General features: G+C 39.5%; 1 protein-coding gene across 6 annotated transcripts; it reads left to right on the top strand.

Moving 5' to 3' along the window:
• Positions 1-24,888: 24,888 nt before the first annotated feature.
• Positions 24,889-119,205, top strand: PDE5A (phosphodiesterase 5A). 6 transcript variants are annotated; one of them, XM_060779010.2, is made up of 21 exons: positions 24,889-25,126; positions 50,106-50,694; positions 54,453-54,542; positions 72,465-72,536; positions 77,847-77,936; positions 82,900-83,037; positions 83,949-84,016; positions 88,221-88,329; positions 89,250-89,325; positions 93,271-93,446; positions 97,222-97,272; positions 100,266-100,412; positions 102,460-102,585; positions 103,776-103,870; positions 107,815-107,902; positions 109,544-109,644; positions 109,816-109,893; positions 112,003-112,066; positions 113,946-114,020; positions 115,918-116,001; positions 117,117-119,205. In XM_060779010.2, the coding sequence occupies exons 1-21, from the start codon at positions 25,032-25,034 to the stop codon at positions 117,252-117,254; spliced, it is 2,550 nt and encodes an 849-aa protein (XP_060634993.2). In that variant the 5' UTR covers positions 24,889-25,031; the 3' UTR covers positions 117,255-119,205. The 6 variants fall into 6 exon arrangements, with proteins under 6 accessions (XP_060634993.2, XP_060634992.2, XP_060634990.1 ...); XM_060779009.2 differs by having other exon boundaries at positions 97,222-97,281; XM_060779007.2 differs by lacking the exon at positions 24,889-25,126 and adding an exon at positions 29,899-30,157.
• Positions 119,206-144,179: the final 24,974 nt, after the last annotated feature.

Genomic DNA, 144,179 nt, shown 5'->3' with positions numbered 1-144,179 from the left:
TGGTTATTTGGGGTGCTGATTCAGAAAACTGCACTGGATAGACCACATCAGCTCTAGTTTCTGATACAGAATATATGCCATCCAGTAGTAGCCATCTGCATGCCCACGAAAACCATATTTAATAATCTAGAGCTGATGTGGTCTATCCAATACAATTTTCTGAATGAGCACCCCAAAATCACCCCAGGAACAGGCCTAAAAACGAAGGCACCAAGGTGCCCCCATTTCCAAACAATACATGGAATGGCTGTGCACAGGAGGAGGAGGAGAAGCAGCAGTCAGGAGGATCCTTGGGGTCTCTCAACACTTTGCTCATGCCTATCTACTTCTATCTCATTTGAAGAGCATTATCTGAAGGATTTTTAAAGATAGGTGCACTTCTACACACATTCAGGCAAATAGTAGTAAAAAACAGTCTTCCTACTCAATATGGGAAACGTGAGAAGAGAAAAGGAAAGGAATGTTCTCTACTGTGCTTGCATCCTTATCATATATTTCCCTATGTTTGGACATCAGATGAGCAGATTCTGTGACTACATGGTATTGCATCATTTGTATAAAGCCGCCTTATTTTATTCAGTACATATCATTGAGCTGGAGTTAAGCAACCATGAAAGAAACAGGAAGCTTTAATCAAGCGAATGGAAAGAACTAAGAGATAAAAAGCAAAAAAGCAGTTGCGGTTTTATCTTATAATGATAAAACAAATTCTCTTTTAGATGTTCCCTGTTATATACTGACAATGAAAAAGTACGTAAGAGGTAAGCACAGCTGTTCTCTCCAGTCTTTCTCTGGTGACCTGCTATTATGAATTAGTGAGAGGAAATGTTTACTATCTCAGTTCCATATGGTCAATATTTGAGGAAAAACTTAGTAACATCAAATGACAGTCAGATCAAAGCAGGTAAATTCCTGTCCAACATGCTGGGTCAGGCCTTAAGGTCATGGTAAGAAGGTTGAATTCTAAATCCAAGAGTTTGTTTCAATTGGAGTCTACCCACTAAATCAGTGGGGTTATCTTTCTAATCATTCTGCAATTGTTTCAATATGTCAATTCAAGATGGGAACCATCAATTTAATTTAGTTTTGAGTCATAGATCACGCTCTCCTCTTAACCAGCGATTAAGATGCACCAGAAGCGGGAGAGCAGAGAGTCCTGAGGTGACATAGAAAACACTCAATGGATCAAATGGCTCATTGCAATTCCTAGAGCACATGTGTCAAACGCAAGGTCAATGGGTCGAACTCGGCCCTTCATGTCATTCTATGTGGCTCTCCAGATGCTTGGACTACAACTCCTGTATCCCTCATCATGATGAGAGCTGTGATACAATGACATCTGGAAGTCTGCTCTGTTTACTCAGGAGTAAGTAAAGGTAAATGTTTTCCCCTGACATTAAGTCCAGTCATGTCCAACTATGGGAGTTGGTGCTCATCTCCATTTCTAAACTGAAGAGCTGGAGTTGTCTGTAAACACCTCCAAGGTCATGTGGCTGGCATGACTGCATGGAGTGCTATTACCTTCCCACCGGAGTGGTATCTATTGATCTACTCACATTTGCATGTTTTCGAACTACTAGGTTGGCAGAAGCTGAGGCTAACAGCGGGAGCTCATGCCACTCCCCTTTCAGTTAGCAAGTTTAGTAGCTCAGCAGTTTAACCCACTGTGCCACCGAGGGCCCCACTCAGGAAAGTGGGGTTTTAATTTATGTACAAACCTTGTGCATATGATATGATGTTAAAATGCCCTTTAACCTTTCCTCAACCTCAGAGCCACAAGTGCTGGTGGGTTGCAGTTCCCATTATCTCAAACTCACATGGATGATCATCAGAAGTGTTGGGAGTTGTCATTCAATAACATCTAAGGGCCCAAATTGAATCATATGGAACACATATCATGAACATATTTTGTCATGTTCATTCTTTATGTGCCTCAGATTTATTGAATGATATTCACAATATATCTTACGCATTTAATACATCTATGGATAAAGAAACCTATGCAGAATCAAGAGTGGGTCCAAAGTTCTGCCTGACTTTATTGCTGTATACTACATAAGGAGAGGATTGATTTTTTTTGCCATGTTCTTTTATTATTTCAAGACTCCAGCTCAGCATGACTTGAACACAACAGATATGCTCCTAGTAGCAAAACATTCACTTAGAAGGCTGTAAAATGCAGGGTTGTTAGTTCTCCTTGTTTAATGTCAAAGTTTCTTAACTACACAAGAAGGAATTTTGTTGATGGGTTATAAACAAGAGAGAAATAGCTCCATTTGGATCAGGGCTATTATATTTAAAACTGCTGCAAAGCATTAAAGCATGTCTCAGTAATTTCGAGTAATAGTCTTGTTAGAGATGAAGGGAAGATGAACTTCACGACCAGAGTTCACTGCAGAATTTGCTTTTGAGATGTATATGTAGCTCAAAGAAAGATTTACAAAACCATGTCACTACTTCAAAATAAAATCTTACCTGCTATTTTGAAAACTAGTTACTGTATATACTTGAGGAGTATAAGCCTCATTTTTCAGCCCTTTTCTTAGGCTGAAGAAGCCCCCCTCATCTTATACTCAAGAGAGGGTCTTGTTGGGAAGGCATGGGGCTGAAAGAAGCCCTTCTTTCGGCCACACACCTTCTCACCAGGACCCCCACCTCTCTGCACAGCAACCCCGCTGGGTTGCTGGGCCGAGAGGAGAAGCTGTACACCTTGCTGTGCCAAGAAGGGAGGAGAGGCTATGCACCTTTCTCTCCTCAGTCCTTCCCACTTCCTCCCTTCCCGCCTCAGTTCTCCCCACTTTTCTAGTATCCCATTCTCACCCCAATCTTCCTTTTTTTCTAGTTTCACTCTTCTTTACTATCCCCAGCTCCTCTCTCCCACTTTTCCAGCTCCCTTTCCATTCTAGCCTTTACTAGGTTCCAGCCTCTCTTTCCCATTTCAGTCTTGCCTCTTTTCCCAGCGCAGTTTCTCACTTTCCCAGCCCCTCTTTCTCACCCCAGTCCTTCCCACTTTCTCATTCCCCTTTCCCACCTCAATCTTTCCCACTTCTCCACTTGCCCCTTTTCACTCCAATATTCCCAGCCCCCACCTTTGCACCCCAGTCTTACTCATTTTGCAATCTTCCTTTCCCCATTCTAATCTTTTCTAGCTGACCCTCTTTCCCACCCCAACTTTTCCTAATCCCCCCACATGCACTCTACGCTGAGGTCTTTCCCATTTTTCCAGCCCCCCATTTCCATCCCAGCCTTTTCCAGTTTCCAGCCCCCCTTTCACACCTCAGTCATTTCCCCTTCCCCAGTTGCCCCCTTCCCACCTCAATCTGCCCTACTTTTCCAGCTACCCCTTTTCCACCTCATTTTCCTACTTTTTCAACCACCCCTCCCCATTCCAACCTTTTTATGTTTCCAGTACTTTCCCAAGCCAGTCTTTCCCACTTTTCCTTATTCATATACACAGCATTTTCCCCTAAATGTATAGTTAAAATAAACTATGGTGATTATTGGAGGGATATTAAGCACATTTACAGTGAAGAAGGTTTGAATAATGATTTAATCAGAGATGGACAGTCTTTGCTTGTTGCATTTTTCTTGCGCTCCTGTAAAATGTATTGTACTCATTGAATTTTTTTCTCAGCCATACTGCTCTTATGTTGGTTATAATTGTGTTGTATTGGTTTATCTGATGTTTTTAATTGGTGAGTGTTTTACTTTTGTGTTTTGATTGTAACTTTTGGAATTGCCCCTAGTAAGCCGCCCCGAGTCCCCTAGGGGAGATGGCTGGCAGGGCATAAAAATAAAGTTGTTATTATTATTATCTTAAATTACAGTTTTATGTAAATATTGAAAAACATTTAACCTACTAATGCCTCAATTAATGTAATTTTATTGGTATCTATATTTATTTTGAAATTTACCAGTAGCTGCTGCATTTTCCACCCTTGGCTTATACTCAAGTCAATAAGTTTTCCCTGTTTTTTGTTTTTTGTTTTTTTGTGGTAAAAGTAGGTGCCTTGGCTTATATTTGTGTTGGCTTATACTCAAGTATATACGGTACTTTCTGCAGTAATTGTGCTGTAAAAGCTCAAACTCGTCAGGGCTGTCATCTATAATTTTTCAGTGTAATATAACAAGACTTTTGTCTGATTCATTACGGTGCGTTCTCATTCAGTCTAAGCAATGGGACAAGAGAAGGAGTCACATGGGAGGTAGCCTCTTTATTGAATGTGGTACAACTTAATGCACACAGAAGCTATTTCCATGGTGAGGAAAAGGAATAAGAAGAGACATCTTAAAAACATCAATTGCACTTGAAACTTATTCTGTGCTTGTCAGACCTCACCTGGAATACTGTGTCCAGTTCTGGTCACCACAATTCAAGAAAAATATTGTCAAGCTAGAAAGCGTCCAGAGAAGAGCAGCCAAAATGGTCAATAGTTTGGAATACAATTCCTAAGAGGAGTGGCTTAGGTAGCTAGGTATGTTTAGCTCGGAGAATAGAAGACTGAAAGGGGACATAATAGCCATGTTGAAATATTTGAAAGGATGTCACATTGAGGAGGGGCCAAGCTTGTTTTCTCTGAAGACTAGGATAAAGAGCAATAGAGTAAAATTTCAGGATGAGAGATTCCACCTAAATGTTAGGAAGAACCTCCTGATGATAAGAGCTGTTCGGCAGTGGACTATGTGGAGTCATGGGCTCCTATTGTAGGGAAAGGACTTGCACCTGTGCATTGGGAGGACCTTCCTCACAGTTACAGTTATTCAACACTGGAATAGGCTGCTTCTTAGGGTGGAATTATTCAGAGTTGGTTTTGCCAGCTCAATCCTTTAAAATATAGGCTATAGCCTAATAGTCGTTGGCAGTCTCCCATCTAAGTACTAACCCCATTTGGCTTCCAAGATCAGATCTGCTGCCTTTAGGCACACATTTATAGCACACAAAGTCATAGTGCTAAATCAGTGATGTTTGCAACAACACACCACTGTACATTATAATGGAACTCAGATTAGCTGATAAAGCTAATCAATAGCTTTCAGTTGCAATGTGTATGTTTCTTGTTTCATTACTGTAAACAAAGAGAAATTCAGCTGAGTACATGGACCCAATAATGTAGTAACCCTTCCATGCAGCCCTATATCCCAGAATATCAAGGCGGAAAATCCCACATTATCTGAGTGTAGACTCAGATAGTCCAGTTCAAAGCAGATATTGTGGGATTTTGTGCCATGATGTTCTGGAATATAGGGCTGCCCGGAATATAGGGCTGTGCCTCTCTGACCCATCATCTGAACTGCATTCAGGCCCCACATATTTAAAAACAGGCTCAAGAAACATACCATCATCCCCATTCACTTCAGGAACACCTTCATGGACAGCATCCCCATTCCCATCAGAGGAATCAACTTGAACATGAACAACATTGTCATTCCCATCATCCAAAGTAACCTGATCATTAGACACAATCACAGGCTGAACAGGCTGACATACAACAACAGTTTACTTATGTTTACCTGATTGCCATGATCAAGATATGTTGGAAATCAAGTTTGTTTTTTAATCAATGGTTTATCAAAGATCATTCAAAATCAATGTCTGCTTACCTATAGAAAAGGAAAGGAAGCATCCATTATCAGTTGATTTCCCTTTGCCCTGCCAAATGAATATCTTGTTATACTACAATTGTCTCTAAGGAATGTTGACAGTGTAAATGTTTTTACATATAAATAAGTCCAAAATATATAGACTGTTGAGGAAACAATGCTGATCCAAAATAAGAGATATGGGATCAAAATGGGAAGGAATATGGGAATATGATTTTTAAACATGTTTGAACCCTATGAGTTTTCAGCCTTATCCAGTATATTAGTGGTTCTCTATCTATGATTTGTAATATGGGAAGATTCGGTCACAACTGTTAGACTGTCATCTTTTGTTCAACCAATTGCCTGACAGTAGTCAGGGGTGATTGATGGATGTTTCCCGAACCCTTTGAACCAATAACTCTATTTTTTCCTCCCATCTTTGGAAAGAAACACACTTCACCCAGTGGGCAAGATATCAAAATGTTTCATGATCTGTTTCAGATTCCACTTCTTGGAATAAAGCAACTATGACACACTTTGTTGTAATCCCATCTAGTTCTTTTATTCTACTGCTTCACAAATTATAAAATATATGTCTAGAAGTAGGCCATCATCATTAGCCTCAGAGAACTGGCACATCACGCTCCAAATTGTATGAAAGACAAGGTCCCTGTTCAAATGACCAGAACAGGGCCAATGGGCAGAAGAAACAGTCCCACCCCCTCCACTGTTTCTGTTTTCAGTTGCAGAACAATAGCCTGCAAAAGGAACATCTTTGTTGTACCACTGAGACTTTCCATGTACTCTGGAACTCTGAAAAACCAAGGTGTCTGATCATGTGCTAAAACATAAAAGACCACTGAGCTCCATGTTAAGAGTATATCAGTGGAAGGAACTGAGCACCTAAATATTACGGGTGCAGCTACACCAGTGGTTCCCACTTTTTTTAACCAGGGACCACTTGACTAGGGACCACTTTGACCAGGGACTACTCTCCAACATTCACTTCACTTCACTTCATTTCTTAATTAGTCGCTCTCCACCAAGGTGCTCCGAGCAACTTACAATCCAAAATAGCACTTACACAATATAAAAACATTCAACATAAAAACATTAGTGTCAAAAGGGTTACGAATCAGTTTTTGGTCAACTTTAGATTCAGTTTGGTTATTTGGGGCGCTCATTCAGAAAACTGTGTTAGATAGACCACATCAGCTCTAGTTTCTGTTACAGAACATATGCCTTCCAGTAGTCGCCATCTGCTCGCCCACAGAAAACCATATTTAATATGCCTCAGCACTATAAGAGGGTTTCATGAGACCAGTTGCTCTTGTTGCAACAGTGTAATAACAGTGAGGGCATGGACCATATTTTAGTTCTTGCAGACCACTGGTGGTCTAGGGAGCACGAGTTGGGAACCACTGATCTACACCATAGAATGAATGCAGGTTGACACCACTTTAACTGCCATGACCCAATACTATGGAATCCTGGGAATTGCAGTTTTACAAGGTCTTTAGACTTCCCTGCTGAAGAGTGCTGGTGCTTTACCAAACTACAAGTCCCAGGACTCAAAACATTGTGCCATATCAGTGAAAGTAATGTCATACTGGATTAATTCTTCAGTGTAGATGCACCATCAATCAACTCTATCCTGAATCCTTGAATAAAGTTAAGATTTTAAAAAAGCTATTCTTTTGTCTGTAGACTCTTAATATCTTTTCGCTCTCATTTAATATACTTTACTTCAAAGTGCTTGAAGTCACAGCATCTAAAGAAAGGCTTCTGGGAAGATATTCCTCACTCAATCCATTACATAAACATTAGAGATCGGGTTCCAAGGAAAGTTCCATGGTGGGGTACAGTGGATAATTACTGACAATCAGTCTTTTTAGTAACTGAAGAACCCATTTTAAAATAACTTCCTTGGAAAGATTTGTGTACACCAACATTATCTTTTTGGCACTGGGTAAAGAGCTTTTGGTTCTTTTGGGTCTTTTTTGCTACTCCTATGTTTACTTTTAAATATTTTCCTTTCATATTTTAAATCTTATTTGTTGTAGCTGTGGTTGTTAATAGTGTGCTGTTGCTGCTCGGTGTGGATTCTGGATTGTTTCTTTAAAATCATATGTTGTCTTGAGAACTATGAGCGGCAAGATTATTTCAGAGAAAAGCCAGACTGGTGTAACAGTATTGAAGAACAGCTTTATATACGTAAAGAGAAAAGGATAAGTATGGTAATTGCTTCAGGCTGGATACAGCCACTTATACCTTCCTAGCACTTATCATTAAACTCTATATCACAGCCCTCCCTCTGTGCCACTTTTAATCACTTAGCCATAAAAATGTGTCCAATTAAAATTATCCTCAGAATGAACTGGTTTCTTTAGAAAATGACCATGCTGAGTAACATATTGCCCTTTCGTTTGTGTATGTGTCTTTGGCTGAGTTACAGGCTAGATCTACACTACTATATAATGCAGTTTGAAACTGTGTTATGTGGTCAATGTAGACTCATATAAGAAATTTTCAAACTGGATTATATGGCAGTGTAGATGGGGAAACAGTGGCTGAATACATTCACAGATAGGTGGGAAGATCTTGTTGTAGTTCTTCAGTCTTAGGTGTTAGTTGTAGAGTCTGAGATATCAAATGGGTTCCTTTTGGGTGATCTCAACAATAAAGCATCTAAATTACCATTTCTTTTTAATAGTAGCTGGAGTCTTCCAGTTCTTCTTACTGTCCTGTTTAATCATAATATCATTTTCTGCTTTTAAGCTTGATTTTGTTTATTTATCATGTCAGAAGCGAATCGAGAATACAGTTACAATGCATAAAAACCATAGACAAAGTTTTAAAACTTGACAGTATACTAAATTTCCTTTGACCACAAGCTGGCCATGTCAAGTGCCTCTGATATCGCTGTAAGAAGATAATATAAAAGTGTTGACTTACTAAGTCTCATTCATTCAATGAGTTAATAATTGGATTTACCTGGACTTTAGAAAGTCAGTCCCAACAAGTGGAAAGTAATGAATATGTCCTTGGAAATGAGAGAACAGTATGAGCATACATCTTTCCTTTCTGGTATATTTACCAGGATATTTTGTTGTATCTTGTATTTCACTTTCTATTTTTTTTTAAAAAATTGTAATGAAATCCAAACGGTAACTGACATCATGCTGTACAGAATCTAAATCCTGCTTCTGGTGGTTCAGGCATTAAGCAATGTTGAGGAGCAGTTGCCTCCTAAACAAAGTCTCTCTTGAGTCTCACTGACCTTTTGGAGTACAACTCCTTTCCATAATACGATCCTAATACAAACCATATCTTTTTAATGCAATATGCCTGTGTAATCATAGTACCCTACAATGTTTTGCCATCAAAAACACAGCAAGGGAGGTTTTTTGTCATTTGACATAGTCTGACGATCTTTTGCGCAGACTTATTACAGACTTAGCCCCCTGTTTTCAATTTCAGAATGGTCCGTATATTCTTCTTTCTGCACCAATAATAGTCTGGTTTATATCACAACTTAACTTGAATAAACCACTATGTTTGCTTCAATTTATTTTTGCTACTTTTAAAAGAAATCAAGCATACTGTATATATTACTCTTTTTTTACAAGGTGCTTGGCTCATTTTCTGTTTATGTTAAATAATCCAATGTTTTCTAATGTGAGAGAGGGAATGACTTTGCATTTTTAAAAAATCCACATCATTCCCAAGAAAGGGGTCCTTAATATAGCTCATCTGAAACCACATTTTTGTATTACTTACTTACTTAGGTGATTCCTCGTTGTCTGAGTATGATGGCCTTCCAAGTTCATGGAAGATGTCTGTGCATATGTTTTTTTTAAAGTGTGGAACTCAGTGCATAGCCAATCAACACACAGTTTTCACTGTGTGAGTGAGGGTCCCAACCAGTGGCATGGTTTCAGTTTTGGATTTATTCCCTGAAATCATTTTTGTGTACATTGTATGCTGTGTTTTTCCTTGGTCTAATATTAGAGCCTTAAAGAGCACTCTCTACTCATAATTGCCTAGTTTGAGTGATTTACATAATTTTGAAAAAATATATCTGGATCACAATTCCCAGTATCCCTCATCTAGCATGGCCAGGTACAAGCATTAAAAAAGAGAGAGAGTATTTTTAAGAGCTCTATTAATTTGAGCTGTATTTTAAGTTTTCTAGACTGTAGCCACTCAGATCCAAACTATTTGACAATCCAAGTTGAGCTCTGCAACTGTTGTTTTCCCACAAAGCCTGTGTTTTGCTTACTGAGGTTTGAAGAACAAATGGCAACAAGGAGTTAACTGTTTAATAAAGATTAATTGGTATCTTCAATGGGGTTTCTTCCATTATCATCATCATCATCATCATCATCATCATCATTAAGAGATGATGATGATGATGATGATGATGATGATGATGATGATAAGGACCGGGTTGTGGTGCAGCTGGTTGGGAGTCAGCTGCATTAAAATCACTACTGACCAAGAGGTCATGAATTCGAAGCCAGCCTGGGTCGGAGTGATCTTCCGGCCATTTGTCTAGCTTGCTGTTGACCTTTGCAGCGTGAAAGACAGTTGCATCTATCAAGTAGGAAATTTAGGTACCGCTTATGCGGAGATGCTAATTTAACCAAATTATGATGCCATAAAACTATCCAGCAGCATGCAAAGAATGAGGAAGTACTCCATCAGTGTCACAAGTGGATGGTCAAATGACAGCTCCCCCGGAGGCCAGAATTCAAAAAGCATATCATCATGAAGCTGGAAAGTTAAATAGCCTCTGTGTCTCTGTCTATATATGTCAGTGGTTCTCAACCTGTGGGTCCCCAGATGTTTCAGCCTACAACTCCCAGAAACCCCAGGCAGTTTCCCAGCTGTTAGGATTTCTGGAAGTTGAAGGCCAAAACATCTGGGGACCCACAGGTTTAGAACCACTGATATATGTTATGTGTCTATGGCATTGGATGTTTGCCATGTATATGTGCATTGTAATCCACCCTGAGTCCCCGGTAGGGTGAGAAGGGCGGGCGATAGATGCTGTAAATAATAAATAAATAAATAAATACTGCTCCTCTCCCTCAGGGGACTTGGAGTGCTTTACACATAAGAAGACAGACATACAATGTCTAAGTGAGTACAAAACATATCAAAATACACACTAGAGCACAATAATAACAGTGAGTTTACTACAAAGAATTAAGCATTGAGATAAAAATATAACAGAATAGTCAGTAAGACATAATTAACTACAACATAAATAAACATTACAACAAATACTCTCAAAACAGTGTAAAATGCAAGCATTAGCTCAGCCATAGCAATGCACTAGAACACGGGAGCTAGACAGGGGGAGTGTGTCCCTGTTGGTGCTCCTGGACCTCTCAGCGGCCTTCGATACCGTCGACCACGGTATTCTTCTGGGACGCCTTGCAGAGATGGGCCTTGGAGGCACCGCCTTGTGGTGGCTCCAGTCATTTCTGGAGGGTCGTACCCAGAAGGTGTTATTGGGGGACTCCTGTTCAACACCACAGCCTTTGACCTGTGGGGTGCCACAGGGTTCCATACTGTCCCCCATGCTGTTTAATATCTACATGAAGCCGCTGGGCGAGATCATCCGGAGTTTCGGGGTGCGGTGTCATCTGTACGCAGATGATGTCCAACTCTGTCACTCCTTCCCACCTGCTACTAAGGAGGCTGTCGAGGTCCTGAACCGGTGCCTGGCCGCTGTAACGGTCTGGATGAGGGCGAACAAACTGAAATTAAATCCAGACAAGAAAGAGGTACTCCTGGTCAGTCGCAAGGCCGAGCAGGGTATAGGGTTACAGCCTGTGCTGGACGGGGTCGCACTCCCCTTGAAGGCGCAGGTTCGCAGCTTGGGGGTGACCCTGGATTCATCGTTGAGCCTGGATCCCCAGGTTTCAGCAGTGACCAGGGGAGCTTTTGCACAGCTCAGGCTCGTGCGCCAGCTGCGCCCGTATCTCAGGAAGTCTGACTTGGCCACGGTGGTACACGCTCTGGTCACATCCCGCCTTGACTACTGCAACACTCTCTAAGTGGGGCTGCCCTTGAAGACGGCCCGGAAGCTGCAGCTGGTTCAGCGCGCGGCAGCCATGTTACTAACTGGAGCGGGTAGCAGGGAGCACACAACGCCCTTGTTGTCCCAGCTCCACTGGCTGCCGATTTGCTACCGGACCCAATTCAAGGTGCTGGTTTTGGCCTACAAAGCCCTAAACGGTTCCGGCCCAAAATACCTTTCGGACCGCATCTTGGCCTACGAGCCCACGAGGACCTTGAGATCGTCTGGGGAGGCCCTTCTCTCGATCCCGCCTGCCTCACAGGCACGGCTGGTGGGGACCAGGGAGAGGGCCTTCTCGGTGGTGGCCCCCCGGCTATGGAACACTCTCCCTGCAGACATCAGACAGGCGCCCTCCCTCATGGCCTTCCGAAAAAGCCTTAAGACATGGCTGTTCGAGAGGGCATTTAATTAAGTGCAACAATGTGGTAAAGAAGATCGGAATGGAACAAGGAATATGAGACTGGTTATGATTCTACTAAGAGACGAAGCGGATTTTTAGTGTTGTCTGTAATTGTTGTATAATCTATATGTTGTTGTAATTGGTTTCCTTTGTAAACTGTCTTTTATATGTGTTTGTACATCGCCATGAGTCGCCCTAAATGGGCTGAGAATGGCGGTTAATAAGTGCATCAAATAAATAAATAAATAAATAAATGGCTGATACCAAATGAGAGAATCCCACCAGGCACACAGAAGATTGGGCAACTGGGAAGGTGCTGAACCGACTGTGCTCTGGAACCACGAAATGCAGGGCCAGTCTTCAGAAATGGGGCCACAAAGTGGAGTCCACAACATGCGAGTGTGGAGAAGAACAAACCACAGACCACTTACTACAATGCAGTCTGAACCCTGCCACATGCACAATGGAGGACCTTCTCAAAGTAACACCAGAGGCACTACAAGTGTCCAGCCTCTGGTCAAAGGACACTTAGTATAATGGCAAATTTTTGTGTGTGTTTTAAATACATAATTTCTGTACCCTCAATTCACTTCTGGCACGATAAATCAATAAAATACCTTTACCCAACCTCAGAGTCACAAGTGCTGTTGGGCTGCCAGACCCATTCTTCCCACTCTGCATGGTGTATAATCAGAAGTGATCACAGTTGTCATTCAACAACACCTGTATTGGGTAAAAACTAAAGAGCATTAGGTAAATGTATTGCCCTGACTTTAAGTCCAGTTGTGTCCGACTCTGGGTGGTGGTGCTCATCTCCATTTCTAAGCTGAAGAGCCGCCATTGTCCGTATACACCTCCAAGGTCATGTGGCCGGCATGACTGCATTTTAGACCTATTGATCTAATCACATTTGCAGTTTTTGAACTGCTAGGTTGACAGAAGCTGGGGCTAACAGCAAAGCTCACGCCGCTCCCCAGCTTTGAATCTTTCGGTCAATAAGCTCAGCATCTCGGTGGTTTAATCCACTACACCACTGGGGGCTCCTTTTAAAGGACACTAACCACTATGTAAAAAAACAGAGTTGGCCCTCCACGTATTCTCCATCCATGGAGTCAATGGCCCTTTGAAGGTAACCATAAGGCTGATGTGGACCTCGATGAAAATGAGCTTGACATCCCTGCATTAGAATTATCCTGTTGCAATGGGAAAATCTTCTCTCTCTCTCTCTCTCTCTCTCTCTCTTTCATTCGTTGTCTTCTTTTCTACATAGCCATTCAATCTGTGTCAGGATTTGGATTTAGGAAATCTGGTTCACTTTGGAGTGCCTATGGAAGCATCCCTGAAACCTGTTCAAAGTTACCACAGAGTCTACAAAGTTCCACTGATTCTGGAGCAAACCAAATCCATGATTTTTTTTTAGCTTCTTCAGTAAAAAGAACTGGTTGAAAATAGCTGAGCAAATCCATAGCAAAGCCTTGAGATTGTGGTACCACAGAATTAGTGTGTAAGCGTTATCATGTAAAAGGCAAGACTGAAATAAATACATCAAAATATTTCTATTTTATAGTGAAATTTATAAGCCTCTAAGGCCAGGGTTTACATTTTTTAATGGCAATGTGTTCCAGTTTTAATAGTAAATGTCAGAACTGGGCAATCTTTTGCCTTTGGCTATAAAGCAGAAGAATTTGTCCTTTGTTTTGAATTTTATTTAGGTACAGTACAAACTGACCTTAGTGCTTACACTCATTCCACAGTAGGGATAAATGAACTTGGGCCATGTTTTTTTTAGGAAACTCATAAAAAGCAATTTTCCATGCTATTTACTTTGTGTTTTAGCACAGGAATGTTAAAGGTGCTTGTAGAAAAGACTGGGTTTGCAAAATTCCCAAGTAAGAATCCCCCAGCATGAAATTTTCCTCTCTAGTCCCCACATTTTGAGCATCACCATTGTTTAAGACCTCAGTTGAGCACTTAGAAAGACAGTCTAGCCATCCAATGGTAAAGCTAACGGGAGAATGTGAACATAGCAAATATGAGCTCTAGATGTAAACAGTTTGAAGTGGCTCACTCTCTGAAATGGGAGAAAAAAGGGACGGAGGAAGCATTTAGGAAGCAGAGTTTTTATTTCATGGGCTAAATCTGGGGAAAAAACTGCTTTAAAAAAAGGTAAAGGTCGGATTTTTTTAAAAAAAATCTAGATTCAGCATGATTCTTCATTGAATCCCTGAAGTATCATGGCCAGTTAGAAATGTTCAGAATTCAAAAATTCTCAATGTGTCTACTGAAATTACTCTCCAGTCAATTATGTTTAATATTTCAGCTTTAAAACTTTATTCCAGGTTGAAACATTAACCTGAAGTATCATTTGGATGCCCCAGGCTATTCCATTTCCTATGCCGCATTATGTGGTTGTGGAGATGGAGCTTTGGTTTCTCCTACTATTACTTTTCACCTGTATTTCAACTGCTACAACCTGAGTTAAAAATACAGAAATAGTTCCATGTCAAATTACCCAGGAGGAGAAGAGAGGAGGGCTCAGCAAATACAAACTGCTGTAGCCATTCCTACTTTGTCTATTCTTCCTCATCAATATATTTTGTCATTTATTCCAGTGGTTCCCAAACTTTGGTCCTCCAGGTGTTTTCGACTTCAACTCTCAGAAATCCCAGCCATCTTACCAGCTGTTAGGAATTGTGGGAGCTGAAGTCCCAAAAATCTGGAGGACCAAATGTTGGGAATCACTGATCATGGGTTAAACCCTTGTGCCGCCTGAACTGCTGACCTGAAGGGTTTCTCGAATCCATTCAGGGACATGAGAGAAGCCTCTCACAGGATGGTAACACATCCAGGCGTCCTCTGGGCAATGTCTCTGCAGACAGCCAATTCTCTCACACCAGAAGCGACCTGCAGTTTCTCAACTCACTTCTGACACAATAAAAAAAACTGATCTAGATTGCTGCTTTTTAAATTTTGAGTCTCAACCCTAAATGGGGTCCCCTTAGCTTAATGTTTCCATCATGATTTTTTTACAGGAATATATTGTGCAATGTTTACAGTAGACTGCAGAAAATGCTTCAGGTGTACTTCATAAAAAGGAAAATCAGCCTGTTTAGTGAGCCTTGCAAATGCTGATTTGTTATCAGTAAGTATTTTTTATACCTATTTTAAATATCTAGGGTCATGCTAAAATTTCTCAGGTGGAAAGAGGTCCCAAGTGGAAAAGTATAAGAAGCCCTGATCTAGACCACTCTCTGATGTTGCTTAGTGAAATGTGGCATATTGGAGAACATGTATCTATTGTTTGGTCCCACTCACCTGGCTACAGCAAATGTTTGGACAGGACATCACAGCCTTTATAGAAAGTCAGTTTTCTAGAGAGGCACTCACTATGAAGACTGAGGGAATCTTGTACAACTTGCTTTTTAAAATATCCATGTTCTTCTGAGTTAATGTTAAATTGAGAACAGCAGGCACAGCGAATAATCAGTGCTCAGAGCTTTTTCTGTCAGATAGTTCCTTCCAGCATTCAGCATGAGTTCAAAGCTAGCCTTGTTGCTCCCAGGGTTATACACTGCAGTTTTTCTTTGTATGAGTTCTATGAAAATGCTATTGATCCCCTATAGCTGACTCCTTTCCTTCAGAGAAATAGGCACACATCCAACTGAGTTTTTCCATGTTTTTCTTTTTGATCAGTGGATGCCCCTATCCAGAATACCTAGAACACTGGAGTCCTTCTACACTGCCATATAAAATCCAGATTATCTGATTTGAACTGGATTATATTTCAGTGTAGACTCAGATAATCCAGTTGAAATCATATAATGTGTATCATCTGATTTGATAATCTGTATTATATGGCAGTGTGGAAGGGGCCTGGATTTGCACCTATATTTACATTTCCATTGGAGGGTTCATTTTTATCATGTAAGGGTCCTTCCACACAGCCCTATATCCCAGAATATCAAGGCAGGAAATCCCACATTATCTGAGTGTGGACTCAGATAACCCAGTTCAAAGCAGATATTGTGGGATTTTCTGTCTTGATATTCTAGGATATAGGACTGTGTGGAAGGGCCGTAAGTGTAGTAAAAATGTACAAATGTCCCAGGGCCTTTCCACACAGCCCTATGTCCCAGAATATCATGGCAGAAAATTCCACGATATCTGCATTGAACTGGGTTATTTGAGTCCACATTCAGATACTGTGGGATTTCCTGCCTTGATATTCTGGGATATAGGGCAGCGCGGCAGGGCCCTCATCCCAGTTAGGGCCCTTCCAGACAGCCCCTATATCTCAGGATCTGATCCCAAGTTTTCTGTTTATCCCAGATTATTTGGCAGTGTGGACTCATATAATCCAGTTTAAAGCCGAAAACCTGGGATCGGATCCTGGAATATAGGGTCTGTCTGGAAAAGCCCTTACTCACCAGCTAGAGTTTCTACATATTCACTTCACCTGTGAGTGGTAATTCAGACTAGTTTTTACAAGGATGCTTGCTTTGGAATCATAGCATTTGTAGTTTGGCAAGGCACCAGCGTATTTGGCAGAAACTAATTCAGTCCAAACTACTTTTGCACTTTGAACTTAAGTTGCAGTAATGGACACAGGCTGAAGAGATCAAAAAAGGGAGAGAAGAGAGAAACTGAATATTTAAATGCATATGAAAATGCAGGACAACAGGGAATTCATTAGGACAGTTGAGTGGGAATTGAACCTCAAACCTTTTTTTTTCATGCAAAGCATGTGCTCTGCCATTGAGCATAACCTATCCAATGTGGTTACAGATTATGTCTATACACAATTTCATACTTTCACTAGCTGCCCTATTACATAGCTCCCTTTTCTTACTTTAGCTCTATACTCCCTTCCTCAATGTTGCAAGTGGAGAACATACATAATTATGCTTGCACAAACACCTATGTTCCTACACCCACAGGAAGCAGTAGAGATAGAAGCAGGTGGTTAGATTCTCCTGGAGTGTGCCAACTTTATCTAACTCTTCTGCTTTCTTAGCTGTAGACTAATATTATTAGATTTGACTTCCTCTCGTTCCTTCTCTTCCTGCAGCCCTTTCCTTAGTCATGTGGCCAGATCTTTCACTTAGTCATGCTAACAAACCACATGTTTCTCTTTCAACAAAATATGCACATTTCTCAAGAAATATATTCTCTTAACATGATATCTGTCTCTGATACTGACTTCCAAACTGCAAGTCTCCATTGCTCTTGTGTGCCTTCAAATCATTTCTGATTTACGGCTACACTAAGCCATGAGGATTCTTTAGAAAGCGTTATTCAGATGAGGTTTGCCATTGCCTCCCTCGGAGGTTGATTTGCCAAAGGTCACCCACTACTTCATCATCACACTAGAGAATAAATCCACTTTAAATCCAGTTGCTGCCTCCTGCAGAATTCTGGGGTTTGTAGTTTAGTGAGGCTGTTAAAGGCTTCTCCCTATAATACAAACCCCCAAATTCTGCAGGAGGCAGCAACTGGTTTTGAAGTGTATTTATTCTCTAGTGTGAAGAGGTCCCCAGTGGATTTACTTGACTGAGTGGAGATTTGAATCCTGGTCTCTGGAATTGTAATCCAGTGCTCAAACCACTGCATCACACTTGCTCAATGTAAGTTCAAAGAACTATATAGGTGTCTGCAAAAATCAATTGACCATGAAAGGACTTGAACAAGTGACCTTCAGACTCTGAGACTGCAAAAGTACCAGCAGCTCCATATGTTGCCAAAATGACAAACAAGTTTTCAGAAATTAGGGGCCTGTCCAGAAAGTACCTTTATCCCAGGAGCTTCTGCAGCAAGTAGGAAGGTGGCCAGACGCTGTTACCTCAAAATGCAGAATGAAGCGCTAAAAACAGCAAAACACACGAGATTTTCAGGTGTTGGAATATCCCAGTTCTGAGCCGAAAATCTGCTTCTTCGAATGTCTTTATGCCCCTGCAATCAGAAATTACAGAATTTTTTATCTAGGTTTGTTTCTGAGTTTTAGATGTTTGTTCCTGATTGGTTGGTTTCTAAAAAGAAGGTGACAATTGAGTAGGTGAAAACTTTGTGTGCCAGAAACTTCAAGGAGGGCACATTTTCTCTGTCCATGACAAAGTTGTGGCCCCCTAGTTGACATTACACATCTTTTCACAGTAAGAGCAATCAGGAGCATACATGTATAACCCAAGAACAGCAATATGTTGTTTCATGCCACAAGAACACAAATAAATCTGTCTGCACAGATGGCCAGGCAGGCAGGCTCTATAAAAAGTGTCAATAAGGACAAAGTTCTGTTCCTGGCTTGAAAGTGTTTGTTCCTGTTTGATTGTGTAGTGCTGACTTCGACAGAAGTGGTCCTACCCCATTCACTTTGTGTGTCAAAAACTTCACAAACTAATTTTGCATGTTCTTTGCATGTTCTTTGTCTGTAGCCATGACAAAGAACAGAACCTTTGCAATGATTCACATCTTCACATATTTGCATCTATAGTTTTAAAAAAAAGTTGAAGTTTTCAGCGAATGTCCTGTGGCAGCCATTTTGGGGGCTGCAATAACCTGAGGCAAAGCAGCAAGTGTGGATGACGGAAGCAGAAATCCCAGGACTAAGAGGTCTGTATCCGGTCATCTTCTCAAGTCCTGGGTTTTTGTTTTTGTTTTTTGCCCCAATGCAATTTAGTTTGTCTGAAACCGCCCTAGGTCTCCTACAAGTTGAAGTTGATATAGGAGAATGCAGTTTCTGAAACAAAGCTAAATAGCTATATGAAAATTAAATATGAAATACCCATTTTGGTAATGCTACAGTATTTCTTAAATCACTTACTATTCAGTGTAAGTTAGAGTGAGATCAATGTTACCAGAAAGCCAAGCAAACTGCAGTCAGTTGCTGGTTTCCAAAAAGCCTGTGATGGTTAATATCTTTGAACTACAAACACAGCTGCTGAGCAGATTCCTTTTCATGTTGCGCTCCTATGGACTCTGACCCTCTCAGCTTTGTTTTAGTGCATAAATTCAGCTTACCATAAGTAACATTATTATTGATTACTTCCTGTTTTGAATAATTCAGGAGCCTCTCAATCCAATATACTTGCAACCCTGATGATCTCTCTGTCTGTCTCTCTCTCAAAAAAAGATTCTTCACAAGTGTCTGAGTTTATCAGCTTACCTTGTGTCTTCTTATTGCATTTCTGGCTGGCACTATAGAATGGTGTAGAGGCAGGGTTGTGGATATGTATCTTTTGTTATATTCCTTCAAGTCATTTTTGGCATACAGTAACATAAAGTGAACCTCCTTTCTGACTTATAGCAATACTAAAGTGAACCTGTCACCAAGGTTTATTTGGGTATTTTTTGGGGGGAGAGGTTACAATATTTATTCAGAGCAGGGTTTGCCTTCCTGTGAGGCTGTGACTTGCCCAAGGATCTCCATGGCCTAGCAGCAATATGCTAGCAAGGCTCATTCAAAAGGAGCAGGGCAAGACATTTGGCTTACATAGCTATATGCCCCCCCCCCCCCCCCAGAAAAGGAAGACAGCAGGAGTGATGGCCAAGGGCTACCATCATAACTGTACACTCACATCTTGTCTCAGTGGAACTGCATTCCTAATGGATACAGTTCCACTGAGGTCTTACGAAAGCAGCATAGAGTGGTATGGTATTATCATTTTCCTTGATCTGAAAATTACAATTCTATTGGTGTGACCTATAATTTTTTGTTTTTTGTCCATCCCATCATATTTCTGACTTAGTTTAGCATCAAGTCTGTTATGACCCTCAAGTTCTTTTCACATGTACTGCAAAGTTGTCACCTGCCCTACATTTGTTTATATTATTTTCCTTTTCCCAAATGTATTTATCCATGCTGAGAATCTTTTTATGTTTTAAGATTATTTTTGTTTATTCTTATGGAGTTCTCTAATCTATTCTGAACATTCTGAATCATGATTCTGGCTTCTGAAAGGTTAGCCACACCTATCAGTTTGCTGACATCCGCAAATTCATTGAACAACCCTTCTATTTTTGTATTCAAGTCATAGATGAATATGTTGAACACTAAGACTTTTTCTTTATTATTTATTACTTCTGATATCACTATGTAACAAAATTTGAAATATTTCCTGTTTCTGGTTTGAAAGTTTTATTTCCTGTATAATTGTGTGGTACTTACTTTGAAAGTAGTTGTTATCCTCCAGAAACTTTGTTTTGTGGCTGCCACAAACTATGTTGAATGTTGCACTCCAGACCGGGAAACACCTTTAGGGTTTCATATATAATTCGAAAAGGGTTAGCAACAAGTGATAACCAAACAATAATCCAAATGTCTCATAAAGTTCCAGAGGTGACAAAGTCCAAGAACAGCCAGAAATCACAGGTATAGCATAAGTCCACCAGCAACAAGGTATAATTAGGGGTCCATCCAGACAGCCCCTTTATTGCGGAAACTTCTGCAATAAGAAGGGGACTGTCCAGATGACGTTCTGGCCAACCTGCAATTAATTTGCCACAAACCAGGAAAACCCTGGTTTGTGGCAAATTAATTAGATAATGAATTTATTCTTGGAAGGCATGGGATAAACCACTACTTCCGGTGCCTGGACTACAGTTCAGACACCATTTCCACAGTTTTCTGGACTAAACCCCACCATCCTCCCCCACAGCCCCCAAACCTCCATTACAGTGTTACCAGAGCTCTCCCGGCGCAATTTTCCTACCCCCCCCCCCCCGCACTCGCCTGGCACATCATTTCTATGTGCTGCAAGAACTCCAGCAAGACTTAATGGAGGCTGGGTAAGTTTTACTTACTTTTAAAAGGAGTTTGGAGGTTGTGAGGGAAGGGGAGGGTCTCCAGATGTTCTGCTGGTCCAATCCCAGAAGAACACCTGGATAGCTACCCCAGAAAGCATGCACTTTCTGGGGCGGTGTGGACAGGCCCCCAGGAACGCAGATGCTCCTGGGATAAAGGGCTGTCTGGAAGCGCCCTAGGAAAACCTGAACAGGAGTACATGGATAGGAACATAGAAAACTTACAGGATTAAAATCCAAAACCAATGCTTGACTTGAACCAAGAACAACAGGATTCAGGCTTAGCTTCTCACTCTAACACAGTGTTGCCTGAACTGCCCTTAAGGTAAATGACTTGTTGCTTAATAGACACCCATGAAAGCATTACATCTCCCATGAATTTTCTTCCCAACCTTCCCATGTAATCTCTCAGACTGGAGAGATCTATTTTGGGCTCTAATTTGTAAACAAAGACTTTTATTGTTCTCCATAGCTACAGCTGGTTTCTCCTAGGAACCCTCCTTATCACTCAGCTCTTCATTCAATTCCTTATCTGCTGTTGCTACTTCTGACTCCTTGGATTGGCTTTGAGGCACTGCACTTTCCAAGCCAGTTTTCTCACAGAGAGAAACATCATTTCCCAGACCTAAATTCCCCAGACTTGAGGGCCCTTCACTTTGTGCCACAGGAAAGTCTACAATCCTCTCTAAATCATCAGTTAAACCATCAGTTTCTGGCTGATCTACAACACTAAATTGATTGAGACATTCAGTGAAAAACTATAGCAATTTTTTTTGCAGTGTAATAAACTTTTTCCATGTTTTTATGACAGAACCAATTAGGAAATGACATTTATAACCCAGGAACAAAAAATGTGTTACATAGTGTATTTGAGGGTAGATGTCCCATACCTAGCAACTGATAAACAAACATGACCAAGATTCAATTTATTTTCTGTTTTGTTGGTGATGAAAATGCACTTTATACCTACTCTGGGATACATTTGTTTGTCCATAATTGAACTACAACTAAATAAGTTCTGGGCTCATCACATTAAACCCTCTTTATACTGTTTATCTTTAACTGTCCCTAGGTCAAATAATGTAAGCAATCCCAACTCTTCCCTCAAATCCAATGTGGCAGAAGTGTAGTGTAGATTTTACTTTGTTTTAACTACCAGATTAAAAACTCTTCCGTAATAAAATCATCATCATAATCCCAGGAGGAGGAGGAGTAGGAAGGAAAAAGTACATTTGCTGTAGTTCTATCACAGCTCAGTAATGTTTACAATGAAACCACGTTCTCATATGAAGAAAGAACACTTTCTCCCAAGCTTGCCAATTTGCAATCGAATGCTATTGATCCTTAAATTGTGGTTCGAGATTAAGCTCACTTTTGATTCATGGAATATATCCCATCCTGCAAAGCTAGAACATGCTCTGGGGACTGACTTTCGCTGTGTAAAAGTGCCACTTCCTGGTCTTGCTCTCTCTTGCTATAACGTCTCTGTCCAGCCAGAAATGAACGACACAGAACTTGGAGCCAATGTGGAGGAAACCACTCATCACTCTGTGGCTGCTGAATACAGCCATTCAGACTTCTTTGCCTATGTCAACAAAGCCAGGACTTTAGCAATGTGGTCTGATGGTACCTGAAGGGAATATGAAAAGATCCCCCTACTGCTATGTCATGCTGACAACGAAGAAAGCTTGAAACCGACTCCGAATCCTCACCTAAATTTTAGTAGCCAATTTTTTTTCTGTCATTTTTCTTAAAACGTCCATCCAGTCGCTAAACACATGGTGAGCCATCTCTTGCTAAAATAGCAGTTTCATGCATAATAGCCTTGCCGCTGCCTATGTTTATTCAAATTGTGGGTTACAAAACTGCTTAATCGGCCATACCTTCAACTCTGTGAGCATCAATATTATATCGCAAAGCCTGAGAGGGTTTGTCAAAAGCTTTCATGGTTAGAATCACTGGGTTGCTGTGAGTTTTCCAGGCTGTATGGCCATATTCTGTCCCAGCATATACTGTACTTGTCCTCTTGATGCACTCCACCTTATTCCTTAGCTTATCTCTCCTGTATCTCCCACCAAATAAATCAATCCAGTTTCCCCATCTCATCCGATGTTCCCTGTTTTTATCCTTGCATCTGGCCCAGTCCACCTTGTTTTATACTCTTTGTCCTTAATTTATTTTACTTCATACCCAGTGTTTTATCACACTGTGTTATTTTTATTATTGTTTTATTTTATTGTTTTTTATTTCTTGTACTTTATTCGAGTTATTATTTAATGTATATATTTCATTTATTTACTGTATCTGTTGGGCTTGGCCTTATGTTAGCCGCTCCAAGTCCCTGAGGGAGATGGTGGCAGCGTATACATAAAATAATAATAATAATAATCATCATCATCATCATCATCATCTTGATAAAATAGTGACGAGTAGAGACATCACACTTACAAAAAGATCTGCATAGTTAAAGCAATGGTATTCCCCATAGTCACCTACAGATGTGAGAACTGGACCTTAGGGAAGGCTGAGCAAAGGAAGATAGATGCTTTTGAACTGTGGTGTTGGAGGAAAGTTCTGAGAGTGCCTTGGACTGCAAGAAGATCCAACCAGTCCATACTTTAGGAAATAAAGCCCTACTCATTGGAGGGAAGGATAGTAGAGGCCAAGATGAAGTACTTTAGCCACATCATGAGAAGAAAGGAAAGCTTACAGAAGACGATGCTGGGGAAAATAGAAGGAAAAAGGAAGAGGGGCCGACCAAGGGCAATATGGATGGATGGCATCCTTGAAGTGACTGGATTGACCTTGAAGGAGCTGGGGGTGGTGATGGCTGACAGGGAGCTCTGGCGTGGACTGGTCCATTAAGTCACGAAGAGTTGGAAACGACTGAACAAATGAACAACAAACAACAACAACAACAATAGACAGTTCCTGGGAAAAATTGAGAGCCAAATTGACAAGGAGAAAACATGGCTGTGACTCACAAATGGAACTTTGCAGCCAAAGAACAAGCCATTAGAACAAATACCATCAAATCCAGATTTGAAAAGTCGGCGACAGATCCCAAATGTAGACTTTGCAAGAAAGCAATAGATCACATCCTCAACGGCTGCAAGAAGATTGCGCAGACAGACCACAAGCAGAAGCATAACGCCATTGCTAAGATGATTCATCAGAACTTGTGCCACAAATGCCATCTGCCTGCGACAAAGAACTGGTGGGATCACAAGCCTGAAAAAGTTACAGAAAATGAACATGTCAAACTACCCTGGGACTTCTGGATTCAGACAGACAGAGTTTTGGAGCACAACACTCCTGACCTCACGACTGTGTTAAAAAACCAAGTATGGCTCCTTGGTGTTGCAATTACAGGAGACAGCAGGATTGAAAAGAAACAACTGGAAAAGCTGACACGATACAAGGATTTAGAGAAGACTCTGGCACAAGCCAGTCAAGGTGATCCCAGTGGTGACTGGCACACTGGGTGCAGTGCCTAAAGACCTTGGCCTGCACTTAAACACAATCAGCGCTGACAAAATTACCATCTGCCAGCTGCAGAAGGCCACTTTACTGAGATCTGCAGGCATCCTAGACATTTGGGAAGTGTCCGACGTGTGATCCAATCCAACAGCCAGCAGAGTGACTTTGTTTACTGTGGACTCATCTTGTTGTGTTTCCAATCATAGTAATAAACAACAGTCCTGTAGTATTGGGAGACCAGGGTGCAAATCTCTGCTGGACCTTTGGCAAGTCGCACTCTCTCATCTTGGAGGAAGGCAATGGCAAGGAAACCCAGGTCGCCATGAGTCGGGTGCCCTAAGGCGAAGGAGGAGGAGAGGCCAACGCCGTCCCCAAGAGGCGAGGCGGGAAGAGAGGAGGGCCAGGGAGGCTTCCTGGGGCTCGTTGCCTCCCGGCGGAGGCGTGGGCACCTGGGAGGAGGAGGAGGAGGAGGAGGAGGAGGAGGGCTGGGAGGGGCGGTCCCGGGCGCGGAGGGGGACAGCCTGGCTGGCTGGGTGGCCTCAGGCGGGGAGGGCTCGGCCTGGCCTTGCCTCCCGGGGCTGCGGGGGAGGCGTGGTGGCCGGGTCGGGAGGTGAAGTCAACAACAAACAAGAAGAGGCGCAGCCCGGTCCGCGGACAGTCCTCGGCGCCTGACTTGCCACCATGGAAGGCGCCGAGAGGGACCCGGAGGAGGTGGAAGCCTGGCTGGACGACCACCGCGACTTCGCCCGCTCCTACTTCGCCAGGAAAGCCACCAGGTGAGAGTCCACCGAGGGAGGGAGGGAGACAGGGAAGGGAGGAAGGAAAGGAGGAAGGAAGGGGGCGCGCCTCCTCCTCTCCCATTCAAACGCCGCCAAGGCACAGGCGCTCCCTTGTCTTGTCCTGCCCGGCGTTTCCTCCTTGCAGATGGTCCTCTCTCTCCTGGGCTTTCCCCTTCGCCTTCCCCTCCGCCCTCCCTGCTTGGGACGAGAGTCAGTGCCACTCTGCCTCCACCTCTTGTGTCGCCTTCAAAGGAATGCCTTCCCGGTCACGGAAGAGGGAGACTCTGGGCAAACCGGACCCAAGCCCCACGCCAGCAGCGCCCTCCTTGCCTCTCCCTCTCTCCCAGTCTTTTTATCTTTCCAATCAAGATCCTGGAAAGAGTTGAACAGCCTTGCAGCTCCAAAGCCTGGCTGTTTCCTACCTGGGGAAATCCTTTGTTGGGATTCCCCCAGGAATTCAGGGAAATTCCACACAGGAAACAGCCAGGGCCAACTAACACCTCCCAATATAGGATTTCCCCCAGGCAGGAAGCAGCCAGGTTTTGAAGCTGCAAGGCTTTTCTGTGCTAATCATGCTGACCAGTTGCAACATTTGCACTTGCCTCAAGCACAGAAGAGTTTTTTCTCCCACCCTGGACATTCAACAGATATAGAAACCCTACTTGCCTAGTTTCCAACAGACCTCACAACTGGGTTGTTGTATATGGCCATGTTCTAGAAGCATATAGCTTGAAAAACTTACAACTACCCAGACCGCACAACCTCTGAGGATTCCTGCCATAGATGTGGGCGAAACATCCTATTTCTCTTCATCCAGGAGACCAACATGAATCCCAACACTGTGGAACAGGCATGGGCAAACTTCGGCCCTCCAGGGCTTTTGGACTTCAACTCCCATAATTCTTAATAGCTGGTCAGCAGACTGGGATTTCTAGGAGTTGAAGTCCAAAACATCTGAAGGGCCGAAGTTTGGCCATGCTTGCTATAGAACAGTGGCTCTCAACCTTCCTAATGCTGCAACCCCTTAATACAGTTCCTCATGTTCTGATGACCCCCAACCATGAAATTATTTCTGTTGCTACTTCACAACTGTAATTCTGCTACTGTTATGAATCGTAATGTAAATATGTGAGATGTGAGATGAATTTTCATTCACTGGACCAAATTTGGCACAAATACCCAATACGCCCAAATTTGAATACTGGTGAGGTTGGGAGGGGGTTGATTTTGTCATGTGGGAGATGTAGTTGCTGGGATTTATAGTTCACCTACAATCAAAGAACATTCTGAACTCCATCAACGATAGAATTGGGCCAAACTTGGCACATAGAACTCCCAACAACAGAAAATTCTGGAAGTCAGTTCTTGTGGGTTTTTTCAGGCTATATGGCCATGTTCTAGAGACATTTCTCCTGACGTTTCGCCTGCATCTATGGCAAGCATCCTCAGAGGTGAGGTCTGCTGGAACTGGGAAAAAAGGGGTTTGGAAGTGTTTGGTGGCTGAGTGGAGAAAGGAAGGGGCCTGAGGCTGTTAGGAATGGTGGGAGTTGAAGTCCAAAACACTTGGAGGGCCCAAGTTGGCCCATGCCTGTTCTATAATGTAGATAGTTACATTATAATGTAGATAGTTACTCGTTCTCAGCCTGGGAACTGAGTCCACAATGTCCTCATAAAGGTCCCGAGAAGGATTAAATTACTATTACACTATGTAACACAATTTTCATTCCATGGTGATAAATGTTCTTTCTTAATTGCTTCTATCAGGAAAAAAAAACCACGGGGAACGTTTTGTTGTAGTTTTCCAATGAATATCTCAGAGGGGTGCAACCAATTTCAACATTGTTTGTGGCAGCCTCAGAAACAACGTTTCTGGAGTATAACAGCTACATTCCACGTAAGTCCTGCACAATTAAAACAGGAAACTACACTTTCAAACCAGGAACCGAAAATGTTTCTAATTATGTTACATAGTGTTGATACTTATAAGACTATGTTTGTTTCCAACCGATTCTTCAACCTCTGAGGATGCCTGCCATAGATGTGGATGAAACGTCAGGAGAGAATGCTTCTGGAACGTGGCCATACAGCCTGGAAAACTCACAACAACCCAGTGTTAATACTGTTATATTAGATTTGTATAGAATAGCTATAATCAAAGTATTGTATTACAATAGGAGCGTGTGCATTAAAAGATTAATTCATATCCCCCTCTTCTCAATTTGAAGGACCTTCATGAGAAAATAATTATTTGATGCATTTTGGGGGCTGCAGTGGCACAGTGCATTAAACCACTGAGCTGCTGAACTTGCTGACTGAAAGGTTGGCAGTTCAAATCTGGAGAGTGGGGTGAGCTCCCGCTGTTAGCCCCAGGTCCTGCCAACCTAGTAGTTTGAAAACATGCAAATGTCAGTAGATCAGTAGGTACCTTTCTGCTTTGGCGGGAAGGTAATGGCACTCCATGCAGTCATGCTGGCTTATGACCTTGGAGTTGTCTGTGGACAATACTGTCTCTTCAGCTTAAAAATGGAGATGAGCACCACCTTCTAGAGTATGATACAACTAGATTTACTGTCAAGGGGAAACCTTTACCTTAATCACACTTTTGGCGTATGTTCATCTTGAGATGTGAGAAAGCAGGTTTATTTCCAGCAGTATAACCTCTCGTTCTGACATGACAAACCAATATTAGACCTGAGGGATTATGGGACATAGTCCCAAAAACGTAACTTTCCCCAAATCTGCACAAAATCTTCAAGGATAATGTCTTTTACATTCCAAGCTTAGATTCTGTATCAGTGGCAGTTTCTCCCGTAGGATTCTGCATTTCTTCTTTATATCTATTATTCCGTTGTGCATCTTCCAGAATTCAGGAACAATGTTTTTCTATTCTCCTCAGACTTGTGCTACCAACCACAACAATCCTTGAATATGCCATTGAAGGCTTTAATGGTTGGAATCACTGGGTTGCTGTGAGTTTTCTGGGCTGTATTGCCATGTTCCAGAGCATTCTCTCTTGAGGTTTTGCCACATCTTTGACGGGCATCCTCAGAGGTTGTGATGTCTGTTGGAAACTAGACAAGTGAGATTTATATATCTGTGGAATGTCCAGGGTTGGAGAAGAATGCTTGCTAATTGAGGCAAGTGTGAATGTTGTAATTGGCCAGCTTGATTAGCATTGAATAGCCTTGCAGCTTCAAAGCCTAGTGGTTTCCTGTCTGGGGGAATCCTTTGTTGGGATTCTCCCAAGAATTCCCCAGAAAACAGGAAATTCCAGGCAGGAAACAATCCGGACCAGCTAACACCTCCCAACAAAAGATTCCCCCAGGCAGGAAGCAGCTGACACCTCCCAACAAAGGATTCCCCCAGGCAGGAAGCTTTAGCCTTTTCTTCCTTCCCTCTTTCCTCCCTCTCTCCCTCCTTCTTTATTATTATTATTATTATTATTATTATTATTATTATTATTAGTACACTTGTATACCGCTAATATCTCAGCCTAAATCGGCGACTCATTGCGGTTTACAACATTTAAAAACAACAATATTCAGATTAAAAATATAAAACACAAGTACATATGTGTTTTATATTTTTGTTTTATATATCCTTCTCCTTCCTTCCTTCCTTCCTTCCTTCCTTCCTTCCTTCCTTCCGATACAGAGCATATGCCATCCAGTAGTCGCCATCTGCTTGCCCACAGAAAACCATATATAATAAGCCTTGGCACTATAAGAGTCAATCTTGTTGCAATAGTGTAGTAACAGTGAGACCATGGACCATATTTTAGCTCTGGAGGACCACTGGTGCTCCATGGACCACAGGTTAGGAACCACTGCTCTAAACTGAGAGATGCTTTGGGCTATGGACTATTGAGTCTAAGAAAGATGCCCTGTGTTGTCCAAACAGTGAAACTACTTCAAATACTATTTGTAACTGGATTCTTTAACAAAGTACCTGTATGTTGAATACATGGAGCTTGTGAGTAAATGAAATATGCTGCCTTTAAAGAAGTCTTCTTATTTTTGTCTCTTGATTGAAAGAGCACTTCTGAAACTCTGCTGTATATATGAATGCTGGTGAATGCCATTTTCCTGAAAGGTTATGACTCGTAACAGGTAATCCTTTTACCAAGATGTTATGGCATCATATTGTTGAAGGCTTTCATGCCTGGAATCACTGGGTTGTTGTACATTGTTTGGGCTGTATGGCCGTGTTCCAAAAGCATTATCTCCTGACATTTCACCTGCATTTATGGCAGGCATCCTCACAACCTCTGAGGATGCCTGCCATAGATGCAAGTGAAACGCCAGGAGAGAATGCTTCTGGAACATGGCCATACAGCCCAAAAAACTTACAACAATGTGGATATGGCATCATTTTATAAAAGGTTGTGACTTCTAACAAGGTCATGCCTTTCCAAAGACCATAAAAACTCCAAAAGATTATGGAGATTTCCATTTTTCCAAAATGAGCAAGCTTGGGCCCCCCAGGCGTTTTGGACTTCAATTCCTAATGGCTGTTAGGAATTGTGGGAGTTGAAGTCCAAAACACCTGGAGAGCCCAAGTTTGCCCATGCCTGGTGCAGATGCATTCCATGCTCCAGCCTATGGAGTTTCACAAGCTCTTTCTCCTTCTCTGCCAAAGAGTGCTGATGCTTCACCCAAATTCTCACAATTCAATAGCAGTGACCCAGGGCAGTGACAGAGGGGTGCCAGACTGCATTCCTGCCAGGGTTAGTAGTAGATGTAGCTTGGGTGGCTTCCTCGCCAGAGGGCAGCCCTGTGCTTTTCCTGCAGCCCGAGCATGTGTGTTTTCTCTCCCGGTGGGACTTCTGAGTCGAGGGTGGGTCTTCTGCTTCTCCCCCTTTTTTTCTTCAGTGGGGGAGGACGGAAGAGAAGAAGCCAGAGGGGGCCGGATGGATGGCTGGCTGGGCTGCAGTCCGGCCAAAGATTTCCTGCCGAGATCAAGGCTGCTCTCGCCTGGCTTTCCTCACTTTCTCTTGTTTGACATGCTGCCTTTTGGAGACAAGACGAGGTACTCTTCTCCTCCGCCTTTTCCCGTCGGGGATTCGCTGCTGGACCCTGGGGAGCCCAGCTATATTTAGAAAGAAAAAAAAATGTGGAGTGGGGTGGGGGTGGGAAGAGAGAATCAGGTTTCCTTCTAGTTTGGAGAGCTCGCTTTTCTTTCAGGAACAACAGCACAAGAGAAGCCGGAGAAGTCTTTCCTCTTTCTTTCTCTCTTTTCCCATTTCCACTGGTTTCTTGACATCTGCCACCTCTTTGAAACCACTTCGACGGGGATTGCATGGGCTTTGAAGGAGTCAGGCTCATTCAAACGGTGCGGTAAGATGAGAAGGGGGATCCCATGAATTATTGACACTTGGGTGACAAGGGTCAAGGACTTTTTCTCCCCTGGAGCCCATCTGGAGATGAAGAGGGCTTCGCCTTCCTTCTGTTCAGCCCTTTCTCTCCCCTTTAAAATATCCCCAGGGAAGGGGCAGAAGTGGATGAACCATCGGGAAAGAATGAATCCAAATTCATTGGAGCAGACTGTATCAAGTGCTTAGGTGCAAGAAGGACATCACTGTAAAGTCAAGACAGTTTGGCATCACTTTAACTTCATGCCACGGTTCAGTGCTATAGAATAATGATATCTGTAGTTTGGTGAGGCATTGGCATTCTTTGGGAGGGAAAGATAAAGACTTTGGGTGCATCTATATTATAGAATTAGTGCAGTTTGGTGTCACTTTAAGTTGTCCAGGTTCAATAATAAAGGGAATTGTCGTTGCTGTAGTTTGGTGAGGCAGCAGCATTCTTTGGGAGGGAAGGATAAAGACTTTGGGTGCATCTATATTGTAGAATTAGTGCAGTTTGATGTCACTTTACGTTATCCAGGTTCAATAATAAAGAGAATTATCATTGCTGCAGTTTGGTGAGGCAGCAGCATTCTTTGGGGGAGAAGGATAAAGACTTTGGATGCATCTATATTGTAGAATTATTGCAGTTTGATATCACTTTATGTTGTCCAGGTTCAATAATAAAGGGAATGGTCATTGCTGTGATTTGGTGAGGCACCAGCATTTTTTGGGAGAGATGGATAAAGACTTTGGGTGCATCTACATTGTAGAATTACTGCAGTTTGATATCACTTTAAGACATCCACGCTCAATGCTATGGAATAATGAGAGTCATAGCTGGTAAGGCACCTCCAGAGAAGAGCAAAAGCCTTGGGTGTGCCTGCACTTTAGAATTAATGCAGTTTAACATCATTTTGACTGCAGGGCTCAATCCAATGGAGTCCTAGAGTTTGTAGTTTGGTGAGGCACCAGCACTCTTTGTCAGGGAAGCTTAAAAATATTGTAAAAGGACAGCTCTCATGAGATTCCATAGTATTGAGGCGTGGCTGTCAAAGTGGCATCAAACTGCACAAACTCTACAGTGTAGATGCAGCCTTTCTCAAGCCTTACATTAAGTGCTTCTGTTACTTCTGTTGGTGAAGAAAGTTTATTTTGCTTGGTTGCTTTGAGTTGTTTGGGCTGTATGGCCATGCTCCAGGAGCATTGTCTTCTGATGTTTCACCTACATCTATGGCAGGCATATGCAGAGTTTGAGAGGTCTTTTGTTTCCCTACCAGTAGTCACAATTTGGGTTTCACCTTGTGCTTTCTCTCTGATTTTCCTAGAATTTAAAAAAACACAGAGTGAGTGAGTGAGACAGAAAATGAAGCCCCTCAAAGGCAGAAGTATTTCTTCTGTTTTGTAGGGTTTAGTTCCTCTGCAAGGAGAGTGATGGGGAAATGAGGCAAATCTGTTATTTGTGGGTGTGGGTTGGGATTATTATATGGCTTTATGGTAGGAATGTTGTGCTTTTAAATAGCTGCACAAGCCAACTACTGTCTATGGGATGTCTGCCTTCAACTCACCTGTTGACTTAGGGAGACCCCATGAATTCTTCATAGGGTTTTCTTAAGCAAGGAATGCTCAGAGCTGCTTTGTCTTCCCCTGTACTTGGCATTTCTTGGGCATCTCCCATTCAAGTACTAGCTGGGGCTGACCCTGCTTAGCTTCCAAGATGAGAGAGGACTAGTGCCTTTGTCATCTGAAATGCTGGAGCCCCTGGTGGCGCAATGGGTTAAACCTTTGTGCCGGCAGGACTGCTGACTGCAAGGTCGGTGGTTTGAATCTGGGGAGAGCAGGGTGAGCTCCCATCTGTCAGCTCCAGTTTCTCATGTGGGGACATGAGAGAAGCCTCCCACAGGATGGTAAAACATCCAGGCGTCCCCTGGGCAACGTCCTTCCAGATGGCCAATTCCCTCCCAGAAGTGACTTGCAGTTTCTCAAGTTCCTCCTAACACACACAAAAAATCTAAAACGCTAGCATAATATTTAACCTGAGGTTCCTTAGAGTTACTGGGAAGATTTGCACTTGCGGTGTTTATTTTTGTGCATTTTATCACATAATATGGATCATGACTGATACGAATGGACTGTTTTTGTCTTTGACTTCAACTGAATACTGTCTGTATCCAAATATATTAGGAAAGCGATTCACTGTGAGGTGTAGCTAGGTGCTGAGCTGCACAGAGCAGTACCTGCGTAGCAAATCACTGCTACATGTTGGCTATCTTGTGTGATTGCTTTTCTTGTATCTATTATAATTAGGACAGGAAGCTTTTATTGGTTTATTAGCTAATTAAGATTTCCCCGGGCAGGGAGCAGTGTTTCTCATTGTGAGGGCCCTTCCAGGCAGGCCCTATATCTCAGGTTTGGATCCTAGATTTAAACTAGATTGTATGAGTCTGCACTGTCAGATAATCTGGGATAAACCGAAAACCTGGGATCAGATCCTGGGATATAGGGCCTGTCTTGAAGTGCCCTGATAAGTCTTATTGCATACGTTTAACACTATTTCTGTTGTGGTATCGAGGAATGAAAAATAAATATTTAAAGACCACATTTTATTTACTTTTTGAAACAATAGATGTTAAATGGAGTCAACCACACTTTTATGTTGACATTTTAGTATTGTTTAAGTGTATTTCAAGTTTTTCAGCTAATAGGTAGATAATTAATAAACTTTCTTTTACTGTCATTTCAGGTGTCAACCTTTATATAGAGTTTAGCATGTTATATCAAGCTGTACTGTATATTTTATGTAGAGTGTAATACATGAAAGTATTGATGCTTGTATATGCATTTTATATATGAGTGTATATCTCTCAATGGACATATTTGTTCCAATATAAAGACTTTCTATATATATTTCAGATTTCAATATTAATGTCAGAAAATACATTGTATGATTTTACATAGGATTTGTGCTACATTGGAATAGTAAAGACAAATATCACTTAAGTAAAAGAAACATTAAATATTAAATAACCAAAAAAATTGGTCCTTTAACAGTTTGCTTTACTTTCACACACACACACACACACACACACTGATGTATTTGCACACTGCTTTTTGGAAGTATATGAGTACTAGACAGATATCATTTAACGTTGTTCAGAGTAAAAAACATTACCAAGCAAGCCCATTTTCCTTAAATCATATTCATATTTCTTTGGAAGTCTAGAAAATGAATTATTCTCATGTAACTCTGATTGCAGTCATGAAACAAAATCCCAAGCTTTTATACTTGCAAGAAAGTTGTGTTGCATTCAGTTATGAAGTCTGTCCGCAGTATGTATGTTTGAGATTGCAGCCTCAGAAATTGAAAGTAGCTTTCAACAAACACAGTTGCCTATTTACATTAATAGGACGGTTTTGGATGTCTTTGTTTTTAACTCGGGGAGAAGAATGAGTAGTGATGAGTTTTGCTGCTATATTTTTATGATAAAATTAAGATCGATAATGGGGTTGAAGTTAGATGAAATCGTATCATTTTCTTGAAATGACTGTTTTGTGTGTTATGTTTGTGCCCTTTTTGTCCAAAACATTATTCAGTGATTTTTAGCTCCATATATGCAGAGTATCCCTCCAAAAAGTGATACACCATTTAATGGCTATGATGGTTAATTGAAGGCTAGGCAAATACATTTGTATTGAAGAATAAATGTTATAACAATTTATTTATTTATTTATTTATTCATCATATCAGAAGCAAATTGAGAGTACTGTTATAATGTATTTAAAAATGCAAGGTTTGGAGTGCCTCTGGTGTCGCTGTAAGGCGGTCCTACATTGTGCATGTGGCAGGGCTCAGGTTGCATTGCAGTAGGTTGTCTGTGGTTTGCTCTTCTCCACACTCGCATGTCGTGGACTCCACTTCGAAGCCCAATTTCTTAAGGTTATCTCTGCATCTCGTGGTGCCAGAGTACAGTCTTTTCAGCACCTTCCATGTCACCCAATCTTCTGTGTGCCCAGGGGAGAGTCTCTCATCCAGTATTAGCCATGGATTGAAGTTCTGGGTTTTAGGCTACCACTTTTGGACTCTCTCTTGCTGAGGTGTTCTGGCAAGTATCTCTGTAGATCTTAGAGAGCTATTTCTTGATTTAAGGCATTGGTGTGCTGGCTGATATCTGAACAGGGGATGGGCAGGGGGTGTCACTGCCTTCGTCCTTTCATTATTGGCTGCTACTTCCTGATAGATGTCAAGTGGTGCAATCCCGGATAAACAGTATAATTTCTCCAGTGGTGTGGATATAACTACACCAGTTATAATAATGATTTAATCAGAGAACCACCTCATCTCTTCCCAGCAGTGCATGGCTATTATATGGCTTTATGGTAGGAATGTTGTGCTTTTAAATAGCTGCACAAGCCAACTACTGTCTGTGGGATGTCTGCCTTCAACTCACCTGTTGACTTAGGGAGACCCCATGAATTCTTCATAGGGTTTTCTTAAGCAAGGAATGCTCAGAGCTGCTTTGTATTCCCCTGTACTTGGCATTTCTTGGGCATCTCCCATTCAAGTACTAGCTGGGGCTGACCCTGCTTAGCCCCAGTTGCCAACATCATTTAAAGTTTTATTTGTAATTTTGTGACACTTCTTTACAGTTGAAATCCTTAATCCTGTTAAGGGTGTGTGTATATATATGTATACATGTGTGTGTGTGTGTGTGTGTGTGTATACACACACATACTCACACAGAGACGGAAAATGTAATCCCATCCAAATTTTAAGCTGATAAAGGTGAATATATTTTTGGGGAACCCTGTGTGTGAAGGGATGTATGGGCACAGATGTACACGACCAGTCTATATTGACAGAAATTGAATCTTCCAGATTTATCTTCTAAAGCAAATTGTGATGTATGGAAAGCAGTTAGCCTTGGAGACTAAAGGATATGTTTCCCATGTTATATAATCTTGTTAGGTGTCTATTTTAAAAGTTTTCCCCCAACTGAAGTCATGGTACAACTGCAGAAAATTCAAATTAAAGCATCTGATTTAATACAGGGCCAAAGCTTTCTTGGCAAGGAACTTAGAAATCCCTCTTTGGGGACGTTCAGCAGCTCATATAATCAGGTTAACTTTCCAGTTTTGAATTTCCTATTGATTTTGTGGCTGGGTGCACTAAGGAAGAAAGCATTTGCTCTCCTGTTGTGAAAAGAACAATGTTGTATATTGGTGATGATGGCTCAGTTAGCTGTTTTGTTTAGAAGAGATGCCAGAAAGGTTGATTTTGGCTGCTATCCAATGTTTACTTATCTGGGCATGAAACCTGTTGAAGTCAAATTTCTCCCTTAATCTGCCACAAGTTGGATGATCTGCGTGATAGTAAATATCAGTGTATCTGCTTATCAAAATACTTCCTTGTGCTGCTTATGCCAATCAGGATTTGCTCATATGAGTGACAATAAGAAGATACTGCCTAGGAGCTAAACTTCACAAGGACTGGTTTGCATAGTATTCTCCTTGGACATGCCGGTCCATTTTGCTGACCCATTTCAAGGTTCAGAGTGTTCCAAGCCAGACACAGTATTTTGGCACATGAGATAGAAAATCTCAAAAGTATCTCTTTCCATCGTCAGCAATACAAACTCAGTAACTGAATGACTAACACTTTGCTGCCATTTCACGACACTCAAAAATTGATGCTAAAGGCAGATGCTCAAGGGATGTGACGCACAACTGACATCTTCCTGTTCCTTGTGGACACAGGGTAGGCTGCATCTTTCACCAACCCCCTATCTGCGTAGATGGATATATACCATTGTAGGCTGTTAATAATTTTTAAAAATTAAGTGTCTAACACATACACAATGTACTATCTGATCAACTGTTAATTAAAAGTACGTTTAAAAGGGGGAGCTTGAAAGGTTACTTTCAGAGACTGCAGATCCCAGAATCTTGCAGCCACTGTAGTTAGTGGCCATCCTGTCTGGGAACCATGTCTGGATCTACATTGCCATATAATGCCATTTGAAGAGCATTATATAGTCAGTATGGGCTTCCTGGTGGCACAACAGGTTAAACCGCTGAGCTGCTGAACATGCTGAACAAAAGGTTGGCTGTTCGAATCCGAGGAGTGGGCTGTTAGCCCCAGTTTCTGCCAACCTACCGGTTTGCAAATGTGAGTATATCAATAGGTACCGCTTCTGCGAGAAGGTAACCATGTTTCATGCAGTCATGCTGGCCACATGACCTTGGAGGTGTCTATGGACAATGCTAGATCTTCAGCTTAGAAATGGAGATGAGCACCAGCCTAGAGTCAGACACGACTAGACTTACTGTCAGGGGAAATCTTTACCTTTACCAATATAGTCAGTATAGATCCATGTAATGCAGTTTGAACTGCATTGAACTGAATTACATGGGTCTATAACCTTCCAAAGTAACATTTTTGCCAAATGTACTGGCTTCTACCCCATGGTTTTGTTCACAAATCCCACTTTACTGATAAGTATAAACTGAAAATATGGAAACAATTATGGTTTTTGTTTTTGTTTTTAGGTTGACTTAATCTTTATAATGAAGCATCATAATGTTACTGCATATAAACCGTATAAAACATGTTAGAGGGTAGGTCCTTGTCCTGAGAAACTTGAGATTTAAAATAACACACTGAGAAAAGGAGGTGAAAATATAGAGGAAAGAGGGAAATAATATTCATGTTAATTACACTTATAAATAGCAGTGGTAATTAGCTGATGGATAAATGCATTGTATATAATTCAGAGATAAAGCCCAAAGAGTTCACTGAGACTTCTATCAAGTATTTGAAGCTAAGTCTAGTCGAACTAAAATACCCAGATCCAGCATGATACTAGCAGAGCCTAAGTGTCTATTTTAATTCTGAAAATTATGCTCACATCATAGAATTATTTTATATACAGGCATTAGCACAAGCTGTAAGTAGTACACGTGCAATCACTTTTGTAGCTGGTTGTAAAATGGAAGATTGCTTTGTGTGTGTGTGTCATCTGTCATCTTATGGTGATCCCATGAATTACATAAGAGTTTTTATTAAGGAAGGAATATGTAGACGTATTTCTGCCAGATCCTTCCTCTGAAATGTAGCTCATCTAGTCTAAAGCCTCTGTAAATGACTATCCACTAGCACAACAAATCTTGTACTAGTGCCAAAACCATAGTCCGGGGGTGGGGGTGGGGGGGTGGGTTCCTGTTGTCTCACCACCATTTGCAACTATGAGTTGAATGTAAATTGGATGTTTATAACTCAGGGATTGCCTGTACTTTCCAAGTTTTGAGGAAACAAGTGGCAGGTTTGGGTAGGAGGAGGGGTTGTAGGGTGGGAAGTACAGATTTATGGTTGGTGTTTTTCCTCTGGTTTAGTCCAGCAGGCTAGATCTTAATTTTTAAATATTTTAAATATGAAAATATATGTAGAAGAGATCTTACAAAATGCTCTATCTCTTATTCTAATCAACATTTTTTGTGAAGTTTGAACACAATTATAGATTTTATTATGTAGTTTCATTTGTTTTGTATCCTATGTAATTACTTTTAATGATTTGTGAAATATTATTTTTAAAAACACCTGAAAGTAGTCACATCACTGGACTTTTGCTCTTCCCACTTTCAGAGCCTTCTTGCTCCTCCCACTGGTGTATAAAAGGAAGGCATGAAAGCAGCTGTGGGTCTTTCCAAACACCGTTGTCTTACTGTGCAGTTGCCTGCTACCTTGAGTCACTGTTCTGAGACTTAAAGCCCTGTTACTTGCTGTTAGTGTTTCCTTTCATCCACCTGACTTCAGAAGATGCCTAAACATCTATCATACCACAACTGAACCTTTTGAGATCATGGCAAAAAAAGAAAAAAAATATTGAAGACCATAACATGCACTTCTGGATTGCAGGGGAAAACTGAGGAAATTGTGGAAACTAAGGTGTCTGCCACTGGTTCATCTAATCCAGTGGTTCTCAACCTGTGGGTCCCCAGATGTTGTAGCCTTCATTTCCCAGAAATCCTAACAGCTGGTGAACTGGCTGGGATTTCTGGGAGTTGTAGGCCAAAACACCTGGGGACCCACAGGTTGAGAACCACTGATCTAATCCAAGCCCTACCAAAGCAGCCATGAAACAGGAGCAAAGACAAGAAGCTGTGTCATTGTTAGACCTTGGTCTTGATATGAACAAGACTGTTTCTGATGACCAAGTGAAAACTCAATTAGTGCAAAATCAAAGGACTCAATTTGCCAGGATATGTATTTCCTATGGATAAGAAGAAACATCTAAGATTTCAACTCAAACAGTTCAAGAGATTTCCCTGGTTAGCCTACTCATTTCATGTACAAGGTGCACTCTAAGTACCATGTGGTGTTTGGAAGAGGAGTTGGGGGTAAAGGTGGCCATCAGAAGCATTGGATGCTAAACCATTTATGCAATGGAAAGATGCAATACAAGTCTTTAATGGACACCAAAAAACAGTACCATCAGAACAACTTGTGCTTGGCTGAAAACTCCTTGCTAAATCACAGTGGAAAATGTCTTGATGTAACCCATCATAATAAAGGAAACAAGAAGAAAGCAGAATAAAACAGAAAGAAACTTCTGCCAATTTTGAAAACGATTGTTCTTCATGGCCAACAAGAACTGGCTTTCAGAGGGAGCAATGATTCAGGACCTATTACCTGTAAAGGACCTTTGCACAATGATGGTCATTTCAGGGCCTTGTTAAGATCTTGTGCCAGATCCTCCCTATTAATTGTGGCCATTTAAAATCCAACTTGATCAAGTGCACAGAACTTTTCAATGAATGTCTTCAAGATACTGAGTTTGATCTGTAGTGTAGAAAAAAATTACACCTGCAAAAAAAGTATCAGATGCACTGAAAGCATATCTTGTCTATGACAGTTTTTATTCGAATATGAAGAAACTTCTTCAGATTTCTGCATTTTTGCAACATTGTCATGTTTGCAACAGCTACAAATGAAATGTCATTTTCAACTCTTAAATGTTTGAAAACATACAAAAGAAACATAATGGGGCAAGAGACTGACTGGACTTGAACTCTTAAGTATCCACCTAAGTTTATCAATGGAGCCTGATTTCTGTATTAATACAGTTTTCAAGTGTTTCCAACCAGTGTTCTGATATTATTTTGTAACCACTAAATTACCAATTAAGAGTCATTTTCAGAGGATTTTTTAGACTTAAAACTTTGTAGCTAGCTAAAATAGAAATTTGACATAATTAGGTCTATATAAAAATCAAATAATTGAATTTAAATTGTTTCGAGTTATGTACCTACTTGTCAGGAATTGTGAAAAAAATGTTTACACCCCCCCCCCCATGTGACACTATTAGATGCAATGTGTGTAATGCACAGATATCTGTAATAACATCAAACAAAACAACAATGTATATGCATAACTCACAAGAAATATAACAAGGATCTAATTTATACAACTCTGTCTAAGAGTAAGTACTTAAAACTATATTACTATGTTGAAAATACTTCAAAAAATTACAGTAGTAAAAGTACACGGAATAAGTAGCAGACATAAAGTAAAGCATAAGAAAACAACTAAATCCTAATAAATCCTGGAGCTGCAAAAAGTCTTGAGTCCAATACCAATAGTAGTCAAAAATCATCTTCCAAAATAACAACTTCTATGTTGGAGGAGATTCTTCATTGACTCGTAACACCAGGAAAAGCAATACGACAAGATCTCCTGGATGGTTTCCTTTGTTTCGTTATAACTTCTTCGGGTGTATGCCTGTGTTTATCTGTACTGCTTGATTACACTAGATGAGGAATGAAGCAACATACAAACAATAGATATACTAAAAAACCCAAATTAACATGGTTTAAAAGAAGTTTTGATATACAGTATATTCTGGTGTATAAGACTACTTTTTAACCCAAGAAAATCTTCTCAAAAGTCAGGGGTCGTCTTATACACGGGTGTAGTCTTATGCATGGGAGTCGTCTTAACTCTATATTTTAACTGGAAAAGTTGGGGGTCGTCTTATACGCCCAGTCGTCTTATATGCCGGAATATACAGTACTTTCCTTAAGGATAGGTTTAATTGTATTAGTTGTTCCTTTCCTCAAAAAAGTAGATTGGATTTCAGTTTAAGATTAATAATTTTTAGGATCCCCACAGTCTGGTCTTCAAAATATATTTTGACTATTAATAGAAGAAATGCTTGCAGCTCTGAGTTGTTGTATTGTGTTCTTATTTTCCAATGTTTGTTCGTAGCTGTCATTATAATTTATGTTGTAATACATTTAACTTGTATCTCTGAGAGAAAGAGGTTCTGCCTTGTATTTATATTAGAGTTCTACTGCAATTTCTGCAGTGTAAACATATTGGGCCTGATCCTTTCCAGGTGCTTCGTATGCAGAAAAGATTGTGTGTGTGCAGCATTTTACTTTACAACACACATGTCCACAGTTTAGTTGTGATCTGCAGATCAGTTGGATTAGCCTGGCCCAAGACAAAAGGGAAAAATTACACTTCCCATTCTACATGTGGGAATTTATCTGACTTCCAGAAGAATTTTAATTTTAGACCCAAGTTTGGAGTGTTACCCTTTGGTTTTCTAGCAAGTTAACCAAATGAAGTTATGGATGACATTAGGTCTTGTGAAGTAGTTCTTCAGGAGAAAGGCAACAAAACTTGTATCTGAGGGATAATTAACAGGGGTGTCAACATTTTTGCATGTATGCTTTTGTCAAATGTGAGAAACAGATGAGAGATATATAATTTCTGTAAATTGATTTTTCTGTAATACATCTGTAAATTGATTTTTTTAACAATCCAGGGACCCTAGCATATTAAAGATTTTACACTCTGATATACAGTAGACTCTCAGGGCACTTCTACTCTAGCCAAAATGTGAGATAAATTAGCATTTAAAACACTGATTCAACCCAAATTTTGGGGCAAGACAAGATTTGCCTGGAGCTCCAGTAAAATCTGGACCTTTGCAGGTATTTTTTTAAACCTGGAATAAACCTGGATAATCAAATTTATTCCAGGTTGAACTAAATTAGCCTAGGTCATCCAAATGATACTCTAGTAGGCTAATCCATTTTCGGTGCCCTGTTAAATGGTAGTGTAGCTGGGGCCCCAGTTAACCAGCGCCCATGGGCATTAGTAGACACCAGATATATGCAGTTTTGGTTGCTCTTTTTCGTGTCAGGAGCAACTTGAGAAACTGCAAGTTTTGGTTGCTTGAAAGTTAACAGTAAAATAGGCCTGTCTATATCATAGACTTTGTTCTGACTTGATATCAGTATTGAAATATAGTAGTGAAAAGCAAATGAAAGCAAATAAAGACAAATTTAATTTAATGTAACACCATTTATATGAAAATAGCTTTAAAAAAAGTTAAAGTGTTATTCAATTTTTGTTTTTTACTTAAGAGTTCTGGTTGTTTGTTTTCTGATTAACTGAAGATGGATCTAGACAGCCCCATTATTGCAGGAGTTACTGCAATAAAATGGAGGCTGTCCAGACAACGTCCTGGACAAACCGAAAACCCTGGTTTGTGGTGAATTAATTTGATAGTGGGCTTATTCCATGCCTTCTTGCCCGGAAAACTGTGGGAATACCAACCCTCCTCCCCCAAAACCTTCTAAATAGAGTAAAAGAGGGAAAGAACTCACCCGGCCTCCATGGGATTGCTATCGGAGTTCTCCTGGGGCATACAAATGATGCACCAGGAGAAAGGGGAAAGGGGGGGGGGAGGAAAATCGCTCCTGCCCCCACCTTCTCCTGGCACATCATTCGTATGCACCAGGAAAACTTCAGCAATCATCCCATGGAGGCCGGGTGAGTTCTTTTATTTTTTTTACTCTGTTTAGGGGGCTTTTGGGGTGGGGGTTACAGTGTCCCAGTGTTCTGCTGGGAAGTCCCAGTAAAACATCTGGACATCCACTTCAGAAAGTGCACACTTTCTGGGGTGTGTGTGGACTGAGCCCCAGGAACATTTGCGTTTTTTTAAACGTGAATGCTCCTGGGATAAAGCCCTGTATAGAAAGGCCCTTAGAGTCTCCTGTACCTTAGGTTGAGATTCAATGTGTGCATTTCATGACATTCTTGCAAGATTGAAGCAATATGTTGGTACATGCTGTCGAATAATTCTCATGCTAAATGGGAGTGACTAAACAAGCGACAGAAGTTGTGGCTGTTCATTGACTTGTGAGATCTGGTGTTGTTCTTGGGTAATTATTCTGGTTTGCCCAATGTAGACAAAAGGTTTCCTCTGTAGGCTGGGCAGTATGTACTCACCTACTGCCTAAACATGGCCCTGTGACTAACCTATGGACAGCCATAGCAGAGTGCAGAGTTGTTCAAGATTAAGATGTATAGAACTGATGTTCCATCTTCTGCAGCTGTATATATCAGTGTGTGCATACTCAGTTTCTAAAATAAACAAAAGTCTAAATCATTTTCCATAGAAGTGGTCATTTTACTGCAAGCACTGGAACAAAATTGTGGTTCTTGGCTCCATTTAACCTTCTCCCGCCTCCAAGGCACCAATCAATCTCTGTACAGAGCACTCTAGCAGGCAGTGACCCCATAATTACAGTAGAATGGCTCTGTAATATAATAACATTCTTCTTCCTGCTATAAATCTAGCTATAAATCTGAAAACTGTAATGAATGCACATGCACAATGAGGTACTATGTATGTGTGTGTGTACGCACATATGCATATATATGAGAATCAGGTTTTAACCGACTGGCATATATTTATTTTTGCTATGTAAGGCCAGAAATTGTGCAATAGTAATTTATGGGATTGTGTGGATAGCTTTCACAGCCAAATCCTACTCTTGTTTTGATTGTTGCAAAATGTTTTGCAACTTCAGATAAGCCATATTCAACAGGGTCCTTCTTTTCTCACAAAATAAGGATATGGTATAGGGCTGAAGTCTATGGCTTACACCAGAACATGCTTGGAAGCTGTAGTTCTTCTATACATTTGGAAACCGCCCTTTCTAATTAGGGACACTTCTTTTTCAAAGGCATGTATTACACTTCTGCCAGTTTTGCAAAGGAAAACCCTGTCTCGCTCCATCTCTTTTTCGTAAATATTTACAGTATTTAGATTCTGCCCTTCTCGCCCTGCAGGGGACTCAGGTCAGATTACAATGCACATATACATGACACACATTCAATGCCATTAGACACCCAACATATATAGACAGACACAGAGGCAATTTAACATTCCAGCTTTTACCGGCTTCATGAGGGCATACTAATCATATGAGATCAAACTGTACATTTTGAGCTGAATCCTAGTCGTAAAAGAAAGATAGGGATTTGGATGAATGTTTTATGTGATGTGGGGACAGAACCTCAAGATCTAACAATTTCTTGCTCTTATCAAATTTTTGGCATATCTTTAAAAGGATGTGGAAATGGAAATGTCTCCAAGGTATAGAGTTGGTTAAAACGTATTTTTGAACACTTCAGCTCCCAGAATTTTCAGAATGACATGTTCTGGGGATTCTGCAGGTTATAGCCCCCAAAACATAACCTTTCTAAAAAAAACATTTCTCTTGTACTCATGGCTTTCTCTGGATCTGACAGGAGAAGTTTGGAACCACTTTCATCAATGGGTAATTGGTTTGCAATCCTAACGCCTAAAGGCTGAGAAGGGCGGTATACAAATATAGTAAATAACAGGTTTTTCCCCACACTGGGCTGTATGGCCAAGTTCCAGAAGCATTCTTTCCTGACGTTTCATCTGCATCTATGGCAGGCATCCTCAGAGGTTGTGAGGTCTATTGGAAACTAGGAAATTGGGTTTATATATCTGTGGAATGTCCAGGGTGGAGGAAAGAACTCTTGTCTGTTTGAGGTGGGTGTGAATGTTGCAGTTGGCCACCTTGATGAGCATTGATGGCCTAGCAGTTTCAAGGTCTGGCTTCTTACTGCCTTCACACTTTCACATTGATTTCTACATTGATTTCCTTATTTTATGTTTTATTTAATTCTGTTGTACAATGCCTTGAGCTCTATTTTTGGAAGAGGAAAATGAGATATAAGTTTAATTAAAAAACAAATATGTATGAAATGAACTAACAAGACCAAAGAAGCAATGCTGAAAGAATCTGGTGAGTCAACATGCAAAGACAGATTTTCCCAGTCCCATGATCCATCATTCTTTCACAGAAATATTCTGGTTTACTTCCATAAGACAACTTATTAATCTTGTTTTCATTTTCTGATATTTTGAGCATGGGATCTGAAAGCAACAAAAATAGCAGGGTAAATAATATCTGTATATTTTGCTTGCAGCCTTGACCTTTATATCCCTGTGGTTTTACTGTGCTCCTCTCCATATTAACAATAAAAATCCCTTATAGGGCTAGACAACTATTCTCGTACTCTGGATAGCTGAAAGTTAAGCTGCTCAAGCTAACATGCTGGCAAGCCAAGAATAACAGTTTCACAGGAGAGTACTTTTTTGGTATTCTCAGTTTAACAAACAGATCACACTGTTTGCTTTATTTAAAAATAACGCTAGCAATAGGCGAAAATTACGTTGTTGGACTATTCTGTAGGAGATATTTTAACACTGAGTGGCATAGAGTGTAGTTTAGTTCTGTTTAAATCAGCCTCCTTGGCTTTATTTGTCATTACTTCAAAAAGCTATATTGTTTTTATTGTTTTATTAGGACAACCAAAAAAGTTTGAAATACTCAACTAAAGAAAGAAGTTTGTGTGTTCTAAGCTAACAACTTTGTTGTTTTTGGTCATCAAGTTGACTTTGACTTACGGTATCTCTGTGAATCAGAAACCTCCAACATCTCCAGTCATCAAGTGCCATGTTCAAGTCTTCCAAACTCAGGGCTGTAGTTTTCTTGATTGAATCAATCCACCTGTAGTATGGCATTTCTCTTTTCCTATTGCTTTTCACTTTCCCCAGGATGGCTAGTGTGAATACAAGGGGGTTGGTGACAAGGTGTCATGATTTATAGTATTCCTCTTTTACAGCAAGCTGAAGGTGATTTCCTTTGAATTATTATGACATCATCTGAGGTGACATATTAATGTTTCTGCAGATATTTTGATGAAATATTTCACTAGATAATGTGGGGGGCCCAGCCATAGCTTAATATTTGGCTCTTGCACTTTACCACAGTGTCCTGCCCTAATTGACATTGCCTTTCTAGCCCTAACTTATCGCCTGGCTCCTGCACTTTTTCCATCAGCCCTGTCCTTGCAACTGTATTGCACAAGCCCCTTCTCACCCGAGTTTAGTATTTGACTACCAGGTCAGACTATTGAATGTTCGTCAATGTTTTTTATGTTGTTTTAGGATGTTGCTTTTAGAAATTTTACTATGTTTATTTTAATATTTGTTTGACCAGGCTTGTCTCCATGTAAGCTGCCCTGGTCCCTTTGGGGAGATGGTGGCAGGAAACAAAAATAAAGTTGTTATTATTTTATTGACACAAAAACACAGTATGTCACAGCAAAGGAGATATATATGCTGGATTTTGTATCACAAAATCACAAGTCGAACACTTCCCAAGTGTATAGGACTGTGATGTATTTTCGAATGATGCGCATGCAGATCTAAGTAAGGTGGCCTTTTGCAGCTGACAGATCATGATTTTGTCAATGTTCATTGTTTCCAAATGCTGGTTGAGATCTTTTGGCATGGTATCCAGTGTGCTGATTACCACTGGGACCACCTGTACTGGTTTATGCCAGAGCCTTTGCAGTTCGATTTTGAGGCCCTGATAACAGCTGAGTTTTTCCTGTTGTTTTTCCTCAGTGCAACTGGTATGGCGACATCAATAATCCAAACTTTTTTTCTTTTCTACAATCATGATGTCTGGTGTATTGTGTTCCAAAACTTTGTCAATTTGGATTCGAAAGTCCTACAATATTTTTGCGTGTTCATTTTCCACTACCTTTGCAGGTTTATGATCCCACCAGTTCTTTACTGCTGGCTTGAAAACTTGTTGTTGTTGTTGTTGTTGTTGTTGTTGTTAGCATTATTAGCATTATTAGCATTTTCTCTCATTACATCTCAGAACAGTGATATGGAGGTGGCATGACTTGGTACTGTTCCGTTATCTGGGAAGACTACAAAAAGGGGCCTATACAAAGAAGGATAAACCATTTTATGGGGGGGGGGGGGGGAGAGATGAAGGAGGAAAACAACCCCCCCCCTCGTTTTTGTTATTTTTCCACTTCCCATTTCATAAATGAGAGTTCTTTCCACAACAGTGGCATAGGTGGGGTGGGGTGGGTGGTAACAGGAAAACAAGGGGAAATTATTTTACTCCTTCAACCCTCCCCTGCTAAAATGGACTATCATTGTCTGTCTAACACCCTCTTTTGGCCTCTGCCGATGACTTAAAGACCAAGACTGGTATCAAATTGTTAATCTCAAGAAGTTTCAACTCATTGAATTGGTCAGATTTACCAATACATGTTGATTCACCAGGTTCAACTTGATGCAAAAGGGCATACTGTGCTTGGGATGAACAATTGGATTTAGGATTCAATCTGAGAGGGACCAATCCTTTCCATATCTGTTCTTGGTCCATCCTTGTTAGTTTCTTGACCTACTAGGAGATATGGTAGAGAACACAGAGTCTTGGATGATAGAGTCCAGAACCAATTATCTCCCAAATTAGCTTTTATCAAGGAAAGTTGTGTGTGTTGAGTTGATGGCTTTGTTTTGAAAAAAGGAAAATATACCGAAAGGGGAAATAAAAGGCAAGAAGAAACACAACAAAGAGAGAAAAAGTAAGAAGTAATTTGAGGAGGAGCTATTGTCAACTTTGGGTCAAGGAAAGGGATTAAAAGCAGTATTTTTTTGCATTGCACTTTCAGGCTCACTCAGAGAACAGGAAAAAGAGGAAGGCGAGGGAAAGGCTACCTACCGGCTGTTAGGAATTATGTTGAAGTCCAAAATACCTGGAGGGCCTAAGTTTGCCTATGCCTGGGCTAGACAATTTTTTTTTCCTTCTTGAATTTACAACATTTTGCCTGATGAAAGGAATCTGAATATCTTAGAAGCATGCATATGGTTTTACACCTTTTTATGGCCTAATAAAGACGTTTATACAATCTGGATCATTTCAAAATTGAGGTGTGGTGTTTAGATAGTAAGCAGTGATTTACCCAGATTCATTCTAGTGTAGGGAAGTGGTAGTACCTAACATCTTGCAAAAATAAAAGCAATCACTAACAAACATTGCAACCTCAGTATCTTATACATCTTGTAAATATTGGAGGTTATTTATAGATTTTTTTGCTGGACAATTTTCATATTATAACTCCTGAGCAGACTGGGGAGTTGAAGTAAAAATGATCAAAACGTATTGCTCCACGAAGCAACTGAAGTTAAAGCTATGCCCTCTATATATGCTGATCAGTAACAATTGGCACCAAGTAAGAAATGTTCAGACACAGAAAACTGCATCAATCAGTACTTTTCCCTCTTTTAGTTTCCATGGAAGCTTATATCTAATGAAAATCTGGAAAGTTTGGCAGCCATTACTCAACCATCTGTAAAAGATAAGGTTCTGTACATATTTGCGTCTTGTAATACTTACCAAGAGCTATTTTTTCAGAAGCAGAGCGATTGAATAATACAATAACAATTAGTTCTGAGGATATGGTAGACACAGCATTAGCTTCAGTTAGAAGTTGGAGGTACAGTGATGTTAAAAGCGACACAGATGACTAATAAAAAGTTTTATTTTGGTAACAAGTCTAGAAAAAAGTCACATTTCAAAAGTGACTTTATGAGATAAGTGATACCACTTAAGAAATAACAAGGATGAATTAATTTTTCAAAGTCCTGGCTGTAGTAAGTTCATGGATAACATAGCATTTCCCCCTGAAACTGTTACTTAGTTTGCATAATATTTTCAATGTCTACAGCCATCATAGGAAAGATTCCAGGCCCCATGACCTCATGCACCAAACCTTCTGAATGTATTCTTAGGGCCAGCATCAGAATATAAGAGTTATAGCTTCCACCAGTTCTCTCTTCTGAGATTCCTGATTTCACTTGCTTCCCCTGAATCTACTTACTATGGCCGTTAAGCATATCCTACCCACTTAAGATATTGATTTAATAATTGTGATTTTTTTGTGAAATGTTGAAATAGTCTCTGTACTCCTGGTCCCTCAAATTGATGACCCCCAAAGAGAAGAATTTGTTCCCTACTGTGTGAATTAAAGAGCCCTATAAAGCCTGGTAGTTTTATTCTATTAGTCTTTAAGGTGTCACCGGACTCTTTGTGACTGTTGCAGCAAAATAATATGCCTACCTCTTTGGAAATTCATACTAAGAAAGTCTATTTCTGGTTTCAAGAAGTGTTTTTTAAATTGTTATTCAGCGCTCTGTATGTGTGTGTGTGCACACACCTTCAGGTCATTTGTCTGTCCATGGCAGTAGTTCCCTACCATTTGTCCTCCAGATGTTTTGGACTTCAACTCCCAGAAATTCCAGCCAACCTTCCAGTTGTTAGGAATTGTGGGAGCTGAAGTCCAAAAACACCTGGAAAACCACTGGTCTATGGCAACCTCATGAATTTCATAGGGTTTTCTTTGATGAGGAATACTCAGAGATTATTTTGCCAGTTCCTTCCTCTGAAATATAGTCTACACCAGCACTTGGTATTTCTTGGCGAACTCTCTAATTCAGTATAATTGTGTTAAAAGCTGAATTACAATTCTTTGAGACTTCTGTAATAGGCAGGTCGCCTTTGGGGGGAAATTTCAGAATAAACAAAATGGATCCCATATCTGCCTTTACAGATGCAATTTACTCATCCCTGGCCTAGCTCAGTGCTGTGATTGAGTTTGCCTGCTGTGTGTATCAGAAATGAATCTGTTGAAGCACTTCCACCATATAATGCATATGGAACCTGAGGAATGTGATTGGAAGACTGAGATGCCCAAAATAATATTAATATAATATATTAATATATGGTCATAGTGTGGGCCTGGTATCATCCTAGTAGATGTAAGAAAGCTATTTGCCTATTGGAATAGAATTCCAATAATCAAAGGCTTTGATTTCATCATTCCTTACTACAATTACCAGAAGCAAAACAAATACATGCAAAATAAATCAATATATGCAATTAATGCCAAAAAAAGAGTTTGCACAAAATCAAGGAAAAATTGGGTTGTTTGGAACCGGAATCTTAGTCAGATACGTGTATACAATTTAAAGCAAAAAGTACAAAGATCTGCATTATGAGTTGGTCATTATTCTTTTATCCATCTATTACTCATATGAATCATGAATGTTAAGAAGGATAAGTAAGCAAGAACATCAAATACCAGCCATGAAAAACCATGTTCTGTGGTTTCTTTTGATGTGTGGGTGGATAGGTGGTGGAATCATTTGTATGATATGAAAGATGCTTAGTGTTCATGTCAGCCACCATGTTGGCTTGAATTGGAGAACATCATTACAAGAAGAAACGTGTGGCTATGGAAAGTGTGTTTTTGCCTTCCTATGTGGAGAAGGCATGGATCTTACTCTTCTGGGAGCTCCTCCTTAATTTATTGAGGAGTGGGAGAGGGTAGTAAGCTAGAATACTGACTATATATCTCTTTTCTTGCAGAGAGATGGTCAATGCATGGTTTTCTGAGCGAGTTCATACCATTCCAGTGTGCAAAGAAGGGACCAAATCCAACAGTGAAACTTGTTCTTGTTCCACTCTCCAAACAACACGTGCAGAGAGCACTAATTCTACACCTCCAGCCAGGAAGATATCTGCCTCTGAATTTGACAGACCTCTTAGGCCTATTGTTGTCAAGGATTCCATTGGGACAGTGAGTTTCCTATCAGACTCTGAGAAGAAGGAGCAGATGCCTCTCCAGTCTCGGACGCTTAGGACTGATGCAGGGGATCAATGCACAAGGCTCTTAGAACTGGTGAAGGATATTTCTAGTCACTTGGATGTCACAGCCCTTTGCCACAAAATTTTCTTGCACATCCATGAACTCATAGCTGCAGATCGCTATTCCCTCTTTCTGGTTTGTGAGGATAGTTCCAATGAGAAATTTCTTGTCAGCAGGCTGTTTGATGTTGCTGAAGGTACCACTTTAGAAGAAGCTTCCAACAACTGCATCCGTTTGGAATGGAACAAAGGAATTGTAGGCCATGTTGCAGCTTTGGGCCAGCCTTTGAATATTAAGGATGCCTATGAGGTAAGCAAAGGATGCTTTCCTGTATTTGATTCATGTGTATGTGCATTTTAGTAAGAGCCACCATTTTAAAATAAATTACAACAAGAATCCTAATAAAAATGCCCTCTCAGGATGGAAAATCACCCAGTCTCAACTGTAGCCCAACTATCTCTAGTTGACAATTGTGGTTCTCCAGGATATCAGATAGATAGCTATTTTTTCCAAGCAATACTAGCTAAGATCAGTAAGTTAAAAAAGTTACAGATTGAGCCCACATACTTATATATATTGCCTCTGTCACTGAGTCATGATCACTAGAAACTATAGTGTGACCACTAGAAACTGGAGTGCCATGCATTGCCTCAGGCAAAAAGCTGACAGGTCCTGTGTTTTGGAGCTGTCTGGAAGGGCCCCAAGTATCCCAAAGGCCCCAAACTACATTTATATATGTGTGTGTGTGTGTGTGTGTAAGACATGGGTAAACTTTTTGACACATTGTATTTTAAAATTTGACAGACAGGTTGGGCCAGTGACAGATGGATGGAGAGTGTTTGTGTGAACTAATTGAAAAAAAATGAACAAATTGTTATGTACACTGTACACATCTCTTTTGAAATGCAAAAGAACAAAAAAGAACAAAACAACAGCAAGATATTTAAAATGAAGAACAATTTTAGCCAACATAAATATAACAGTATTTCAATGGATAACCCCAGAGACCATCCAGTCAAACCCTCCTTTGCCATGCAGGAAAAGTACAATCAAAGCACCCTTAACAGATGGTCACTTCACTTTTGTAGTAGTAGTAGTAGTAGTAATAATAATAATAATAGTCACCCTGACCCCCCCCCCCCCGGGGGGGTTGAGAAGGTGGGGTACAAATATCTGAAATAAATAATAATGATAATGATAATAATAATAATAATAATAATAGGAGCAACCCGAGGGGCCATCTGGCCAACCCCTGTCTGCCATGCAAGAAAAGTGCAATTAAAGCATCCCCATCAGATGGCCATCCAGCCTTTGTAATAATAACAATAGTAATAATAGGTGCAATGTCAGGGATCATCTGTTGGTGAGGAAAAAAGGGTTTTGGTGGCAAAGGAGGAGGGAAAAAAGGCTATTGGGGTGAGGGAGACAGAGAGGTGGAGGAGCAGGAAATAGGAAGGAAAGCTTGGAGGGGGAGGAGATGGGGAGAGGAAAAGGAAGGAACCATGGAGCCCCTCGGGGTGCTTTACGGAGCCCCAAGGGCTCCATGGAGTACACTTTTAAAACCACTACATTAGAGTGTATGACTTTTTCTAGGTTACACAGTGGGTATCCCATGCCAAACCACAGCTTGAAAACGTTCCTTTTTGTACTATACCTTCCAGAATAACTCTGATACTGGAGGGAATCAAGCTTTTTCCTAAACTTGTGGCATCTTGGCTTCAAACAATGGCTCTCAAGATATTTTTAGGGACCATTTTAAGATCTTGATAGTTTCTGCAGACCACTTTATTTCTTTAATTTAAAAAGAAATAAAATATAAATAAAAGCATGTACACATCTGTTGTCTATTTTTCTAGCAATGATATTAATATCTTTGTAGCAGTCACTACATTTTACAAAATGAAAATGATGCCATTAACTGCTAATTTTTATGGGACGATTTAGCCTATTTGATAATCCAGTTTAATCAAAGTCTCCTCAGCATTGCCCATTTGAAAGAGACCTCTGAGGCCAAGTACAAATATTCTGGACTGTTTTGCAACTTTTCTTCTTATCACATGGCTTATGCTCACTGGCCATTAAAAATCTGCAGACTGTAGTTTAAGAAACTTAATAAAAGTACCACCTGAAATTTGTTCTCTATTCATCAAAACAAAATTGGCAGTGATTCTTAATATCCGTTTCTACTAATGTGGAACTTACTTGTATGGGCATCTCAATGGAAAAGGCCAGCCAGTAGCAACTAACGTTAAGACAATAATGTTATATATGCTAATTATTTCCTCCTTAATTATAATTCTTCATATCTATTACATTGCACACAGAAATTTAGCTTGTGGGAATACTTTTCATGTTAGTATCCCCATCAGATGTTTAGGTGAGGTGTCTAAAAGGAGGTTTTCTTTGGTGCTTTTTATTATGAGGGTTGCTTTTAATATATATGTGACATCTGAGTTGAGGTTGTGTATAAGAATGAGATATTTTGACATTTTTTTTCCTGAAATGGAAGATGCTGATCTTTTTAACACAACGACTCCGTGTTTTTTGCACTTTACCCTTCTGCTCAGGGAACAGATAATCCTCTAAAAATTGTTGTACTTTGAGTAATCAGCATATTGTAATGAGTATTCATATTGGAGAATATGCAGTATATCACAGATTTGGAAAAAAAATCTAGGCTCATTGTAACATTTGGAGATCCTTATCTACATACATGTGACAGGATTTATATCATCTGGGATTTATTTCAGTTGTTACACTATAAAAATCAGAGGTCAAGAAAAGAAAGAACTGGAAAGAACTGGATTTTCTGGTGTGACACCAAACTTGGGGCATTCCTTCCTCACTACTTTGCCAAGTCCCTTACATTGTTGTTTTGTTATTATCATAAAGATCTGTATATTTCACTTTTTACATGGAAAAATGAGATATTTAAAATGTTTATTTTGGCTTATTTTTGCATTTTAGCTTACTTCTTTTTTTAATGTACTGTACATTTTATTTTGTTTTTAATGAATTGTTTGATGCTTTGGGAATACTTTGTCCTAAAATGTGGTTAGAGCCTCCTTAAACATGTGTTCTCTATTGACTCATGAAGGAAATTTCATTATTAAGAGGAATGCAGTTAAATTAGTAGTTCTCAATTTTTGATCCTCAAAATGTTTGAAACTGGTCCTAGAATCCCTTACCTTTGATCATTTTCTTTGAAACTTCAGCACCTATAGTCCATGCCCTCCTGCGTTTTCCTCTGGGGCATCCAGACAAAGCTTCAGGGAAAAACTATTGCTTTTGGCACAAAGCAGGAAAACCCTGTTTTATGCTGGGGTAATTTGTCTGCTGGAAAGACCCAGGTCTTTCAGAAGACCTGTGCTTTTCCAGGTGCGGGAACTATGTAGATGGGACCAGGGATCATGCCACATGACTTCCAGTGCCTATTTACACATCTGTCTCAGGTTTGTTGGGGTCCTGGAACCCAAGACAACCTCCATCCTCTCCCAAAACCCATTTTTAAAGCTTTGAAAAAAGGGAAATAACTCTCCCGGCTGTTATTGCCCCTTCCGCGGAGTTCTCCTGGCTCATACCAATGACACGCCAAGAGAAGAGTGGGAGGAGGAAAATCACTCCTGCCCCCCCCCCCCCTTCTCTTGGCACATCATTGGTATGAGCCAGGAGAACTCCACAGAAGGGGAAATGGCAGCTGGGTGAGTTATTTCCCTTTTTGCAAGGATTTTTTAAGGAATTTGGGGAGAGGGTGGGAATTGTCTTGGATTCCACATTTCCTATTGTGTCCTGGTGCCCTGCTGGAAAGCCCGGCAGGGCATGTGGACACCCCCCCCCCTCAAAAAAAAAAGCATGCACTTCCTGAGGGGTGTGTGTGTGTAGATTAGAACCTGGGAACGATTGCATTTTTAATATGCAATTGCTCCTGGGTTAAAGGGCTGTGTAGAACTGCCCCCAGGGAACCAAATGCTGAGAATGACCAAGAATAAAATGTTTGTTGTAACATGAAAGAACTACACACAGTTGTTGAGAAAACACATATTTATATATATTTCTGTCTTTGACAGGATCCCCGATTCAATGCAGAAGTGGACCAAATAACAGGCTATAAGACACAGAGTATTCTTTGTATGCCAATCAAGAATCACAGAGAAGAGGTAAAGTAATGGAATGTCAGTCTCTTTTTAAGCATTTCCTGCTTTGCTAATTTCCTTAAAACTGTTCTTAGCTTTCAGACTTGTTCTTTCGGTCCTTTTTTTTAAAAGGCTGTCTGCATATATTCCATAAAGCACAATTTTGACCTCCTCCATAAACTATGCGACATTGATATGCAGCCAAGTTTTTTGTTCTTCAGTGTTGTCATTTTCAAAATAGTGTTAACCATTTTTGGCAGTGGAAGTGTATCTACATGCTAGCGTTCCCCCCCCCCCCCTCTTCATTTAAAATCCAGCTTCTATTTTGTTTCATTTGTTATTTCCTTTGAATTCAACTGGATTGTTATTATTTGGAAATTTTAGATGTGTAGAAAATGCATTCCTAAAAAGACTTCCGATGAAATAAAGTTATGTAAAATTAAATTTATAGTCTAAATCAAGGCAGACTAAAAGAAAACAGAATGAATTAGATTTTGTTTAAAACCCAGTATAACATAAAAGCCAGAGATATAAAAATTACGACTTGATTACAAATGCAGTTTGCATGATTGCATTAGGTTGTCCTTTCAAATGTTACGATTTCTAATCTTCATATAAGAAATGCATATTGAAAGCCATCTATAAATTGTATGTATTTTCAATATATATATTTTAAACAGAAGATGGCAGAATGTCTCTTGGAATTGCCCAAGGTATATATTCCTACGTAACAGGAAATTGGATCAATTGTCTCTTGGGCCCCTTCAAATTCTATGATTTTGTGGAAGAAATGGCCCAGGATTTGGTGACAACAATGCCAGCAGCTATTTTGACTAGGAGATTCTGGGACTTGTAGTCTGAAAAAGTAATTTCTTTTAGGACAGTGGTTCCCAATCTTTTTTTGACCAGGGACCACTTTGACTAGGGACCACTCCCCAACATTAGTACCAAAAGGGCTACGAATCAGTTTTTGGTCAACTGATTCAGAAAATTGCATTGGATAGTCCACATCAGCTCTAGTTTTTGATACAGAACATATGCTATCCAGCCATCTGCTTGCCCACAGAAAACAATATTTAATAATCCTCAGCACCATTAGAAAGCTTTGCGAGACCAGTCGCTCTTGTTGCAACCGCGTAGTAATGGTGAGGCCGCAGAATATATTTTAGTTCTTGTGGGACTACTGGTGGTCCACGGACCACAGGCTGAGAACCACTGCTTTAAGATCTAGGAATATATTACCTAAAGATATTAACTTACTAAGAGATGACTGGAATTAGTTACCTGAAGATATTGACCTAAATGTTCAAGACTTTATAATAACTGTGCTGTGCCCTGACCTGAACCATTAGGAGAGGTGGAAAATAAATTAAAATTATTATTATTTCTCATCTTCTCCTTCTCCTTCTTTTTCTCCTTGTTCTGAAATGTCTGTATATTACACTCTCTGGAAATACAGAAGCTAAAATTCCTTCTTATTTTTCCTCTAAATATGTCCTTTTCATTGCCATCATAAGTGCCCTCCTCCCACCTTTGTCTGTGCTTGGCAAGCGCTAAAGCTGGCCCCTTGTCAGTGGAGCAGACCATTGCGAGTGATGATGCCTGGCGTCGGAAGTCTGGTGCATGAGGCCCATGTTTTACTGAGGACATGCTTTCTTTAGACAAGCAGGCTGAATGGAAACAAGAATGTGTCAGGCCTTTGACTTACAAATCTACATTTGCCATAAAGATTAAAGGGGCTTGGCTGTTAACTATCAACTAGTCAGCCATCTTTGATAGAAATAGAAATAAAATGCCACAGCTCTCAGATCAAAATATTCAAAAACGATTCGTGTTGCTTAGATAATTATTTGCAATTTCTGAAAAAAAATGTGATGAGCTAGATAGCTTTACTTTGTAACCACAAAGAGAGCCTTGGCTGAAGCAAACGGTGTTCTTTTTCTGTCTGAAAATGTAAAATAAACGGATAGATGAATAAACTGTCAAATGTTAGGAAAAATGGGGAGGGAAGGGAGTCGTGTGTTATATTCATTTCTCTGCATTTTAAATGGGAAGAACTGAGGTTTGGAATGTGTCTGAGGGAAAGCTGGGTATTTTTTCCCCTCTTTGACTCTTACCAGAAGTTTTTCTTCACTCTCACCATAATGCCTAACTGACACATTTCTGGAAGAGGTCTGAATCAGCCCTTAAATCACCATCTGTTTTTAGCTGTTTTTCCTATTTATTTTTTTAAAGCCATTACCAACATTAAAGGCACTCTGGTCTGAACATGAGCAATGCTTAGGAAACACATAATCCTGAAGATCTATGTAGTACAGTGGTTCCCAACCTTTTTTTGACCAGGGACCACTTAACCATGGACCACTCTCCAACATCAGTACCAAAAGGATTACAAATCAATTTTTGGTCAACTTTAAATTTGGTTTGGTTATTTGGGGTGCTGATTCAAAAAAATTGCATTGGATAGACCACATCAGCTCTAGTTTTTGATACAGAACATATGCCATTCAGTAGTCTCCATCTGCTTACCCACAGAAATCCATATTTAATAAACCTCGTCACTATAATAGGGTTTTGCAAAACCAGTCGCTCTTATTGCAACAGTGTAGTAATGGTGAGGCCGCGCACCATATTTTAGTTCTTGCAGACTATAGGTTGGGAACAACTGATGTCGTAAAACCAGGAAATCATGATACATTTCTGAATGACAATCAGTAGCAATCCAGAAATTGAAAGGCTTTCTTCATGACTGATGAAATCATGTTGCAAACACATTTTAGCTGCCATTCATTACTTCTACAAGCAATTCTTCAGTTGCTCAGCCATCTGTGAACATTTTGGGTAGGATGCACTCCATGCCCTTGTGAGAATGTCTGTGAACAATTGGACAGTATAAGTGGTAGAAGCCATAACCTGTTATGTGAAGGGAATTCTGCTGTTCTTTGTTCCTTTCTGGAAGAAGAATCTGCTTATATTGTCTTTCAGCCACAATGACAGGAACAGAACACAACTGTTGCATTTAAAAAGAAAAACCTGGAAAAGAAAAGAACAACTCCAGTTCTTATAGCACCTTTCCCTTCCAATCCTAAAGATGATCCAAATGTGATTTTCATGTCTCAAAACCTGCTTGGTCCTTCCATTTGCAGAGGGTGGTGCAAGCATATTGCCATGAGTGGGTCATGGAGTGACTTGTGTCCATAATATAAGGATGGAAGGAATATTAGAAAATATTCAGAAAATGTTGAAATGATGTATTTTGTGAGTGCAGAAAACTATTCACAAGAGAAATCCTGGACTAATGAGATTTTTTTTTCAATTTGGGACTTATTCTGCACAAAACTCACACATGGTTGTTTTGCACAGAAAAAAGCATTTTTGCACATGAAATAACATTCTCTACATGGAAAATAATATTTTAATATAAGAAACATGATTTTCTGCACAGAAAATCCTGTTTTCTGTGTAGAAAATGCTGTATTTGGGAATATATTCTGGGTAAAATTTCCCCACAGTCGATTTGCATAGAAAACAGCATTGTCTGTGCAGAAAACAACATTTTTGCAGGAATTTTGGAATAAAATGCAAAAATAACCACTTGTGAATTTTGCACAGATGATGATGTTTCTCTCTCTTAAAAATATTAAGTCCTGAGTTGCAAATAGCTTTTGAAAACTTGTTGCTCTTAAAGAATTTCTCACAATTGGAATAACATTGCTGAACTTATTTGTCACTAACTTCAAGGGGAAAAAAAACTTTTTGAAGAATTGCATCCCTACCAAAAGTCCCTACCAAAATTGCATCCCTACCAAAAGTACACAGTGAAAGAAATGGCATAGGGTTTTCTTATATTTCTTCCAAAGTATTAAGTTGCGGTAACATGAGAAGTTACAATCGTGCAAGAACGTTTTTGATGTAATAACTATCATAATGAAAGGTTTCATTTTGCTAGAAGATATGCTAATGGTTTTAATGGTCAAAATTGGGGAATATGCCAAGGACAACCACAGAATGTACACAAAATGACTGGTATAGGCGAACAGGATGATCCCACAGATATCTGGTTTCCAAGTGTAGTAGATTTTTAAAAAGCGAGCACCAACAGTTTTGAACTGGAGAGTACAGTGAAGTTGTTTCAGAAAGGTGTGATGTCAACCTGCTCTCTGGGGCTAAATTCAAGGCCACTCCCAGTTGGGGTAGATACATTGAAATTAATTAGACTTGTTGCTCCTTTAATTTCAATAGGTATGCTTAAGTGAAAATTAATACTGGAATTATCCCATTGTCAGCAGCTAATTGGAGTTTTGAGCTGCCTTTAAATAAATCTTTTCCATGGTGAACATTTTTAAAACATTAAACATTGCTTTGAAGGACAGCAGAACTCTATATACAACAATACTGTATATTATGAAAAATGTGAGAATATGCAAAGGCTGCCTGTACAATTTCTGTTTGTTTGTTTTGTTTGAGAAACTGCAGAAACTTACTTCGAAATTGAATCACATCTATTCTGCACCAAAAGGGGAAGGCACATTACATCCTTTTGTTTTTTAAGATAATATGTTTGTTCTTGAAAGTCCCAGGAAAAGAGCTTCAGAAAACTCAACAGAGGTCCATTAAATATCTGACCTTGTGAGGTTGAAAATTTGCCTTTTAAGCTAAACACATGTTTTGGAAATATATCTTCAAGACTTGAAATGGAACAAATATCGTCTGGGAAGGGAGAGCTTGAAACATGACTCAAACCAAGGAAGTGTGCTGAGTTTATTTTAAACCATAAAAGGGGGAAAGTAGCGTGAGTATTAAAGTTGTTCAGGAAGCAATTAAGATAGAATTGCTGTTCAAACATTGCCAAAGAGTTTTAATTAAGTGAGAAAGACCGGGGGTGCATCTAGACAGCACCTAAAGTATGTACCCTCTTGAGTTTTCCCCTGGGGCATCCAGACTACATCTCAGGGAAAAATGAATGGTTTCAGCACAAAGCAGAAAAATCCTGCTTTGTGCCAAGGTAATTTGATAGTGGGTTAAATCCATGCCTTCTTGAAAGGTGTGGGTCGAACTCACTATGGCCACAGTCTGGACTGCTCCCTTAGAAGTCCTGGACTTCTGAGGAGGCAGTCCAGACAACCCTCTCATGTTTTCCAGGCTGAATCAGGGCACCAATCCCCTCCCCACCCCCACCCCCACCCCACCCCCAAAACTCTCAAACATAAAAAGGAAAACTCTGAAGTAACATATCAATGATGCCAAAAAATGGGGAGGGGGATTGCTCCTGGCTCCCCCTCTCTATTTGGGCATCATTGGTATGTTCCTTCAGATAGGAGGAGAAGCCAACTGACTCTCAGTGAGTTTCCTTTTTATTTTTAAGGGATTTTTTTTTTGAGGTGGGGTTGCATGGCCACGTCATCCCGGAAATATTCAAGATGGCATGTGGACAGCCAACGGGTAAAGCTCATTGTTTCCTCTACCTTTGTGGATTTAAACCCCCTTTGGAGTGGGTTTCTTAAACTGCCCTGGAAAAAAGGATCTCACTCCTCACAAAGAACACTGTACTCCCCCCTCCAAATTGAATGTACAAGTGTTTGGTCTGCAAATTGCACACCAAACACTAGTATATGGATCCCTTAATAAATCCACAATACTATATTAGCAGACAAATTCCGTGTACCCAAGACTTTCTTCATCCACATGTCATTGTAAGTGAATTTTAGGAAAATAAATAAAGTGAGTCCTTTGTATCTCTGGGGTTTGGTTACAGGACTCTGTTTGGATACGAAAATCAATTGATGCTTGAGTCCTATTGGCAAAGTAAAATAGTGTCCCTTTTATAAAATGTTAAAATCACAGTTCACTACCCAAATATATAGCATTAAGGAGTAATAGATTATGGGAATTGCACTCTAAAACATCTGAAGAGCAAAAAGGCCTTGAGAGCGAGAGAAAGACAGTCCTTCCATTATCTTGCCATCAAACCATTTAGAGTTTTGTAGATCAAAGAAGACCTTCACTTTTAATGGAAACAAATTGGAAGTCACAAAAATGATCCAAGATGTGCAATATGGTCTCTAAAGTGTACAAATGATAATAGTTGTGATCTTAAAAAGTTACTTTTTGAAGCTTTGCTTTTAGTTATAGTATAATCCTCAAAAAGGAAACTTCATATATTTCTCACAGTAATATAGGCAGTCCCCAACTTACAAACTTCCAACTTACAGACGACTCACAGAAACTTTATCACAAATTTTGCCAATTTCTTTCAACATGCAATTATCACAGGGACAGAAAGTGAGACAAAATCTTCCCAACATGGGCACAGACAGCAAAACATCACATGGTTGTTATTCCTTCCCTATGCTGCCCAAAGTGCGCTCTTCCCCCCACCCCCCCTATATATATGACTGGAGTTACACTTAAAAATGTCCCCATTCTGACTTACAAAGAAATTCAACTTAAGAACAAACCTACATAACCTATCTTGTTGATAGCTTGGGAATTACCTGTAGTACCACTCTGTTTTGCTTTGGTTTGACCTTACCTGGAATACTGCATCTATTTCTGGATGCCACAATTCAAGAAGGACAGTGGTAAGATAGAACCTGTACATAGGAGGGTGATCAAAAATGTTAAAAGGTCAGTTGGAGTCAGCACAACATGAGAAGCCTCCCATGTTGGAAAAAAGGTCTCTGGCAATGCTTTCACCCTGGTTGTGGACAAGATCTCCTCCGTCGTGTGATCTCCAGCATCAGGCTCCGTCCATTAGATGGGGTTTTTAGCGTCCTGGGATGCTAAATTCACCCCATCTGATGAGTTCAATAATATATCTAACAAGTAATACAATCTACAGCAGAATGTCAGTTATGGTAGCCAGTTTTTAGTAATAAGATGCATTTCTGTGTCTTGTAACAATTGTACAATGTAACGGATCTGTTTTGTTCGTCTTTCTTACATTTCAGAATCATCTGAGAGAGATGGCATGTGTGTGTTAAGAGAGAGAAAGAGACATTTCCAAGCTCAGGATAACAATGAAAAACAGGCATGATCTCCCTTTGGGGTTTGAAGTAGCTTTCATGAAACCCAAAAATTGAGATCTCAATGTACAGGAATGCAGAAAGAAGCATCCACATAAAATCAAATTTTGAATGAAGTTGGCAATACTAAAGAAATGTATTTTGCCTGTGAAGAAAAGCCTGCAAAGAATGAGGAAGTGCAATGTCATTTTTAAGGCCAAATGTCAACTTGTCTACTTTAAGCAATAATAATAATAATTAGCAAGGATGGAACTGTGTCAGATACTATGAGAACAAAAAGGATTCCTTCCTTTTTAAGCAAATGAATCTTTTCTTGGGACTTGCTTTCAGTGGATTTTCAGTGGATATAAAAACAACCCATAGATTGCTTTGGAAAGGTTTAGAGAATACACTAATTAGGAAGCTAGAGGATAACTTCCATGTCTCTAACAACAATCCTCTGACTTTGCAGCAATTCCAATGCCACTTCATGATTAACCTAAAAGTCTTTTCAGCTGAACAAATAATGTGTTTTCCCCATGGATAAAGGCAGGGTAGGGCTGAACCAACTAACAGATGCTCATCATAGTACTCCATAATTAACCCCACCCTGTGGTGTCATTTGTACATTGTGAACATCTTCGGAAAAGAGTTTATTCTGCAGGAAGGAAAGGACCATTTGCATTCTTCAAAGGAAAATGCCTTTAATGACACAAGTTTAAAGCAATAGTCCAAAAGCAGAAGGTGAAGAAGAAAGCACTTGGTGAAAGCAAGAAGCTTTCTGGAGTTCTATGGTTGGCTCCTGTAGTGAAATCTACCTTTAAGGCATCCAGGCCGAAGCCTGAAAGTCAGTGGCTGTCATCTTGAAAGACAGGCAGAAGCAGGAGGAGGAGTCAAGCCGACTCCTGATTGGTCAGAGCAATTAGGGGAGGAGTCGGTTGAGAGAGGGAAAGAGACTGTCAGCTTTTGACAAGGGGGAGAAGTGTCTTGACACCAGACACAGAAGGAAGGGATTTTTAGGAGAGGAAGCTAAATAGAGTTCTGACAGGGAAAGAAAGCTTTAAAGTGAGCCTTAAGGAATAGGGAATAAGGTTGAGACAAGGGCTAGGTTTTTACTGTGTTGAGAGGACCAGTAAAAGAGAGTCTTGTCTTCTTATACTTAGGGAAAGTATAAGAGAGCTTATTGCCCTGTGTGTGAGACAGATAGGAGTCTGTTCTCTAAGTGATACTGTTTCTAAGACTAGAACAGGGTGTTTAAGGAAACTCACAGTTAATAAAAGCTTTATTGTCAGTAGAACTAACTGTTTAATCCAACTAAGTCTCTACAACTGAATCAAGTTTCTGTACCGCTCATTTTATGAGTAGATATTTGCTTAAAGTTTAATAAACCTTTTCTAGTTCATTTTTAACTGGTGTCAGCTTCAGTCTGTCAATCTCCTCAGAACTAAGTCAAGTCAATAATAGAAATCTCTTTAAAGTCCAGTCAGCCAGCGAAGAAGCAATAGAAGAACTAAGGGCAAACACACCTTACCTACAACACATTCACACCTTTGGTTCCTCAGACCAATAAAGCTGAGTTGGTGGCAGTCATACCTACCAAAAACATCAGTCATTAATAGCTTTATAGCATTGGCAGCCAGTATCTTCCTTACAGCTCCCATGGCAGCAAGGATGATGCAACTCCGATCTATCCTCTATTTTGCAGAGTGTAGAGAAAAAGGGATGGCAGTGCTTGGCTATAGTGGACTAGTCAACGTAGGTGTAGGGAAGCCTTGGGTATGAATGATTTTCAACATCTCACTCTTATGGTAGACATTTAGGGATTGAAGTCAGATTTCATCAGGAGTAAAATTCTTACTTGGGAGGATGATACTCTCAGCCCCCACCCTCCATACATAAGATTCAATTCAGTTGCTGCTGGGCCTCATGTTGCATCCGTTCTATATAAATGTCTCTTTTGTACTAAAATGGAGGAACATTTTTCAAACTTGCATTAAGTTAGAGTTAAAAATAAAATATGATACTGTTCCATTATCCAGGCAGAGGCCACAAAGGGGGAGGTAAAGAGAGAAGGATAGTCCATTTTATGATAGGAAGGAGGTTGAAAGAGTTAAACAAATTCCCTCTGTTTTCCTGTTATTTCCCCCACTTGTGTTGGAAACAACCCTTGTTTATGGAATGGAAAGTGAGGGGGGGGGGGGGAACCAGCGAAAAGGGAGAACATAGTTTTCCTTTTTCAACTCTCCCCAATAAAACGGACTAGCGTTCTCTGTCTACGCCCCCTTTAGAGTCCACCCAGATAAAGGGACAGTACAGAAAATAACTGACAGATCTATCTTAAATCCTCATTGTGATGGGAAAGGGGTGACTTTCCAAGGTGAGGGGTTTGCAGTATTAACTAAAATGGGCGTATCGGGTATTTGCACCAAATTTGGTCCAGTAAATGAAAGTATATCCTGCATATCAGATCTTTCCATTACAATTCATAACAGTAGCAAAATTACAGTTGTGAAGTAGTAACAAAAATAATTTTATGATTGGAGGTCACCACAACATGAGGAACTATATTAAGGGGTCGTGGCATTAGGAAGGTTGAGAACCACTGTCTTAGTTACTTGCTTTCATATACAGATGCCAAGATTTTATTGACATGCATGGAGTCATCCACGCTTCTCATTATATAATCCAAATACATTCTTCCCTCTCTCCTTTTCCACCTCCATCTCTTTTAGGCTTGAAGAAACATCCTTCAGAGTTGTGTGTGTCATTTCCTAATTACCTGGTTTTGAGAGACTTGCCGCTAATGTGGCTTACATTCGCCACAAGGCAAATAGAGTTATTTGGAGTTTCACCAACTTAAATGAGTTCAAGAGCTTGGGTGCCCAGCTTATTGAAGATAATTTCCTTTCATTGTCCAGTCCACCAATGACATTAACAATTCTTCAAGCTAAAATAATTCTGAAATTCATCACACAAGAGACCCCTCTCCCATTCTTTATAAGGCTGGAATTCTATATGTGAATCTGAAGAATATATGATTTAATGTATTAGCCTTCACATAGTTTGCATGATTTCAGAGTAAAACAGAAACCTGCAGGGCTAATAAGGAACAGTTGGATGGTCTTTTAAGGCTATTTTAACAGCTCTTTTTTCTTTCTTTTTTCTTTTTCTTTTTTACTGTTTCCTCATAGGTCTTTAAGAACCACAAGCTTCCCTTTCATGGCAGGAAACTGTTTACATAGGGTGAAAGTGTTCTCCTTTTGGATTCTTCAGAGAGGCAGTGAGACCATTGAAATAAGTTCAGCTTTTTGTGGTTCAGGGCTAATAAAAATAAAAAGTTCAGTGTTGTGAGCCGGCACCTGCATGTCAGTTGTGCACCTGCAAACTTGTGAGAGAATACAGTGAAAAGTTCGGAAGTTTACTTATTTTCTCAAATTAGCTGCAGAGATTCATGTTGCATCTTAAGGTCTGACTCAGTTTTGGAGTTCTAAAACAAGGGACCAGTTTCACACCTCTTTATGGCTCAGTGCTATGGGAACACCCTTGTTTGCCTTGGTTGGATGACGTTCCAGGGACAGAAAGTGTGTGACAAAGAACTGACTAGGATTCTTCAGATTTGTTTAAAAAGCCTGTAGTATGACCCCCATATCTGCAGGGAATATGTTAGAAGACCTAACATATTCGGAAACCTTGTATAATAGAGAACCCTATGTTTCTATACTTGGGTTGGAAGCATACTGTAGAATTGCACTGGAGGACCTAGAGGAGAAGTCCATAAACTCTTAAGAGGGTGGGTAGTGAAACTATGATATTGAATCAATGAATAAGGGTATTGAATTGTAGACTGAATCGATAGTTTCAGCTAGAATAGTTCAAATAAAGCAATCAAACTTACAAAAGCTCACATTAGTGGATCTAATTTAACAGTGACCAGTGACTGGAATTAGGCACATTTGGGCATATTGAGTATTTGTGCCAAGCTTGGTCCAGATCCATCATTGTTTGAGTCCACAGTGCTGTCTGGATGTAGGTGAACTACAACTCTAAAACTCAAGGTCACCCTTCCAGTATTTTCTGTTAGTCATGGGAATTCTGTGTGCCAAGGTTGGTTCAATTCCATCATTGGTGGAGTTCAGAATGCTCTTTGATTGTACCTTAGTTGGTTTTGGGATAAGAAATCTTTTTTTGTTGCCTCAGGCCCCTTCCACACTGCCCTATATCCCAGATTATCTGATTATCCCAGATTATGTGGCAGTGTAGACTCATATAATCCAGTTCAAAGCAGATAATCTGGGTTCAGATCCTGGGCTATAGGGCAGTGTAGACCCAGGGCCTTCCCACACAGCCCTATATCCCAGAATATCAAGACAAAAAATCCCACATTATCAGAGTGTGGTCTCAGATAACCCAGTTTAAAGCGGACATTGTGGGATTTTCTGCCTTGATATTCTGGGATATAGGGTTGTGTGAAAGGGCACCCAGACTCAGTCCCAAAATATCTTGGGCCCCTTCCACACAACTGAATAAAATCCCTCATTTTCTGCTTTGAACTGGAATATATGACAGTGTGGACACGAATAATCCAGTTCAAAGCAGATATTGTGAGATTTTCTGCCTTGATATTCTGGGTTATATGGCTGTGTGGAAGGGCCCTTGGACTATACTTGCCTGGTTTCTATTTCTTTTAAAGGCATAGAACAACTGTCAAGAAAAAGAAGCAGCAACTGTATTTGTGGAACGGTTGGAGCTGCTGCTTATATGTTAACCTTGTTAACAAAAATTGCTTCCATCATTGAGTAGATCTCCCCCAATTACCATGGGAAAGCTACTTTTTTGGACCTTAACTCCTAGAGTCCTTCAACCAGTATGGCCACTGGTTGAAGGCAGAATAATAGTCCAAAGAAGTACATTTTTCAAGCTTCAGAGTTCATTTCAAAGGAGCTACCCAAGAATCATCTCAGGTTGTGAGGAAAGTTAGTATATGACTTGGTTCTACTCTTGATTTTGGGTCTTCTAAAAGCTTCCGTGTTCATAAAAACTATAATTGCAACAGATGTTGATTAAGAGCTGGGGATTTTGCTTGTGGAGTGTAGTTGATTTGTCGAAAATATTTAAAACTGAAATTATATGAGAGCTTTGTGGGATGTAGTAGGAAATCTATAATAATAGTTTTGTGGGTAGCTGTGGGGCACTGTGTTCTGTGAAATTGGTGTGTTATCTATTCTTTGTGGTGCCTGTTGCATAAAGATAGAAAGGATGTGACGCATGGTGATCTGAACTGTCTATCCATTGACGTATGATCTGAAATAAAAAAAACTTCTTCTCAATCTATCTTCGAAATTTGGGGATAGCTATATGATGGGTAGGATGAGTAAAATGATGAAAGCAGTTTGCATATGTGTTATGTTAGCAGATGTTTTGTGTTTTTAAAACCTTGTTTCCCCACTCCCCCCTTAACAGTGTGGTTTATTTACAGCCAAGAGGAGTTTGCTATTAACTTTAAAAGAGCAAAGTTGGACTTAATGCAAAGGACCTCACAATAAAACCTTTATTGAAAGTGGACGTTTCGCAAATGGCTAACCTCACAGAACAATGATCTTATTTGTGCAGCCAGTATTTTGTAGAGACTGGTGTGAAAGCGGAGATTATAAATCACTATCCTACCCGCTGAGATACTGAAAGCATTTACCCAGTTCTTTTCCACCCAATTTGGCTATTGGAAGTTTGGTGCTTAATGGATGAGCACACTTTTCCATATGTACGCCTTGAAAAAGATCTTCTATTGAGCTCTACATTAATACCAGAAGTCATCATTTCCTGTTTCATATCCCTTCCAAACTTCAGTGGTCACAAGTAATTCTATTTCTGGTGAATTCTGGGCAACAGCACTGCTGCTAATGTGCTAAAGCAACAGTTGAATTACAGCCTTTTAAAATGGTATATGTCTTCTAGGTTTCCTGGGGTTGCAGATATCACAAGGAATACTAAACCAACAATCCATACCAGGTGGATGTTGGAAGAATTGGGTGCTGGGTGGCTTGAGGTAGCCCCTGACCAAAATATAGAAATAACTAGTGACAAATAGTGAGTTAACTGAAATCAGTTCCTTTTGTAGGAGCCACTGGTGGCACAGTGGGTTAAACCCTTGTGCCAGCAGGACTGCTGACTGACAGGTCAGCAGTTCAAATCCAGGGAGAGCGAGTTGAGCTCCCTCTGTCATCTCCAGTTCCCAATGCAGGGACTTGAGAGAAGCCCCCCAACAGAATGGTAAAACATCAGTCATCTGTGCATCCTCTAGGCAACGTCCTTGCAGACAGCCAATTCTCTCACAAAAAAATGACTTGCAGTTTCTCACATCACTCCTGACATGAAAAAAGTTCATTTTGTCACTGATCAAAATGTAGAAGCCTGCTTCCAGTTTTGAAAAACTTGGGCAAACTGAAGGCATTGGAGGGAATCCAGCAATCTGGATGGCCAACGTATAGGGATGTACTCATAAAAGAAAAAGAAAGATACTAATTAAGAAAAAAGAAGAAATTAATCAAAAGTTCAAAAATATTTCTTGGTCCCAATACATACAAATGAAATAATACTTTAATAAGGATAAAAAGGTAGGATTTGCAGAGAAAGATTCCTTTTGGCATAAAATAATGACAACGGAAAAGAAAGTAATTACTAAAATTTATTTTCGAAAACCTCTTAGAATGGGCTAGGGAAACAAAACAAATCAAAGACTGCATGGTTAAATGGGCAGCGAATATTGGAAAACATATAAAATCAGAAGAATAAGAAAAAAATGGAGTCACAAAATTAAATATACCTATGCAATTGACTTAAAGGAAAATTGGTATAAAATGATGTACCGGTGGTACATCACTCTACAAAAACTTGCAATTTGTTATAAAAATACATCAAACAAAAGTTGGAATGTGGGGAACAGACGAGCATGTTTTTCCACTCAAGGAGGTTGTGTGAAAATACTAAGTACTGGAGAGAAATTCACGATAGAATATAGAAAATGCTACATATAAAGTTTAAAATGGAACCAAAATATTTCATTCTAGGAATGCTGGATATAGAAAATGAAAAAAATAAAGAGACATTGTTCAACCATTTAATGCCAGTCAGCACTATTGACTGACTGGCACAACCTGGGGATCACAACCAGACACAGTGAAGACACAGTGAAGTGCCCTTGCGCTTTGCTGTTCTGCTGATGAGTACATATGCCTGGTATGGAACACATTTCACTATGCTAAAACAGTGAATGTGGCTCTTAATGAGACATGCTACATTATCATAGGTTGTCTACGCCCCACACCACTGGAGAAATTATACGGTTTAGCCAGTATTGCTCCATCTGACATCCATCGGGAATTAGCAGTCAATAATGAAAGGACCATGGCAGTGACATCTCTGGCCCATCCTCTGTTCGGATATCAGCCAGCATGGCAATGTCTTAACTCAAGAAATAGTTTTCTAAAATCTACAGAGATATTCACAGGAACACATCAGCAAGTGAGAGTCCAAAAGTGGCAGGCAAAAATCCAGAACCTCAACCCATGGCTTATGCCAAATGTGAGACTCCCGCCTGGGCACACAGAAGACTGGGTGACTTGAAAGATGCTGAACAGACTTTGCTCTGGAACCACGAGATACAGAGCCAACCTTAAGAAAGTGTAGTCCACAACATGCAAGTGTGGAGCAGAGCAAACCACAGACCACCTATTCCAATGCAGTCTGAAGCCCTGCCACATGCACAATGGAGGACCTTGTTATAGCATCCAGCAATCTGGGTGACACAGGGTACAGGAAGGCGAACTGATCACAAAGCTATATCCATTTGAAGAAGGAAAGTGGAATGCACTTCAGATCTTTCATGGAGATAACCCTTTGGAATAGTCACAGTGCTATTTCCATTTCCTCTGAACTATAAGTGGTACATCAAAAAAGTCACTCATCTGGCTCAATTATTTCTCTGCAGTAGGTCCTTGCAAGATCAGATATGCATGTATAAATGGAGTGCTCCTTTTGAAACCTTCCATTAACGCCAGCAAAGTAGAGACCATTGTGCCAGGACACTTAAAATCCAGCAGAGCTGTTATATGTACAAAGAAATTAACTAGGAATTTCAAATAACTTGAAATTTAACAGAATCACTAGGAGAAAGAAGGAAATAAAACCAAGTCAGCACGATTTTGTATGAGCTAAACAATCTTAAACAATTTTAGCCTTTTTTCTTTTTTATGTACTTTATAAAAACAGCAGCAACATTTCGCAATTTATGTACAGCTTCCAGTGAATGACACTGCTGGATGCTAATCAGATTGGGGAGTGGAGCGTGCTGCTGAAAATAACAGAGGGTTATGGAACCAAGGACAGAGTATTATGTTGCTTATTTGCAATGTTTGGGTAACTTGGTCAACTTGGTCTAGATTCCAGAATGTCACTCCCAATTCTCTACAAGTTTCATCTTTTTTAAACAAGATACTTGATAGTGTTATTTGGCACAAGCCATATAATCCTTTGTGGTACAATGATAATGTTTAGAAATTATTAATTCTTTATTCAAACACATGTAACAGTGAAAGCTACTTTGTGCTCCAACAGTTGAGCGATGACTTGGAATTGTTGAACCAAAGGTATTTTGGGGGAACTGGGAAATATAAATTCTGCCAATATCTGTAGGCAAGTATAGGGTGAAAGTAAGGTACCGTATATACTTGAGTATAAACTGAGTTTTTCAGCCCTTTTTTTAGGTTGGTAAAGCCTCGGCTTGACTTGAATCAAGGTTATTTATTATTTTACTCCATTATTATTATTATTATTTTATTACATTTATTTTTATTAAATTTATTATCATTTATTAATTTCCTCTATTTATTATTATAATATTTATATTGTTAATATTATTACATTTATTATTTTACTCTATTATTACATTTATTATTTCACTCTGTTATTACTGTTATTATTACATTTACATTATTTTACTCTATTATTATTTTATTACATATGTTATTAATATTAATATTGGAAGGATATGCAAGCACATTTACATTGAAGAAGGTTAGAATAATGGCTTAATCAGAGTTGAACAGTCTTATCTTAAATTACAGTTTTATGTAGATATTCAAAAACATGTAACCTACTGATGCCTCAATTAATGTATTTTTATAGGTATCTATTTTTATTTTGAAATTTACCAGTAGCTGCTGCATTTCCCACACTTGGCTTATACTCGAGTCAATATGCTTTCCCAGTTTTTTGTGGTAAAATTAGGTGCCTCGGCTTATATACAGGTTGGCTTATACTCAAGTATATATGGATATTTGTGACATCTTTTCATTCAACTTTCCATTTTCTAAATACAAAGAGCAGTCATTGCACTGATAACTACTGGAATTACATAGAAGTAGGAGCTGTTCAGTTCTTTCCTCCCTTACCATGAAATTCTCAGAAAAGTGTAGAGCCCTAATGGGCTCATTATGGTATAATCAAAAGATAATCCTTCAAAGAACCTTTATATGTCATTACCAGCACTTTGAGTTGTGTCTGGAATGGACTGGAAGCCATTGGAACTGCTGCATTAACCATCAAAGGTTACCTTTCTTGCAAAGAATAATGGGAGTTTCAGTACAACAAAATCAGGAAGATCACAAATTGTCAACTCAATGTACATGTTGCACTGCTAGCCATATCTGACCTGACTAAAAGCTGCAATTAATTACCCATTTGGATAAATTGGATGTTCTATCTGGAACCTACCAGTTCATCTCTTTCATAAAGATATATACACACTGAGATTTACATATGGAAATGCGGAATTTAAGAGACAATATAATAAGCCATATAGTAAGCCCAGATTTCAGTTGCATCTAGAACAGTGGTTCTCAACCTTCCTAATGTGGTTCCTCATGTTGTGGTGACCCCCAACCATAAAATTATTTTCATTGCCTCATATTAACTATAATTTTGCTACAGTTATAAATCGTAATGTAAATATCTGATATGCATGATGTATTCTCATTCACTGGGCCAAAATTTGCACAAATACCCGATATGCCCAAATTTGAATACTGGTGGGGAGGGGGGGGGGTTTGAGTTTGTCATTTGTGAGTTAAAGTTGTTGGGATTTATAGTTAACCTAAAATAAAAAAGCATTCTGAACTCCACCAATGATGGAATTGAACCTAACTTGGCACACAGAACGCCCATGACCAACAGAAAATACTGGAAGGGTTTGGTAGGCATTGACCTTGAGTTTTGGAGTTGTAGTTCACCTATATCCAGAGAGCACTGTGGGCTCAAACTATGATAGATCTGGACCAAACTTGGCACAAAGACCAAACACTGGTGGAGTTTGGGAAAAATTGACACTGACATTTGGGAGTTGTAGTTGCTGGGATTTATAGTTCACCTACAATCAAAGAACATTCTGAACCCCAACAATGATAGAATTGGGCCAAACTTCCCATACAGAACCCCCACAATCAACAGAAAATACTGTGTTTTCTGATGGGTTTTGGTGATCCCGACACCCCCTCACGACCCCCCCCCCCAGAGGTAACAATCCCCAGAAACACTGATCTAGAACCATCAAGCATGGAAGTAATAGATTCCTCATGAGCTCATCTTATTTATGAAATTCAATAGAGAAATTGTGCTAAGAATTCAATTGCGGAGGCATTCATGACTTGTATCTTGCAAACCAATGGTATTGTGCCCATCTATATGTAGTTCATCCCAGACATCCAGTTCTGTTTTACACAGAGGCAGAAGTAAATGGGATTTGCTGCTTTTATAAGGAAGGTTTGCTATCATAGCATATGTACACAACTCTAAAGCGCTTGTAAAGCTCTTGTAACAGCAATTTGACATCCAATGTTAATATCCAAGTCCATGCAAAATTCACTAATGCTTCTATATTTCATTTTTTTAGGTTGTTGGTGTGGCACAAGCAATCAATAAGAAGTCTGGTGGAGGAGGAACATTTACTGAACAAGATGAGAAGGTAGAAATTATTGAATTGACTTCATTTTTACTAAACAATCTGAGATGAGGACAGATGGCTGTAGCAAAAAGACCGACTTAACATTAGGACCTGGCTGTAGTCTGCTCTTTCTTGGAAGGCTTGCATGTGGCCTGCAATCATTTGTACATTGCCCATTTTATCATTTGGTGTTTGCTTTTAGTTCAGTGGATTCCTTTTATGCTATATTTTTGTATTGGGATTACAGACACCAAGGGATAGCTCATCTCACCCTCTCCCATGAACTGGATGACATCTGAGCTGCTTTTTCTTGAAGAATTCCTATACGAGCCCTAATGATCTGGATTAGCAGCTGTTTTCCATGTTCACTTATAGGTTTTCCTGTACCATTTGTTTCACCACTGTTAAGAACAGTAGACGCTTTCATAGGTCTTTGGTTGGATCCAGCGGGCTCTCTGTAACCACATTAGAGCTCTGCTAGATTAGCCCAAAGACTTGTACAGGGGAACATCCTATAAACAGGAAGCACTAGAATATACAGCAGCATTTATGATCTCATCATGACAGTCTGTTGGTTCCATTTTCTTGCTCCTTGGCAGAGTTCTTTGATTCAGCTCACTCTTTAAAAGTTGTATCATTTTCCTTATATCTGTGTCATAGCTATATCTCTCTGTAGCTACAGAAATGTCATTTTTTGTGTGGATGACAGATTCAGGCCGGAAAAAGTGGATTTATTCTGATGTAAACTATTGCCATATTTAGCCTGTTATATTCCACTCAGCTGGGAGCACTGCCAGATTTATGTGCAAGTTGCATAACTTATAGTAAGTATGCTTGTTACATTACAGAGGTCTTCTATATCACTACTATTGTTATTGTTGTTGTTATTCTACTATATAACATTGACAGAAAACACATTTTGACAATACTATGGGGTCTTTTAAAGTTGGCATAGCTTTCCTCTCTTTGCATGTTGTAATGGAGTCTTGATTGATAGAATCTCTACAAGATTTTGTGTGGAAAGTCTTCTTCAGTCAGAGATTGTACCTTAAGCATGCTACTTGCATAGAATATGATTAGTTTGGACCTGACATTTAATGCACAGTAAGCATATAGAATCATAGAATCACATAATAATACAGTTGGAAGAGACCACATGGACCATCTAGTCCAACCCCCTGCCATGCAGGAAAAGCACAAACAAAGAACCCCTGACAGATGTACTCTAACCACTGAACTGTGGGCCTTCCATTCAACCCATCATTTTGTCACACTACGATGATCATTTTATTTTATCCACATAAAAAATAGTTAAAATAAAATAAGAGCTGGATACTTATGTTACGAAGAACACTCATTAAAGATTTCCCTGACCCATATCTATTTATCGCAGGATGCTGAAACTGCACATGTGTAATGATATAAGTCTCTATAGCTTATGTGCCAATTTACATCTCAGAACTGATAACGGTCTTGAGTTCAAAGGTGCTGAAGTGGTCTGAGGTCTGATAATGGACCCAGTGGAATACAGAGTAGTCATCAAGTTCCTTCACTTGAAAGGCCGCACACTAAAGGAGAAATTTGATGAGATGAAAGAGGTTTATGGGAATGATTCCCCATCATATGATGTAGTCAAGAACTGGCATTGTCAATTCAAATGTGGTCAGACTTCGGTGCAAACACCTCCAATTACAGGGTGATTCCACTATGCTATTGATGGACACACCATCCAGCAAATGGAGGTCACCATTTTGGAAAATTGCCACATTACCATTCGCCACCTAGCCCAAAATGACAAGATTAGTATGGTGCCATGGAAAAAAATAATCCAAGACCATCTTCACATGCATAAGGTATCAGCTCACTGGTCCTCCAGCTCCTCACACCATTCCAGAATAAGGAATGAATCAAATGCTTTCAGGCTCTACTGACGATGTGCCATGGAAACCAGAAGGACTTTTTCAACAGACTGATCACACAGGATGAAAGCTGGGTCCATCTCTATGATCCTGAGACTAAAATCCAGTCAATGCAATGGACGCATCATGACTCACCACTTCCAAAGAAGACATGTGCCCAACTCTCGGCAGGAAAAGTCATGCTCACAGTATTTTCGAACCAGCACAGTGTAGTATTAATGAATTTCCTAGCAAAGGGTACCATGATCCCTGGGTCATACTATGCTTCACTGCTGTGGAAATTGAGGGAGGCCATCAATGCCAAGAGACCTGGCATGCTCACCAAAGATGCCCACCTTCTGCAAGACAGTGCACCAGTTCACAACTCACATATTGCCCAAATGGAAGCATCCTCCTGTGTCTTTGAAATTATAACGCATCCCCCTTATTCACCCGACCTCGCACCATCGGACTCCCACCTCTTTCCAACAATTAAATTATTTTTGAAGGGCAAGCATTTTTCAGATGATAAGACTCTGATTTCCAGTCACAACGTGGCTTTTGGAGCAACCTGTCGACTTCTACAAGTGAGGTGTTTACAGTTGCTTAAAAAGATGGGAGAAGTGTGTGTCCCTAGGTGGAACCTGTGTAGGGAAGGACTAATAACTGTGCCAAGTTTCATTGCTCTCAGTCCACAGGAAGTGGGTCAGGGGAAATCTTTAATGAATGTGCCTCGTAGGCACTCTAAAAACAAGAACAGTGTAGGAATCTAATCCTGGGTTAAAATACTATCAAATGATTGTTTGCAAAATAATGTTTTCATATCTGTGTAATTTGTGCAGCTGCTATGTATTTTTCTTTTAGAAAGAAGAAAGAAGTTAAATTTGGATAGCAGCCATAGTTCAAAAGTACTAGCTTAACTGAGAAGTGCTTGAGGCATAGAGGACTGAAATTGTCAAGTTTTAGTAGCTTTATTAAAAGCTGTGTTACTCCATGAATAATTAGTGGCTTGCCAAATAGAGTTGAGCTCAAGCCAGTGGAGCTGACAAACTCTGGCAGCAAGAAAATCAGAATTCATTCATTTCTTGTAAAAGGAATGTGTGGTGAACATCTGCAGGGTATCAAAATTAATACACTTTCTGGCTTTTTAACTTAAAGACTGATCCAGTTTCTACTTTGAAAAGACATGATTTCTTTGTGTAATTGACAACAAGCTTGGTATATGTGGTTCTCCAGATCTATTAATTAAAGAACACTGGGTTTTTTTTATATCAGGAGCGACTTGAGAAACTGCAAGTTGCTTCTGGTGTGAGAGAATTGGCTGTCTGCAAGGATGTTGCTCAGAGAACATCCTGATGTTTTACCATTCTGTGGGAGGCTTCTCTCATGTCCCCACATAGGAAGCTGGAGTTGACAGACGGGAGCTCATTTTGCTCCCCGGATTTGACTTTTTGGTCAGCAGTCCTGCCGACAGAAGGGTTTAACCCATTGCGCCATTTCAGCTCCTGTTATCATGACAAAAGAGAGGTTAATATTATATAGGTAATACTTAAGAATAAATATTTGGTGTCAGAATAATATACTTCTTCTTATGTAAGCTGTGATTATAAACTTGGCAACTGCTGGCGAGTAGGACAATTTTATGCATGTTCGTTCAAGAATAATCTTGAAACACTCTTCGATAGCATCTATTGAGTCTTATTATTATTACTCAGGGAAGTGGATTCTTGATTTTAGTTTGTTTGCTTTGGACCAGGCGGATGAAACTCTGTGGAAGTCATTGCACATTTAATATTACACATAATATAGGGCATTATCTCAATCTGTTTTTGTGTTTGCAAGAAATAACCACAAATCTTTACTTCTGGGGATCTGGTCACAGGTAGAATTTGATATTTTAAGACACTATATAAACAACACTCACTGCTACTAAAGCAGGGTGCTTGTGAACAGAAAATAGCAGCCTCTTTTTAGCTATTTAAGCCTAACCAAATAAATGGAGTGCTATTAGAAATGAGGAAACACAAGATCACATCAAGGTGTAAATACAAGCAGTCCCCAAGTTACTAACAAGATAGGTTCTGTAGGTTTGTTCTTCAGCTGAATTTGTATGTAAGTTGGAATAGGCACATTTTTAAGTGTAACTCCAGCTTTGGATAGCACAGGGATGGGTTAACATCCCCGTGGTGTTTGCTTTGCTGCCTGTGCCCCTGTTCAGAAGATTTCATCATACTTTCTGTCCCTGTGAGAACTGGATTTTGAAAAATGTGGCTTGTTGTGGAAACAAGGATTGGTGATAAAGCTTCAGTGGAGATACCTTTTCCCCATGGTAACTCTTTCAGGAGTGAATTTCCCTTCCGAGGGGTAGATTTCTCTCACTTCCTGTTGTCTCTCTCCTGTTCATTTGTAAGTCAGATGTTTTGTCCTTGTTTGTAGGAGTTCATATCCAGGCTTTGTCCCTTTTGTGATTATGCAGAATGAAAATACACTAATAAGGACTGCCAAACTATTTTGCAATATTTTAAAGTTGATGTAAATCATGGATGACATTGGACCTAGGCTTAAAAGGGTAATTTTCTATGAAACTCCCAGGATTATCTTTAGAATGAAGACTAGATAGTAATGAGATGCAAGGAAAAATTCTTTATTTGGTGGTTGGGGGGAGGTTTACAAGGCTGTAAAAAAGTCACATTTAAAAAGTAATGAAACATGTTAAAGCAAGATAAAAAGGTAAAGTTTTCCCCTGACATTAAGTCTAGTTGTGTCTGACTCTGGGAGGTGGTGCTCATCTCCATTTGTAAGCTGAAGAGCCGGCATTGTCTGTAGATATCTCCAAAGTCATGTGGCCAGCATGACTGAATGGCACACCATTGCCTACCTTCCTGCCGGAGCGGTTCCTATTTATTTACTCACATTTGCATGTTTTCGAACTGCTAGGTTGGCAGAAGCTGGGGCTAACAGCAGGACTTCACCCTGCTCCCTGGATTCGAACCGCCAACCTCTCAATCAACAACTTCAGTATATTTTTTTACATTTTTAAACTTTATTGATGCAGCGTGTAAAATTATTTTCAGAAGTTGTATTTTTAGAGAAACTTTTTGTTTTTTAATTTGGATAGGCTATGTTTGAAACATTTTGTTATCAATCATAAAGATTTTTTCTTTCAAAAATGTAATAGATAGCAATAGAAAAGTAGTAAGAGAAGCACAAAAAGTAAAATTACAAGTTCAGCATGGTATTGAGTAACAGGTTACTCCTCAAACACTGCAACGGGTAACAGAAACAAATCAACAAATTTAAAAGTAACTTTCTAAATTCCAGGTGGAATTTCAACCAATATTTTATGGGACCAATCTATATTATACCTTTATGGAAATTAGTGGTCTCAAAATGAAGATGCCAATTCAATTTCATTCCTGTTTTTCGATTCTAGGATTTTTCTGCTTACTTGGCATTTTGTGGGATTGTTCTTCACAATGCTCAGCTCTACGAGACATCCTTGCTTGAAAACAGACGCAATCAGGTGAGCCTAATATTTTGTGTCAGAATAGATGGGGGCAAGACATTTTAGTGCTGTGGTGAAAAACAAGAGGGCACCTTCCCAAACACAAAAGCTGACTGGACAGGTAGTAGAACTCTTTATTCCATGCTAACAATGAAACAGTCTTCTTCACTGCACTTGAAATCAGTAGACTAGCTAGGGTTCTAATTTAGCAGACATCCTTCTCTCTTGACATCCTGTTTTTGCTCCAGAATCTGCAACTGCAGGCAGCCACATCATTCTACTTTATGGTAGGGCTACCCTTTCATTCAGGTTTCCTAATTTTTAATGGACCAAAGCCGCCCTGAGTCCCCTTGTGGGAGAAGGGTGGGGTAGAAATGAAGGAAATAAATGAATTAGTTCCAATATGTGCTGTGTGATGCTGCTGCTATGGATAGCACCCTTCATTACCAAGTTGGGTGACATGGGGCAAGAATGTTTCTGTAGGTGATGTAGTATCACTTGCTGGCCTAGTCTCTGCTGCTAGGAAAAGAAAGATGTGATGGAGATCAGAGGACCAGCTGATCTGTTTGGTTGTTTGCCATGCAAGTAAAATGTTCCTGTAAATTACAAAACCCACAAATGTTCAAAAATAATATTGAAAGAGTTGATTGCTACCAGAATGTTTGTTGTTTTATTGTGGTGTGTTTATTTTTATTTTATTTTTGATTTTATTGTGTCATGTTTCAATCTTTGTTTTCCCGGGCTTGTCCCTATGTAAACTACCCTGAGTCCCTTCAGGGAGATGGAGGCGTGGTATAAAAATATAAAGTTGTTGTTGTTGTTGTTGTTGTTGTTATTTCCATTGTGCCAGCAGTGGACATCCATGTTTCTCCAAATGTTTTTGAGCCATCATTCCTACAAATCCTGGACATCATAGCCAATGCTGTAGCCTTATGGGAATTGGAGTCCTGGTGCATCCGGAAGGCCACAGCTGGCATTTGTATATTTATACCACTATTCTCCGTGCTATCAGGAAGGGAGTCAAGGTAGCAATGTATTACATCACTAACAGATTTCTCCCATTTTGCCACTGGAGCTCATGACCTTGAATGACAAATCCCATCATTCCCAGGAGCAGTGACCTCCTCTTCTTCCTTTTCTGCAGATAGCACTAACACAGCTCTGTTCTAAGAGGTTTCCATTAAAAACAAATATAAACAAATGGAAAAGCTTCATTAAGTCTTGAATTGTTCAATGTTCTCTCAGTTTTCCTAGGATAGGACTGACCAAAAATATTTTGTTTCTTGTGGCAAAGGACAAAGTACCAACTCTACTATCAACTAATTGAATGGGTAGATCACATTTTGATTGCGTCTACAAAAAACCCTCTGGTGGACATGGGGCATCTCTATATCTTGCAATACATTTGTCATGCAGTACTCTTCAGTTCACACAGTGCAAGTTTATTTTATCCTAAGAGTTGTATTTTAAAAACTAGTCACCAGCACATTGGAATAATGTCTACTATGATTACTCCTTCTCTTTATCCTTTGCCGCTAAATATATTTTCCTAATGGAAAAGTCTAGAAAAGTTTAAAAGGCATTCAGGTATGGGCTAATTATAGGATTTCTGTCATGAGTTCTTTCCAAAGCCTGTGAGTTGAGCTTTTTGGAGCCATCTTCATACCAAATGTTTGTTCTAATGTGTTCTATGTAGTTCAGTGGGCAGTGCTGAAGGACAGCTGACACTGGAAGAAATAAGAAATTGAATGATTCCAAAGCTTTGAGAACTTCCATTTTTGGATTTGCTCATTGGCATACTCTAGGAATTATAATCCAAAATATACCTCTTCCAAAGTCTGGTTTTACATGTTCTTCTTGGGCCTAGTTGAAATGCTAGGGAGGAAACCAGATGAAGGAAGATGCTTTCAGAACTTCTCTTCTTTCCAGATTACCCACCTACACACAACCTTTTTACTGGCACTGGGTTGAGTTTGTGTCTGAACCAGTCTTGAGTCTGCTTTATTTTTTGTGAGCTTACTCAGACTCTGAGGCTCCTTCTCATGTATTAATAGTGTGTTTACTGTATCTGGTGAAGCAGAGCTGGTCTCTCTCAGTGTTTCTAAGGGTGTGTCATCTACCCATGTGCTTTGTTGAAGGGTTATTTATATTCTACCACTGTTTGCGGAGGGAAGTATCTAGTGCCTCTCTGGCCAGTGTGAAAAAACATTGGTAGGAATAAAATGGGCAGACAGGGATCTACAACTTTCCACTGGGGTGAAATTTCAAAGTTGTTTTCAAAAGCTTTTCACAATTTCAGGCCACCACCCCAACCAGGTTCCCATCATACTGCACTCATGGTTGTTTTTTAAATGGAGCCGTTAGCTGGCCAAATTGAGACTTCCTCTCTTCTTTCAAGCAAAAGTCTCTCATCCTGTCAAGTTACAGTGAGGTGCTGTGGAAGAAATCCAGGCCTCTGTTGAGCCAAACGTTCATGGATGTGAGTCCCTACTGGGCTAAGAATGTACTTGGCAATAAAAGCCCGAAAGTCCAATAATAGATGATTGATGAATGATGCCTCTGAATTGAGACAGTCAGTAGAAAGTGTTGGTAACCAAACAGTTATTTTATGCTAAGTATTATATACACTGGCTTGACCAATAGTAATCACCCAAAGAAAAGAAAACAAGTTTTTAAAAAGGGGGATAAAACAAATCCACAATGAGATGAACGGTTTTCTTTTTTGTTGCTTTTCCATGGATCTTTACAATTTCCCAAACTTCTCAACACAATGCAATATATTAAAAAATCAGTTATGTTTATATATATATATATATATATATATATATATATATATTAGTTATACTTTATTTTTCATGCTGCTGAAGCAATCTAGTGCTCCTAAAGCAATGTAGGATTCTCATAAATCAGAACAAGAACTGCAAAATGAATCAACTAAAAATCCCTTTCTTAGCTGGGATTTCTCCATCCATCTTTCTGAAAGTATAACTCAAAATATGGCTCAGATTCCAACACTGGTAAACATTTCCAGTAATTTCCAGCCTGAAAAGTAAAAAAAAATGGACAAAGGATTTTTGTTAGATAACAAAATATAGAGGAGATTATTATTATTATTATTATTATTATTATTATTATTATTATTTTAAATAAGGATCCTGTATTAAGTATACAAAAGTATTGTTGGCTCTCCTTCCACAACCTGATACCCTCCAGAAATGAGATTATGTTAGTCACCTGCACAAAATAAATGATTGCTAGTATAGGTACACTTGACCTGTGTTAGACAGGCATTACACTAGATTAATCATTCTTATAGTCACCTGCTATGCAATTATGCAGATAGATATTCCCAAACTATGACATGAAATGGGAGCACTGCTTAGAAATGCAATCACTTGTACAAATATTATGCCATTTACGCAACCCTGATTTGGATACCACTTTTGTGGAAGGGTCTAAGAAAATACAAACCACTCAACTATATTATCTATGCCAGTAAGTCATCAGCAGGATTCTGGTCTTTGGTTGCAGTTCCCATCTCTCGGTATGGTAGATCTAACCCATGTAAAGGGTACTGGATTGAGCAATGCTGTTATGAGACCTGCCATATCAGAAATTTCAAGAGACTCTGTAGCCTTGGTCTGAAGAGAGGGAGGGGGGAAATGTTTCTAGTTATTTTTACAGCTGTGGCAACATATGCCCAATTTTTGGGATGCCTTGATCTTTGGTATTAATTGGAATGAATGTTTAAAATTAAGGGGTTAGAAGGTAAGGTGGTTCATAGAGATTTAATCTCCCTTCTGTGAGAATATTCCGTTTATACATTTAAAACATATAGATCTTGCCTTTTTCCAGCAGGTGGCCAATAAAATTCAAATGTCAGTTTAATAAACAACAAAAAGTAGTTGGACAGTCAGGTTACCAGAGGAGAGAACACTTCTAATAAAAACTAGTTGGAAGAGCAAGAGCTTCTTTTTGCAGGAGCAAATATTCCATAGTTTCTTTGGGAAGTCAAAAAGTACTTGCCTGCTCAAAATGTGAAGCACATGCCTTTCAAATTAGTCCAGGTCTGTGGTTCTCGGCTTCTGGTTCTCCAGAAGTTTTGGAGTTGGCCTCCCAGAATTCCTGGCCATCAAACTACGTTGGCTTAGACTTCTGGAAATTGAAGACAAATCTTCTAATGACACTACACTGTTCTCCTGCTATATTTCACTTTAATTGTTATTGGAATACCATGTGGAATTCTAAGATTTGTAGTTTAATGAGATTCAATGTCCCTTCCTAAACTCCAATTCCCAGGTTCCATAGGATGTTGCCATGGCAGTTAAAGTGGGATATAGCACTGTAACAGTTAGTGTAATAAGGTATCAAAATATCTGGAAGTAAATATGTTGGGAACCACTTTTACAGCATTCCTCATTTCCATCTGGTTATTTGCTCTCTTAAAGAGGCAGTAAATAATATATACCAGACCTTAAGGGCCCTTCCAGACAGACCCTTTATCCCAGGATCTGATCCCAAGTTTTCTACTTTAAACTGGATTATATGAGTCCACACTGCCAGATAATCTGGGATAAATAGAAAACCTGGGATCAGATCCTGGGATATAGGGTCTGTTTGGAAGGGCCCAAACCCTCTTAGGACCCTTCCACACAGCCATGTAATTAAGGATATCAAGGCAGATAATCCACAATATCTGCTTTGAACTGGGTTATCTGAATCCATACTGCCATATAATCCAGTTCAATGTGGATTTTATACAGGTGTATACAATCTGTAGTGACCCCTACTTTGATTACCCCTGTTCCCCAACTGCATACAAGTGATATTATTTATCTATTTTCCACCGTTCTTTCAATATCAGACCCAACAGTGTAATATTATAGTTAAGTAAAAGTAAAACAATATATGGTAAAAAGTAAATTATGTAGTTTTTTGATACCTATCAGAAATGTGGCTATTGAATTTTTCCCATCTGCAGGTGCTTCTTGATCTTGCAAGCCTAATTTTTGAAGAGCAGCAGTCTTTGGAGGTTATATTGAAGAAGATAGCTGCTACAATAATCTCCTTCATGCAGGTGCAAAAATGCACTATTTTCATAGTGGATGAAGATTGTTCTGTAAGTACGAGATTGGACCAAACTTGGAGGAAATAAGATTTTAATTCTTCCCTTACACATTTTACCGCCAGCTCTCAACTTTTCATTACTATTGTTGTTCAACGTACGTCTTCTGGTCTTTCACAAAATGGCTGTAATCAAATGGGTTGTGAGGGATTAAGTCCCTGAACTAAGAAGAGTGGGCAGTGCTTGCTTTCCATTATGTATTGGAGTCTGTCTTTGATTTTTACTTTAATATATTTGCTTTAATATATTGCTAGACTGCCCTATATTCCCATAGACTAGTGTGCAGGAAAACAAACAAATTAAAAGAGGATGTAGCAAAGTAGTAAAGTCTATGCTTTGCATTCAGAGGATGCCAAATTCAGTATTCACTATCCCTAGTATAACTGGTGAGAATATGGACCAACATCAGTCAATAATGTGAAGTTCATCATTGTCTAGTAGGCTACAGCTGAGTCAAACATTAAAACTGAAACATTTTCACTAACTTTATAAAGTAGGCTCTACAGAGATTAGGAGAGTAAAATCTTGTGACAATAGAAACACCACAAACTACAAAAAATTATGTGAGAAAACATACCTCTAGGAATTTTAAGGTCCTCCAGGATGATTCTGTGTTCAGTGTCTGCTAAAAGTTGTCAAAGAGTTGCCCTGGAGGATCTAGAGATTGGAGATAACGTTTTATCCAAATCCACGAATAATCAAATCCGCAAAAGTTGAATCTGCAAATATGCAGGACCAACTGTACTGTTGTTCTGGCTCTTAAATTTCACCATCAGACAGAAAAAAACTCACTGGTTTCAAAAGATCCTCAACTAGTGAAATGTGTCCTTTGAAATGCATAGTTTTATTTCAGTTGTGCATGTGTGTATGTTTTAACTAAGCAGAAATAAACTTCTTATTTTTAGGATTCATATTCTAGTGTTTTCCACATGGAATTTGAAGAATTAGAAGATTCCAATGAGACACACAAAAGGTAAAAAGGTTTGGATCTGCTTTCATTATTAGAAGGACTCATGAGCATCACTTTGTGCATATTGGGTAACTCATATTCCACCATTATAACCAGAAAGGTTATAGGTATGAAGGAATAAGCTCTGTGGCTTTAGTCAAAAACCTCTCTGCAGATGTATTTGATTTGGTAGTGTCAGAGAAACTAGTTTGAGGCTGATCCATGACAATTTTGCAATTAAAAAAAAGAATTGCATATTTATAAGAATTTAAAGTTTGATGAATGACCACCAGCAGTTAAAGAACCATTGTCTACTTTTTTGTCGTACAGACTCATAGAAGGTTAACCTATCAGCTATTTTTTCTGTATGGTGTCTTCAGAATAACTTTTTTTGTATGCCAGGTCAGAGAAAAGGCCTAGCATACATTTTGGCATAGTATGCCTATGTAGCTTTTAATTAAAATGTAATTGATTCAATTGTTTTATCTAATGATGCTTGTCAAGTGCCTTCAGTAACATGTTCAGTAGTAACATTATTTGAAGAGGAAATAGGTTATAAATGAGTGTGGATGGGTGCTAGATAAATTGGGAAAAATACAGTTAAATCTCCTACAATGACAGAAAGTAAGACAAAATTGTGGATTTGAGGAAATGAATAGAAGTCATAGGGTTAATTAGATGCTTGTTGTTGTTACAGCTAGAATGGACTACTGTATAATGCACTCTATGTGGGGCTGTCTTTGATGACAGCTTGGAAACTGCAATTAGTTGAAAGGTCGGCAGCCAGATTGCTAACTGGGGCTGGTTATAGAGCGCATGCTACACCCCTATTAAAGCAGCTCTGGGCCCAGTTTCTGGGCCCAATTGAAAGTGCAGGCTATTACCTATAAAGCCCTATATGTTTTGTGTACAACCTATCTTCGAAACCGCATCTCTTTTTATGAACCATGGCGAGCTTTAAGATATGCTGGGGAGGCCATCCTCTCGGTCCCACCTCCATCTCAAATGCGGTTGGTGGGGATGAGAGAGAGGGCCTTTTTGGTGGTGGCCCCCTGGCTTTGGAATGCCCTCCCAAAGGAGATCAGGTTAGCCCCCTCTCTTCAAACTTTCTGGACATAACTGAAAACATGTTTTTTCAACAAGTCTATGGACCATGATTAGCACGTTACTAACTAAACCTCAGTCCTTAGTGATTGATTCTGTTAATACTTAATGGACTAAGACAGTTCACAGCCTGTTATACCTGCAGCTTTGCTGCATTGTTGGATTTTAATAGATAGGGTTGTATGTTATTTTATGCAGTTATTGTTTTATTTATTATGCGTCTTGTATTTTGTGTGTTCTGCACTACTGTGTGCTTTTTGTGAGTCTCTCTAAGTCCCTTTGGGGAGATGGTGGTAGAGTACAAATAAAGTTTATTATTATTATTATATTGCAGGGATGCAAAATGGTTTTCGGCCTAAAGTTCAGCTTGTCTCTGGGCAAGCACACAGGATTTTCATACCATCTGTTGGCCATTCAAATGATTACTTTTTCTGAAGCAAAAAGTTATGATGGTGTGTTCTAACAGAAAGTTGCCCATCATGCTAGCCATGGGAAGAATGAGGCTTAATATCTGACAGTTTTTTTTATATAGATTTCAAAGTATTTGTTGCTGAGTACAATTTCCAATAAATCTTCATAATCTCAAAAAGAGCCTTAAAGATATCCCTTCTGGAGCTTTGAGACCATTCTCCCTTCGAATATTCAATATTGTTCACACAAGCTTGAATTGTAAATAACAAAGCACCAATGACATAAAAAGTGCTCAAGTTATATAGATATGGGATGCATCTGAAATGAAAGAACCATGAGGCACCCTATGAAATTTTCCTCAGATTTCTAGCTTTGTAGAGAGTGAAACAATGAGAATAATTCACACCTAGAAGTCACATTTTCTATGTTGACATTCTTTTGGTAATGTTGCCTCCCTCGTTTCCTTGGATAGCCAGACTGTTTTTAAATGCTCAACTAAAGTTTTAAGTGAGTACAATACTAGAAATTTGGGGAAATTGCCTTTGGGGACAGAACAATTATTTTGGGGTGAAGCAACCCCTATTTTTTGCCCCTTCCCCATATTTACACCACCAAGTCTATGCAAACAAAGCTGGAAATTATTAAGAAAACTAAGTAGCTACAGTGATAGAATAGGGAACCATGTGTTCAAATTAAATGTAATGAATGGTAATGATTCCTTGGGAAAAGGTTTATTTTGGATCCTCATGTGCAGATGCAGATGTTGTAACTCTGTAAAGCAATACCAATGCAATAAGTGTACATTCAGCTCTTGAAAGCATCTTTTCTAAAATATAAACTTTGGTAAGTGTTGAGAACATTCATAAGTACTCCATCTGTTCTGATTTTTTTATGAAGTAAGTGTATTATTGATTTGCAAACATTCCAAAATTCCCAAAGTATATGATTTGGGAAACACCTGTCCAATTTTTTCTCCCTTTGTACACATTTAATTCCTATATGCTACATTTCTTTTTGACATGTTTAAATACAACTGGAACTGAGCCCTAGTTCAGCTGAATCTCCTGTGTACTTGGCAGCCCCTAGGCACCTAAGTACACATTTTCTTCTTCTTTCCATGTTTTTCCTTCATATAACCTTTTGAGACAGTAGTTGCATTAGGAACAGCTCTTTTCTTTTGAAATGGTAGTAGTAGGAAAGCTATGGAGGATTTAAAAGTGAAAGGCCCTAGGTTAGATAAATCCAAGTATATGATAGTTCCATCAGCCATTTTCCAAATGTCGATTTCCCAATTATTATAGTATTTTTTTTCTTTTTGGGGAAATGCTAGTTTATCTCTACAAGTCATGCATAACCTGCTTTTTTCATTGCATATTAGACATGAGCATTCAGAGTAAACTTTGTCCCATTTAGTGTCCCGGCTTTCATTGGGGACCCCAATCCATTTTTTGCAAGCCTCCCGAAATTGAGAGGGGTTGTTTTTGCTTTTTTCATTTTAGGGCCTGATAACTGGACCATTATGGGTGGGTGGGGGGGGGGGGGGTCCCACCCACTGGCTCCCTTTCCTGGTGTATGTTCTTCTTACCTGGCACCTGCTGTTTCTAGAGTAAGAGGTGCTTGGCTGTAGGTACTGGCAGGCATCTATGCTTTCTGGGCCTGCTTGCCTGAAGGCCATGCACCACTCTCATTTGAGAGATTGTGTGTGTGTGTGTGTGTGGGGGGGGGGGGCATGATGCAGGGCATGATGCAGGCAGGTCCTGATAGTATGTGCACCTGCCAGTGTCTGTATGTCCCGCCACACATGCCCTGCCACAAACTCTGAGAGTGCATGTATGGCAGAGTGTGCCAAGTGCTGGGCCTGCCTGCCTGCACACCCCACCACACATGCACTCTCTTTCCAAGGCAAGGAGGCAAGTTTGGATGCACACAAAAGCAGGCTTTCGTGTTGCACAGATTTTTGTGTGGGAGGGGTTTCATGTTTTGTGGTTCTGAAGAAACGGAAGACATGAAAGAAACGGTAGAAATGGTAGGAAATTTCGCACACCTGTCTATTGCATTTCACTTTTTTAATGCAGATTCAATTCATAAATCAGCAAATGATCATTTTCAAAATGAAATCAGTATTTTAACAAGTGAATGTTTTTCATTCAACTGTAAATTGGAGAAATCAGAAAAGACAGAAAAGTTTGAAGCACCATACCTGAAAACACCAATTTTCTTGGATTGTGTACATAATTCAGTTATAGTAACAAAAGGATTTTCTTGAGAACTAGCCCCAAATGAGCAGCCCTTACTATCAGTAGAAAGATAATGAATGCCTTTTGGCGGGGATATTTATTTGGAGAGCTATCTTAAAAGATGAATTAAAAAATCAAATCAGAAAACTAGATGGATTCACCATTGGTTTGCTATCTTATTAATGTACAGGAGTACTTTCTGTCATTTTCCTCAGAAAGTTAGTGGTAATAAAGACTTTGAGAGGTATGCTGGAGCAAGCATTGTGCTTCCCAAAAGTCATGCAGGTAAAGTACAGTGCATGGCCACACTTCCGTAGAGTTTATCTGGTACACATTTGGAACACTGCCAGGGACAAGCTCTTTCATTCTTGGTTGCTTGCTTTGTAGTTATGTTGAGGAGCATTAAAAATATAAAAATCACAAATTTCATAAAAGAAATTCCAAGAAATAATTCTGTTTTTTCCTTACTTCAACAGAGATTATGATACAAACCAAATTAATTACATGTATGCTCAATATGTCAAGAATACCATGGAGCCTCTTAACATTCCAAATATTCGCCAAGACAAGAGATTTCCTTGGACAGTAAGTAACATGTGCCTACACTTAGAAGCTGAGGACTTGTTTGTATGTCTGCCCCAATAACAGAAAGTATTGTGTGACTTCTATTGCACTCTTAAGGAAATTTGAATAGTTATGATGTATGTATTTATGGTAGCCCTTTAATAGTAATTTCAGTCTTTGCTCTGTAGATAACCACTTTGTTCATGGGACCCACCCTGTCTACCTAAGCATTTTTTGCCTTTCCTCTACTTGTTTGCCAGTGGAAAACTTGATACAGTTCTTCTCTGGCCCCTTCTACACTGTCCTATATCCCAGGATCCAGTTCAAACAGATAATATGGGATCAGATCCTGGGATATAGGGCAGTGTAGAAGGACCTTACTGTGTCTATGTCTGTGTTAATTTATTTTATTTATTTATTTATTTGATGCACTTATTAACCGCCATTCTCAGCCCATACGGGCGACTCATGGCGGTGTACAGTACACATAAAAAGACAATTACAAAAGGCCAGTTTCGACAACATATAACTATACAACAATTACAGACTACACAAAAATCCGCTTCGTCTCTTAATGGAATCATAGCCAGTCTCATATTCCTTATACCATTCCAGTTCTCAATTAAATTCTCAGTTAAATTCCTCCATGGTAAAATCACAGCTCACAAACACTCTCTTTGACCTGTTTCTGCCTGATTCAGAAGGTGCTAGACTGGGATAGGTAGGCTGATTGACAACAACTACAAGACTGCAGATGACTAATGAGTTTAGGACATTGGTATCACGACATGGTTTATTTAATAAGTTTCAATGTTTTGTACTTATACTTCAATATATATTGGTCAATTGATTGCTATTATTGAATAACTTGGATCTCAGATGTTGTATTTATCATATTTAAGTAGAGTAACAAAACTATTACTGCTTTTCCCCCATGACAGAATGAAAGCACAGACCAGAATATTGAAAGTTTACTGTGCACACCAATCAAGAATGGAAAGAAGAATAAAGTGATAGGTACAATACTTTAAGATTCACCCTTCCCTCATTATTATTTTGTTTGTTAGTGTACCTGAAATATATGTATATTGTTGCAAATAAGTTGCAAAGTCCCGATACAAATTTATTTAATAATGCAAAATATCATATTTGGAATTGGAGTGCATTTAAATTCATATAACAGACATTATTTCCAAGAGATGGTTTAGATAAAAATGCTTGTTCGTGTAAAACAAAAAAAGTAGTTATAGGCAATAATGCCATTGCACTAGTACGGGCATGGACAAACTTCAACCCTCCAGATGTTTATGACATTAATTCCCATAATTCCTAACCACTGATGGGCTGTTAGGAATTTTATTTATTTATTTATTTACTGCATTTCTGTGCTGCTTTTCTCAGCCTGAGGGCGACTCAAGGTGGCTTACACTGGCACAATTCGATGCCACAATGAGCATAAACAAAGTTAAAACAAAATTAAAAACAATTGACACACATTATAAAAAACTTGTAAAAGCATTAAAAGCATAAAACACCAATAACTTTCTATTACCTCATTTTGCAAAGACATTGTCAAGCTGTTCCATGTTCATTCTTTCCTGGGTTCCTCCATATTCATCCATTACACTGCATTTTCAAAAGCTTGTTCAAAAAGCCAGTTTTTTTATTCTTTTCGGAATGTCAGTAGGGAGGGGGCCAATCCAATATCCCTAGGGAGGGAGTTCCATAGCCGAGGAGTTACCACTGAGAAGGCCCTGTCTCTCGTCCCTGCCAGGCACGCCTGTGATGAAGGCAGGATCAAGAGCAGGGCCTCCCCGGAAGATCTTAAATTCCTAGCTGGTTCGTGGGGAGAGATACATTCAGACAGGTAGGCTGGGCCGGGACCGTTTAGGGCCAGCACTTTGAATTGTGTCTGGTAGCAAAACTGGCAGCCAGTGGAGTTGGTGCAACAGAGGAATGGTGTGCTCCCTAAGTGCTGCTCCTGTTAGCAACCTGGCTGCCTCCCACTGGACCATTCGAATCTTCCAAACAGTCTTCAAAGGCAACCCCACATAGAGCACATTGCAGTAGTCTATAAGGGATGTAACCAGAGCGTGGACTACTATGGGAATTAGAGTCCAAAACTGGAGGGCCAAAGTTTGCCCATGCCTGCACTAGTAAGTTGTACAAGTTAAGGAACCTAATTGTTGCTGCTTTCCTCTTCTCATTGCTGCTCACCATATCCTAAACAAGAGCTTCTTAAGCTCTTTTGACTTGCGATCCCTTTTTAACTGAGAAATGTTTATGAGACCCCAAAGAATGGAGGGAGGGGGAAAGAAGAGGGGGGGGGGAGGAAGGAAGACAGAGAAGTATCAAGAAAGAGGGGGGAGTAGAAAGAGATGTGCAGAAGAGAAAGATAGAAGGGAAGGCAGGGCTTCCCCGGAAGATCTTAAAGTCCTTGATGGTTTATGAGATAAGTGATAAGACATTTCTTTTTTATCACTTTCCCCATCATATCCCCTGTTACTCAATGTCTTAAGCCTTTGTTTTTATGGAATAATGTTCTTTTAGTATCTGCACATTGTATAATTTCCCGCTCCCAGTTATTTGGGAGGGGGGGGGATATCACAACCCTCTGCCTGTAGGAAGATACCCCTTCCTCTCTCCGATGTTATAACAGCATGTGATTGAAACCTTTCTGGTCCTTTCGCAGCCTTTGAAGTACCCACTCATCTGTGCCAAGCTAGAATTTATTCCAGGGGGGCTGATGAGTGAAAAGTGTTCAGATCAGCAAAGTGAGAGGCTGAGATCCTTTTTGCTGATCATACCATATATTGAGATGCTTGATGCGTGTTTTTGATGACAGGCCAGCTGAGAACTGTTTTGGTCTTGTTTATTAGGCTTTTCCTTTTTCGTGTGTTATAAATATTTCCTAATGGGGATTTGGCGTTTTGTCTAGTTGGATGAACCTACCGCTGGATCATGAATAACACAAGGAAAACATTCTGCTTAGAGAGACTTTGTTGGAAATGAATCATGGAGCATTTGTTCTGTGAGTCTATTGCTCATATAGATTGCAGGGGAATTGGTAGGATGCAAGGGTACATTTCTATATGTGAAGAGTACCTTGCATTTAGGAAAGAGTTATGTGAGAAAAATTAAACACGTTTAGAATGTATTCTTTTTCATTCCCCTCCAGAAATTATGTTCTTATACAGCCTTCCCATTACACTGTGTGTGTGTGTGTGTGTGTGTGTGTGTGTGTGTATTTGTATTTGGAAGAGGACAGTATACGCAAAAGACACCAGAAGGAGTCTACCTGGGGACATACTTGTACATAGCAGATGGTCTATCTACTCATGAACCAGCAGTATTTTCTATTTAGTTAATTTACAAAACATTCTGGCCTCTTTTCAAGTAAGGAAGTGCATGCTCTGTGTACCATTAACCTGACATTCATTATAGTTCTTCTGGCAGGCTTACAAAAATCTAATTAGTTTGCAAAGGACAAATTGTCTTCAGGGATTACATGAGACCAAAGAACTATTAATAAAAGTCAAGAGGAAAAATTGAGTCAAAGAATTGGGAGAAGTTGGAAAGAATACGCGTGGTTTCGTCTTTTGGTGGAGATTTTAATTAGTAAATACTTTGACACTTATAAATGAATATCTGGTGATGAATGTATATATTAATGAACACAGGAGTTACCTTTTTTGGAATACAGCTGTAAGAAATCCATAGATAGTGCAGAGATTAAGATCTTCTGGGGAGGCACTGCTCTCAGTCCCGCTTCCTTCACAGACATGGTGGGTGGGAATGAGAGACAGGGCCTTCTCAGTGGTGGCCCTTGTTGGATCATGCAAGCAATCAGTGTATGTGTGTCAACTGTAAAATAAGATGCATGAAGCTGATTGGTTGGGCAAGGCATGGAGTGATGGCTGAGCCTGGGGACTTTTGGATACTGTTGCAATTTTGTTCAGGCTCAAACTTCAAAGAGACAGTTAAGAAGAGGTAAAGAGAGAAGAAGAGACAGACAGACTGATTTGCTTCTTGGCTGCTGAAAAGAAGGTCTCTCATATGGACAAAGAAATACAATTTTAAATCTCTCTGAAAGGACATTTAGTGAGTTGATGCAACTGATCATATTGTACATATGTTTTTCTGAATTAAGAAGAGTGAACTACTTGTTCTTCACTGTTCACATGCGTGGCATATTTTTGTTTCTCTGGCAATCATATGTGAACTACACATGGTTTACTTTATGCCACAGCCCTCAGCTGTGGAACTCCCTCCCCAGTGATATTAGTTCAGTCCCCTCCCTCCTGACCTTCAGGAAGAAAGTGAAAACATGGCTCTGGGACCAAGCCTTCGAAGAATAATTGTAGTACAATAGATGGATATGGAACATGTGCAATGACTACTGGAATGCCCTGGCTTACAATTGTTGATGGAGTGATTGTAATAGTTGATGTAATGTTTGAAGTGTTTTAATAATGTGGTTTTAATTTAAATGTTTATTCTTAATTGTATGTTTTTTATGGCATTGAATAGTTGCCCACATGTAAAGCCACCTTGAGTCCCCTTTGGGGTTGAGAAGGGCAAGGTATAAATATGGTAAATAAATAAATAAATATTATAGGTTGGTAAGGGATTCTGGAAGATGTAATCCCCAAAATGTAGTGTTTCAAGCTTTGATAGAATTTAAGCTTAATATCAGGACCTTTCAAAGGATGTAGCTGAACATATATTTATTACAATATCCATGTTTTTATTTATTATTTCTTAAAATATATCAATTATGCCCTCTAAAGATCTCAGGGAGATCTTTACATGCTTTCCATTTTGAACTAAAAACTTTGAACTACAATCTTTCAACTAAATATCTAATTATGTGAAAAGCACACTAACTGTCTTATATAGGTTAAAGCTTAGCACTTACTTTTTAAAAAGCTACTTTTCATTTTCATTTTGGTAATGATCTAGGAGTATGCCAACTGGCAAATAAGATGGAGGAAAATTCATGCAAAATAAAAGCATTCAACAGAAATGATGAGCAGTTCCTCGAAGCTTTTGTCATCTTCTGTGGCTTAGGCATCCAGAACACGCAGATGTACGAAGCTGTGGAAAGAGCCATGGCGAAGCAGATGGTGACATTGGAGGTGAGGCTAAATCAAAGCAGCCTTTATGTTGCTCACAGCTGCTTCTTTCCTGGAATTCTCTTAAGACAACCCAGGCTTGGCTGTGTGATCAGGATAATGATCTTTCTCCCCTTATTTATTGCTTGCTTATGCATTTCCATGTACATATATGGCATGTGTTGGATTGCTGTGCTAATCTCCTGAGATTCTGTAATGGAGACAGATGTTGCCTTCTATAAACATATTGCATATTGCAGGAGTGATTGATGTAGTTGGTTATGTTGTTGCATAGAAAAAGGATGTGGTTATGGGATTGGGACATCCTCCTCTTCTTGCTTGAGGTTTTCTGTGATGATTTTGGCTCAGTCCTTCAAACAAACCAGTACCTGGAGCTACACCAAAATTACTGCAGGCTTCCTCTAACTTCATCACACCATATCAAGCATGAACATCATCTCGTCCTTGCCCTTGAATTGGTTACTGTTAGTTTTAATGGCCATGGTATGAATAGACAGTCTGGTAAGGGATTCAGGTTTAAACATCTTCGAAAGTAATCTAGAAACATATATTTCTGTTGGTGTTAGGAACGCTTTTGGTAGAGAAGACTGAAGATCTCTCCACCTGCCATTCTCTTCCTTTTTGGAATCAGTCGGTGAATATATGTTTTCTGAAAGCCCCTCATGACCCCCTCCAAGGGGTTCTGCTGGCTTAAGCAATGACTGATGTAGCCAGCACAAGGTTTTAACCCAGGGGTCCTCAAACTTTTTAAACAGAGGACCGGGTCACAGTGCCTCAAACTGTTGGAGGGCCAGATTATAATTTGAAAAAAAGCATGAATGAATTCCTCTGCACATTGCACATATCTTATTTGTTGTGCAAAAACACTTAAAAGCAATACAATAAAGTAAAAGAACAATTTTAACAAATATAAACTTATTAGTATTTCAATGGGAAGTGTGGGCCTGCTTTTGGCTGCTGAGATAGGATTGTTGTTGTTGTTGTTGTTGTTGTGTGCTTTCAGGTCGTTTCAGACTTAGGTTGACCCTGAGTGAGGGCTGGGTAAATGACCTTGGAGGGCTGCATCTGGTCCCCGGGCCATAGTTTGAGGACCCCTGGTTTAACCCATTGCACTATGAGTGGCAGATCCTGTAAAGTGGTAGGAGATGTTGGAGGAAAGAGTTGTGTGCTGAGCAGACTGCCTTGCTTCTCTGAGGTTGTTAACTTGAGCAAATTACAGGGAGAGGTCAACCCCCTTGTTTAAACAGCTCCACTGGCTGCTGATAAGTTTCCGGTCTCAATTCAAGGTGCAGGTTATCACCTATAAAGCTCTAAACAGTTCTGGACATGTTTATCTTTGTGACTGCATTTTCCCCTATGAACCTGCACGATCTCTAAGATCCTCTGGGGAAGCCCTCCTTTCGTTCCCACCTCTGTCACAAGTGTGGTTGGTGGGGACAAGAGAGAGGGCCTTCTCGATTGTGGCCCCCCAGCTTCACAAGTTGCTTCTGGTGTGAAATAATTGGTCATCTGCAAAGAGGTTGCCCAGGGGATGCCCGGATATTTTACCATCCTGTCAGAGGCTTCTTTCATGTCCCCACATGAAAAATAAGCTGATAGCCGGGAGCTCATCTTGCTCCTTGGATTTGAACACCAGCCTTTTGGTCAGTAGTTCAGTCAGCACAAGGGTTTAACTCATTGCACCACTGGGGGCTCCAAGAAGATGTTGAAAACAAAACAGCTTTCTTGTCAGCTTCAGTAATTCACAGCACTTGTCTCTCCTTGTAACGCTGTACTGAACTAATGTTTCCAAATTGTATCTTACAACATTCCTTTTTATGTGGTTTGAGGAGAGTTGTCTATAAAAGGAAACTGATGAATACCTCATATAGATTAATAAAATGTTTGGGACTGGGTTTTTATTTCATAATTTTAGAGGGAGAAATGACAACTGATTTGTGTCCTGCATGATTGCCAATGCAGATTTGTTACCAAATTCACTGTGAGATTTCAGATATCCAAAAGATCACATTTCTCTTCTTGCTAACAATGAATCATCAAGCCTTGGTCAGGACTGATAGTGCTTATCTGCACATTAGTTTACAGCACCCAGCTGGATGCATGTTGAAACAGTATGCTAGCAGATGGCAAGAGAAGCAAAATCTGCTGGTTCCAAGAAGCCTATTTTTTAGCACCTTCACTGTCACTGTGCTTGTGGCTTTTTTTCTTCTGTTATCGCTGTCTAATATGGCATGCCAAGACCTGCCAAGACCTCTCAACTACATTCTATTACCTGTATCAGCAGGAATTGCTATTCACCAAGGGGAGGGCTGTTTCTGAAGCTACAGGCTGAAAGGGGAGAGCAGGCATGCTCAGCACATGGCAGCATGGTGTGCATGCATGGGCGAGGGAGGGCATGTGAGGCTGGATGGAGGCTTGTACCAGCAAGTTCCTTCAAGGCATGGGGGTTATGTGTGGGAAGTTTGCTCCAATTCTATCATTGGTGGGGTTCAGAATGTTCTTTGATTGTAAGTGAACTATAAATCATAGCAACTACAACTCACAAATGTCAGGGTCTATTTCCCCCAAACTCCACCAATAATCACATTTGGGCATATTGAGTATTCATGCCAAGTTTGGTCCAGATCCATCACTGTGAGTCCACAGTGATCTCTGGATGTAGGTGAACTACAACTCCAAAACTCAAGGTCGGTGCCCACTAAACCCTTCCAGTATTTTCTGTTGGCCAATAGAGTTTTGTGTGCCATGTTTGGTTCAACTCAATCATTGGTGGAATTCAGAATTCTCTTTGATTGTAGTTTAACTATAAATCCCAGCAACTACAACTCCCAAATGATGAAATCAATCCCCCCAACCCCACCAGTATTCAAATCTGGGCGTATCAAGTATTTGTACCAAATTTGGTCCAGTGAATGAAAATACATCTTGCATATCAGATATTTACATTATGACTCATAGCAGTAGCAAAATTACAGTTAAGAAGTAGCAACGAAAATAATTTTACGGTTGAGGATCACCAAAACATGAGGAACTGTACTAAGGGGTCGCAGCATTAGGCAGGTTGAGAACCACTAGCTTAAGTCATATTCTCTCTAATAGTGCTGTAGTGCTGTACTTGACCTGTTTTACCAGCCATGATCACCCTAAATAGCACATACATCCTGTTTATTTTCCCCCTACAGTTTTACAATTTTACAGTTTCAATACATCTTTCAAATAGACGACACCATGCTGGTGACTCCCCACAACAGTGCAATTGCACAATTACAGTAAAACAAACAAAAAACAAAAGAAAACATTGTTGCCAGAGTAAAACAACATGATTTTATCCTACTTGGGTATAGGAAGAGGCAGAAGAGGAGAACCAGGTCCACTCAAACCACAGTGATCGTACCAGAAACAGTACTCTGACAATGGAGCCATTGTCAAGTTTCCCCGAAAAGATGTGATCCAATAATAATAGAAATACTGTGAGAGTGTCTCAACATCATGTGATAAGAAAAGATCAAATACAAAACTAATTATGCAACAAACATACTATGTGATAATGTACAAAGTGTATAAGAGCTTCCTGTGTCCTTATGACTGAGTTTGTACTTTGTCTTTTAGATCTGATGAATTACACCTCTTGTAAAATAGCTTTACACTATGAGTTATTGCTGCAAGATTGAATAGAACTTTGTGGCTCCCGGTGGAAAGTGCTATGAGAATGGAGAGTAATCACAAACATACATTTTTAAATTTTTTTAATATTTGTACATGTTCTGTTTTTCTTTAGGTCCTTTCTTACCATGCTTCAGCTGCTGACGAAGAGGCAAGGGAACTTCAGGTAACAGCGGTAATTACATTTTTCTTCTTCTACTACTATTGTATTATGGTTATAATAACTCTTCAGTGTATGTACAGTTACAACACTTTTACTAACATTCTGGAAACAACTCCTATGTTAGGAACTGACTGTTCAGAGTTGCCTAATTCCATCTCAGTGTTTGACTACAGATTATATCCCCCTCCCATTATAATAAGTAGAGATGGGGGAGGTTATAAAAGTTGGTTTCATTTGAAAATTCAGGATAATAAACTTATTCTTGACTTTATGTTAAAAGAAAGCAGACTTTCTAATATGTAGTAATGGAAGATTTCGTAGACTGTTTTTGCTGGCAGTCTAAAATAGCTCCAAACCAAATCATACTATTATTATTTTGTTTATGTTTATTTATACCCTGCTATTTTTCTCCACAAATAAGACTCAACACAGCTTACATTAAAAGTATTTCAATTCAATGTAAAATCCAAAAGCATACAAACATTAAAATAGAACAAGACATCAGTGGTATTAATTAAAAGTTATGGGTTAAAACCCTTAAAACTGATTTAAGACATTTTCAGATGCAATGTTTTTGAAAAACACTCTTGGAGTTTTTACTTTACCCATGCTCAACATTTCAGAGTTACGTAGCTATTGAAATCATCTCCATTTACTTAACAGTAAACAAATGATTCTAAAAGCTGCCTTCCTATGCTAGTGGTTAGTTAAATTTGGTAGCAAATATTAATCTTGTAGACACAATAAACTTTGTCTAAAGCCGCTGATTTTCAATCAGCCTCCTCCATAGCTTAAGCTCAGATTTAGTAACAGACATTAGTCATCTGGTTTGTAAAAATAATGGCCATTTGTTTGCTTTCTTCCTCTGTCCCCCTCCCCAAAAAAACAATGAAGTGTGTGCTTCCTCCACTTTTGAAAGATATACTTCCTTGCATTTCAAGTGTATACTTAAATTAATTCATGCAACGAGTATAAGTGAAAGGACTTATACCATCCAAATACATGGAAGTAAAATTTATACTATTAGAGCGGCTTTCTATTCAGCAGCTTTTTTTCTTAATCTGACATATTATTATTTTGGTGGTCCACAAAGAAAGTTGCTCATGCAGTGAAACCTTTCTGTTTGCTAACTGAATGGGCAAGATGGCTGGATAGAATCCTTGAAGTGACTGGCTTGACTCTGAAGGAGCTGGGCTGGCCATGGCTGACAGGGAGCTGTGGCGTGGGCTGATCCATGAGGTCATAAAGAGTCAGAAGCAACTGAACGAATAAACAATAACACAAACTAAATGTCCTCTTCTCCAGTGAGGCCACTTCAGAAAGTGGGGACACTGTGGAAGTGTGTGGGATGTAGCCTGGCAAGCTGCAGTAGGAGTGGGATTTTTGGCACAGGGCATCTCCTGCCCCTCTGCTGCCTCCCTTCATGTCTTATGAAGGCTATTCTAGAGGGTTCCTTATTGCCCTGAAATGATTTTGTGTGTGATAGGAAAGTGGGAAAATCATGCTATGTGAGTAACCTTATTCTTGTGCAACTCTGAATCCAATGCACTGTCTTCATAGACACATCAAGGAAAGAAAATTTGTTTAGTAAATAGGATGAACTACTCTAAAATCACTACTGACTGAGAGGTCATGAGTTTGAAGCCAGCCCCGGTTGGAGTGAGCTTCCGGCCATCTGTCTAGCTTGTTGTTGACCTTTGCAGCCTGAAAGACAGTTGCATCTGTCAAGTAGGAAATTTAAGTACCACTTATGCAGGGAAGCTAATTTAACTAATTTATGACGCCATAAAACTCTCTAACAGTGTGCAAAGAATGAGAAAGTACTCCATCAGTGGCACAATGAATGGTAAATTGATAGCTCCCCGGGTGGCTGGAATTCAAAAAGCATACCCTCATGAAGCTGGAAAGTTAAATAGCCTCTGTGTCTCTGTCCATATATGTTGTGTGTCTATGGTATTGAATGTTTGCCATGTATATATGCATTGTGATCCGCTCTGAGTCCTCTGCGGGTGAAAAGGGCGGAATATAAATGGTGTAAATAAATAAATAAATAAAGTGCTGACTTCTTTGTCCAATAGCAAATTGACCACCATCCCTGTTTTCTTGAATTTATTTGTCCACACATGAGAAGTGACAGTGTCCTTGTGTCCCTATATAAGAGGACTATGTATCATACTGGAGAATGTGAGTGGCAAGAACTTGATTGTGTATGCCAGTGGTTCTCAACCTGTGGTTCTCCAGGTGTTTTGGCCTTACAATCCCAGAAATCCCAACCAGTTTACCAGCTGTTAGGATTTCTGGGAATTGAAGGCCAAAACATCTGGGGACCTGCAGGTTGAGAACCACTGGTGTATGCACATTAAACTGAAAGTGGTAGAGACTGTGGTCTAACTGAGGAGTTGAGGAGCAAAGTACATGTTGTGGTTTCTTTCTTACTATATAGCCTAATTACACCTTCTATGTCATTCTTGCACATGCAACAAAGCACACACCACATTCAGGAATTGACATATTGGTCCACAGAATATGCAAATAGAAAATGGATATGTAGAATAGCTTCTACAGCCAATACATCTTTAAATTAGAATTGCACTGTTAGACACACATAGTTTCTAGCCTTATGATAAGTGTCTTTAACTACAGAAGATAAAGTTTGCTTCAGGATATTTAAAATAACTGGCATGTTATCAACTTATTGAAAATACAGCCCTTTTCATACTGATATGGTAGCAAAGACGAAATAGCTTTTACGGCTCAAAATGTGATCACTGATAACTTGATTATAGTGGGGAAAAATTCACATTGTTCACATTGATGTCTGGGTAAGCTTTCAGAGCTCTATGTATGGACCAAAACTCTGCATTTATTGCATGTGGAGAATTGCAACTTGATTATGTGCTGCATTTTTGTTCTTTGTTTTTTTGTATGGGGCTTGCATTTCGAAAGAAGATGGTTTCATTTTATCTTACATGCCATTGTATTTTGCTTCCTTCAAGGCTGCGGTTGTCCCATCTGCGCAATCTCTTGGGCTCACTGATTTTTATTTCAGTGACTTTGAGCTCTCAGATATGGAGACTTCTCTGTGCACAATCCGAATGTTCACCGATCTTAATCTGGTGCAGAATTTCCAGATGAAACATGAGGTGAGAATCTTTTAGTATACAAGGAGTGACCATTTACATGTGGAAATACGTTTAACATTAAATTAGGCAATAAAAATGTGTGTTGTTGAAGGCTTTCATGGCCAGAATCTCTGGGTTACTTGATTTTTCCGGCTGTATGGCCATGTTCCAGAAGCATTCCCTCCTGACATTTTGCCCACATCTATGGCAGGCATCCTCAGAGGTTGTGAGGTCTGTTGGAAAATAGGCAAGTGAGGTTTATATATCTGTATAATGTCCAGGGTGGGAGAAAGAACTCTTGTCTGCTTGAGGTAAGTGTGATCACGGTTCTGGGGAACAAGCCCTATGAGGAGCAGCTTAAAGAGCTGGGTGTGTTTATCCTGCAAATGAGAAGGCTGAGAGAAGACATGATAGCCATGTATAAATATGTAGGGGATGCCATAAGGAGGAGGGAACAAGCTTGTTTTCTGCTGCCCTGGAGACTAGGACTCAGAACAATGGCTTCGAACTACAGGAAAGGAGATTGCACCTGAGCATTAGGAAGAACTTCCTAACTGTGAGAGCTGTTCAGCAGTGGAACTCTCTGCCCTGGACTGTGATGGAGGCTCCTTCTTTGGAGGCTTTTAAAATGAGGCTGAATGGCCATCTGTCAGGGGTGCTTTGAATATGATTTTCCTGCTTCTTGGCAGGGGGTTAGAAACTGGATGACTCATGAGGCCTCTTCCAACTCTATGATTCTATGAATGTTAGAAATTTGGTTAGTCTGATGTTGTTGAGCTGCTACTCCTAACATCCCAATCACTGCCTCTTCTAGTTAAGGCTGGTAATATTTGTAATTCAGCAATATCTGGAAAGTTGCATAGTTCCCATCCCTGGTGCAAATGCATTACATCTGAACAGCCATTGAACAATAACTTTCAACATATTCATGAGAAAAATAAATCTCATCATCATCAATTTTTGTTGAGTGCTTTGCTTAGTCAGGGAACACACATTTGGTGAGACTAGTTGAGAAACAATGCCTGACCATAGGATATACTTAAGTCTGTTAGAAGGCTGTTTCTGTCTGGTCTTAGTATTATGTTTCAGATTTCTTTCTATTGACAAATTAAAATAAAAAAAACCCTTAAGATTCCATGTAGAAATATAAATACTGAATTCTAAATTCAATTTTAGTCCCTACTAAATAAATCCATTTAAATGAATGGGATTTTTAGGTCAACAGTAAAGTATGCCCCATTGATTTCAATAAGTCAGTCTGTAATTGGCATTAAAATTGGATTTGGTCCTGAACAACACAGGCTAATATAAATTATGACTAAAGACATGCTTCCTAAAATGATTTTGAAGATCTAGGAGTGCTAATGGGCTGGCTGAAGACAATTTTTGTAAACAAAACTTTCATGAGCTGAATCCAATTTTAATCTCAACTGGAGTAAACTCACTGAAGTGAAAGTGACTTGATATAGTGTGTGTGTGTGTGTGTGTGTACACACACATATACATGCATACATACATACATAATTTCAGAAGTATAGTAAGCATAACATATCATGATAAACATGACCAAACTACTTCCAAAATATATCACATCCATTTTTTTCATGTCAGGAGCAACTTGAGAAACTGCAAGTCGCTTCTGGTGTGAGAGAATTGGTTGTCTGCAAGGACATTGCCCAGGGGACGCCTGGATGTTTTGATGTTTTACCATCCTTGTGGGAGGCTTCTCTCATGTTCCCACATGGGGAGACGGAGCTGACAGAGGGAGCTCATCCACACTCTCCCAGGATTCGAACCTGCAAGCTGTCAGTCTTCAGTCCTGCTGACACAAGGGTTTAACCCATTGCACCACCGGGGGCTCCTATCAGACTCAATAAGATTATATTAAAGGATTGCATGCATTGTAATTTTCCATTAATTACTTTTGAGTCAAAATGTATCATTTCCATGAAGATCTTAAGAAAACCATGTGATAGATATGCCATAGTGATGATGAGTGGAAGTTGAACCTGTAAAGGCAGATTGAAATACAATGTAATTCTAACTGGCCCATTGATTCTTTTTAAAGGTTCTTTGCAGATGGATTTTAAGTGTGAGGAAAAATTATCGGAAAAATGTTGCCTATCACAACTGGAGGCATGCATTTAACACAGCCCAGTGCATGTTTGCCGCTTTAAAGTCGGGGAAGATTCAGGTATGCTTGAATATATGTTTCGTTATGTTATGGTCTTTCATAAAGTCTGTTAGATCCTGGCACACAACATCTTAAGGTCTTTACTAAGAAGTTGTTTATAGGAGTCAGAAATGTCATCTACTGTGAATCTCTGAGAACACAATTTTGTGACAGCTGCCTCTTTAAACTTGAAGTTCATAACAAAAACTCCAAAATCTATATTCATGTAGTGTCTTTACCAGTCTAACCAAATGACAAACCGAAAGGGTTACAAAGCTATCTTATTGGTCACTGTTTGGAAAGGTTCTTGATGTCCCTGGAAACTCCCCAGTTTGCATTTCTATCATTCATCAAGTTCTAGGCATGCATGAAACAGAAGCTGAATAGACAGGAGTATATTGAATCATATGAAGATACCACTGTGTCAGGGATGGAGTTGACCCACCAGATGTTTTGGCCAACAAATCCCATGATCCTTTACCATTAGGCATGCTGGGTGGGATTGGTGGAAGTTGGAGACCAAAACATCTCAAGTGTCAAAGGTTTTCCATCCCTGATCTAAGAGAACCAAGTTGTTAGATCTTGAGTTGGCATCAGTGAGTCAACTGACTTATTCTAACAGTGTTAGGATCCAATATGTATATGAAGCACTGCACAGCTGGTGATTAAGCAAAAATGTCTCATTAGTGTTGGCAAGCTGTCCATGCCTGGAACATTCAGTTCAGCCCTATAAGAAATCAGAGGCCGGCAAAGAGGTGGGCCACAAAAGGGAGAAAAACAAAGTTGAAGACCTCAATATACCAAACCATAATAAGCTTTTTCAGGTTCTGCCTAGTTTATTTTAAAGCTGTGTTTATTCAGTGGTAAGATGTCAAAATGTATAAAATCGGAATATTTGAGATTATCATGAACTTTATTTAACTCTATTTAAATTTGTAACATGCTAAGTTTTGGTGCATTTTATATTCTGTATTGTTGGGCTGACACTAATGAGAAAATAAAGTCCTGATGTAGGACTGTACAACAAATAGAGTTTTAGAAGTAGAGCAGCAGCTAATATTTATAGTGGATATTACTTTTTATAAACCAAAAATGTGTTCATCTATCCATTTACTTTCTGTTTAAATAAGCAAGTCAGATCTTGAAGTAGTGTCACATCCAGATTTTTAGCAAATGTAATCGTATCTTTTCCTGCATTTCATGATATACAGAACAAGCTCACTGACACTGAGGTACTGTCTTTGCTGATCGCAGCACTGAGCCATGATTTAGATCATAGAGGGGTGAACAATTCTTACATACAGAGGTAAGTAAAGAATAACTAAGAAGAGAACAGATTGGGTTTTGGGAGACATTTTCAGTCTCCAGTTCAAATTGGATGCATAACCTAACGTGCCTATCAGATACAACTTCTTTTGGACACGGTGAGGTATAAGGAGCATTGTAGTCATTGGGATGTAAATACACCGTGATATATAGTTTTAAATGCAAGTTTTTTAAAAAATTAGAGCAACATATTCAGTTAAGTTGGGCCTCATGGTGGTGCAGCAGGTTAAACTACTGAGCTGCTGAACTTGCTGACTGAAAGGTTGGTGGTTCAAACCCGGGGAACAGGGTGAGCTCCCACTGTAAGGCCCAGCTTCTGCCAACCTAGCAGTTCATAAACATGCAAATGTGAGTAGATCAATAGGGACCGCCTTGGCGGGAAGGTAACAGCGCTCCATTCAGTTATGTCGGCCACATGACCTTGGAGGTGTATCTGGACAACGCTGACTCTTTGGCTTAGAAATGGAGATGAGCACCATCCCCCAGAGTTCGACATGACTAGACTTAATGTCAGGGGAAACCTTAACCTTTACTATTCAGTTAAATTTTAATTGATACATTTTCCAGAGTATCTTACTGGATAAAAACAGTTTTTCACTTGTTTCTAAACCATGCATGCACATTATTGCATAATTGTATCATCATGAAGGGGAGCCTCTGATGGCTAAGTGGGTTAAATTACTGAGCTGCTGAACTTGTTGGCCGAAAGGTTGCTAGTTTGAATTCGGGGACCAGGATGAGCTCCCACTGTTAGCCCTAGCTTCTGCCAACCTAGCATTCAAAAACATGCATATGTGGGTAGTTCAATAGGTACCGCTTCGGTAGGAAGGTAACGGTGCTCCATGCAGATATGCTGACCACATGACCTTGGAGGTGTCTATGGACAATGCCGGCCCTTTGGCTTAGAAATGGAGATGAGCATCACCCCCCAGAGTCAGACATGACTAGACTTAATGTCAAGGGGAAACCTTTACCTTTACCTTATCAGCATAAAAGGACAATTAATAGGATTGAACTAGATGACTTGAGATCCTCTTTCCATTCTATGATGTTTGTGTGTTAAGATGCAATAGCAACATTGGAAAGCTTGGTCAATGGTGTAGTAGGCTACCTCTTGGGAGTCTGTTATCCCTCAATAAAAATATCAGTCTAAGAGTATGCATGTTTCCTTCCTTTCTCTTTATCTATAGTGAAGCCCCCAATCACATAACCATTTTTGAGGCTGAGCTGGTGGTCCCCGAGATGGTTAACATTATTATTATGGGAAGATAAATTAAATACAAATATAGCTCATAAGCTGCAACATTTGGAATTATGTTAAAGAGCATGTATGCTGTCTGAAGGAGGACTATTTTAGTTCAAATTGACTCATAGTATCCTCACAGCATGAGGAGCAAAGTAAGCCCTCTGTTCCCTCCTACTTATTCCAGCTCTTCTTTCATGCACATCCAGTAACCTGCAGATCAGTCAAGGGTGGAATCACCCTTGACTGATCTATGCGTGTGTGTTTAGCAATACATCATTTCTTGAAAAACATTTGGAGATTTACCTTCACCCTTTCAAGGACATCATGAGGAAATATTGCCAACAACAAAGCTCAACATTCATGCCTGCCACAAAGCAGATTATTGTATTTTCACAACATTTCCCTTTTGGACTAAAACCAGTTATAGTGCTTTTTAAAAAGAATCCCTCAGGCTAGTGTATATAGATTTAAAGAAGGATTAATGTTGTCCTTTGTGAGTTGTGAGAACAAGGAAACTTGGGACATTTGCCTTCTTAGAAGTATGTTTTTGTTGTTTTGTGTGTGCCTACTAGGAATTATGTTTGCTTGATCAGAGGAAGTAAAAGGATTCAACTCTTCCAGTTGAAAGAGTTACTGTTTTGGACTGTGCAAGTTCCAGAATCAACACTCAAAATTTGATCCCCCACTGGATCTGATAAAATGTTCATCTAGTCCAATGCTGCTTACTACAACTGCCAAATCCCTTTAACAAGCTCAGAAGGAGGATGGGAAAATGATAGACATGCTTTGTTCCCAGAATCTGCTGATCAGAGATGAATGGCCTTTGAACCTGGACATTCCATTCTTAGCTTTCATGGACAACAATAGATCTATTTGTTGTAGATGTTTTGAGATTTTAATGCACAACATATGTTGTCTTTGTAGTGCAGGACTAGTGAGATCTTTAAACCAAATGCATGCATACCAAGGCAACTTTGAGAGCCCTTGGTACTGACAGAATAGCTATCTGACAATAGCTGCCCAAGTCCCAAGGTTTGAAGAATGCGATTTTCTTGCTTCTTGGCAGGGGGTTGGACAGGATGGCCCAGGAGGTTTCTTCCAACTCTATGATTCTTCCCAAAGAGAGATGGCCCATTGTGTAGACTGACACAACTTAGAGTATGCTGCACCATCCTGCACTACCACAGAGAACCACTACAATTGTTTTGATGGTGTCTTGAGCCATAGCAACAATCACGGCTACTGGAGTAGTTGGAGTTTCAATCCCAGATAATTTCTTACTCGTAACACGTGAATTGAGAACATAGGAATAGCCATTCTGGATTAGACCACTTGTCTGTTTAGTCCAGGGATCCTCAAAATAAGGTGTGTGGGTTGAGTGCAGCCCTCCAAGGTCATTTACCCACCCTAAACTTCAGACCAGTGGTTCCCAGTCTTTGATCCTCCAGTTGTTTTGGACTTCAACTCCCAAAAATCCTAGCCAGTTTACCAGCTATTAGGAATTGTGGGAGCTGAAGTCCAAAACACTTGGAGAACCAAAGGTTGAGAACAACCACTATAGACTTAGGACCACCCTAAGTCTGAAATTACTTGAAGGCACACAACAACAACAACAACAATCCTAATTAACTTGACTATTTCATCAGTCAAAAACTGGGATACACTTCTGACTGAAGAACTGGGATACACTTCTGACTGAAGTACTGATAAGTTTATATTGGTTAAAATTGTTCTTCATTTTAATAGTATTAGTATTTTGTATTTTTTTGCATCACAGATAAAATATGTGCAATGTACATAGGAAATCACTCACGCTTTTTTTTTCAAACTATAATCCAGCTCCCCAACAGTCTGGGGGACAGTGAACTGGCTCTAGGCTTAAAACATTTGAGGACCCCAGTTTAGTCCATCATTCTATTCAGATGTACAAAAGAGTGGTTGATTACTATGCTTGTGAGAATCCTACAAGCAAGGCATGTGGGTGGCATCACCAAAATTGGGATGGGAAATAAGTATGTATTTCTTCTTTGAACTAGGACAATTGGAAGACAGGTCAGATTCCACTTAATTTGCCTCTGCTATTTTCATTTTGAGACTACCCAAGTTATTGTAATTTTCCACTGTGCACTTGTCCTATCCATACAGGGCACAATAATACTTCTTTAAAAGTTCTATACTGAAGGTTAGGCTGACCTCAAGGACTTGCCTCTCGTCACCAAATCACACATGTTCATACTAATGGCAATTGTTATTTGAAATCTCCACTATTCTCTCTGCCATTTTTCTTTTGTGGTGTCTACATAGTCCCAAACTTCAGGCAGTGTAAACATCATTATTTATGTTCATACACTTTATTTGCAAAGTGGTTTTCTGAGCTTGGATGATCAGCATGGATTGTTTCCAATAGTATGTTCACTTTTAAAACCAAAACACAAGCTCAAGGACAGAACTTCAGAGGGTGGGGATGGAAAAACTTGGTTCTGCAGTGAGATATATTTGATTAGCTACTAAGGAAGGGTGAAAAGCATGACTCCCTCAGAGAAATTGGTTATTGTGTTAATGTAAACACTGTTTAATCAGTTTAGGAAGGAAATATATGTACCTCCATGTTAAGCTCTCTTAAAAGTTGAAAGCATCATATGATGTTTCCTCTTCATTTTTTTCCAATTTATTTTCAGGAGTGAACACCCACTTGCACAGCTATATTGCCACTCGATCATGGAACATCACCATTTTGACCAGTGCCTGATGATCCTGAACACTCCAGTAAATGACACTCAGTTGTGTGTGCACTAGATAATAACCTTGTGTGGTTCGCTTTTATTTTTAGTGTTGGATGGGTTCCCAGAAGTATGCATTCTTAAATGTTTTTGTATTCCTTTTTGGGACAAGATGGCAAAGGGAACCATTTTGAGGCCTACCAAGTTTTTCTGAATACCAGCCAATAAGCTCAGAGGAACTTGGTGATGTTGTTGTTGTCACTATCTACTGTCTTTTACCCAAAGAAAATTATTTTTCAATACACCGGTTAATCTTTCTGTGGAGCCAAAAGTCCTATTTGTGGTATAGCAAGTCACAAATTGATTTCAAAATGCTTCACAGTACTTTAAAAAGGAAAATGAATAAGGAAGGCTTAAAATGAATAGCCAGCTGCCTTGTCTGAAAGTCTGTCATACAGAAAATAAGTTGCATGTGATTAGGAGCAAATGCCTTTTTGCTGCACTTGGAGCTGCCATGTTAGACCACTTGAAACTAGAGCAAGGACATCAGATAATGAAGCTGTGTTAATGCCAAAACTGAGAAAACAGCTGATGTAATGCAAAAAAGTTACATTTTTAAGTTCTGGTTAACGCTGACACAGCATACAAACAGATAAGTTACATGTAGGTGCACAAGGATGTGGGTAGAATGGCACAATGCCATTCTACCCACATCAGGCAAACAGTGAATTTGCCCTAACTCTCTTGTGGCTGTGAAAAGCTGCCAGAACATAGGCACATTTAGACCAAAATCTTGTTGCAAGTCTTAATTAGATGCATTGAGTCAAATGCTAAATAGCCAATAGCAATGAACATATTGGCCATTTTGCATCCATATCATTCTGGGGTACCGTGAAGGAAAAATGCCAGCTATCATAAAACGTGGTGTTGAGTAAAAAGGTTGACAGTGTTGCCTTTTATTTTAAGTAGGGTGAGATAAATTAATTTATCAGATTGTCTGAAAACAATGTCCTCTGAGACAAAATGGTCTCAGCTCAATGTTGGTCCTTAAACCCAAACAGATACTTAGGGAGCAGCAGCTTCTTTGGCCCCTTCCACACAGCTGAATAAAATCCCACATTTCCTGCTTTGAACTGGAATATATGGCAATGTGGATTCAGATAACCCAGTTCAAAGCAGGTATTGTGGTATTTTCTGCCTTGATATTCTGGGTTATATGGCTGTGTGGAAGGGCCCTTAAGAGTTTTCCAAATACTTAATGTAGAGCTGGTTTAGCACTTGTGTTCTTTCTGAAATTTCTCCTTCTTTCTGTATTAAAATGATAATGTTCAAAGCAGAAGAAATGGTTTAATGTAGGACCCTTCCACACAGCCCTATATCCCAGAATATTAAGGTAGACAATCCCACAATATCTGCTTTGAACTGGGTTATCTGAGTCCACATTCAGACAATGCGGGATTTTCTGCCTTGATATTTTGAGATATAGGGCTGTGTGGAAGGGCCTTCCATGATAGCCTTATCAACAGCTTTGAAACTATTTGTGTTGTGTTTTGTTCTGATCTCTTTCTGTTCTTGTATTTGGTTTACCCCATCACTGGCTCATTTATGTGGTATTTCTAGCCAATACAATGATGCATGCGAATTTATGAGTATTGCAACTGACTTGTTGATCTTTCCTGTTTTGAAGGGAAACCAAATTCTTAGTGGTCTTTCTGTTGAAGAATACAAGGCAACTGTGAAAATGATCAAACAAGCCATTCTTGCCACAGACCTTGCACTGTACATTAAGTAAGTCGAAGTTACTTGGTTACGAATATGTCCCAGCTGTGTAAATGCCATAGTTCAACTGTGCAATCTTTTTCCTTTCCTTTTTTAGTTGGGTATTTCTGTTCTAAATAGACAGCGATGTAGCAACTTCCTTTTGCAGCACTCAATAAATATTCTTTTTTATATTTCAAGGAGAAGAGGCGAGTTTTTTGACCTTCTGAGGAAGAAACAGTTTAACCTAGAAGACCCTTATCAAAAAGAGCTATTTTTGTAAGTAAAAAAAAAACCCAAAACAAACCCTTACTCCCATAAGTACAAAGGAAACCACTTTCTGCAATACAGTTTCTGGCTTTTTCAACATATCAATTTATAATTCTTCACATTAGCCTAGAACACCAGTCACAAGACCTTTAGATTAATTGAATAGCTTGCCTAGGCTGGCCTCTAAGAGAACAGAAAGAAATTGTCTCATGCATATAGTTGAACAACTGGCTTCTGATAGTTATGTAAGCCCACATATTATTTTCCAACCCGTAGTGTAAAAGGCATGATAGAATACTGTATTGTTCCTTCGCTGAAGGTTCATTGTCCCGAAGCACTGATCTGTTAAAGGCAATACTCTTAGTTTCAGGAAGGTTATTCATGGGAAACAGTCGGGTTAATGTTACAATGACTCCAAACAGGGAATCAGTACTGTAGCCACAGGGATATATTTATCATGCATATACAGCAACTCTGTTTTGTTGCCACTGCCAACAAATGGGAACAATTCCAGAGTTTAGACAAGTTATGTTTTTGACTACACAACTCCACGTTATTTCCAGCCAGCATATCTATAGACTCCAAAAACATAGCTTGTCCAAGCTCTGAGTAATTCAGGCCCTTTCCACACGGCTGAATAAAATCCCACATAGAATCATAGAATCCTTAAGTTGGAAGAAACCTCATGGGCCATCCAGTTCAACCCCCTGCCAAGAAGCAGGAAAATCTCATTCAAAGCACCCCTGATAGATGGCTATCCAGCCTGTGTTAAAAAGCCTCCAAAGAAGGAGCCTCCACAACACTCTGTGACAGAGTTCCATTGCTGAACAGCTCTCAAAGTAAGGAAGTTCCTCCTCATGTTCAGATGGCATCTTCTTTCCTGTAGTTTGAAGCCATTCTTCTGCATCCTAGTCTCCAGGGCAGCAGAAAACAAGCTTGCTCCCTCCTCCCTATGACTTCCCCTCACATATTTATACATTACCATCATGTCTCCTCTCAGCCTTCTCTTCTGCAGGCTAAACATGCCCAGTTCTTTAAGCCACTCCTCATAGGGCTTGTTCTCCAGACCCTGGATCATTTTAGTCACCCTCCTCTGGTTATCTGCTTTGAACTGGGATATATGGCAGTGTGGACTCAGCTATTCCTATTCAAAGCTGATGTTGTGGGTTATTCTGCCCTGATATTCTGGGTTTTATTGCTGTGTGGATGGGCACTCAGATGGGCTTCTGCTGGTAACCTAGATCAGAAGTGGAAAACAAGGTCCTTCAGATGTTGGGGTTTCAACTTTCAGAAGCCACAGCCAACAGGCCCAAATGGGAGTTTGAGGGATTATGAAATACCTATAAGGCCAGAGTTTTCCCAGTCCTGACTCTGGTTATGTGAATCAAACAAATACAAGAAAGGAAGGGTCAAGTCTCTACCACAAATACATAAACCACAAATGATTATCTTTTGGGTTGTAGGTTATGGTATTCTATTTAATGCTGCATTTTAATATTCCTGTTTGTTTGCTTGCTAATAATAATAATAATAATAATAATAATAATAATTTATTTCTATACTGCTCTCTCTCCCCAATTGGGACTCAGGGCAGTTTACATATAGGAAGGCAGACATTCAGTGCCTAAGAGACTACAAAAACATATCAAAATACAAGATATAACACAATAATAACAATGAGTCTTTGAAGCTACGTTAGCTTCAATTACTATTCTCATTTATAATTGTTATTCTCTCACATCCTGGTTATGGAATATCGTTCCTGTTACTGCATCCATTTACATCAACAGACAGTGAGCACTGCAAATGTTCAGTCTATTTCACTGCTTGTAAATACTCAAATTATTAAAAGATGTCTAAATGGTCACATCTGGATTAAAGCATCTGGGATGTCTGACTTGGACACTAGTGGTGCATGTCTTAGTTGCATCCCAGTTGGGTTATTGTTATTGCATCCTGCCTTTGGAGACTGTTTAGAAGCTTCATCTAGTCCAAAGAGCTGTGGCCAGATTGCTAACAGGTACTTATAAAAGGCCCATACTTGTTTGGAATAACATGCTAAGGTAGTTTTAAAGCAAAAAAGACATGCATAATGTAATAGTTATTTGGTTTCTACAGGGCAATGCTCATGACTGCATGTGACCTATCAGCAATAACCAAACCATGGCCAGTTCAGCAACGGGTAAGTTTCTGCCCAAGGCTAACCACTCCCTTTTGGAAACTCATTAAAGTGTTTTTCCCCAATAAATATTTATCCTGCTTTATTTTTTTACATTAGCAAAAGAACTTTTTGTTTAAAGAAACAAACTAATTCATCATGTTGCAAAGCGCCTTCACCACTGGCCTTTGCAAGGAGTTATTACTGAAGGTTTGTAGAGTTTTACTTAGAAACTATAATTATGATGGAGTCCCTGTTGGTGCAATGGGTTAAACCCTTGTGCCAGCAGGACTGCTGACCAAAAGGTTGACGATTCAAATCCGGGGAGCGGGGTGAGCTCTCGTCTGTCAGCTCCAACTTCCCATGTAAGAGAAGCCTCCCACAGGGGAGGTTTTACAGGGGATGTCACAGGTTTTACCAGAGGACATCTAGTAAAACATCCAGGCATCCCCTGGGCAACATCCTTGCAGAAGGCCAATTCTCTCACACCAGAAGCAACTTGCAGTTGCTCAAGGCACTCCTGACAGGAAAAAAAATGATCAAAAGGTGAAAATGCACATTTTGACTTGATGGGGATTCTGGGAGTTGTAGTTCAAATTTATCGAAGCTTAAGATACCCCAGGAAGTATTTAGGGAGTGGATAAAGTCCTGACTAGAGAGTTGCACCGTGCCTAGTATTAATCTGGTCAAGTGGTGTGATAATTTTTCTCCCACATGGCCATGGAGGCTATTGGTGCACTTTCCCAGTTTGAGACATCCATCATTGGTAAGCAGTGTCAATTGCAGTATAATTAAATGGAGTCATCAAGAGCAACCTTTCCTAGACTAAAGGTTGCTCCTTGGGGTGCCTCAAGTCACCTCCGGGTTGAGAGGGGCGGTATATCAATGTGGTAAATAAATAAATACATAAATGTAATTGCTAGTTTATAGACGAAAAATCAGTTGCCGAGTAGTAAAATAACATGTATGTAAGTCCCATTAATGTAATGAATCTACTTTATTATGAAGCATGCTTTTTAAACTGTGACCAAAGTATGGGATCGTTAGCCACCTTGAATCCCCACAAGGAGAAAGGTGGGGTATAAATAAAGTTAATAATAATAGCAATAATAATAATAATAATAATAATAATAATACTTTTTAGCACTGTAATCTTTTTGCAGTATTTAGTTTATACTAGCAGTATAAATAATAAATAGAGAGTAGATTTGGATCTTTTTCCTCATTTAGCTCAAGTTGAATTCTTTGTGTCAGATCTTTTAGAAGCTTGAAGCCTGCTATGATTTAGTTTTATGCACATAGCATTTTATGGTGAAAGAACTACTTTATACCAAAGTGTTATGTACTAGGAAAGAAATAAAGGTACAGTATAAGAGTATTGGCAGCGTGTGTCTTGAAACACATTCGTTTCCAGATTTTTTCAAGAACAGCCCTTTCCTTCTATAGAGGACTAGCTGTGGGGGGGAAAAAACTCTTAAATTTAGATACAAGCTAACTTTAAAAAAAAGGTAATTACACAGGCCAAAAATGGGGAAACTGGCCAACTTCCAAATGAGGAAATTGACAAATTTCCAAACAATTTATTATATTTTATAAATTTTAATCTAAATGCTGTTGCTCATTCAAACTAGACTAGACCATTGAATCTGTTGCTGAATACTAGTAAGTCAAGATTTGATTCAGTGTTTACTCTATTCAGGACTAATAACCGAATTTAGGATTCAGTTTGAGTCATAGTATACATTCTCTTTGAATATTGTTCATTTCTTTCCTAATCTTACAGCGTATCATTTTTGGAGATGTTGTTGATATGATGATTCTACTCATGTGAGATATTTGACTGTTACGATAAAAATCACTAAACGTATTAAGTTGTTTGGTATTTTGTTTTTTGAAAACACAGATAGCTGAGCTTGTCGCTGCTGAATTCTTTGATCAAGGGGATAAAGAGAGACAAGAACTCAACATAGAGCCAACTGTAAGTTAAAGAATCTTCCATAAAGAACATTTTTCTTTCTTTCTTTATGATTTTAGATCTTATTTTTTCACATGTAAAATAGATCTTGTCTTCTGTCAAATTTATTATTATTTTTAGTACTTACTTACTTCCTTACTTAAGTGATCCCTTGTTGTTCAAGTGTAGTGTCTTGGCGGTAGATACGTAGGTGTGGAGCCCCATTCTTGACCTACGTGTTCTTCCGCAGTGAGGGCAGCAGTTTCCAAATGGAAAGCGGTCCTGGTCAGGGTTGGCTTGATGTGTCTTCCTCTTGGCACATTTCTCCCTTTCACCCTCCATTCATGCCTCTACAATTTCCACAGCACTGCTGGTCACAGCTGACCTCCAATTAGAGTGCTCAAGAGCCAGGGCTTCCCAGTTCTTGGTGTCTATGCCACAGTTTTTAAGGTTTGCTTTAAGCCCATCTTTAAATCTCTTTTCTTATCCCCCATTTTCCATTCTTGAGTTGGGAGTAAAAAGGTAGGTAAAGGTAGTCCCCTGACATTAAGTCCAGTCATGTCTGACTCTGGGGTGTGGTGCTCATCTCCATTTCTAAGCCGAGGAGCCAGCGTTGTCCGTAGACACCTCCAAGGTCATGTGGCCGGCATGACTGCATGGAGCACCATTACCTTTCCGCCGGAGCGGTACCTATTGATCTACTCACATTTGCATGTTTTCGAACTGCTAGGTTGGCAGAAGCTAGGGCTGACAGCAGAAGCTCACGCCGCTCCCCGAAATCGAACCTGCGACCTTTCGATCAACAAGCTCAGCAGCTCAGTGCTTTAACCCACTGCGCCACCGGGGGCCTTGGGAGTAGAGTCACTGATTTGGGAGATGGTGATCAGGCATTCAGACAACATGGCCAGTCCAACGGAGTTGATGGCATAGGAGCATCACTTCAGTGCTGGTGGTCTTTGCTTCCTCCAGCACACTGACATTTCTCCACCTGTCTTCCCAAGAGATTTACAAGATTTTACTGGTGGAATCATTCCAGGAGCTGAGTGTGACATTTGTAGACAGTCCATGATTTGTGGGCATATAACAGGGCTGGGAGGACAATAGCTTTATAAACAAGCACTTTGGTCTCCCTACGGATGTCCTGGTCCTCAAAAACTCTCTGCTTCATTTGAAAAAATGCTGCACTTGCAGAGCTCAGGCGGTGTTGTGTTTCAGTGTCAATGTTGGCTTTTGTGGAGAGGTGGCTGCCAAGATAATGGAAATTGTCAACAATTTCTCATGTTTTTCTGGCATCGCACAAGGATTGGCTGGAAGAATACTCACCACATAACTAGTTTTTGCTTTCACAGCATGACTGTGAGCTTTCTCTGCTTCTTGTATGAACAAGATCTCAAAGAAAAGTATAGAATTTTTCAGCTTTTTACATATGTGGTATTTTTTGTATTTACAGAACGTTGTTCATGTGACCTTAAAATCACTTATTTTAGTGGTTCCACTTAACAGTATTTGCAGCTTTATGTGACAAACCCATGGGAGAGATCAAGTCTGAGAATTCTCTGGCCTTCCAGATGTTGTTAAGCTGCCATTCCTCACCATTGGCTGTGCTGATTAGGGCTGTGAAAAGACAGCTCCCAAACATCTGGATGGTTACATAATTCCCACCTCTAGGATAGATAATTTAAATTTACCATTTTACTGATGGAGGAGTTAAAGCGGAGAGTTGGGGATTGCTTGAGGGGTGCTAGGGCTGAACTGGAATGTGAAGCTAGACTAGTCTGGGCTGCACTCTCTGAGAACTGTGACTATTATTTGATGCTGTATTGTTTTAGCATGCCCCTCTGACCCAAGTTACTGAACTGGGCCACATTTTGGCAAGTGCATTGTTGATATCACTTCAAAGTGGGTTTTATGTGATTTTTAGGATTTAATGAATCGTGAGAAGAAAAACAAAATCCCCAGCATGCAAGTTGGATTCATTGATGCCATCTGCTTACAGCTTTATGAGGTAAGGTATATGGAATGATAGGAGGGTTTATGACTATTTTATCCTGCATATTTGGTAATGTTCCAAAATCAAGTTCCAGAGCCAGTTCCCCTTCTCTTGGGACTCACCACCAGTTGTACCCAAATTAGCTGTGAGTTTGGTTTCACTCAAAACATGGAGGCATCTTGGGACCACAAAAATAGACTTGGCTGCACATGTAGTCTGTGGGCTACTTGTAGGCTGCCCCTGTCTGGAAGTACTAAATTCAAAACTACACATACTACTCAAAAGGTCTAAGGTCCATGTAGAAGAGATGAAACTATGTGAGATATAAATTCAGGATTGCAAGATGAAGGCTTGAAATCCTTCATGTAGGCTTGGGCAGATTGTGTCTCCCTGACAGATGTTGTTAGACTGTCCTGACCATCATAACCAATGGTGAGGTTTCAGTCTATGAACATCTAGATGGCTTAGGCTGGGATCCTGCATGGCAGAGTGTAGCAGATGATGTAAGCATTGTGCCACAAATTATGGGGATATAGTCAAACACTTGTCTGCTCCCGCCCTGTGACAGGGGAGCTCCACTGAATTGCAGAAGGTAGCTTGAATTGCCACTGCCTCCCTTCCTCCCTAACCAGTAAGCAACATCAACAGGGCCTCCTTCCAGGCCTGACAGCTGTTTGGAAATGGGAAGCTATGTAACTCCACTTTCAAAGTTATTCAAAGTTATGTAGGACCTCAGCCATACTGAGTCAAACTCTTGTATCTTCTAGTGCAGTTTTGTTATTTCTGAATGGTGGTGACTCTCCAAGGTTCAAATTCTTTCCAAGCCTTACTCATCAATCTTGTTATATTCTTGTTATTCCTCCATTCTCTCCATTGTTGTCTCCCTGGTGCTTAGAGACTTGATGAAATCATTCTTATCTATCAAAATTGAATGAGTCCAGATGTATGGCAGTGATGGTGCTGTTGTTGCATAAAACAGCCCTCTATGAGAAGCATGCAATCTTTTCTGGGTTTACTGTTAGTATCACCAAGGCGCCTCGTACCAATATATTTCTTCTTAAACTCTAAATAAGAGGAGTCTGCCTGCTTCCATTCAATGTTTATTGGTCTGAATTCTTTTCTATTTTCAGGCACTGACACACATATCGGAAGCCTGCTATCCTTTGCTGGAAGGCTGCAGAAAGAACAGGCAGAAGTGGCAAGCTTTAGCTGAGCAGCAGGAAAATAACTTGATCAATGGGGAAAATAATCAGCCAAAGAGGAACTGAGATAGCCCTTCATTCAGAAGTGCTGGTTTACAAAAAAAAAAAAAAGATATTTATATATAATAATTTGGGAATACTTAGCATTTTGCTAGACACTGTATGAAATAGGTGTATAATTTGCCACTGCTGTATTTTAAATATGAGAGACATATATTTTTGCACAGCATTTGGAAGTGCAATATGAACGTTTTTATGTGTACCGTTGTATCATAGTTGTATATTTTCAATATTTCATATAAGAGAGAACAGATTTGCAGTTCGCAGGTCCAGTTTTATATGATGGTATGGAAAGGGAGAGTTTCCAGGACTGTTTTGGAAGCCTCTTGGCTCAGGAAGTTGTACATAATTACTTAGCTTTGATTAATGGCCAGTACCTTCAAGATTATCATATTTGGCACCTTTTTTTCATTTGTTTGTGTTTGTCTGTAATTTTTTTAATGTGTGTGTACATATAAATAATGAAAGAACAGTGTTGCCTTTGGACATTGAGAAATATGGAGACTGATATTCACTACAGAGACTGCTTGCTGTGATAAATCTAGCACCAAATAAAGCCAGTGTTTTCAGAGGCAAACATACAGTGTCCCAAGGATTGCTGGTGCAGTGTTTTGCAGTAACATACTACATCTGTGCCTTTATCTGCTAGAAGACAGTCAAACCAGATGTTCAGAAGAATGCTGGTTTTTCCCTCCAACAATGGGATTTAATCAGAAATATGTAACTCTGCCACAACATGCCCATGCTTACCTTCCATGACAAGTCACAAAACAAAGTACATTATGTGAAAGAGCCATAGGTAAAGACAACTGTGTGCTGTGACCAAAAGATATCTTCTGGACCATCTCTTCTAAAAAAAAAAAAAACATACTCAGCATATCATCTAGTTTAACTCAGAGTGGTTCAACTGTGTGAACTTGAGTTGACAAACTCCTGAGATCGACAAGCAGAAGATTGAAGAATATGATAGAGCATCACAGTTTAAAACTGCAGGTGACTAAGGAAAAATATTTCAAATGTAAAGCAGATCTGAAGGGGGATCTGCTTTCAATAGGATTGCTCCTCAGCAGGCAAAGTTATTGGCATCCTGCCCATGGAAACACGAATGGAGAAGCAGATGATGGCTGTCATGTGAAAAAAAATCAGAAAATCAAGCTTATTCCAAAGCCTGGGAAAATGCTCTGGATATCATCAAACAGAATTGAATTAAGGAGATCTGAGTTCAGAAATAGCTGGGACTACTTAAAAACAACTGTTCGGAATTGCAGAGTTTTTATATGTGAATGTTGGAAAGAAGAATGTTTTGAGGGTTTTCATGAAATCGTTTAACTTGGAACCATCAAAACCACAAAGTCTTAAAGCACTGAGCACAAATGGAAACAGAAAAGAGCGCTTCAGAGAGCCACGACTTAACAAGGATAGCTTTAAATTAGCCAAAGAACATAGTTTCAAGAAAAGAAGATAGACAATATAAATCTGAAAATACCATGTCACTGCTTGAAACCATTAATATTGTCCCACCAGTAACAAGGATTTGTTTGGTATGATTTATGCGTGGATTTGACTTTGGCTTCATACAGATATCTAAAAATATGATTTTGACATGTGTAATATTTTTAGGGCAAGATAGTATTGGGAGCGAGCACATCTTGTAAAGTATTTTACACTGATTCAGCCTTAGTATTGAAAAAGCTGCATATTTGTGTCTCTTTTGTGGGTGTGAAGGTGAGAATCTACAGCAATTTTCAAAGTAGGTTCAAAGCTTTCCTTCAAAGACATTCTAGTTTAGTCATGAAACACAACCTCCTGATCTGATTCTCTCACAGTACTTTGTGTTTACAGCTTTAAATCAAGGGTAGTAGGCAAACATGGCTTTCCAGATCTTTTGAACTTACCTTTGCCATTCAGTCTTAACCTGTTTAGCCAATATGTGTGGAATTAAAGGAGGTACCTACCTCTTATTTAGTGGTCTGCATTCTATTAAATGGAACTATTAGACCTGTTGGATAATGACATATGTGTTGTCTTACCAGATTACTATTAATTTGTTGGGTCTATTGCAGCTGACATTTAAACAAGGGATAGGAATCTTGCCCCCTTCCAGATATGGACTACAAATCCCAGCAGCCTGAGATGGATACCCAATGGTGAGGAAATATATAAGCTAGTGATATATGGAGATAAGCATTGTTTGTATCTCTATAAATGAGGACCACAGTTTTCTTTAAAGCAGTGGTTCTCAAACTGTGAATCCCCAGGCATTTTGGCCTACAACTCCCAGAAATCCCAGCAAGTTTACCAGCTGTTAGGATTTCTGGAAGGCCAAAACATCTAGGGGTCCACAGGTTGAGAACTCTTCTTTAAAGGCACAGAACAACCGAGAAGATCAGGAGCTGTTAATAATAGTCTTAGTAACAAAGTTAGCCGGAATCCTGTATCAGCTACCTCTCCTGGCCCAATCCCTCCCAAACCTGATGGAAACCTGTCTTTGTTCCAGTCACAAGCGGAATAGGTCTCGTTCTTCACATGCAGTTGATGCCTGATACAGTAGGAGAGAGCAGTTACAAGTATGGCAATAATGTCACAATTATAATTAAGTAGCAGTTGTGAAGTCAATCCACAACTGTTTTGTAGCCAAGATTGCTACTTAGTCACAATTGTGACATTATTTCCACGATCATAATTTCCCTCTCCTCTGCAGTCTATTTTACTGTACATCACGTGCATGGAGATAACTACTTAATTGACAATTGGAATGTGGGCAACAGATTTTTCTATCAGATTGGGGGAGGGAGGTCAGATCAAGAGAGGTTGCTTAGCTATTGTTTGTCTGGAATATGAGTATGCAGAAAGATTTTATAGCACCATAGGGACTGAGAGATCAAAGTTGGTAGCACAGACTTTCCTAGATTAAATCTATTTCCTCAGATACAGAAGTAGACTTAGTCTATGAAAGCTTATGATACCAAGTTCATTCTCTCATTAACCTCTAGGTGCTACAAGTTTAGTTTGTTCCTGTTTGTTCAGTCACTTCCAACTCTTTTTGACTTCATGGACCAGCCCATGCCAGAGCTCCCTGTCAGCTATGGCCACCCTCAGTTCCTTTAAAGTCAAGCTAGTCACACTTCAAGGACACTTCAAGATTCACTTCAAGGATATCATCCATCCATCTTGTCCTTGGTCAGCCCCTCATTTTCCTTCCATTTTCCCCAGCATCATTGTCTTCTCCAAGCTTTCTTGTCTTCTCATTATGTGGCCAAATACTTCATCTTTGCCTCTAATATCCTTCCCTCCAGTGAGCAGTTGTGCTTCATTTCCTGGACAATGGACAGGTTTGATCTTCTTGCAGTCCAAGACACTCTCCGAATTTTCCTCCAACACCACAACCACTGTCATAGTTAGATACAAAATGGCATTAGCACTGAGATCCAACAGTCTCACCTGCCTCATAATCACGGACTTAAGGGTGCCTTGTTCATTCAGATCAGAGAAAAAATCATGAGAGCAGGCTTTTTCTGGAATTGTGTTTTTCCAGCCAGTAATACTTTGGGTAGTTGCTGTTTGAAAGCATGCTGAAACACTCCTTGCATATAGAAAGCTGGCATGTTCAGCAGGGTAAGTTTAAAAAGCAGCTACCTAAACAGGGTATTTTATATGGCAGTGCTTTCAGTTGCTCAGTCTGCCACCTCCAGTTTCAGGCAGCGTACTGCAGAAAAGACAATACCATGTGCTATTATATACATTGTCTGTGAAGGAGATTCAAATATTTCTCTAAGCAAGTTGACCCCCACCCTATGAATGCTATTTCAAGCCCAAACCATAGGAATCTGAAGCCACCAGGCAGAATGTATATCACTTGTTCAATCTTTAAGCAATTATCTCCAGAGAAACAATTATGTGAAATTTTGACCATTACATATACAGCAGCTCGACAAAACAAGGCACCAAAGGCTGGATCTTTCACCTGTCATCCTATGGAGTAGTATCTCTCAGAATACTATAAAGATCTTGGCAGAAGCAAGGAAAAGGATACATTTTCCAAGTACTTTCAGTGTTGATATCTCCAGGCAGCTTAGAAAGTCAAGATATACTTTGTGGCTCTACTGATATAGGTAGGCTGAATGAAAGAAACCTTTGCTTTTGTTGTGTTACACAATATTAAAATAAAAATATATTGTTTTAGCTGTTTGTCATACCCATTAAATTCTGTATAAGCACAACCATGAAATCAATAAAATGCCACTATGGAGCTACCCACTTATCTAGGCCTGAATTGCATAACTACGTAATAACTACGATTGTAATTTCATCCTAGTCTGGTGTCATCATTTAAGTTTTAACTTGCACATGAAGTGTACATCAGTATAAAGCCGTGTTACTTAATGAATCAGTTGACTCAGAAGGGCCTACCAGATCCTGTGAGCAACTCCTGTGAAGGACCTCAGAAGAGTTGTACTTGTGAGGATGATGAGACAGAAAAAAGGTCTCTTCAAAAGATCTCAAAACTCATGCAGGTTCAATGGAGTGAATACAGTCCTGTAAATAACCTGAACCTGAATCTTAATGCACTTTACAATATAAATTGTGTGCAGTAAAAGAAGACTAAAACACATAGTAGTTCTGCATGATCACCATGTATAAATATGTGAGGGGAAATCATAGGGAGGAGGGAGCAAGCTGCCCTGGAGACTAGGACACAGAACAATGGCTTCAAACTACAGGAAAGGAGATTCCACCTGGACATTAGGAAGAACTTCCTGACTGAAAACTGTTCAGCAGTGGAACTCGCTGCCCCTGAGTGTTGTGAAGGCTCCTCCTTTGGAGGCTTTTAAGCAGATGCTGGATGGCCATCTTTCAGGGGTGCTTTAAATGTGATTTTCCTGCTTCTTGGCAGAGGGTTGGACTGGATGGCCCACAAGGTCTCTTCCAACTCTATGATTCTGTGATTTTTTTTTATTTCTGGAAGGCCATCCTCCATACCATACATAAGTGTTCATCCCATTCATTAGGGTCTCCTGACTCCATTTGGAAGTGTCTAGAGAAGAAAGGAGGAGATCCAGTTCCATTACATTGGTTGCAGACCCCAAAATTAGTTTCTGTGTTTATGGTCATAATCGGCTTGTTTAGTTAACAGATTGACTCTGATCAGTTTAAGTATGACAACAGAGGCTGATTGTGACATTTTCCAGCTGTGAGTTTGTCCATTAAAAGCCCTTCTTTTGTCTCCCTAATCACTGAACAATTACTATAGTTTCATTTATGCACAGTATATGATTAAAATGAATAATAAGGATTCAGTTGTTAATCACAGGTTGCTCCATATTGTTTGTGCCGGTGATGATAAATCAATATAATCTCATCAATTCTCAGTGTCCTGCGGCATTCTGAAGCTAAGTAGGTCGCCCCATGCTGTTAATAGCTCAGTGAAGAGAAATAATAGCTAAATTGCAACATGTATTTTGTCTGAGTAGGTTATTTGGTATTGCTTGATGCTTCTTCTCAGCAGGATAATTCAGAAAGACTTAAGTGAAAGCATGCATTAATGTTCCATGCTATTTTATCTGCACAACATCCTCTAAAGTTTTATATAAGGGATACAATTTTCTTATGTTATTGTATGTAATAGGATGTGAGCATCCACAAAGGGTCTTGGAACCAAACAACAGCTGATACCAAGAGCTCCCTACCACAGCTTTCAAAATATTTCATTATACATTTGGTGTTCTCTTTTAAAGGTGTTTTAGCTTTTTGAAAAGAAGCTATGGTGGCACAATGGATTCAACCGGCTGAACTGCTGACCTGAAGGTCAATGGTTCGAATCCACGAGACGGGGTGAGATCCTGTCTGTCAGCTCCAGCTTTCTATGCGGGGACATGAGAGAAGCCTCCCCACAGGATGGTAACATATCCTAGGCAACTTCTCTGGAGATGACCAATTCTCACACTAGAAGCAACTTGAAGTTTCTCAAATCACTTCTGACACAATTTTTAAAAAAGCTTTTGGAAGCAGGTATCTCAAATATTTGGTACTCTATTCTTCTTCAGTCACAAACATCCTTTATTTAAACTCATTAAAACATATCATTCCCTCTTCCAAAATGCACTATGCAGTATGGACAGATAGATAGATGGCCAAATTTTATCTTTTATTTTGCTTTTCATTGTATAATTCCCCACATGTTCTGCAATAAATACAAAAATAACGTTCTTCCATGGTTTTCACTTTATCATTTATTCCCTAATGTATACTCAGAGGTAATATTTATGAATTAGTTTTCCTAAAGATATTGGCTTGATGTCTTGTCCTATTCAGAGTGTTTTGTCTTTGGAGTCCAAATGTTTGGGGTTGAGAAATGACCCAACAAGCGCAAGGAGCACATTTGTAAAATGCTGGAGAGTGGAAATGTGGGATAATCAAGGCTTGGAGGGGTCGATGTTTTGCTGTATCGGATGGAGGCCCCAATGACAGTCTTTGGACAATCTGTTGTGCCACATTGTAGTTTCTGAGAAGTGAAAAATACTCTCAGAATATTTCTTAGCAAGGAATGGCAAGTAGAGGGCACTAAAGCTACATCACCCAGGACCCAGCACATTGATTAAATTTTACAGTTAGTCAATCCACCTACAATTACAGAACTAAAATTCTAAGGGCCAGCAAAACCAAACTTAAAAAAGGACCACTTCTGAAGTATAAAGTAATATAGCACAAGGCATAATAAAAAATATGCAAGGTGACCTAACAGTTACTAGGTAGAAATCGAAATCTGTACAGTAGTCTGAGTGTTGGGTTACAATCCTTGTTGAGTTATGGAATCCAGTGGATGACCTTGGGAAAGTCATACTTTTTCAGCCTCGGAAGAAGTTAATGGCAAAGCTTCTTTGAGTAAATCTCGCCAAGGAAGCCCTATAAGTTGGCATCAACTTGAAAGTATGTAGCAATGTAATAACAGAAACCAGGAGTTGAAACAAAAGTAGGACTGAGGCCCTTCCACACAGCTGTATAAATTCCACATTGAACTGGATTATATGGCAGTGTGGACTCAGATAATCCAGTTCAAAACAGATATTGTGGATTATCTGCCTTGATATTCTGGATACTATGACTGTGTGGAAGGGCCCTGAGTTGAAATAAACAGCAGTTTGGACATGTGCTTGTTTTCCTTTCCCATTTTCCCATCTGGTTCTGAAAGATGTATGTAAAGCAGAAGCTGCACCACTGAGACCATTAAAATTTCAGTGGAGTCAGTAGTCCCATCTACAGTAGTCCCATCTAAAAATGTGTTTTCAAGAACAGAAAGAAGTGTACTGTCAATGGAACAAATGTATAGACAATTGTTTAAAAATACACAAAAACTGGAGAGTTTGGCTAAAACACAGGACTACTGAATCAGCATCTGGTTTCCTATCTGGCTTGAGCCATAGTTTCAAACTGTTTCTGCAATGTAAGTTTGTGTCCTTTGGGTCATTTTAACCACATCATTTCAATATGTGGTTTCAATATGTCTGTGCATTGAGATTAAAGACCTTGAAGAGAATCAAGTTTGACATTTTGAGGGAAAGGATGAGTCAACTTCTGTTCTTGCAAGTTATATCTGATGCATATGGCCAATGCATTAGGCCACTGTTTGCATGTATTTATTTCCAGTGCCTGATTAAGATGAAAATACATTACTTTTGACTGATATATTTTCTCTTCCATGACTGAGTCAATTAGCAATCAGCTTAGCATATTAATCATGCATTTATATGGTTGCTGTGAGTTTTCTGGACTGTATGGTCATGTTCCATAAGCATTTTCTCCTGACGTTGCACCCACATCTATGGCAGGCATCCTCAGATGTGGGCAAAATGTCAGGAGAGAATGCTTCTGGAACATGGCCATACAGCCTGGAAAACCCGCAGCAAGCCAGTAATTCCAGCCATAAAAGCCTTTGCATATTACATTTTTAGAAAAATTGATCCTGTTTCTGTAGTTCAATTGCAGAACAATTAAAGCAGCAATGCAGTAGATGGGAGGAAAATGTGTTTTGTACAGTTGTCAGAGTGAAAAATCGAGAGAGATGTTGAACTTTGAACTATTGTGCAGAAGAAGGAATGATTACAGGTGTTGCTGTCACCTGGCCAACAAGCAACACCTTCTGAAAATTCCCACTTCTACACAACTATTATATGAACACGGGCTTTTTCCATTTTTTACTGAGGCAATTTAGTTTGGAAACGCAAGACAGAAACTTATAGTAAAAGTTATTGATTCGATTGCTTCTGAGAAACATAAAGTTTTTAAAATTCCCAGTAAAAACTCAAAATATTTGCTGCCATAAGATTTATTTGGAATTTTGAAAAGGCTGAAACAGCTTGATTCAGTTTTAAGAAAATACTCTTTTGGGAGCCAAACCATCAAGTCTTAACAATTATCAGAAGCCAAATGCACATTTGATTTCTTGAGGCCAAAGTGGAGGATATCATATGCAGTTTTCTTTCATGATCAAGTCCAGGTTCGGGCACTTGTTTGTCATTGGTCACTTATGCATTGACCTGCAAAAACACAAAAGAGACACACAACACATAGGACATGTCTACAATACAAATAATTAATATTTGGTACTTGTTTACTGGGAGCCCCCGGTGCCATGGCAGGTTAGACCACTGAGCTGCTGAACTTGCTGACTGAAAGGTTGGCAGTTCGAATCTGAGCTCCTGCTGTTAGCCCCAGCTTCTGCCAACCTAGCAGTTCACAAACATGCAAAGGTAATGGCGCTCCATGCAGTCATAAGGCCACATCACCTTGGAGGTGTCTAAGGACAACAATAGCTCTTTGGCTTAGAAATGGAGATAAGCACCACCCGCCAGAGTTGGACACGACTAGACTTAATGCCAAGGGGAAACATTTACCTTTACCTTACTTGTTTACTGTCATGAAACCAGCAAACAATATGGGGAAGTGGATTGGGAGGTTTAGAGCATACTAAGCTACAATTTCTTTTGAAATCTAGGTTGTTGTAGGTTTTTTGGACTGTATGGCCATGTTGTAGTAGCATTCTTTCCTGACGTTTCACCTGCATCTATGGCAGGCATCCTCAGAGGTTGTGAGGTCTGTTGGAAACTAGGAAATTTGGGTTTATATATCTGTGGAATGTCCAGAATGAGAGAAAGATGCCTGCCGTAGATGTGGGCACATACACACTCTTTCCAAGGCAAGGAGGCAAGGCAAATTCTGGCTTTCTTACTCTAGAGGAGGTGGTCAGCTGCAGGCAGGCACCCACTCCGGGCATGCGTGCAATACACTTTCCGAGGCAAGTTCTGACTTTCTTAATCTAGAGGAGGTGCTTGGCTGCAGACAGGCACACACGCTGGGCCTGCACGCCACACACATGCTCTCTCTTTCCAATGCAAGGAGGCATGGAGCACCTCGTGCTCACAAAAGCAGAAGGGGAGCTGATGATTGCTTTTGTGTCGAGCTGATTTTTGTACCGGTGGTGTGTGTCCCGTTACATGCTCCCAAGGGTAACGAAAGTAACAAACGAAAGAATGAAATGAAGGAAACAGTTCCATGCACAACTCTGTTAATAAAGCCTTATCTGCCAAATAGTTTTAGGGTTTCACCAAACTAAACTCCCACAGTTTCATACCATTGAGCCATGGCAATTAAAGAACTGTCAAACTGCATTAATTCTACAGTGTAACTGGCTGCACTCTCAGTTATTCCTTTAAAAATGTAAAAAGATGGTTACCATGCAATAATATTCCAAGTATTTGCATACTTCAGTCTTCCCCCTGCATTTAATGAAACTGCTCTTGAAACAAAACTCAGAGGGGAAAGACACAGTCTCATTTTCTCCCTACTGTGACTTCATCCAGTTTTGATTGTCCTATTTATACCCAAAGAAGAACTGCACATACTGAAAGGATGACTCCAACCCCTTCTGTTCCTTGAAACTTCATCCGAAAATTACCTTTCCCTATTCTTCTTTCTTGTTCTTATCTCATTCCTTTCTTGTTTGTATTTCTTATCTTTATCGTTGGTCATAAAAACCTTGCCTTTTACCACAAAAAGGGAAACTTTTTGTATGTTGTTACATGGTGACCTGGTCCACAAGTTTGTTTAAGGTAGCAATGCAAGAGAAGAAGCCTCAGAGTAAAATTATTTTGGTGAAGGGAGAAAATTATATAACCTTTAAAAAAGTTTTGAAAATTTTTTAGATATGTACCACAGATTATCCATTAAGATACAGTAGAGTCTCACTTATCCAACCTTCACTCATCCAATGTTCTGTATTATCCAATGCAGAACGTGGATCCCACCCGGATCCACTACTGTTTCAATACATTGTGGTGCTTTGGTGCTAAATTCGTAAATACAGTAATTACTGCATAATGTTACCATGTATTGAACTGCTTTTTTCTGATGATTTGTTGTAAAACTTGATGTTTTGGTGCTTAAATTGTAAAATCATAATGTAATCTAACGTTTAATAGGCTTTTCCTTAATCCCTCCTTATTATCCAATATTTTAGCTTATTCAACATTCTGCCACCCGGTTTATGTTAGATAAGCAAGACTCTACTGTAATATGTGGAAACAACCATTGATGAGAAAGCTTCAGTGGAGACACCTTTTCCCCATGAGAACTTTTCCAGAAGTGACTTTCCCTTCCTAGGGGTAGATTTCTCTCACTTCCTGTTGTCTCACCCCCTTTCTTAACTAGGAGTTATTTGTAAGTTGGATGTTTGTAACTTCGGGACTGCCACTATATATATTATATATTGCAGTAGAATCTCGTTCATAACCAGGGGACTGCCTGCATATAAATAAACCAAAAAAAATTAATTGTGTTTACAGTTGGCCTTTGCTATCAGTACTCACATGTTGGTGTGATTTTCTTTTTTTGTTCAAAGGTTTATGAAAATCCTACATTTGTAATGGGGAGGAGAATGTAATGGGGATGAAATTCATTCCAGTTCAGTAGAGGGAGTCAGAAAATAGCAAGACAAGGACCAGACCTGATTTGATCTCAGATTCTGTATTTCTATATTTATGTATTTTCTTTCCATTTTTATGGACAGTCTTTTATGAGATAAATATTTTAAGTATATTCTTTCAAGGGTTCTGTATTGCTATTTCAGGTAAGCTGTTTTATGAGAGCTATATTTCTATTTTATGCATGTTGTTTTAAGGGCTCTGCATTTGTATTTTTAACTTTTATGATGAAACAGTTGAATCAAATATTATGACTTCGGACAGATATGAACAGATTCCAGGCGACACTTAAGGTGATATACATCCCAACTTCAGACAGATCTCATTTCAAGTGTTTCATCATGTCCTTCTGCAGATGTGAAAGAAGTACAATACTGCACCATTAACACTAGAATGACATTTTCCTACATGTAACAATGGCAGATCTCTAAAAAGAAGCAGAATATGTGCTGTTTGAGCACTGTAGACAATAGATCTGTTTTCCTTTAGTTAAATCCATTCTTTCGTTACTTTTCCTATCTTTGGGAGCACATAACAGTACAAAAATCAGTTCAACATGAAAGCAAACGGGAGCTGATCCAGGCTCCTTGCCTGCTTTTCGTGACCAGCATTCTTGCCTTGGCCCAGAAAGCATGCGTGCCTGACTGCAGCCGAGTGCCTCCTCTTGAGTAAACTTGCCTCCTTGCCTTTGAAAGTGCATGTGGTGTACAGGACCAGAAAGTATGCATGCCAGCCTGCAGCCAAGCACTTCCCTTAAAGTAATAAACAGGTAAGAAGCCTTCTTAAAGCATGCACCTGCCTGCAGCTGAGTGCCTCTCCTCTAGAGTAGAGCCTAAATGGCTAAAATGATGGGAAGGGGAGTCTTAGAAGCTCCCCCATAATGGGCCGATAGAAAACTGATATTTCGGCATCAGGAGGGATATCTGCCATCCCGATTTCAGGAAGCTCCCAAAAAACGGATCAGTGCCCCCACCAAAAGCCAGGACACAAAACAGGTCAAGGTTTACATGCATTGCACACGTGTAGTAGACAATGATTATTCTGGTTGTGGATTCTGTGTGTTATAGCTACAGATTTCTAAATTCCACATCTATGATATAAACATTTCTAAATTCCACATCTATGATATAACACGATCCCAATTATGCTATTTATGCCTGATGTTATTATGCTATTTATGCCTGAGGCCCAGATTGCCTGCCTGGGCTAGGATCCTTTTATGGACCAGTTGAGATATACAGTCAGCCCTCATTCCACATTCACTGGGCTTAGAGGAACAGGGCAGCCATGAAATTGGAAAACCACAAATATAGAAATTACTATTAAATTTTACTTGGGAGAACACTGCTCTGTGAATGTCTAGGTCTTCCAGAATGTCCCTATATGTCAGAACAACATCCAGTTTAACCCTGAAAATCATAACCTGGTATGGGTGACTGTATCACACCTCAACACAATCACACAGAAGCATAGTGACACTTTGTCCATCTGATCATTTGCTTCCCTTTAAATGGAGCATGGCATTATTGAAGCTATCATATTTTCTCTAAAACATATTCAAAGTCTGAAACTTACCAGAGACAATTTTTTCTTCAGTGCTTTTTGCTATAGAGAAAGAAAATGTAAATTATTTATTAGATCTATTTGAAAGAGTCCCACCACAAATGGCTATCACTTCACCTAGAAAGATATATCTGCCAACTGACAATTTCTTTGATAACCAAATGCTATTAGATTATTTAGGCACTATAGTTCTATAAAGCATTACTCAGATATTTAAGCATCTATATATTATAAATTAATGCAGCTTGATACTACTTTAACTTCTATAGCTCAATGCTATGAGATCATGGGAGCTGTAGTTTTATAAGATCTTTAGCCTCCTCTGTCAGAGAATATTGATGTTTCAAAGGTAAAGGTAAAGTTTTCCCCTGACATTAAGTCTAGTAATGTGTCCAACTCTGGGGGGTGGTGTTCATCTCCATTTCTAAGACAAAGAGCTGGCGTTGTCCATAGACACCTCCAAGGTTATGTGGCCAGCATGCCTACATGGAGCACCCTTAACTTCCCACAGAAGTGGTACCTATTGATCTACTCACACTTGCATGTTTTCGAATTGCTAGGTTGGCAGAAGCTGGGGTTCACCCCACTCCCCAGATTCGAACCACCAACCTTTTGGTCAGCAAGTTCAGCAGCTCAGTGGTTTAACCCTGCTGCGCCACCAAGGGGCCTTATTGATGCTTTACCAAACTACAAATCCAAAAAATCCATAGCACTGAGCCTTGTCAGTTACAGTGATGTCAAACTGCATTAATTCTACAGTGTGGGTTCACCCATGAGAGAGGGCCTTCCCAGTTGTGGCACCTGTTGTGGCTTCTTTCTGGCATCAAGTTAAGACATTTTTCCCAGAAAAGGGAAAAGGAAATTCTAAGAGAGTGTGGGAAGCTGTTGGAAGTCTACAAACAGGTTAGGGCTTGCATGTAACCCCAAGGTGGCACTTTGTCCACCATTACTTTAAACTTTGACCTTAACTGGAACTTAACTGATGGTGCTCGGTTTCCTTGCGCTTAGGAAACGGAACCTCACAGGAGCCCCAAAGAAACCATCACATGGCATAAAGGCACTTCCAGTGGGCCTCTACAGCGCATAGAAACAAAGCCCTAAATCTGTCTTCAGAAGTTGGGTGTTAGCTGACTCCTAATGGGAGAAAGCAGGGGAAAGACAGATCTCAATGGGGAAAGGATGTGGGATAGCTGGCCATCCTAGAAGACTGACCTGGGTAGGTGGGAATGGTGAAAGATGATTCCCTCTGCTTTGCTCTGCTTTCCCTTGCGTATGGAATGATGTCCTAAGTGGATCCTGCTTGGAAAACTATTCAGGCTCTTAGACTGGAAATACAAATACTTATCATTCAATAGCCAGAAGATAAGAGTCCTATGAAGACCTATTTCTAGACATTTGCAACTGAGGCTGGATCTACACTGCCCTATATCCCAGGATCCGATCCCAGATGATCTGCTTTGGACTGGATTATATGAGTCTACACTGCCAGATAATCTGGGATAAGGAGATAATCTGGGATCAGATCCTGGGATATGTTCTTTGAAATAATTTTGATTCCTGTGAAATTACTCCAAAGTCAGAAACTCACCAGAATTTTTTCTTCTAATTCTTGTAATTCATCCTGCTATTGTGGAAAGAAAATAATGTTATTTCCAAATGTATTAATTTTAAACAGAGAGCATTACCAAACCACTAAAGTGAAAATGAATTATGTGGAGGTCAAGTTTGGGATTTGTTTTACCACTTGTATGGGTGGTAAATTGAATCAAAATAACACATTTTGCACAATTTCTCTTAAAACTATGTCCCCAATTTCTCATTTTCTTAGAAAATATTTGCAGTTAAGTGATTCATCCCTCTTTTTTGCAGACTAGAGAAACAATTGTATGTATTTACTTACTCTATTCTTTATCCCAATGTAGGAACTCAAGGTCACAGCAATAGTCTTGTGTGTGTGTGTGTGGGGGGGGGGGGGGGGTTGCCTGGATTCACTTCATAGATCAACCATATATAGGACAAAATCATGACGGATCATGTCCACTGATCATCCTTGATATTTCCAAATTCAGCTGGAAGTCATAATAGTCTTTCTCCTTGCACTCACTTCCATTAATCTACACACTGCTTTAACCCTTTTCTCAATTATGAGTGAAGCAAAAATATAGGGTGCATTGTAGATACATTGTAGGGTGCATCTGCAATGTAGAATAAATGCAGTTTGGCATCCCTTTATCTGTTATGACTAAAAGCCATGGAACCCTGGAAGTTGTCATTTTACATGGTCTTTAATCTTTGCCTCATCAAATTACAAATCCCAGGGTTCCAAAGCATTGAGACAGGACAGTTAAAGTGGTTTCAAACTACATCCATTCTACAGTGGGGATGTATACATAGTATTAGTTTATTTGTCTGTGTGTGTTTCCCCATATTCAATTAGAATCATAGAATCATAGAGTTGGAAAAGACCTCGTGGATCATCCAGTCCAACCCACTGCCCAGAAGCAGGAAAATTGCATTCAAAGCACCCCTGACAGATGGCCATCCAGCCTCTGCTTAAAAGCCGCCAAAGAAAGAGCCTCCTCCATACTCCAGGGCAGAGAGTTCCACCGCTGAACAGTTCTCACAGTCAGGAAGTTCTTCCTAATGTTCTGATGGAATCTCCTTTCCTGTAGTTTAGAGCCATTGTTCTATTGGGTCCTAGTCTTCAGGGCAGCAGAAAATAAGCTTGCTTCCTCCTCTCTATGATTTCCCCCTCACATATTTATACATGGCTATCATGTCTCCTCTCAGCCTTCCTTTCTGCAGGCTAAACATACCCAGCTCTTTAAGCCGCTCCTCATTACAACAATGCCACACTGAATGTGGAAATATCAGGGTTGCTTCTCATGATGTGTTTTGGCATTTAATTCTTTAAGGGTTTCTTATTTTCTGAGGAAACTTTACATTAAACCAGAAAGATTCAGAAATAAACATAAAAGAGAAGAGAAACTCAAATATAATTACCAGATCTGTGATTTGTTCATCAAGATCCTAGATGGAGAAAGAATGTTACTGAGAGTGTTACTTGCTTTCAAAGGGATTTAACCTCTAAACATGAATAATGAATATCATATGCTATCTCCTAAGTGGTTTTTTTTCCATGTCAGGAGTGACTTGAGAAATTGCAAGTCACTTCTGATGTGAGAGAATTGGCCATCTTCAAGGACGTTGCCCAGGGGATCCCCAGATGTTTGATGTTTTACCATCCTTGTGGGAGGCTTCTCTCATGTCCCCGCGTGGGGAGCTGGAGTTGACAGATGGAGCTCAACCCTCTCTCCCCAGATTTGAACTGCTGACCTATCAGTCAGCAGTCCTATTGGCACATGGGTTTAACCCATTGCACTACTGGAGGCTCCAAAGTATGTAGCTAAGGGTTACGAAAGAGAACATCACCCCACAAATATGATTTTCGTGTCCCCCCCCCCCCCCCACACACACACACGCCTTTGCCAATTTTCTCAAATTCAGTATTTAGATTTTGTTTTTTGTGTCAGGAGCGACTTGAAAAACTGCAAGTTGCTACTGGTGTGAGAGAATTGGCTGTCTGCAAGGAGAAGCCCAGATGTTTTGATGTTTTACCATCCTTGTGGGAGCCTTCTCTGGAGCTGACAGAGGGAGCTCATCTGTGTTCTCCCTGGATTCGAACCTCTGACCTGTCAGTCTTCAGTCCTGCCAGTACAAGGGTTTAACCCATTGTGCTACCAGGAACTCCTGAGTGTTTAGATAAACAGATTATACACCCAAAGAGATGAGGGAAGGGAAGGTTTCAATGGAAATGCCAATGTTGCAAGGATAAGAGTTCTAGATGTCAATAGTTTTTAATATCTCACTGGGCAATTCCAGAAATTTGGGTTCTGAAAGAAAACATTAAGGAGCAGAATAAATACAAGAAATATGAGTATTAACATGAGAGATATCTTGACCAAACTCACCAGATCACCTTCATCCTCTTCTTCTCCACTGTCCTAGAAGGGGAAAAGGGTGTTAATTTTGAGCTGTCAGTTTCAAAAGCAAATGGAATGGAGAACAAGATAATAATATAGCCGTGTAAAGTAGCTTTTAGATGTAGTGTCAGTCTAGGTTAATTGCATCTTGCATTTTGCTCTTTTTTTTTGCAAGTTTTCCTTATATATTTCATACTAGATAATTTTGTATTAATAAAGTTTTTATAAAACTTTATAAAACTATGATAGGAATAATTTTGCTGAAGGAAGCCTGAGTGATGGAAGATAGGCGCTTTTGATCTGTGGTGCTGGAGGAAAATTCTGAGAGTGCCTTGGACCGTGAGAACATCCAAGCAGACCATACTTCAGGAAATAAAGCCTGACTGCTCATTGGTGGGACGGATATTAGAGGCAAAGATGAAGTACTTTGGCCACATCATGAGGAGACAGGAAAGCTTAGAGAAGACAATGATGCTAGGGAAAATGGAAGGGAAAAGGAAGAGGGATCGACCAAGGGCAAGATGGATAGACGGTATCCTTGAAGTCACTGGCTTGACTCTGAAGGAGCTGGGGGAGGTGACAGCTGACAGGGAGCTCTGGCAAGGGCTGGTCCTTGAGATTACGAAGAGTCGGAAGCGACTGAACGAATAAACAACAATTTTGTTGAAATATTTTCTTAAGGAAAAGGTTACTGCAACTTCAGGGAGGAGTCTTGCCTGCAGTTCTTAGCTATGGGAATTGTTATTCAAAATATCCTTTCACGATATTAATCACCACACAAAATGCCTGAAGAATAGCCATTTGTTGGACTCCCTATAAATAGGAAGAGAACAGATGCCCTGAGCAAAATTTTACCGTTTGCTCATCGTCTTCTTGACTTTCCTCATTGCTTTCCTCTATGTCACCCTCGTCGTCTCCTCCACTTCCCTGTACAAAAGGCAAAGAATTTTTTGACATGTTAACCATAATGAGAAGTTTTAGGCCAATGTACCTGTTACATTTGCACTTTACATTGGCACTTGGATTTTTAAAATTGCTGTCTTGAGGGCACTGGTCTTGAATGCCATGACCTACACCAACATGGCACTTCGGCTTGAAAAATCCAATTCCAGCCATCTTGCTGAAAATCACATTGCAAGAAAGAAAAGGGCTAATTGTATCTAGCACTGTAATACATACATTTATTTTTCTGCACTGGCAACAGGATGCCTGAAGAGAATGGTCTCATGTAGTACTGATAGATTCAGTTCAAAGGACTAAGCAATCCCTTCTTCTAAGACAGTGTTTCTCAACCTGGGGGAGGGACCCCTGAGGGGGTCAGGAGGAGGGTTCAGAGGGGTCATCAAAGACTATCAGAAAACACATATTTCTTATGGTCTTAAGAACCCCTTGACAGAGATGGCTGGAGATGCCTCTGCCTGTCCTTCCCTTTGTTTTTGAAAACAGACGGCAAATCCTCCCACCATAAGCCCTCCTCCTGCTCTATGGATGTAGGTGAACTAAAGGTCAATGCCCAACAAACCCTTCCAGTATTTTCTGTTGGTCATGGGGGTTCTGTGTGGGAAGTTTGGCTCAATTCTATCATTGGTGGGGTTTGGAATGCTCTTTGATTGTAGGTGAACGATTCCACAAGTGTTCACATTTGGGCATATAGAGTATTTGTGCCAAGTTTGAACCAGATTCATCATTGTTTGAGTTCACAGTGCTCTGTGGATGTAGGAGAACTACAACTCCAAAACTCACGGTCAATGCTCAGAAAACCCTTCCAGTATTTTCTGTTGGTCATGGGAGTTCTGTGTGCCAAGTTTGGTTCAATTCCATTTAGGGGGAGTTCAGAATGCTCTTTGATGGTGGGTGAACTATAAATCCCAGCAACTACAACTCTCAAATGACAAAATTAACACACACACCCAACCCCACCAGTATTCCAATTTGGGCATATAGAGTATTTCTGCCAAATTTGGTCCAGTGAATGAAAATACATCCTGCATTTCAAGTATTTATATTATGATTCATAACAGCAGCAAAATTACAGTTATGCAGGAGCAATGAAAATAATTTTCTGGTTTGGGTTCAGCACAACATGAGGAACTGTATTAAGGGGTCACGGCATTAGGAAGGTTGAGGACCACTGTTCTAAGATATATCAGTGTGTGGTCAAAAAAATGATATATCAGGACTTGGAAAGGATTATTAAATGTTCCATCTCCATATGTGGGAATCCCAAGTAAAAAAATCCTCCAAACTGGTCAAAGTTTTAAAAATGGTATACTATTGCGTTACCTGAGATTACACAAGTGTTCATTCTTTATTTCAGTGAAATTAATGAAATTTATCACAAATTCATCTTGAAATCCTTTTGCATCAGTTCACAGAAAGGATATGAATGTATTCATAATAGCTGAGAATTGTTATTTACAGTCACAACCGGTTTTGATATTGCTGTTTTATTATATCTACCAAACACATGTAAAGGGACAGTTTGGGAATGTGACTGCCAAATATACCACTGTCATGCAAATGCCAAGCTTGAAGTTTTTGAGCATAACAGTGTCTCTTTTTTTAGCAACAGAAAGAACCATCATTAAATGCAAGAATGAGCCATGGAGCTGTGGTGAACAACTCTAGTTTGCCAAATCTTTGGAGACTGCAACTTTCACAATTCCCTGCCATTGGCGATAGGATGTGTGGGCCTCAAACATTTGTATGGCTGAAATTGCCCCTCCCTGTTATAAAATATAGGGCAGACTATCTGAAAGGAAAAGAAATCCTCAAATCCTTACCGAATCAATATCTGGAGAAGCATCACTTTGGAAAAGTAGAATACATTAATGTACCCTCTTAAATCTGTATATCATTTTTTCTGCATAGCAAGGGGGCTCCCTGCAAAAGCAGTGTGTGACTCAGGATCACAAACATAACTTGTTAGTGGGCTGGTTAGCTTTGAATCAACCTTCAGCATCTCAGCTGAAGTTCTGCTCAAAGACCCATATCTGAAGAAAGTTCTACGAGGCCAAAGGGATGTCTTTCACACTAGCTGTTATGATACCTGGCAGGATGTTTATTCCTAAGGGCAGTGAAGATTGTTGGTCATACTCTTGCATTCAGTTCATATGCAAAAGAATGAAAACACCTTTCTGACTATTACTGCAAGGAAATATGAAAAACCATCATATAAGGGTCACCAGATGTTGATCAAATCCATTCATTTGTTCAAATGCTTGGGATAAAGCAAATAACAATCTTGAAAATGGTAAGTGGTTCAATTTAATCACGTTTGAAGATAAAATACAAGAAAAAAAAGGGAGAACATGAGAGATATCTTGACCAAACTCACCAGATCGACTTCATCTGCTTCTTCACTTTCCTAGAAAGGGGGAGAGGGTGTTATTTTTGAGCTGTCATTTTCAAAAGGATATAGAATGGAGAACAAGACCGTTCAAGAGCTTAAGTTCTCATGTAATAATTTATCCAATCTGCCACATACTTATCCAATCTGGGAATTTCAGTCTTTAGCCACTGTTCACAATCATAAAGATTCAATACTGTAATAAACTTCTCTCTGTCATGTTATTCTTATTATTATTTCACATGAGAAAAGAATATCACATTGAAATGAAATGAAAGAAAATGATATAGTTATTGATTTGATTATGTAGTTTCCTAAAGAGTTTCTGTATTCTAACCTTTAGATTATGGTAAATATTTTGCCAGTCATGAAAGAAAGAATTATACTCCAGACTTTGTAAAAGACATGCTTCAAGGGAAATATCACATTCAGACCAAACTCACCTGATCATCATCTTCTTCACTTTCCTACAAAGGGGGAAAGTATTTTATTAGTGAACTGTCAATTTAAAAGGGAAATAGAAAGTGTAACAAGTATGTTCAAGAGCATAATTGCTAATGTAAGAAGCTTCCGATTTGAGAATTTCAAAATCTAGCTATAGTTCACAACCCCAAAGTTTTAATATTCTAATCTATGCTGTAATGTTTTTCTTATCATTATTCCACACAGGAAAAGTTTATCAAATTGAATTGAAATGGATATTGATTTGGGAGCATAATTCATTAAAATGTTAATGTATTCTAAGTTTTAGTTAAAAATAATAACTTCAGTTCTCTTGGAACAGAGGTGGGCAGTTTTTGTCCCCCGGATCTTTTTGTGCTGCAGCTTTCACAATTCCTTGCCATTGGTGATAGGATGTTGTGGCCCTCAAACATTTGTATGGCTGAACTTGGCCCTCCCTGTTAAAAACTACAGGGCAGACTATCTGAAAATAAAAGAAAACCACAAATCCTTACTGAATCAATATATGGCGAATAATCATTTTGGAAAAGAAGGATACATAATAGACCTGTATACATCTGTACATATTTTTTTTAAATAGCGAGGAGGCTCTTTGCAAAGGCAGTGTATGACTCGAAACTTAATCAATCAATGTACTGGTCGGTTTTGAATAAAGCTGAATCCATCAACCTTCAGCATCTCAGCTGAAGTTCTGCTCTAGGACCCATTTCTGAAGACTGTTCTACGAGTTAAAAGGAATGTCCCTCACCCTAGCTATTGTGATACCTGGGAGGATGTCTATTCCTGAGTGTAGTGAAGATTATGGGCCATCCTCTTGATATGCAAAAGAATATAAACATCTTTTAGAGAATTACTGAAAGGAAACATTATGAAAAACCATCATACAAAGTTCACTAGTATGTTGGTCAAATCCTTTCCTTTGTTCTAATGCTTAGGATAAAGGAAAAAAAACAGAATCCTGAAAATTGGAAGTGCTACAAGTTGCCCACCTTTGAAGATGAATAAAAGAAAAACAAGTGATAACATGAGAGATTATCTTGACCAAACTCACCAGATCTTCTTCATCTTCTTCTCCACTTTCCTAGAAAGGGGGAAAAGATGTTATTTTTGAGCTGTCAGTTTCAAAAGGAAATAGAATGGAGAACAGGATAGTTCAAGAACTTAATTTCTCATCTAATAATTAAGTTGTTCCTATTATTCTTATAGGGAAATAATATCAATTGAAAAAAATAGTGATTTGGTAATATAATTTCTTAAAGAGGTCCTATTTTCTAAGTTTTAGTTAAGGAAGATAACTTCCGTTCTTATGGACTAGTGGTGGGAACCTCTGGTTCAACAAAACTTTGGGGACTGCAACTTTCATAATTCCCTGCCATTGGTGAAAGGATGCTGTAGGCCCCAAACATTTGTAGGGCTGCACTTGCCCTTCCCTTTTATAAAATATAGGGCAGACTTCCTGAAAGTAAAAGAAAGCCACAAATCCTTACTGAACTGACATCTGGAGAAGTATCATTTTGGAAAAGCGCAATACAAGAATGTACCTTCATAAATCGGAACATCTTTGCAAGGGCAGTGTATGACTCAGGATCTCACACTTGACCTGTTAGTAAGCTGGTTGGCTTTGACTAAAGCTGAAACCAGCCTACTTCAGCATCTCAGCGAAGTTCTGCTCTAGGACCCCTATCTGGCTACCAGTATTAAAAAACTCTAAAATTACTACAGCAAAACAGCAGAGAGGAAACAACCAGGCACATCTTAACACCTCTCAACAGAACATTTTCCCAGGCTCAGCCAGGCCTTCAAATGCTAATGAAGGTGGTCAGCTGAAACATTCACACCTAGCTTCAGCAGAAAGCTCTTTGCCCCACCCCAGTCATTCCACAGATATATAAACCCATTTTCCTATTTCCAACAGACCTCACTACCTCTGAGGATGCTTGCCATAGATGCAGGCGAAACGTCAGGAGAAATGCCTCTAGAACATGGCCCTATAGCCCGAAAAAACCTACAAGAACCTAATGAGAGATTATCTTTACCAAACTCACCAGATCTTCTTCATCTTCTTCTCCACTTTCCTAGAAAGGGGAAAAGGATATTATTTTTGAGCTACCAATTTCAAAAGAAAATAGAATAGAGAACAGGACAGTTCAAGAACTTAATTTCTCATCTAATAATTTATCCAGTTTGACACATACCTACCCAATTTGTGAATTGGAAAGACTAACCATTGTTCACAACCCTAATATTTAAATACTATAATGCACCCCATTGAACTTCTCTTATTATTATTTCTCACAGGGAAAGAATATCAAATTGAAACAATATGGATAATGATTTGGGAATATAATTTCCTAAAGGGGTTTTCTACGTTTTAGTTTAAAAATATAACTTCAGTTCTTATGGAGCAGTGGTGAGCAACCCATAGATTTCCTACATTCTTAACACTAGTTTGCTGAAATTAAAAACAAACCACAAATCCTTACTGAATCAACATCTGCAGAAGTATCATTTTGGGAAAGAAGAATACATTAATGAAACTTCATAAATCTGTACATCATTTTTTTCTGCACTGCAAGGATGCTCCTTGTAAAGGCAGTCTGTGACTCTGGGTCATAAACTTAATCTGTTAGTGAGCTAGTTAGCTTTGAATAAAGCTGAATCAACCTTCAGCATCTCAGCTGAAGTTCTGCTCAAGGACACATATCTGAAGATTGTTCTACAGGTCCAAAGGAATATCCTTCACACTTGTTGTTATGATACCTGGCAGGATGTCTATTCCTAACGGCAGTAAAGATTGTGGGTCATTCTCTTGCATACAGTTCATATGTAAAAAAATGTAAACACCTTTCTGACAATTACTGCCAGGAAATATTATGGAAACCCATCATATAAAGTTCACCAGATGTTGAAAAAAACAAGTGATAACATGAGAGATATCTTGACCAAACTCACCCCATCATCTTCTTCATCTTCTCCACTTTCCTAGAAAGGGGGAAATGATGTTATTTTTGAGATGTCAATTTCAAAAGGAAATAGAATGGAGAACCGGACAGTTCAAGATCTTAATTTCTCATCTAATAATTTCTCATCTAATAATCTGTCACATACTTATCCAATCTGAGAATTGCATCTGTGGCAGGCATCCCCAGAGGTTGTGAGGTCAGGCATCACAATATCTGAGGATACCTGCCACAGATGCAGGTGAAACACCAAGAGAGAATGCTTCTAGAACATGGCCATACAGCCAAAAAACAAAAACAAAACAAAACCCTGCAACAAACCAGTGATTCTGGCCATGAAAGCCTTTGACAATATCCTTAGCCACAGTCATGAAGATTAAATACTGTAATAAACCTCCTTCCATCATGTTGTTGTTGCTGTTGCTGTTATTATTATTATTATTTCACACAAGAAAACAATATCACCTTGAAAGGAAATGAAGGAAAATGATATAGTAATTGATTTGATTATGTAGTTTCCTAAAGAGTTTCTGTATTCTAACCTTTAGATTATGGTAAATATATTGCCAGTCATGAAAGAAAGAATTATACTCCAGACTTTGTAAAAGACATGCTTCAAGGGAAATATCACATTCAGACCAAACTCACCTGATCATCATCTTCTTCACTTTCCTACAAAGGGGGAAAGGATTTTATTTGTGAACTGTCAATTTAAAAGGGAAATAGAAAGCGGAACGAGTATGTTCAAGAGCATAATGGCTAATGTAACAAGCTTTCAATTTGAGAATTTCAAATTCTAGCCATTGTTCACAACCCCAAAGTTTTAATATTCTAATCAATGCTGTGTTGTTTTCCTTATTATTATTTCTTACAGGAAAAGATTATCAAATTGAATTGAAATGGATATTGATTTGGGAGCATAATTTATTAAAGTGTTAATGTATTCTAAGTTTTAGTTAAAAATAATAACTTCAGTTCTCTTGGAACAGAGGTGGGCAGCTTTGGTCCCCCAGATCTTTGTGAGCTGCATCTTTCACAATTCCTTGCCATTGGTCATAGAATGTTGTGGCCCTCAAACATTTGTATGGCTCAACTTGCCCTTCCCTGTTGTAAACTATAGGGCAGACTATCTGGAAGTAAAAGAAAACCCCAGAACCTTACTGAATCAACATCTGGAGAAGAATCATTTTGGAAAAGAAGAATACATAATAGACCTGTATACATCTGTACATATTTTTTTTTAAATAGCAAGAGGGCTCTTTGCAAAGGCAGTCTGTGACTCGGGATCATTAACTTAACCAGTTAGTGAACTGGTTGGCTTTGAAAAACTGAATCAATCAACCTTCAGCATCTCAGTTAAAGTTCTGCTCTAGGACCCATTTCTGAATACTGTTCTATGGGTTAAAACGAATGTCCTTCACCCTAGCTGTTGTGATACATGGCAGCATGTCTATTCCTGAAGGTAGTGAAGATTGTGGGTCATCCTCTTGTATACAGTTCATATGCAAAACAATATAAACATCTTTTTGAGAATTACTGCAAGGAAATATTATGAAAAACTATCATACAAAGTTCACTAGTATGTTGATAAAATCCTTTCCTTTGTTATAATGCTTGGGATAAAGGAAAAAACAGAATCCTGAAAATTGGAAGTGCTACAAGTTGCCCACCTTTGAAGATGAATACATGAAAAACAAGTGATAACATGAGAGATTATCTTGACCAAACTCACCAGATCTTCTTCATCTTCTCCACTTTCCTAGAAAGGGGGAAAGGATGTTATTTTTGAGATGTCAATTTCAAAAGGAAATAGAATGGAGAATAGGACAATTCAAGAACTTAATTTCTCATCTAATAATTTAAGCAGTCTGCCACATACCTACCCAGTTTGAGAATTTGAAAAAACTAGCCATTATTCACAGCCACAGAATTTCAATACTATAATGCACCCCATTAAACCTTTCTTATTATTATTTCTTACAAGGAAAGAATATCAAATTGAAATAAAATGCATAGCGATTTGGGAATATAATTTCCTAAACAGGTTTCATTTTCTAAGTTTTAGTTTTAAAAGATGACTTCACTTCTTATTAGCAGTGGTGAGCAATTCTGGGCCACCAAATTTTTGAGTACTGTAGGTTTCATAATTCCTTGCCATTGGTGATAGGACATTGTAGGCCCCAAATATTTGTAGGGCTTCACTTGCCCTTCCCTGTTACAAAATATAGGGCAGATTATATAGATTTCCTTCATTCTTAACATTAGTTTGCTGAAATTAAAAGCAAACCACACATCCTTACTGAATCAACATCTGGAGAAACATCATTTTGGAAAAGAAGAATACATTAATGTACCTTCATAAATCTGTACAACCTTTTTCTGCACTGCAAGGAGGCTCTTCGTAAAAGGCAGCCTGTGACTCTGGACCATAAACTTAACTTGTTAGTGGGCTGGTTGGTTTTCAATAAAGTTGAATCAACCTTCAGCATCTCAGCTGAAGTTCTGCTCTAGGACCCATATCTGAAGTTTTTTCCATGGTTCCAAAGGGATGTCCTTCACCCTTGCTGTTCTGATACCTTGCAGGATGTCTATTCCTGAGGAAAGTGAAGATTGTGGGCCATCCTCTTGCAAACAGTTGGAAGTGCTACAAGTTGTCCGCTTTTGAAGATAAATTCGAGAAAAACAAGCAATAACATGAGAGATTAGCTTCACCAAACTCACCAGATTGTCATCTTCTTCTCCGCTATCCTAGAAAGGGGGAAAGGATGTGATTTTTGAGTTGTCAATTTCAAAAGGAAATAGAATGGAGAATAGGACAGTTCAAGAGATTAATTTCTCATGTAATAATTTATCTAATCTGCCACATAGTTGTCTAATCTGAGAATTTCGGTCTTTAGCCATAGTTCACAATCATGAAGTTTCAATATTGTAATAAACCTCCCTCCGTCAAGTTATCCTTATTATTTCACATGAGAAAAGAATACCACATTAAAGTGAAATGAAAGAAAATGCTCTCGTTATTGATTTGATAATGTACTTGTGTGGGCAAGTGTGACTATTGCCTCCTGCCAACAGACCCAATTATAACACACAATTGGTGTTGGGATGCAAAAAGGCCACAACGTGTTTATTTCTTACAAAAGACTAACAGGGTTGGCAGCCATGCATGGGTCCTGGATCTGAGATCTGGCAGCCCATTGCTGACCGATACTGCTTAACCATGCCAGGGAGTATTGCTGTTACTGACCAGCACAATACCAGGACCCCATTACTGTTGCACCCCCTGGAGAACCACCAGACCCCCCCCCCCCCACTCCAATAGGGGAGTTAATCAAGCCAGATCCAGGATTCATGCCACATGCCTGCAAGTTGTGACAAAGGAACAAAGCTGAACAAAAACCATAACATAGGGGGAAAAAACACGTATGAAGGGTGGGTGGGCTGGGACACTGGATAGTGAGCTGCTTGGCGTTGCCTTATACAACCTCAGTTAGCCGGGCAGAGTATTTTCCTAAAGAATTCAAATTCTTGACAATAGTTTACTGGTAACGATTATGCCAATCATGAAAGAAAGTATATTTCAGATTTGTAAGAGATATTTCAAGGGAAATATATTTAGACCAATCTCACCTGATTTT

The sequence above is a fragment of the Anolis sagrei genome, chromosome 5 (genome assembly GCF_037176765.1).
Source record: "Anolis sagrei isolate rAnoSag1 chromosome 5, rAnoSag1.mat, whole genome shotgun sequence".
Taxonomy (NCBI): domain Eukaryota; kingdom Metazoa; phylum Chordata; class Lepidosauria; order Squamata; family Dactyloidae; genus Anolis; species Anolis sagrei.
Note: the sequence above shows the minus strand (reverse complement) of the source record. Positions and strands in the feature narration are given on the sequence as shown.

What these genes read in the sequence shown, in the direction of transcription:
- PDE5A (XM_060779006.2), top strand. Translation starts at nt 30,039, where the DNA reads ATGGATGGCTGGCTGGGCTGCAGTCCGGCCAAAGATTTCCTGCCGAGA. An exon ending in TTGAAAACAGACGCAATCAG is followed by an intron (nt 77,937 to 82,899) that starts GTGAGCCTAATA and finishes TCCCATCTGCAG; the next exon opens with GTGCTTCTTGATCTTGCAAG. An exon ending in ATTTCCAGATGAAACATGAG is followed by an intron (nt 100,413 to 102,459) that starts GTGAGAATCTTT and finishes TTCTTTTTAAAG; the next exon opens with GTTCTTTGCAGATGGATTTT.